Consider the following 144,179-nt stretch of genomic DNA (forward strand, 5'->3'; position numbering starts at 1 on the left):
CTGAAGTATGTGTTAATAAACATATTTATAATAACACATATTGGCTGACTGTCTCAGGTATAAAATCCTGAGACCCAGGGTGTCCACATGCCCAAATGTGGCTCCTGCAGTGTCCCCGCTCTAACTGGGCTCTCTAGGACCACACATCACTCTGAGAGCACCTGTGCCAGCCCTGCCTTCCCTGACCTTGTCCCCCAAAGCTCTACACCTGGGGAGCAGGATCTTTCATGTTATCCCTGAAGGGATATGAAACATCACTCCCACTCCCTCGTGTGGCTGTGGTGGTGGAAATGAATGATGCTTCGGAACTGTGCTCTGTCGTGTGCGTCACACTGCTCCCTTCAAAATGCACTTTTACAGGCATTGTTTTACTCAAACATCAGAACAATCTCATGGGAGACAGGCAAGAAATTATTTATTCCCATTGTAAAGATGATGAACGTGAGACTCAAAACAGATCATGTGACTTGCCTTAGTCACACAACCATTTGGGGCAGTTTTTCTTATGTCCGTTGAGTTCAGCACTTTCAGTTATCCCCTCAGTTTTCCAGGGTCTAACGGGGATGATTCCTGCAGAGAGTGTGCTGTATGTCGCCCTCATCTGGCCTCTGCCATTGGATTCTGCATCCTGGAGTCCTGAGGCTGTGCCCAGCCTGCTGCAGAGACCTAGTCCCCAGATCCATGGTGCCACTGGTCTCAGCTTGCTGTAGACAGTTCTTGGCTATGTCTGAGGTCTACAGTAGTTGTTAAATATGCAAACATTTGCTTCTGAAAGTTGCACGGATGAGATTATAAATGTATTGTCACTCTTCATGAGCATCAGTGAACATTGCCTACCTCACTTGGATCTGTGAGATTTCACAATCTGTTACTTTGTGGCAAAATTGGTATAAATTTAATCCTTGCATTTCTCTTCCTGCCTCAAACACGGGCCAGTAGACCTTCTTCCCGAAGTGATCCACGCCTGGAAATTAGCTTGCTCACATCCTGCAGCACAAAAGTCACCTTGTGTCCAGGATCAGAATGCACCAGCCTTGCCTTCAGAGCCACTGACGTTTACTTCCTGAGCCCTGCCTGGCTAAGGGCTTGTTTCTGTGGAGCCAGTCTCTTCTCCCTGACTCAGGGAACACTTCTCACCATGGCTTGTTTCAAACTGCACAGTTCTAGGTGTCCAAGAGCTGAGGGACCTTTGAGGCTCAGCTTCTGGGCTCTACAATATAGATAAAAATACCCAGTTCATGAGATTGTCTTGAAGGTAAAATAGGTATGCAGTGTGACAAGGTGTCACAAAAAGGTGAGAGTTGTGCGGATTTATTTTGTCTCCAATGTACCCAAGTCATCCTCCAAACTGAAAGCTTGTCATTGACCCACCAACAAACCCTGCCATGTGCCACAACCTCATGATTCTTTCCTCTCACTAGAGGAGTGCGTGGAGTGACTTTTTTTTCCAGCTGGTGATCCTTTTTGTATTAGTCATTCATTAATTCCGCAGAGTTTAATGAGTGGCTGCTTGTGCCCGCCTCTTACTATTCCAACTCCCTCTCTCATTAATTCACATGAATGAATTCTCTCATTCGACCAAAATATGCATTCAAGGAACATTCACAAACAGCACCCATTGGCTGTGAAATAATGCCAAGTGGCTCACGTGGACTGAAGCCCATGTGCTCGGTCCATGAATGACCTTCCAACCTGCCAGGCTCAGCCTAGTTTCTGGCCTCTACGTGCAGCCTCCTCAACACAGCAAAGCCCCTTGATCCCTATCTACAGAAAGTGTCAGTCCTTCTACCAGAAGTCCTGTAGTACTTCAACAGCTACAGCCACACACTCAGGGACTTGATGGTAAAGATCCTTATTACCGGCCCAACACTGACCTGGTGCCCAGAATCTGATAGTGTGGTTTCTGAAGCCAAGCCCCACCCTGGGCTTTAATCCTTAGAACTATATTTATGTCCTGGGTCCTGCTTTAGTGAATGCCCTAGTACCCTGAGGCTCTCCTAAGTCCAAAGCACTGCCTAGGTATTACCAGTCCATCCTGAGAATGAGCCCTCAATCCTAGGCTGAATGGGGCTCTGCTCCATGTGAAGATACTTCTGTGGGGCTCTGCTGCCTGGGCTCCCAAATTCCACCCACTCTGTGTGTCAGAGAAACTTTTGCTTCTTTACTTTGGACCCAGCCTTTCTTGACTCTCTACCTCGTTCACCATTGTCATGTGTATTTAGACATCCTTCTTGGCCAACCAAATGGAGTTATCCACCAGTATCAACAGCGAGATCAATTAAGGTGCAATCCCACCTGTATGGGAGGGTCTAGGTGCAATCACTCACCTGGTCTCCTATGCAGTTGTGACGAATTCTGGAGATAAGACCTAGCAAATTGGATAAACACAATCTACCTTCCTCACCCAGTGTTGAGCAGATTCCTGGGGTCGCTGTCCACTCTCCCATGGTCCCAAGAGCTCTCACATGCCCCAGCTTTGTCTTGACCTTTGGGGCATTCTGTCCTTTCCTTAAGTAAGGAGTTGAGACAGAGAGGCTGTGGACAGGCCGGCAGGGATCTGGACTGGGCTGTGTTGCCTCTGTCTGGCACTTGCTCCACTGAACTTCTTCACAGCCACACACGTGACCTTAGAGGGACCATCAGGGTCAGTGCTTATCCCTGCAGGAAAACCAGGCTTGGAAAATAAATAAAGGACCATGGGCTTGTTTGATGGACCAAGGCAATAAAGGGGCTGATGTTTGACAAAACAGTAAGGACACCATGCAGTTAGCATCCCAAACACTGCAAGTTATCCAGAAAGGGAAGAAAGCCTTGGCATAATTAATTAGTACCTAGAATACAATTTCACATGAGAATAAGCAGAAGACACATGAAGTAATAAAGGCACTGCAAAATCCAGATCTTAAGATGAGTCTTGATATTTTTTTGAAAGTCAAGCATTTTCAGCAATGCCTGAAAATCAAGTTGTTTAAGAAAGTGAGAAAAAGAGTTTTGGGGTAGAGAACTGTGGGGTGCACACATCCTGAGATGATAAATATCTGGTGTCAAGCCCCGGGCTTCCAATAAGACAAGACACATGAGGCAGCTTGTTTACATCTCACTGAAGGAGGAGGGTACAGGAGAGAACATCTGAGGGAGAAAAGACGCAGAAGCTGCTGGGAGATCGGTGTACAGCCGACAAACCCTCGAAGGAGAGACAGGGAGAAGACAGCCAAAGCGCACTTTTCCCATCTCCTCACTCAACCATCAACATGCAATACTTCTGTGACCTCCCGTCACCAAGATTTGTGGGGAGTTTCCCCACCAAGCAATCCTACAGATTCCCCAGCAGATACAACTGAGTTTCTTCCAATTCAATTCAGTTCTGACACTATCTACCTGGAGACAGCAGCTGATTCCACAGGTTGGGGGCTCAGTCACACAAGATCACCCTCCACTTCAGATGCCAATCACAAGACGCTGAGGAAGCAGCTAGATGCATCATTTCTGACACGCTAAAAGAATACAGTTAGAGGTCTCTTCTGAGAGGACCGAAGAAAATTGCTTATAAAAGAATTTCATACCAAAAGCGCTTCAGATTCCTCCACCCTTGGACTCTACATATGCTCCTGAGAGGCTTTTGCTGCCCAGATAACCTCCCAGGTTAATTTGCACTTTCCCTTGTTCCCTTACTCTGAAAACCAAGTCCAAGTTCAAGATTGTTAGAAACCATTATACCGTAGTTCAGATTTTGTATTTATTTTCATCATGATCTAAGTTTCTTGAACAATTAGCAACTAGAGAAAAATTTCCAATTATTTTTTGAAAATTAGTGATCACTGCAGAGCCTCAGCTGTGTGCTCCTATTCTCTGTTTTCCACACCCAACAATAACTTGGCTTTAGAGACTGTACAGTTAACCACTCCTGTAGTTAACTTCACCTGGTGGCCTCCACACAGGCCGCAGGCTTGTCACCTGTGAGGAAGCCTTAGGTGCTGCTTCCCCATCCCCAGCCCAGGGGAGGACGGCAGACTCCAGTGTCCTGGTGCAGAAGTGTGCAGGTTTTCACTGCAGGGCCTCCCTGCACACTACGATGAGGCCACATCCCAGGGGCTGTGCCTGCACAACTCCACAGCTGTGGGCATGTGCAGGAGGGCTGGGACCTCCCAGGGGGTGGCAGGAAGCAGGGAGGACTGGGACCCACTCAGGAGACAGGGCATTGACTGAGAAGAGAGTTCCAAGGAGGCGGCTTTAGATCCTGGGGATCAGGGTGTCTGTAGAAGGAGGGATCTGGGAGCAGAAGTCCTGATAAAATCTCCCAGGGTGGGTCTCTGGCTTCAGAGAATAAAAGCTGCAGCGCTGGGCAGCCTCTTCTCCTCCCACTGTCCCCAACCAGGCCAGCAGCCAGGGTAGATTTTGTCACCAAGGAGGTGGGCACAGGGAAGTCCTGGCTGTGGGACTGGATCCAGGTTCAGGGAAGCCTTCAAGCTGTCCCTACAGAGCCTGGGAGGGTAAAGAGGAGGGAGAGGAACAGGCCAGCAGTCCTAGACAAGGAGATGGGGTCAGGCCTCAGTGCAGATACTGCACAACCAAGGTACAGAGAGGCTGGGGCTCACAGAGGGACCTGGAATTCAGGTTTCTGACCCTCCCCATGACTCTTCCCTTTATTGCTTAATTCTAGGGAACTCTCACAGGCCATGGCCTGCGGCTTTTGCATGGCAGGCAGCTTCTGGGGTAAGGGAAGGTGAGGTACCTGCCCTGTAATATATCCCTCTCTGATATGTTTTTCCTCATCTTCCCACCTGCACCTTCCAAGCCTCTGAAAGTGTGGAGCAGAGGCCAAAATGGCCATATGGAGGCAGATAAACTAATATGAGTTTTCCACTAATTTGTATGTGACTTTGGACAAATAGTCCAGTTTCTTCATCTAGCAAATGGGACAGTTCCCCTCTCTCCCAACTACCCTAAACAGGAACTCTAGATGCCTTACAAGAAAACAAAGCTAGTTTTCTTTTTTTTTTTTTTTTTTTTTAGACGGAGTCTTGCTCTGTCACCCAGACTGGAGTGCAGTGGCCTGACCTCGACTCACTGCAAGCTCCACCTCCCGGGTTCATGCCATTCTTCTGTCTCAGCCTCCAGAGTAGCTGGGACTATAGGCACCCGCCACCACGCCCGGCTAATTATTTTGTATTTTTAGTAGAGACGAGGTTTCATCATGTTAGCCAGGATGGTCTCGATCTCCTGACCTTGTGATCCGCCCATCTCAGCCTCCCAAAGTGCTGGTATTACAGGCGTGAGCCACCACGCCCGGCCACAAAGCTAGTTTTTAAACTGCAGTGTGCCATTTGTATGCACGTCGTTATTATCACTCTGATTATTAGAAGGACAGCTTGAGGTCAGCCGTGTAGAAGAAACACTAGTCTAAAGATTCACATTCACAGATTTTAGTCAAAGTGCTGTCACTTACCAGCTTTTCTGAGTCTTAGTTCCATAATTTTAAAAATGGGCTTGCCAGGAGTGATATCAGCAAGACAGTGGACTGGAAGCTTCAAACACTTGTTTCCCCATGGAAATATTAGGAAAGCAACTACAGATGGACTACAATAACTTTATAGGAGCTCTGAAAACAAGTCTAGCATCTACAGCAACTAAGAAAACACCAAATTAAGAAAAAGTTACATTTAAGCCAGCAGGAAACACTGTGAAATTTATATTCACCCTCGCTCTACCCATCCTTGGCATCTTGCAGCACAATTCCCAGTTCCCTCCCTCAGGCTGGAAGAAAAAGGACAGCATTTATCTGTAATATTCTACTCTGTATGTGGCTGCCCAAGAGACTTGTTTCTGTTTTGCCTGGCTGGGAGCTCAGGTGGAGAATGGTGCCATGGCTTGGCTCTCAGGCTGCTGGAAGCCTTGAAAAGCAATGGCAGACACCAAGGCATGGGAGAACTGGTGGGGAGGCTGCAGACTGTGGACACCTGGGGCAAAGGAACATGGGCAGAGAAATGCAATAGAACATCTCAGGCCTGAGCCTGAGAGAAGCTGAATGAGGCTCATTAAGACATGTAAAAGCGGCTGTTTATATGGGAGAAATTGAGGGAAGAAAACAAGACAATGCACACACACACACAAACACACACAGACACGCAACACACAGACACACACACACACGCCCAGCGAGGACACATGCCCAGAAAATACCTAAAATGACCATAAGGCTTTATCCCAGGCTGATCCAGACTTAGGACATCTTTCACCAATTAGCAAAAGTATGCCACATCAGTCTGTAAAGACTGAGAGAGGTACCTGTTTCTTCAAATGCCCAGTTTTTAACAAAAGATTACAAGGCACACAAAGGTACAGAAAAACATCAACCATTTGCAAAACAAAATAAGTTTTCAGAAACTGTCTTTGCAGAAACACACACATCAGGCTTCCTAGATAAAAAAAAGTAAAACAACACTTCAATATGCTAAAAGAGTTAAAGAAAAACACAAATGAACAACTAAAGAAAATAAGAAAAGCAATATACAAATATACATTAAAATGATAAGAAAATAACCAAAATTATAAAAAAAAGAAGCAAACAGAAATTCTAGAGCTGAAAAATATGGTAACCAAATTGGAAAATATACTAGAGCTGTTCGACAGCAGATTCAAAGAGTGAGAAGAAAGAACCGATAAACTTGAAGACAGGTCGTTTAAATTACGAGTCTGAGGAACAACAGAAACAATAAATAAAGTAAAAGGAGCTCATGGACTTATAAGGCGCTGACAAGTGAACCAACACATGCATTGTGGAAGTCTCAGAGAGGAGAGATACTGAGAGAGAAAGACAGAGATTATTTTTATAAAATAATAATGTTTGAAAACTTCCCAAGAAATCCTTGAATCTACAAATTCAGGAAGCTTGATGAGTCCACATAGAATCATCCTAAGAGACCTGTACTGAGTCGTATTATAGTTAAACTGCCTTAAACCAAGTAAAATAGACAGTCTTGAAAGGAGCAAGAGGAAAGCGACTTGCCATGTAAGAGGGATTCCCAAGTAGACTATCGGGGAATTTCTCAGTAGAAACTTTACAGGCCAGAAGACAGTCAGAGGACATACTTAGAATGCTGAGAAAATAAACAAGGAAACACTCAACTCTCAACTAAGGATTGTATATCTGAACAAACTGCCATTCAAAAATGATGGCACAATAAAGACATTCCCAGAAACACAAATGGTGGAAGGTGCATCGCCACAAGACCTGCCCAAAAAAGAATGTTAAAGGGACTCCTTCAAATCTAAATAAAAGGACCCCAAAGAGTAACTGGAAGCCGTGGCATATAAAAATAACGGTTTCTGGTAAATCGAATCCATGAGTAAATATACACACATATACATATACCATATTTTGGTTTGTAATTCCACATTTATTTTGTGATAAATCAATCACAAAACGTCAAATAACGTATGAGTTTACGTATGTGAGGTGCCTAGAGTAGTCCTGTTTATAGAGGCCAAAAGTAGAATGGTAGTTGCCAGGGTCTGGATTAGGGGAATAGTTAGTGTTTAATGAGTGCAGGGTTTCAGTTAATGGAAAAGTTTTGGGATGGAAGATGGTGATGTTTGGAAAAGAGTGTGGATGTACTTAATGCCACTGAACTGTGCACTTAAAAATGGTTAAAATAATAAATGTTAGTTATGCACATGTTACATATGCATACTATACACAAAGTATATACATGCAATGTATACAATAAATAATTTTATAATAATTTTCCAATACATGCAATATATACTTTTTGAGATGGGGCCTTGCTATATGGGTCAAGCTGATCTCAAACTCCTGGGCTCAAGTCATTCTCCCACCTCAATATCCTGAGTAGCTGGGGTTAGGCATATACACAATTTTTTAATGGGCATACTTCAGAGAACATGTTCCTATGGTTTACTGCCAGGGAGAAAGACAATAAATAAGTAAATGATGAAAATGTTGAGCCAATTTCAGGTAGTAATATGTGCTGTGAAAAAATCTAAATATTTGCCAGGCACCATGGCATGTGTCCGTGGGCTCAGGGGGCTGAGGCAGGAGGATTACTCGAGCACAGGAGTTCGAGGCTATAGTGAGCTATGCTTACGCCTGTAAGTAGTCACTGCACTCTAGCCTGTGCAACATAGCAAGACCCCATCTCAAAAAAAAAAGCAGAAAAGAAGGGAAAAAAGAGAAAGATAATACAAATCTAAATAGAGTATAAAGAGAGAGAGACCGAGGTGGGAAGAAACATGAGGTTCTGACTGTAATGTCTTTGGAGGCCTTTCTGAGTGGGTAATTCTCCAGCCTGAGTGATGGGAGATGGGTGGCTATGTGTGCAGCCCTGCGGGGAGGACTCTAGGCAGAGAAACATCCCTGAGATGTTGAAAGAAGGCAAGGATGAGTGTGCTGGGACACAGTGAGGTGTGGAAGTGAGCTGGATAACTCGGGAGACTGGCTGTCATGTAGAACCATGTTCAGTGTGCACTGGAATCATGCAGTCTGATGCACATTTCAGAAAATTACTCTGCCTTCTGAGGGAATAATAAATTTTTATTTCAGAGGGAAGAAAGAAAGGCTAGATAAGAGGTTGTTGCATTGTCCAGGCAAGAAATGATGGCATGCTGAATGGCACTGGTCACAATGGAGACAGGGAAGATGACTGGATTAGGAAAAGACTTAGAAGGTAGAATTCAGGAGAATCTCTTATGGGCCAGACCAGTGTTTCCAGGGAAAGAGAAGAATCATGAATGACTCCTAGGGCATTAGCCTCAGGAATGAGCACATGATGATGCCATTTACAAAAACAAGGAAGATGGGCAAAACAGTTTTTGGATGTGTGAATTCAACAATTTTTGTGGATCTTCTCAATTTGAGATGCTTGCAGAGGAGGCAGAGGCAGATAGATAAATGAACCTAGAGTCCAGCAGTGAAGTCAGGGCTGAAGCTACAGATGTGGTCATTATTTTGCAAAAGGAACACTTCCTAGAGAGAAGGGGCAGAGAAGGGGAACCTGGTAAGAGACTGAGGTGGAGTGTGTGGGATCCTGGAATCCTGGAGAGGAAGGCATTTCAAGCAGGAAAGAGATGATCCATGCTGAAGGTGTGAAATAATGCTGACTCCTGCAAGGTAGTATTCAAATGTCAACCACAAGGGACTCCTTGAAGTGGGAACTGAGTGGATGGCACAGCCAGGAAGGAGTTCCAGAAAGCAAGAAGCTACACAGAACTCCAGGAGAGGATGCTCAGCTGTAAGTTCAGGTATCATCAGGGGTGGAAGCCCAGGACAGTGTCTATAATCCAGTGGCTGAACCATAAGCCTGCCCTTCTCTTCTTACAAAATGCTGAGGCTCTTCCCCCTTCCTGCCAGGATTCAGAGACCTGGGGAGACAATTCTGGGGAGAGGGAGCTGCCTCTGTCCCCAGGGCTTTGAGAATGGGATGTCTTAGCTGAGCCTGGGCCTGCTGAGTGAGCCTCCCTGGGCCGCCAAGGCCTGGAAGTCCCTGGGAGACAGCTTCTTCTTCCTCCAGGATGGCCATTTCTCCATAATAGCCCAGAAGAGAAAACTCTGGACCTGTGTGTGATGCACCTCCAGGCTCAGGTTTCTCAGTGGCTTTGACTTCCAAGGCAAGCTCACACTGCCTTTCTCCTCAAACCCAGGTAAAGCAATTATTGTCCAATGGTGGGGAGGAGCTATCCCTTTTCAAACAAGTTAAAGTGGAGCACGGGGAACAGAAAAGGTGATTTTGGCACTGGTAGGATCTAGAACATGAATTGATCAATACAGTGAGAGAACAGAGAGCAAGAGTGGAAGAGGAGTGAGTGATGTTTGCACATGTCAGCTTTCTCTACGTACCCAGCAGGGGCCATATGTCCTGGCAGGTGCAGCCTTGGAGCCATTTTGTAAATGGTGTTGAGGGCATAAGGGTCCTTGCTTCAGTAATCAGAGCAGGCCATGGGCTGGGAGAGACCCCTCCCCTCCACTACACTGACGAGACCTTTACACTCCTGTGGCAAGAGTCACCCATTGTCTTCGTCTGCTCTGGATGCTATAACAAAATACCATAAGCTGGGAGGTTTATAAACAACAGAAATTTATTGCTCACAGTTATGGAGGCATCAAATCTATGACCAAGTCACCAGCAAATTCGGTGTCTGGGGAGGATTCACTCCCTAGTTCATCGATGGTGCCTTCTTACTGTGTCCTCACATACTAGAAAGGATGAAGGATCTCTCTTGGGCCTCTCTGAAGAGGTCACTCATCCCATCCATGAAATTTCCACCTCCATGACCTAGTCAATTCCAAAAAGCCACAACTCTTAAACTCATCACTTTGGAGGGCATTAGGTTTCAACATCAGTTTGGGGGAAACAGGACCATGGTACCCATCTTTCATAGCTACAGAAAACCTAGACTGAACTCCCCTACCACCTCAACCTCCACTGTTTCAGATCTCTGCCCTGAAGATGTGGAGAATCCATAACTATGAGGGGGGAGTTCTGAGGGGAAAAGGAAAAGGGGAAGGAAGTTCATGCTGTTGATCACTTCACTGTGGCATGTACTTTAAAAAAGTATTCAGCTTTAATCCCTCAAACTGTATGTTTTTACAGAGGAGGGTATCAAGGCTTAGAGATTCAAAGTAACCTGCAAGATCACCCAGTTATTAGGAGAAGGCAGCGCTGGAGTGCACACTCCTGTCTTCACAGCTAAGCCAGTGCTCTGGGTGCCACCCCAATGTCCAGGTTGCAGGAGGTTCAGGGCAGCAGAGGGGTGAGGTTTAAGTGATTTCCTCCCAGACCTCATCCCTGAGTCAGCCTTCTGGGCCTTGATGCTGTCACTTTAGATGCTTTCATTCCCCCAGGCACTAGGATTCAAAGACTTTTCCCCAGGAGACTTCATGCAGGAAAAATAGCCACTTCCTCTAGGTGTTTGAACAGGCAGGGCTGAGGCAGTGGTCAGGAGACAGGAGGGAGAGGTCACCATGGACAAAGGAATCTGCTGGACATCAAGCCTCCAGTTGCTCTTGTGAAGGCTGCCTGGGGCCTCCTAGGGCTTCTCCTTCACCCCTGGGGTTCATTCCTCGTTGCTCTTCGCTAAGCTTAGAAACACGCCATTCATGGTGTTTTCTCATCTGATCATGAAGAACAGACTACATAGAGTGTCTTTTTATCTGTGTACCCTCTTCACACTTTTCTTAGAGGAATGAATTTGAGTCCCTGAGCACCGGGTCCCCCCACTGCCTTGCTGGGCAGCAAGACAGGACAAGCCTTCCACTAAGCCTGTTTCCTCCTGTCATATCAATGAGGACATGACAACAGTCGCTCACGTAGTTACTCTGAGCCTTTGCTGTGTCTCCTTTCCACATCAGCGCCTGACCCCCAAGAGAAAAGAGGAGTTTAGAGTTTCACTAATCTGCACAAAGAGACACCAGCTAAGGAGTGGAGGAGCTGGAACCAGCTCCAGGTCTGTCCGGTGCCGCCATGTGTGCTTTCTGAGGCCTCCTATTATCCCTGGGGACAGATGCTAACTCAGCCTCAAAGGGGTGTCCTGAGGGTCGATGGGGCAATGCGTGTGAATGATACAGAGGTGGCTCAGATATTGATATGGTTTGGCTCTGTGTCCCCCCTCAAATCTCACCTTGAATTGTAATAATCCCAACATATCAAGGGCGGGACCAGGTGGAGATAATTGGATCATGGGTGCGGTTTCTCCCACGCTGTTCTCATGATAGTGGGTGAGTTCTCATGAGATCCGATGGTTTTATAAATGTCTGGCATTTCCCCTGCTGGCACTTCTCTCTCCTGCCACGATGAGAACAAGGACATATTTGCTTCCCCTTCCACCATGGTTGTAAGTTTTCTGAGGCCTCCCCAGTCATGGGGAACTGTGAGTCAATTAAACCTCTTTCCTTAATAAATTACCCAGTCTTGGGCAGTTTTTTATAGTGGTGTGAGAATGGACTACTACAGATATGATCCCTGCTTTCAGGAAGATTTACAGTCTAGAAAGGGTGGCAGTTGCTGAGGAGAGTAAAAGTCACCTGGTGACCACTGAACAGAGAATGGAGTAAAAAACTCCTAATTTGCGGAATTTGGAAGGGAGCAAAGACCCCCTGGTGACCATCAAACAGGCTATCCGGAGGCAAAACTCCTTCCCTGGGAATAATAATTAAACTTCTCTAGTATCTAAAGTCGGCATCTGGTTCCAGGCCTCGTTAAACTTTCATAAGTAACTAAAATGTCCATACATCTCTGAAATGCCATGTGGAAACTCATTTTGCAATGCTTGCTTACATTAAGGCACCAAAACGTCTACAAATGTGATCATTATTATAACCTACGTGGCTAATGTGTCCCAAATTACCCTCAAGCTCCCCTCTTAAGCTCCATAAATGCTCCTAAGGAAAATTCACTGCGGCATGCTCAATCCTCTCTCAATAAGGCACCCCACTGCACCCTTTTGCAGTGTGATTCCTTTCTAATAAACTTGCCTTTTTCAAACCTATACTATTGTTGGTAAATTATTTTTACCAACCCATGAGTTGACCACTTCCCAATGCCAGGGCTCTGACTCTTCACCTGGCAGATGTAAGTTAAACAGTCAAGCAATAAAACGAGGGGCAGACTGTGAATAGAAGAAAGGTGGCCGGGCCCAGTCGCTCACGCCTGTAATCACAGCCCTTTGGGAGGCTGAGGCAGGTGAATCACCTGAGGTCAGGAGTTCAAGATCAGCCTGGCCAATATGGCGAAACCCTGTCTCTACTAAAAATACAAAAATTACCTGGATGTGGTGGTGCGTGCCTGTAACCTCAGCTACTTGGGAAGCTGAGGCAGGAGAATTGCTTGAACCCAGGAAGTGGAGGTTGCAGTGAGCCAAGATGGTGCCGCTACACTCCAGCCTCGGCAACAGAGCAACACTTTGTCTTAAACAAATAAATGAGTGAATGAAAGGTGACCAGTGTCTGGGACTCTGATTGCCAGGGCCACCAAGAACAGAGGGTGACCTCAGGCAGAACCGTGGGCGGTCCTACTGCTTCAACTCCTGCTGAGGGCAGCAGTCCAGAGTCCTGGCAGCTCAGGAGGCTGGAGTGCAGAATTCCAGATCTGGACTTCATCCACCTCCCTCCAGAGCCTCTCTCAGCCCCACAGGCACCCCCAGGGGGACTCTGGGCTCATTTTTTCCTATCACTGATGAGGCTAACTCTCACTGTCCATCATCTTCCAGATGCAGAGTAGCTCTAGGCCAAAGCAGGAGGTGGGTTGCCACTGTGGAATGCATGTCGGCTTTGCAGCCTGAAGATTGGGGTGAAAATCCAGCCTCAATGCTAGTTACAGCACAGCTGGGTCTTCAACCAAGCTCTGGTCACCCAAGTGGGTGTGTTCCCTGATGCTCCCAAGTGGCTCTGAGTGTACTCTGGGGGCCCCACACCCTCATGTGGGACTTGGTTCACAGGTTATGCCTCAGTGGACATAGGTGCAGGGCCCTTGTGGGTTTCACCTGCTTCGGTGCAGGCCCTTGGGATAATGGGAGCCACCAAGCTGGGAGTTCCTTTGGTCACCATATGCTTGGGCTTGACCCCATGTTCGTGTCTCTCACTGTGTCTGTGCCATGCTGCCAGGGTTCATGTGTGGTCAGGCGTGTAGTTTAATCTTGCATGTCTCTTGATTCTGTGCTGCGGCCTCTCTGTGTGTTTTTTCCTTGCGGTAGTTAGGATTTTGGAGCAATGAAGGAGCCGGAAGTTGAAAAGTCAGTGGAAGGTAAACATACCTGACCACAAACCCTTTTGCCTGAGACGGTGGGGGTGGAGGGTAAACATACCCGACCCCAAACCCTTTCGCCTGAGACGGTGGGGAGTGGAGGGTAAACATACCTGACCCCAAACCCTTTCGCCTGAGACGGGGGGAGTGGAGGGTAAACATACCTGACCCCAAACCCTTTCACCTGAGACGGTGGGGGTGGAGGATAAACATACCTGACCCCAAACCCTTTCACCTGAGATGGTGGGGAGTGGAGGGTAAACATACCTGACCCCAAACCCTTTCGCCTGAGACGGTGGGGAGTGGAGGGAAGTATCCTACATAGGTGTATCATTTTTCATCTTTTATACAGTATTTTCCCCTTTCTATGTTTAGATACAAAAAAGACTTACCAATATTAAGTCCAGTACCATGCTATACAGGTTTGTATCCTAGGAGTGATAGGCTATACCATATAGCCTGGATGTGTGGGAGCCTATACCATCTAGGTTTGTGTAAGCACACTCTATGGTGTTGGCACAATGATGAAATCACCCAATGACACTTTTCTCAGAATGTGTGCCCGTCAAGTGACTCATGACTGTAGTTGGATGCAAAGCTGGGAAGGAAAGGTATTCCACATAGCAACAACAGCATGAGCAGAGCCACAGAAGAGAGACACTGGGGGGGGGGGCGGTAATTATGAGGAACAGCTGAGAGTTATCTTTTAAAATTAACTTTATTGAAGCATAGCTTGCATACAATTAAATGCACCCATTTTAAGTTAATAGTTCGGTGAATTTTAAGCAATGTATATAAACCCATGTGACCACCATCTCAGAGAAAACTTCCTTTAAAAATTATCACTTCAAGCTGTTTTTGTGTTTAGTAAATGATAATTTTATTACAAGTTTTATAATTCAGTATTAAAACCAAAACAATACAGAGGCAATAAAATAGACTATAGAAAGCATATGCCTTGGAAATAGCTCTAGGTTTTAAACATTACTTCTCAAGCAAGTTGCTAAATTTTTCAAAGCCTCAGTTTCCTCATCCATAATATGGGGATAATAATAAAACCAGCCTCACAAGATTGCTGTGAAGATTAAAAGAAATAATGTGGGCTGGGCGTGGTGGCTCATGCCTATAATCCCAGCACTTTGGGAGGCTGAGGCGGGCAGATCGCATGAGGTCAGGAGTTCGAGACCAGCCTGGCCAACATGGTGAAACACCATCTCTACCAAAAATACAAAAAATACAAAAAAAAAAAAAAAAAAAAAAAAGCTGGTGTGGTGGCGCCTGCCTGTAGTCCCAGCTACTCAGAAGGTGGAGGCAGGAGAATGGCTTGAACCCACGAGGCGGAAGCTGCAGTAAGCCAAGATTGCACCACTGCACTCTGGCCTAGGCAACAGAGCAACACTCCATCTCAAAAACACAAAAATAAAAATAAATAAAAAATGTTAAACTTCTAGCACAAAGCCTGGAACATAGCAGGACCAGTAAATGGTGTTAGCCTTATCACAATTAGACAGGCATTGGTTGTATAGTTACCCCAGAGTTATGGGACAGACTGTGAAACTTGTACACAAAGGCTTTGAAGGGATCCTAAATGAAACTGTTAAAAGGCTAACAAAAATGGCAATTCTGAGTTCCACTTCACAATCAGTGGTGAGGGCTCCAGTGTATTACATGCTCAAACCTGGTGCTTCGAGATGGAATGGGTCACTTGACAATTGATTCTGGAACAAGTTTAAAGCAAAACACTTAAAAGGTTCCCCATGAGTTTGTCAGACCTGCTCCCCGGCCTTTAAACAGAGCCTGACCTCCCACATCTCAGGCCACAGGAAGCCGGCGAGGCCACGGCTCCAGGATTCCCCCAGTGGCCCCATCCTACCTGGGGGCCCAACCACCTGCTCCGGCTCCAGCTCCCCGGCTCCCCAGCGTCCTGACTCCATGATCCAGCTCTGATATCCGCCTTAGGGCTGTCTCCTTGTGTCAAGACCCGTTTCTTCAGTTTACCTACCTGTCACCCTACTCGTTCAACTCTGCAAGCTGTTTTGGTAGCCGCCAACACCTACTGTGTACCGCTAAGATGCTCCCTTAGTCGCAGCTCCCTGGGACCCCCTGTCCCAGCTCCCAGCACACAGGACCCAGGACACAGTTGCAACCATAATATAATTCAGGGGTCATGGGGACGGAGTGCCATCTACCTGAGCAACAAAGAGCTGGAACTCGTCAGGCAGAATCCGTGAGCGAGGGTAGAAGTTGTACTCCTCAGGAAAGAGATTCTGCATGGTTCTCACTGCTCTGCTCAGAGTAATTTTACGCACCATCTCCGTCATGCCTGGGGAGAAGAGACGCTGTGAGGTTTTAACAACAGTGGGCTACTAGCTATAAAACAGCCATTATTTGGGACTTTTAAAACCACCCACCCGACATATTCTCTTTTTCAGGCAGGATTTTTAAAAAAGGTCTGAGTTGTTCCCCACAGCGGTGACTCATGGTTTGGAAAGAACTACTGAGTTAATGAAAAACTTGAGGTAACGGACGGGTGTTCTTTTCTCTTTATAAAAATGAAGCATCAGTTTGAAGGAATGAGTTTTCACCTAGTTTATTCTTTTATTCTTTGTCACCCCCTTAGGTAATGAATAGGGAAGCATTTATATCTTGCACTTAAAATTTAATACCTTCTTTAATTTGGGGCCACCTTATGTGCTTCTGGGATTCCTTCCATTTTGTACCCTAGAGAATATCATCTAGTGGACTCTGGTTACATTATGAGAGGTTTAATTAAGTTTATTTCTTTTACTGTTTCATGAGTATTAAAGGCATGGAATAGGAAAATACACATCTTTCAGCATAAAATCTGTCTCCTTGAATGAAGGACAGGAAATAAAAAGAATACCATAATTTATACTTCAAGGGAAAAAATGCAATCTGTAGGAGTTCCTCAGTTATAAGGACTGACACTGACATTGATCCTATCTCATTAATTTGCCCAGAGGGAATTGAAATGTCTCACTGTTATAAAACATTAAAAGAATGGTGGGGGCGTGAACCTGGGAGGCAGAGCTTGCAATGAGCCAAGATCGAGCCACTGCACTCCAGCCTGGGCAACAGAGCAGGACTCCGTCTCAAAAAAAAAAAAAAGGTTGGTGGATTTTATTTCTTGTAACATCATTAGTAACTCTGACAAGAGAAGAAACTGAGTACTATATATTGTAGCAAATTTTAAGCAAATAGGTAAAAATTATTATCAATTTTAGCATGTTTATTTCATTTTTTTTTTTTTTTTGAAACACAGCCTTGCTTTAATGCCCAGGCTGGAGTGCAGTGGCATGATCTCAGCTCATTGCAACTTCCACCTCCCAAGCTCAAGGGATCCTCCCACCTCAGCCTCTCGAGTAGTTGGGTCTACAGGTGTGTGCCACCATGCCTGGCTAATTTTTGTATTGTTTTTGTTTTTGTAGAGACAGGGTCTCACTATTGCCCAGGCTAGTCTCGAACTTCTAGGCTCAAGCCATCCACCTGCCTTGGCCTCCCAAAGCCCTGGAATTACAGGTGTAAGCCACCATGCCTGGCATCATCCTTATTTCTTTTTCTTTTTCTTTTTAGGCAGAGTTTCGCTCTTGTTGCCTAGACTGGAGTGCAATGGCATGATCTTGGCTTACTGCAACTGCCGCCTTCTAGGTTCAAGCAATTCTCCTGCCTCAACCTCCTGAGTAGCTGGGATTACAGGTGTGCACCACCATGCCCAGCAAATTTTTGTATTTTTAGTAGAGAAGGGGTTTCACCATGTTGGCCAGGCTGGTCTCGAACTCCTGACCTCAGGTGATCCACCCACCTCGGCCTCCCAAAGTGCTGGGATTACAGACGTGGCCACCGCACCCGGCTATCATGCTTGTTTCTTAAGACAAATATCATTGCCAAAAATGGTGGCTACAAATGGCCTTTACCCTGAAAGAGACCAAACAGTTCCATTACTGATACTAGAAATGTGCTTGGCAAAGCTATTTTTAATAGAAAATACAAAGTTCCATGTCAGCTTGGCAAGCCCAAATTATCACACATTCCAAATGGGCAGTCAGAATGAATGAGTTTCCTCTAAATTCCCACGTTCAGGAAGAAAAGGGTAAACATCTGGGAAGGAAAGTTTTAAGAACCAACTTCTTGCTTCCATCAGCATATTAAAAAGTGCAATAAATCTAAAGATCCCAGCTTCAAGACATCAGTGCCCAGGTCTTAGTTGTTGTTTAGAAGGATGTAGGGAAGGATTAAGTAAGAAATAAAGGAGCTTAAAAAGCACTAATAAACTGTGCTCTAACACGGACTGTTCAATAGTCAAGAAAACTCACTGAGGACACTGTTCTGAGCTTCCCAAGAAGGGAGTCTGGAAAATCACAGCTATTTCCTTTTATTCTCCCTCAAAATTAGAATTGTTGCATTATAAACACAAGAGCTGACCATAAAGTAAACAAAGCAAAACTTCAACTTTTTTGGAATCCTTTTGCTTGAGGTTTACTAACATTTTAGTTACCGTATTGAACTTAAAGCCTTCATAACTAACTGTAATACAGCACCTTACTCCACGTAGAGGATGCCTCCTGACCAAATAGTGTTGTGGTATTTTCTGCACTTTAAAGTCGTTGTGCCAGGGGAATGTTCTCTTCCAAAATCCCTCAGCAGGTCAGAAGGGCTCACACAACACAGAGATCTGTGGGTACTTGAGGGCAGTCTGGGTGCTCCAGAAAAGTTTTGTGAAAATCTATGTCCAGCAAATTCAGTCAATATTCATTTAATATCGGCAATGGCTCCTTCTGTAATGTGCATCATCAGGCCCCACACCAGCTAATAGATGTTTCCAAGTTTACCTTCATGTCTCCAGGCAGTTTTCTACTGAAAATGGCCAACTTAAGAAGCACCCCTGGAAGCCAGGCACTTCCTGCCTGCAGGCCGGAGGCAGCTCACTCCAAACCTGCCTGAATGTCTGTCTCCAGGAGGGACGCGTATAGACTTCTCTCAATCCACTTAGCACCAAACCTTTGCTCCTCCATATCTAAGCTGTACTCCTATCCAGTGCCACCGGGGAAAGAGTTTCTGGCCCCTCACTAGAACCCACATGGAAGCTTCTGGCATCTCCACCTCTGGAGGTGGCTCAGAGACAGGTGTGGGAGTGGCATCTTCTCCATTATGACCCTGACAAGCGTAGCAGGGTTTCTAGCTGATCCAGGGCACGCATTCCCAGAGTAATCTGTGAGAAGGAAGGTCATGGCCAGCTCTGCTGACTTCAGGCCCTACTGGCTCCAGGCCCTGTCCCCTTTCCCTAAGCAGCTGCAGCACCTGACCCCTCGTCACCTGTGTCCCCTCCCTGGGCTCTAGGACCAATTCTGAACTGAGATAGAAGCTCTAGGTCTAACCCCCAGCTCCCTTCTGCCAAAAGTCTGACCTAGACTTTGTATTCCAATCAGATAAGAAGGATTTTACCCATTTTTCCGGTGTTCTATTGCTTGTATCCAAATATTGGTGACCTTATCTTTTGCTCCTGGAGCCTGAGTGGCTGCCTTAGCAATGCAGAGCTGCGTCCTTTTCTTTGTTCTCTCCAATGCCCCTCCTCTCTCCAACCTCTCCTCTGTTCCCCTCAAGCCCACCCTGCAAGGGCTGGAATCCTCCTGTCTGTGACTTTCGCCCAGTGTCTGGGGTCCTGCTACCTAACAGCTCCTTTTGAGGTTGACTGCCCACCTAGGTTTCTCAATAAGGTCTATCCCTAGATGTCCCTATGAGGGCAGTTCCCCTATCGATTGGGAAAACCTCCTAATTCAGGTGGGAGTTTCTGACACCAAGGGCTTACCTCCTGCCCCTCCTTCTGAGGCCTGGGCTTTTCTGTCTGCTACGCTGGAGTCTCAAGGCCTGGTGGGTCTCATCCCATTCAAGTTAACTGACAGCATAACAGTTCAATCTCAGGTTTGCCCATGCAGCCCTACTTAACCCAGTTAATGTAAAACAAAACAAACTAAAACTGAGCTATACTTGGAGCACTATTCAATCAAAATATTATTTATAACAATAATTCTTGGCAAAAACACATTAGAACCACCAAACAACAAATAAATCCTTTCAGATCCATCCTGTTCTCTCTATTCTGATTGCCACTAATTCATTCATCTCTTGGGTGGATGCTGCAGCAGACTCTGAGCTACATCTCTGTTTCTTCTCTGAGCCATCTCATTTCTAATGTGTCCCTCTGGCTGATCTTGCTAACATGCAAGCTGACCCGTGTCACTGTCTGGCTTAAAAATTCCTCAGTGGCTCCCCATGACCTTCAGGCTCTAACAATGCTGTAGTTGGGTTCCTACTCATCACCCCTCCCCTGCCCTGCTCACCTGATGCCCTCTAACCATGGTGGGCCACTTGCCCTTCGCTGAACGAGCGATATGCTGAAGGCATTCTGTCTTTGCACCAACTCTGCTCCCTTGTTTGGCATGGGGATCAGGCCCATCCATCCTGGAGGCTCAGTTTCCATGCCAGTCCTGTTCTCCAGGAGCTCTCACCCTGCTGCTCCCTGGGAAAATCTGGGTTAGGTTGCCTGCCCTTGCTCCGGACCCCCACAGCATTCCAGCTTCCTCCAGCATAGCCCCTAGGCTGTACTTGTCTTCTCTCTTTACATGCCTTTCTCTGTGTCTTTATAGCCCCAGAGCCCAGACCAATGCTTGACAGATGGCTGTCCCCACAGGTTCCTCACTGAAGCTCCCTCCCTCTCCAGCAGAAAGCCCCCTCCTCAGGTGGGCTCTCAGGTACCACCTGCCATGTGATGCCATACATCTCAGACCCTGAAACTCAGCAAAAGACCTGCTCAGAACCTGAGAATGGACAGTTTTGGACTTTCTTAAAGCTAAATCTGATATGTCTAATCTGACATGTCTGATTTAGATACATCTAAAGAAAGTAGACATATCTAATAATCTACTTTCTTTAGACGTATCTAAATCAGATTATTTTCATAGAAAGTCTTAATTCATCAGCCAAAATATAATAATGTAATTTGAACCAGGAAATTACCCATAGAAAAGTGACTAAAATCTAATGTGCTGACACAAACAAAATTAATCACTTCCATCTGTATATATCCGTTCTCAGTTGACCCAGCACATAAAGCATTTATACTTGCCTGGGATATCCACTAGAACTTACCCTAAGTAATATACAATGCATAGAAAGTGCATTTTAGAATAATGAGATATATGAGAGACAGAAGATAAGCTTGGACACAAACTGGTATCAGAGGACAGACTGTTCTGGAATTACCCCTCTGCTGAGGATTACTACCTTTCACAGGGTAGAGGGTGTGGCAGCACTGTTCCTCTGCCTAGAGGTTCAAGAGCCTGCTTTGTCATTAGAACTAATTAATTTCTGTTAGTAATGTGGAAAAGTCTATGTTCCAATCACCGGCATGTGGAATATGGGATGGGGCAAACTTGCTTCTTTGGAATGAATATCATTCTATCACCTTTATAAAACTAATCCTTTGTGGGTACTTCATTCTATATTTCTAATTTGTATTCCAAATGTAGATCTATAGCTACTTCTTTCCTACTCTGAGCCACTAGATGAGGCATGAGCAAATGGGGAAAATGTAAATGAAGCCTCATTTGATGATTCATGTCTTAGGAACTCTGTCCTCATTCAAAGCGTTTTCTCTTCCAAACTGTATTCTCCCAATATCCTAATAAGTCCTTTAAGTGGCATCACAAAGCATCCTTTTCTGAGCAGCAAGACACAAAAAATAATAGCTATCCCATTAAACTGTTGGGCAAGAACTCTGGCTGCAAGAATTACTCTTGTTCTGTAACAAAACCCTTTCTCCTTCTCTAAAGATAAATTTGACCTTGGGTTAACTTTCTATCTCAGTTCCCCTAGAAAACAATGAAGGTAGAATGTTAGCTGAATTACTAGGCAACAAAGCATATGGTTAAAATGATCCCTGATTTGGTAAATTGCATAAATATCTAGTAGAAAGTCATAGCTCTAGGCTTTTCTGAGTGCAATGATTCTTGTAACTTAATATGACCCTTGCTGGGACCTTAGAAGGCATACTATGGAGCAGTTCTAAGAGATACTGGCTTCTTTGGGGCATCTAAGCCAAGAAAGACTCATATCCACCAATGTGGATCTTGTCCTTTTGCACCCGAGCTTTCACTTGAGGAGCCAGAGACTAGTCTCTGGAACTCTTGCAAATACTCCACTGAAGAGAAATGCTTGACACTGACTGTCCAGCAAGCCGTGTTTCCTGCCCTGTATCCTTCTAAGTGAATCTGAGCCAAGTGTGGCCTATGGTAGTGAACTTGTAAGACTGCATGCTTAGGTGAAAACCCCTAGTGGATGTGGCATAACTACCACCCCGTGTATAACGTATGGCTATTGTGTTTTCTGCAATGCGTTTTCTTAAAGACGTGGGATAGAATTTCAAGGAAAGAGTAAATTGATTCTCCCTTTAAAATAGGTAAAATTGATAAAATACTAAGAGAAAACACCGTATATTTAGGCAACTACACCAGGACTGCAACCATGCAAAAAGGATGAGTAAACTTGCTTAAGGTTTGGGAGGAAACATAGAAATATTCATACTGCTGTTTTGTTAAATGAGATATGGGATTCAGGGTGATGTTCTTTTTAGAAAGTATTTATTATGGCATTATAATATGGTCTGTGTAATATATTAACATTTTAAAAAATAAGTGGAAGGCCCTTTGACTGCATCATACCCAGCTTAATCCAGTGCTCCTTCTCCCTAAGCTGTCCTACCATCTTAAATATCCTCTTCATTCAGCCATCAAAAATAATGAAGAGACCCAGTACAGTGGCTCACGCTTGTAATCCCAGCACTTTGGGAGACTGAGGCAGGTGGGTCACTTGAGGTCAGGAGTTCGAGACCAGCCTGGCCAACGTGACATGGCAAAACTCTGTCTCTACTAAAAATACAAAATTAGCCAGGTATGGTGGTACAGGCCTGTAATCCCAGCTACTCGGAAGGCTGAGGCAGGAGAATTGCTTGAACCTGGGAGGCAGAGGTTGCAGTGAGCCAAGATCGTGCTGCTGCTCTCCAGTCTGAGTGACCAAGCGAGACTCCATCTCAGAAAAGTGGTAGAGATTAAAATGCAAAACAAAAAAGTTGTACTGGGAGGTTGGTAGTGGAGTGAGAGGGATATCTTAGTGCTGGCTATGATGCTTTTCTAGCACTAAGATTTCTCCTTGCAGGATAAGTCTTGCTGAGATAATGTCATTAGGTAAAAGGCAGAGGCTGTGTGCAGCCTGTAGTACTTAATATGGAGACCAGTATATTTGGTTTTAAAAATGGTACCTCCAAATATAATACTTAAAGAAAAGGGAAGCTGATACCCCATTTCTATGACATATGCCTAGAATTTTGGTGCTTTTGTTTCCCGCAAGAATGAAATGTTCTATTATTTTTTCATTTTCAGAATATATTCCTCTCATTAGAACCCCATATTATATGTATAACCCAAAAAGTGGAAACCATGTTCTTCCACCAGTGGCATTAGACCAAGAAAGCCTGCCTTTGAACCTTTAAAAGCCTGTCTCCAATCCTTAAACCCTTAATGGCTAGTGAACACAGCAATTCCCAATTAAGAGTCCTCAAATCTGATCTCAAAAATAACTGTCATGTTTTAGTAGAAGAGTGTACCTGAGACTTGGCCCTAGAAACATGTTTAAATGTCAACAATAACAGCAGATACCTGGAAACTTGTTCACTTGACCGGAGAATATGTCATTGTCGTGAAATGAAACTCCATGCCAGTAGATGTCACAAGGCAAGCGCCGGCCAAATGGGAACTAGAAGAGAAAAAATGTGACTCACAATAAGAATAAGAAGAGCAGCGACCACACTGAGTATCCATTATGTACAAATTCCTGGCACCCTGGTGTACTTACCATGGTTTAATCCTTATAATACGCATATGAGGTAAGTGATATTCTTTGCCATTTTACAGATGAGGAAACAGATTCAAACCGGTTTAATAACTTGTTCCAAGTGGTAGAGCTCTGATTACATGTGGCAGATACTACACTCCTGGCTTTGCAGGCACCATTTCACTTTAATCCTTATAACTACCCTATAAAGGATTACTCCCATTTTGCTGATTCAAAACTTGGGGCTGACAGAGGTAATTTAACATGCCCAAGGGTCACACAGAGCTGGTAAGGGGAGGAACCATGATTAGAGTCCAGGTCTATCCAAATTCCAAGCCCATACATCCCTTCCTCTGAAAATTACAACCCTCAACCGAGCCCAAAAGAATAAGCTTTCAGAGTCCCTCTTCCTTTATCTCTCTCTCTCTCTCTCTCTCTCTCACACACACACACACACACACACACACACATACACACACACATATGCTCCATGAGGGTAAGATGAATCCCAGTGCCTGAAACAGTTCCCAAAACTCATAAAGTCTTCCTGAATTAATAAATGAACAAATCAGAAGTGGTCATCTGACTCAAGATGAGATAACCAGATTCTCTCTTCCAGGAATCTGGAAATCAGAGATGCCAGGCAGCCTCTGCTGGCCCTTGAACTGGCAGGGATAAAAAGCCAGGGCAGGGCAGCTGTGCTTGGCTATGTGCACAGGAGCAGAGACAGCCAGTCTGCTGAGAGACAAGAAAGGAGCAGGTGTGGGAGGGAAAGCAGAGATGAGACAACATGGCCCTAGAAACTCAGACTGAGTGGCCTCAGACCTGCGTGAGCCTGTAAGATAGCCTTGTATCCTGAGAACACCTTTTTGGTCTTCTAAAATCTTGTTTGGCACAAGCTATAGAGTTTCAATTATTTGCAGCCAGAAAATTTCTCACCGAGACAAAAGGGCCTGTTCTTTCCACTACATCCTGCTGCTTCTCAAAGTTATCAACAAGCTCTGCATTTAATGAACATATTTTTTAAATCTGTAACTCAGATGACCTTGTTAAAGGAGAAAAGGGAGGCCATGTTAGTTCATATTCAGAATTTGCTTGTTAAAAGTGCACACGAATAGATATGCCAACATATTAAATAAAAACCTTTTGATTTTCCCATTCTAGGACTACAGGTAATCAGAATTTTTATCTACTTCAAGTTGAGGGGCCAAGGTCCAATGGAAGAACATAGCCTTACTAATGAAATGGTGGTGACTCAATGCTTTCCATCCATTCCACATTAAAATGAAGCCAGCCTCAAGTCATTTAAATCAGTCACATTATTTCAAAGCCGTGCACAGTGAGGCATATGTTGTACACTCTACTCACATTAACAACTTCTATCTATAATTTACAGCATTTTGCTCATTTTCTTTTTATGCAATGGGCTGTAAGTTATTAATTCAGTACTCATAAATACAATGAGATACAACATATGTTATTTTCTTCTAGCTGTTAAGTGCTAATATAGAGAAGGAGAAAATAACCAGAATTAAGCAGGCTATCCAAGCAAAGGGTAAAGTGGCTTTGCTTTGTTGCCCACAATGAGGAACAAACACCTTGTCAGTGGGCAACCCAATGACTCTTATCTCCTTTTTCATCACTCTTTAATGCTTACCACCCTCATGAATACCAAATTGCCCCTCCTTTTAGAGGCACCTGTAGCTCATTCAGTTTTGAGAAACTACCATTTTTAAAAACGTGTCCATTCACTCAGTAATTATTATATGCCAGACTAGGTGCTAGGAATATGGGGGATATAATTTTAATTAAGTCCCAGGATTTCACAATCCTACCTCTTTTTAAGCTCCTTTAAAAACTGTCCGCTTACACAGCTAACATCATACTCAGTGGTAAAATACTAAAAGCTTTAAAGCTTTTCCTCCATGATCAGGAATAAGACAAAGATGCCCACTTTTATTTAACATCAACATAGTATTATAAATTCTAGCCAGAATAGGCAAGAGAAAGAAATAGAAGGTGTCCACATTAGAAAATAAGAAGCAAAATTATCTGTTTGTTGATGACATGATCCCATATGTAGAAAACTCTAATGATTCCACAGAAAAATATTAAAAGTAATAAACAAATTCAGCAAAGTTGCAGGATACAAAATCAACACATAAAAATCAACTGTGTTTCATACATGATAAGGAACAATCCAAAAAGGACATGTTTTTAAGAATTCCATTTATAATAGCATCAAAAAGAATAAAATACTTAGGAATTAACCAAAAAGGTGAAAGACTTGTACACTGAAAACTATAAAATATTTGTAAAAGAAATTAAAGAAGATATTAATACAAATAAACAGAAAGATATCCTATGCTCATAGACCGGAAGAGTTAATATTGTTAGGATGTCAATACTACCCAAAATGGTCTACAGATGCAATGCAGTCTCTATCAAAATCCCAATAACTTTTTTTCAAAATAAAAAAATCCATCCTAAAATTCATATGGAATTACAAGGGACCCCAAATAGCAAAAACAATCTTGAAAAAAAAAAAAAAGAACCAAGTGGAGTTCTCATACTTCCTTTTTTTTTTTTTTTTTTTTTGAAACAAGAGTCTTCCTCCGTCACCCAGGCTGGAGTGCAATGGTACAATCTCAGCTCACTGCAACCTCTGCCTCCTGGATCAAGTGATTCTTTCTCTTCCGCCTCAGCCCCCCGAGTGGCTGGGATTACTGGCACATGCCAGCGCACCCGGCTAATTCTTGTATTTTTAGTAGAGGCTGGGTTTTGCCACGTTGGCCAGTCTGGTCTCAGGCCATCCACCTGCCTCGGCCTCCCCAAGTGCTGGGATTAAAGGCGTGAGTCACTGCGCCCAGGCTGGAGGTCTCACATTTCCTGATGCCAAAAACAAAGCTACAGTAATCAAATAGTGTATACAATAACAATGAGATACCACTAGACACCTATTACAATGGCCAAAGTCCAAAACACTGACACACCAAATGCTGGCAAGGATGTCGAGCAACAGGAACCCTCATTCCTTTCTGGTGGAAATGCAAAATGGTAAAGCCACTTTAGAAGGCAGTTTGGCAGTTTCTTACAAAACTAAACATACTCTTATTATATAATCCAGCAATTAGTTCTCCTTGGTATTTATCCAAATGGGTTGAAAAACTTATATCCACACAAAAATCTGCACATGAATGTTTATAGCAGCTGTATTCATAACTGCCAAAACTTGGAAGCAGCTGAGATGTCCTTCAGTAGGTGAGTCCTTCTGTAGGTGAGTAGATAAACTACAGTATATCCAAACATTGAAATATTATTCAGTGCTAAGAAGAAATGAGCTGTCAAGCCACAAAAGACATGGAGGAATCTTAAATGCATATTACTAAATGGAATAAGTCAATCTGAAAAAGCTACATGCTGTATGATTCCAACTAAACTACATTCTGGAAAAGGCAAAACTACAGAGACAGTAAAAAGATCAGTATTTGCCAGGGGCCAGAGGGGAGGAAGAGATGAACAGGTGAGGTACAGAGGATTTTAGAGCAGTGAAAATACTCTGTGTGATACTATAATGGTAGATACATGTCATTATACGTTTTTCAAAACCCATAGAATAGCACCAAGAGTGAAGAGTAATGTAAACTATGGACTTTGGGTGATGATGACATGTCAATGTAGTTTCATCAGTTGTAAAAAACACACCACTCTGATTCAGGATTTTGATGGTGGGGGAGGCCATCAATGCAGGTGGGGGAAAATCTCTGCACCATATGCTCAATTTTGCTGTGAACCAAAAATGCTTTAAAAATGAAAATAAAAACAAATGAAAAAAATCAGTGTGGTACTGGCATAAAGACAGATATAGAGGACAGTGGGATAGGATAGCTCAGAAATAAAGCCTCTCAGGTGTGATCAAATGATTCTCAACAAGGATGACAAGACTATTCAATAGAGAAAGGGCAGTCTTTTCAACAAGTGGTGCTGGGAAAACTGAATATCCACGTGCAAAAAGAATGAAGTTGGACCTTTACCTTATACCATATACAAAAATTAACCCAAAATAGATCAAAGGCCTAATCATATGAGCCAAAACTATTAAATCCCCTAGAAGAAAATATAGGAGAAAAGCTTCATAACACTAGAAATATAGAAAACATAGGGGAAAAGCTTCATAACACTGCATTTGGCAATGATTTCTTGGATATGACAACGTAAGCACAGCCAACAAAAAACAAAATAGGTAAATCAAAGATAAAAATCAAAAACTTTTTTCATCAAAAGACACTATGAACAGAGTGAAAAGGTAACCCACAGAATGGCAGAAAATATGTGAAAATCATATATTTGATAATAGATCAATAGTCAGAATATATTTTTTTCTTTTCTTTTTTTATTTTATTATTATACTTTAAGTTTTAGGGTACATGTGCACAACGTGCAGGTTTGTTACATATGTATACATGTGCCATGTTGGTGTGCTGCACCCATTAACTCATCATTTAGCATTAGGTATATCTCCTAATGCTATCCCTTCCCCCTCCCCTCACCCCACAACAGTCCCCAGAGTGTGATGTTCCCCTTCCTGTGTCCATGTGTTCTCATTGTTCAATTCCCACCTACAAGTGAGAACGTGCAGTGTTTGGTTTTTTGTCCTTGCGATAGTTTGCTGAGAATGATGGTTTCCAGCTTCATCCATGTCCCTACAAAGGACATGAACTCATCCTTTTTTGTGGCTGCATAGTATTCCATGGTGTATATGTGCCACATTTTCTTAATCCAGTCTATCGTTGTTGGACATTTGGGTTGGTTCCAAGTCTTTGCTATTGTGAGTAGTGCCACAATAAACATACGTGTGCATGTGTCTTTATAGCAGCATGATTTATAATCCTTTGGGTATATACCCAGTAATGGGATGGCTGGGTCAAATGGTATTTCTAGTTCTAGATCCCTGAGGAATCGCCACACCGACTTCCACAATGGTTGAACTAGTTTACAGTCCCTCCAACAGTGTAAAAGTGTTCCTATTTCTCCACATCCTCTCCAGCACCGGTTGTTTCCTGACTTTTTAATGATTGCCATTCTAACTGGTGTGAGATGGTATCTCATTGTGGTTTTGATTTGCATTTCTCTGATGGCCAGTGATGATGAGCAGAATATATTTTTAAACTCCTACAACTCAACAATGAAAAAACACTTACAAAATGGACAAAAGTCCTGAATAGACATTTCTCCTAAGATATACTAATGGCCAATGAGCATATGAAAAAATATTTAACATCATTAATCATTTAAAAAATTGCAAATCAAAATCATAAGAAACTGCTTCATACCCATTAGGATAACTATTATCAAAAACAGGCTGGGCGAGGTGGCACACACCTGTAATCACAGCACTTTGGGAGGCTGACGCGGGAGGAGTTCAAGACCAGCCTCAGCAATGTAGCAGGGCCCCCATCTAACAAACAACAACAGCAAAATACCTGAAAAATTAGCTGGGCATGGTGGCATGCCTGTAGTCCCAACTACTCGGGAAGCTGAAGTAGGAGGATTGCTTGAACCCAGGTGTTTGAGGCTATAGTGAACTATGATTGCACCACTGCTCTCCAGCCTAGATGATAGAGACCCTATCTAAAAAAAAAGAAAAAAAAATCACAGGACCTAAGTGTTGACAAGTATATAGAGAAATTGGAACCCTTGCACATTAAGAATATAGAAAGCTGTGTAGTTTAAAAAAAAAAATTACTGGCTGATCGATCTAGCAATTCCAGTTCTGGGTGTATCCCCAAAAAGAAATGAAAGCAGGCTGGGAGTGGTTCCTCACCCCTGTAATCCCAGCACTTTGGGAGGCCGAGGTGGGCAGATCACCTGAGGTCAGGAGTTCAAGATCAGCCTGGCCAACATGGCGAAACTCTGTCTCTACTACAAATACAAATATTAGCCGGGCGTCGTGGTGTGCCTGTAATCCCAGTTACTTGGGAGGCTGAGGCAGGAGAATCGCTTGAACCCAGGAAGCAGAGGTTGCAGTGAGCCAAGATCACGCCACTGCACTCCAGCCTGGGTGACAGAGTGAGACTCCATCTCAAAAAAAAGAAAAGAAATGAAAGCAGAAACTCAAACAGATATTTATATACCAACATTCATAGGAGCATTATTCACAATAGCCAAAATGTAGAAAAAGCCCAGGTGTGCCCATTAGTGGATGAAGAAATAAACACAGTGTGGTATATAAATACAATAGAAAATTACCCAGCCTTATAAAGGAAGGAAATTCTGCTACAACATGGATGTACCTTGAAGATGTGATGCTAAGTGAATGAGCCAGACACAAAAAGACAAATATCGTATGATTCTACTTATCTGAGGAACCTAGAGTAGTCAAATTCATAGAGTCAGAAAGTAGGATGGTGGTTGCCAGGGGCTGAAGGGAACAGAAATAGGGAGTCAGTGTTTAATGGGTACAGAGTGTCAGTTTGGGAAGATGAGAAAGTTCTGGAGATGCATGACGGTGATGGTCGGACAGCAGCGTGATTGTACTTAAAGCCACTGAACTGTACACCTAAAAATGGTTAAAATGGTAAATTTTATATCATGTATGTTTTACCACAATAAAAACAAAACACCATCTACTTAAGCCCCCTGATAGAGTTTGGATTTGTGTCCCCGCCCAAGTTTCATGTCGACTTGCAATCCCCAGTGTTGGAGAAGAGGCCTGGTGGGAGGTGATTGGATCATGGGGACAGACTTCCCTCTTGCTGCTCTCGTGACAGTGAATTCTCACGAGATCTGGTTGTTTAAAAGTGTGTAGCACCTCCCCCTCTTCTCTCTCTTCCTCCTGCTCCAGCCATGTAAGACACCTCCTTCCTGTTTGCCTTCTTCCATGATTGTAAGTTTCCTGAGGCCTCCAGAGCCATTCTTCCTGTACAGCCTGCGAACCATGAGCCAATTAAACCTCTTTCCCTTATCAATTACCCAGTCTCAGGTAGTTCTTTATAGCAAGAACAGACTAATATGCCCCCTGCAGCTGAGGGGCCATTTGTGGCTCTACTCTGAGCTGTCTGCAGCGTAGAATGCTGTTCAGATTGTCATGGAGCATTGAAAGCTGACAAATGGTTCTCAGATCCCCATTCTCCATCTTTTTCCAGTCCTGACCATCCTCCCAGTTTCCCAGGTTCTAAATCTGGTAGTCATCTTTCCTTTTCTCTTCTTCAGACACTTTTGGAAAAAGCACTGGATTTGGGATCAGCAGACCTGAGAGTCCTAGACTTGTCTCTGGCACTCACTGTGAGATTGTAATTAAGCCTCTATCCTCAGGAGATAGAGATGAGGAAACGTGGCAAGACAGCGAGGAGAACCAACCAAGATATGGAAATGGAAGGGCTTAGTACATGCCACAGAACAACAACACAATCTGAGTTCCATCATTGATTCAGGTACTCATTAGGTGTTGATTAAGTACCTCCTATGCACCAAAGGGTCTCAGGAGCCAACAACACAATGGGAAATGTCTGCCTTTGGAGCATACGGTCCACGGGGGAGAAGATGATAAGCCAGATGGTGCTCAAAGGTATCACTATAAACCATGGTAGGGGCTGTGGAAGGAATCCCAGAGAGCAACGAGGGCACAGGAAGACCCAGTCACATCTGGGGAGCCTGAGAAGGCCACCCCGTGTCAGGTGACCACCTGTCCATTTGTCCAGAAAGTTCCAGCGTATGCCTGTTGTCCTGGTGTTATTATTCATAACACCCATTGCACTTTCAAATGTATCCCAGTTTGGGTAATAAATAAAATGGTCAACCTTTTCCTGAGGATGGGCAATTTGAGCTGAGATTGGAAGGAAGAATGAGAGTTGACTAGGAGATGAGGGAAGAAGGGTGTTCAGACAGAAAATAAATGTGCAAAAGCACAGAGGTAGGACTGTCATTGGCTCAAGGCAAAGCCTGATGGAGGGTCAGGGTGGCTGCAGCAGAGAGGACAAGAGGGAAGTGGTGGAGATGAGACTTCAGCAGGGGGCAGCTCAGGTAGGGCTGCACCCTGTGCTGGAGCATGCCCCCGCCCCCTCTCCCCGGAAGAGAATGAACCCAGCGAGCCAGCTGGGAAAGAGAGACCACAGAGAGAGAGAGTACATGTTGTAAAAGCAAGGGAAAAGTGTTTCAAGACTAAAGGAGTGGTGGGAAGCTGAGAGGTCAGACAAGATGAACATTAAAAACTGCTCATTTGATATAATGCCACAGAGAGCTTTGGAACCACTCCAGTTCACACCATCACCTTCCTGATTCCCTTACTATGCTTAGGATGTGCCTGTGCTGTTCTTTAGTTATTTCATGTGTAATCCTTATCTCCCTCATTAACACTATGCACTTCTAGGGCTAGGGACAATTTGATATGCATGTCTCAGGTCTCCAGTGGGGTGTAACCAGGTATCTGGCAGGTCCCAGGCCCACAGGAAAATTAGAAGCCATAATCCTGAGAATCACCCATGTCACCTTCTCCCTCCTCAACATCCACTGGTCAGCAAGCCCTCTGGCTGATCTCCTAGCTTATTTTTAATTTCCTCTCCTTCCTGAATCCCCACTGCCTCTGCCTTACTTCAGGACCTCATCTCTCACCAGCCTCCTCCCCCATCTCCCTTCCTCCAGGGTCTCCTCTTTAGTCTACCTGACACACAGCAGGATGAGAGACTTTTATTTTCATTATTTTTATTTTTATTTTTTCAGAGATGGGGTCTCACTCTGTCAGCCAGCCTGGGTGCAGTGGTGTGATAATAGCTCACTGCAGCTTCAAACTCCTAGCCTCAAGTGATCCTCCTGCATCAGCCTCCCTAGTAGCTGGAACTATAAGTACATGGCACAGCACCTGACTATATCTTTTACTTTTTGTAGAGTCAGAGTTGCGCTATGTTGCCCAGGCTGGTCTCAAACTCCTGGCCTCAAGCAGTTTTACCATCTTGGCTTTCCAAAGTGCTGGGATTATAGATGTGAGGCACTGAACCCAGCCCAGATTTTTATTTTTAAACACAGCTCTGACCATATCGCTCCTTTGCTACAACTCTTCAATGCCTCCCCGTGGACCGACCACAGGATCAAGGCTAAGCTCCAAGCCTCATCTGAAAGACACTTCACAGACTCCCCTCTGCCAACCTGCCCACCTCAAGTTGGGCCACTTAACTCTTGGGCACTTGCACTGTCACTGTGACTACTTTCGATCCTTTAAGGATACAGCACTTTATTATTTGGTGGCCTGGGTTTCTTCATGTCCTTCCGCCTGGGATCTCCTGACTGGGCTTGCCCATCCACTCCCCCTCCATGATGATGATCTCTCAGCTCTCTTTGTCTGTGGCCTCTGTCGCTACACCCATCACAGGCCATTCTGCAACATCTTGTCTGTACATCTGTCCACCTGGCCACTTTGCAAACTCCTTAAGCACAAGGAAAGCCCATGATCATCAGTGTATCCCTAACACCAAGTCTTCAGCACCCTGTAGGCTTTGTTTTTAACCTTTCTGAGGTCATAAATTCCTTTGAGATTCTTGCCAGAAAAAAAAAAAAATGCTCGCACATGCACAAAATCTTCCACATGAGCTTAGGAGATTCAAAGACTCCCTACAGCCCCTAGTTGTTCTCAGATACCAGTGTTAGCAATGCCTGCAGTAATGTTTCATGAATAAATGAACTCACAAAGAGCAGCCACTCAAATACATGTCATCATCATCACCACTAACATTAGCATTTAGGTAATGCTTGTTCCTATGTCTATGTGTTAAACACTTTACATGTATTACCTTATTTAATCCACAAACATGATAAAAGTGCTATTAACCCTATAATAAAGATTATGATACAGGTGCTACTATTAACCCTATTTGCAAATGAGGGCACCAAGTGCTAGGAGAGTAAATAACTTTCCCAAGGTCACAGAGGTATTATATTAAGGGCAGAGGCAGGATCAAATCCAGGTCTGCGCAGTTTCCAGGCCCATGCACTTAAGCACTACAGATGTCTTTTTGGAGACTGCTATAGTCTTATTTACTAGTCACGCGTGAATAACTGTAACCCTCACCCTACATGCTACCATCTTTGTCACAAAGAAAGCTCCTCCCCCAGAGTATACACCTGGATGGACCCGAAATCTTTTCCCTCTTGACCAGAAGAACTAAAAACAAACTTGCAAAATAGTCACGCTCAAACGAGAACCGAAGCTGTTAAATGTTCTTTGAGCAAATCTGTGTTTAAGGAATTGATGTTCGGGTCCCTCTTCTAATGGCCCAAAGAGAAATTTCAAGTCCCCCGGGGGACTTTGCAAAATGAAATTTTACAGTGAATGCTGATGAAAGCACAGTTCACATTTCTGTACTTTGTGAATGATTTTCTTCATAAAGCTTCTCTATGAACAGAAAGCATTTCAACTGACTGAGGATAAAGGTGGCAAATAAGCTTTGATATAAGCAAGTCTGTGTGCAATGCATCTGTAGGGGGGAAATGGTCCAAATGGCTGCTCTAAGATGAGGGGTCCAAAGTACTCAAAGGAAACACAGGGAAGGTGCTGTCATGGCTAAGGTACCAAGCGTGGACCAGCGAGACCCCAGCTCAAGCCCCAACCCACCACACCCCACTCAGAGACTCCAACAGTGACTTTGCTTCCGCAGCTCAGCTACAACTGAGAAAAACAATAGTAATAAAACCTGTCCACCTCCCAGGGCTGTTATGTGGACTGCGATAACACATGGGAAAGCATTTTGTAAACAGTACATTGCCGTAATATGAGACAAGTTATTATTTTTAATGTCCAAGGAAATCACCTCAACAAGTAACTTCAATTTAAAAAGACGCCAACCAAATATCGTGTGTCATTAGGACAGCTCTTGAGTAAGGACACTGCGGTGTGCGTGCACTTGGGAAACCTTCCATGATGCCTTCAGGCAGGTTAATAGAGTTCTCTCCAATGTTCCCCTGGCATTCTGTTGGTGCCAGTAATATAGCCACTGTCTTACGGGGCATTAATGTTTACATGACGGCCTCCCTCACCTGACAGGATGCTTCAGGGGAGAGACATTTTATTCTTCTTTCTATCCTCTCCCCTACCTGTGGTCTGCAGCCTCCAAGATGGTCCCCAGTGATCCCTGCCTCCTGGAATTCAATCCCTTGTGTGTCCTCTCCCACATTGTCACAGGCTTGGTCTAGATGACCAATGGCATACAGCGGAAGTGATAAGCCGTCACTTCTGATATTTAGGATATTTTTATAAAAAGACTACGGTGTCTGCCTTAGTCTCCTCACTCCCCCTTTCTTTGGGAATGCCTAGGGAGACACCCACGTGGTAAGCAACCGAAGTCACCTGCCATCAGCCATGTGAGTGAGCTTGGAAGTGGATCCGTCAGCCACAGTCAAGTACTCAGGGTCTGCGGCTCTGCCCAACAGCTTGACTGTAGCCTCATGAAAAAGCCTAAGCCAGAACCACCCAGCTAAGTCACACTCAGATTCCTAACCCTCAAAAATGGTGTAAGATCATGGATGTTTTTTTTTTAAGCTGCTTAGTTTTGGGGAAACTTGTTACACAGCAATAGATAATGAATGCACCATTTCAGTTTCAGAGCAAGGTCCCAGAGAAAGAACATGTTCTGAGAATGCAGGAATTTAAGATTAATATATCCTTATAATATAATGATTATAGTAATTACTATTGAGTACTTAACAATGTGCCAGGTATCTTACATAAATGCCTCCATTTTGCAGATAAAGAAATATAATCCCATTGCTAATAAGTGACAAACCCAGAATTTGAAGCCATGTTGGTTTATCTCCAAAGACTGCACTCCTTCAATTCGACTAAGGGGGATGGATGGATGGATGGATGAAATGAGCACATACAGCAGAGATTTGTGACAAACACTTCAAAGAAGATATCATAAATTTCTTTAACATACCCTGCAGTTTCTGCCTTGACATCCATTTTGTGGTCTAGCATAAGTTATTTGAAACCCAGTCATACCACATCGCCTTTGGCCTAGTTAAAACTTTTCCTCCCATGTGGTTGTTTGTGATACTGCCTGCTTGTTGCTCATCCCACGGACCCAAAACCCAACACACCCACAGCTGCTGACCACAACAAAACCTAATTACCAACACCAGAGTCTGTCTGTCTCTCTTCTCTCTCTCTTTCTCTCTCTCTCTGTCTCTCTCTTGCTCACTCACTCGCTCTCACTTCCCACTCGCTGGTTGAGCTCTCTGTCCCCTCCAGACTTCCAGAGAGTCCCCAGTCAATGCCCCTAAACTCTCTGGATCCTCTGAGTAATAAATTTCTTCTGTTTCACCTCCTCATTGTGTCTCATCTGACACACACCCAAACCTAACTTTCCCCTTGGTCAGGGCTCTCCTGGAGACTGGCTATCTTGGCCTGTGGCCACGCTCAACAGAGAGACCTCGAGACCAAATTAGAAAGAACCCATAACAATAAAAATCATAAAAGAAAAAACATAGCACAGAAAAGTCCAGAAGAGGCCAATTAAGACAAAGAAAGAACTAAGCAACTGACCTTCAAGAGTGGACAAAAAAAAACTATCACTCTTCCTCAATCGAGAAAAAAAGCAGACTAAGAAAATACTGGTGGAAATTGATGAAATCCTGAAGGGTGTGACCAGATGGAACACAGTTCTATCTGCCAAATGTGAGCACATCAAAAGAAGGCATGTCCCTTTCAGGCCTGAAAGAGGGAGGCCCGCTCACTTCTCTGCCTTGCTGCTCACATCTCAGTGAACAGCATTGCTCCCCAGGCAGAGGAGAAATTCCACCCCAACTGAGGGGCTCAGGAAGATTCCAGGCTCACTCTTGCCTATGGAAAATGGAGCTGGTGAGAAAAGGTTTCCCCATGCCAGCGAGGGACCAGACAGCTTCCCGACTGCAGTGTCTTTGGATGGGGCTGGTGGGGAAGCCCACCTGTGGGAGCAACTCCAAGCCTGTTTCCTCGATGGGAACAATAATGTCGACTTGATTGGGTTATTACAAGGATTAATAGTATGTTTGGACCACCTAGCACGGGGCCTGGCACACAATGCTTGATGCATAGCAGGTGTTCAAAAACTGCTGGTTTCTTCTTCTCTTCCATTCTTTCCTATCATTCTTCACCTCATACTTATTGACTGATAAGATTTTTAAAAACTCTTCCTTCATCCATCTTTCTGTTACCCAAAAGAGCTAGGAGATGGGGGTGTTTTGCAGGACTAGCCTAAGTTTAAATGTGCACATGGTACAATCAGGGTATTAAAGCCATGTGAGTCTTCATGGGTAGGCACGTAACCTCTGGAGAAAGCCCACAAGTGCAGAAAGGCTCCTTCCCTCGAGTTCAGGAACTTGGATTCAAATCTCAGCCCTGCCAACTATTAAGGGCCTGGGTTTCATCATCTGAGAAAGATGAGTAGCAGAGCCTCCCTCACAGGGGATGTTGTAAAGGTGAAAACAACCGCATAGGTGAAAGTCTGTTTGTGAATGGCCTGGCAGACAGTAGGAGTCAAATTAGTCCAATTAGAGAATATTGAGAGCAAGCCTCCTGGATTATTCACCTAATTAAGTCCCTTGGTGAGAAAGGCAGAGAGGAAGAGTCCCCAGACATGCCTGCTGGCAGAGAAAGCAGAAGCTGGCCCTCCACAAACCCACCTCAGGAAACACAGTCCATCAAGCATGGCTCTGGTCCACCAGGAATCCAGGAGCTGGGTCGGGGTAGAGGCAGATGTGTCGACAGATCTGCAAATGCACTCTGCGTGTCAAAGTGCTGTGTGAGAGCCCAGAGGGAGGAGCAGTGGTTTCTGGTCTAGATGAGAAAAGCTTAACCAAGGAGGGGCCACTGGAGCGGGGCGTGAAGTAGGCCTTCGCAAAGGAAGAGACAAAGGGAAATCAGGCAGAGGACTATAGGACAGCAGAGACGTCCCACATGCCTGGAGCCTGGGGGGCAGGGGAACAGCCAAAGTTGGAGAGGTCCACGCAGCCCACACAGCCCACACAGATCACGGTAGGCTCACAGGGCAAGCTGCGGAGCTGGAGCTTGACTCTGCAGGTGGAGGAAGTGCCCAAGCAGGGCTGTGTCAGACCAGGGCAGAATGGAGAGTGGATGAGGAGTAGAGAGAGACTGAGAGCAGCCAGGACCATAAGGAAGCTGACCTAGGCTGGGAGAAAGGGGAGGGAGCATGGGTGGGGACTGGGCCCAGAAAAAAGTATGCGCAGGGAGCAGGGCTGGGGGAAGGCGTGGGAGAGTAAAGGCAGTCATGGCTCCGCGTGCAAGGACTGCTCTGACAGTTCACACACTTCACAGTGCCCTTCCCTACTGCCCGTGGGCTACCTTCCTGTCTCACCTCCGCCAGGTTCCTAGTCGTTTGGGAATCTGAAGGGAGAGGCTCCCACGGAGATAACTAGCGCTCTGAAGAGCCTTCCCATGTAATAAAGGCGCCGTCTGGCTCCAGTGGATTTCCCAGGAACACAATAATTACTCATCCTCTAATAGAGCCAATAAATATAGCAAGAGGATAAGTAATTAACAACCTTTTGCTGGAAAGTAGCAATTCTTGTGATCTATGAAGTTTCCTTTTCCTGTTCACTTCTTCTTCATTATTGCAAATATGATACCCCGGGTAAGCGTGCCATTCATCCTTCACTGAGTTAATCACCAAAGCATGTTGTATTTTTTATTAAATCCATTCATTATAATTGACTCATATGAATGGAAGCTGGAAGAGCGGTGGTGAGGCCCATCGTCCGCCTTGCTTCCGCTTGTGATTGCAATACTTTTAATGAGATCAAAATTGTTACCAAACAATTTAACAATGGGGAGGAAAAAAACCCATTAGTAGGAGGGGAAGATAACCTTGCCCCTTTCATAATTTCAGCGTACCGTAGCAATCTCCTCCAGTTATTTATTCTGCTATCTAATTTCCCACCCATAAAGAATCTTTATTAGTAGTAATTATATTATTAGGCAACAGAAAAAGAAAAACTTCACAAACTTCTAAAGCGATTTACCTCTTGGCTTGCAGTTTTAATTAAAATTCCAGTTTATTTAGCAAATATCTCTGAAAAGATTAGATACCAATTTAGCACTATGTTCTCTTTCCACTTTCCAATTCATGAGGGTGATACAAACAACAAAATAATCTCTTTAAATGACTCTTACTCCATTCCATCATAATTCAGCCCATGGAAAAGGGCTCCAATATCAATTATAAATTATAAATGAACTCCATTATACCCTGCAAATTATCAACAGTAATCTCCCAGTTCTCTACTTTCTCACAGTTGGTAAATTACATCAATTCACCACTAGGCCTCAAATTACCTAGACTCTTCCACATCAAAACTTTAAATGGTTTATTAACTGAAATGGAAACAACGCGAATCAGGTTTCCGTTTCAGCAACACTTACATCCCACCCAGGATATCAGACAACTTTATCCAAAGTCGCACCTGACTTCTCTTAGGGCGGCTTTTCCCCAGCTATCCAGGAACCCAGTCCAATTCAGTACTTTCCCCAATAAAAAGTCCCACCAGAGCATTGGTCTAACGGCACCACAGTGTTGCCAGTCCATAAATTCATTTATTCAACACATAAGCAAGTCATGCCTTTGAGCCAGGCAGTATGCTCGGGGAATGCTCAGACATTCCACACACAGGAGCAGAGGGTTAGTGGTGACAGGCAAAGCTGAAGGGGGGATGTATCAGTCTGGGTTCTCTAGAAAGACAGGACTAATAGGATAGATAGATAGATAGATAGATAGATAAAGGGGAGTTTATTAAGTATTAACTCACATGATCACAAGGTCCCACAATAGTCTATCTGCAAGCTGAGGAGCAAGGAAGCCAGACCGAATCCCAAAGCTGAAGAACTTGGAATCCGATGTTCAAAGGCAGGAAGCATCCAGCATGGGAGAAAGATGTGGGCTGGGAGGCTAAGCCATTCCAGGATTTTCACATCTTTCTGCCTGCTTTATATTCTAGATGCCCTGGCAGCTGATTAGATGGTGCCCACTCAGATTACGAGTGGGTCTGCCCTTCCCAGCCCACTGACTCAAATGTTAATCTCCTTTGGCAACACGCTCACAGACACACCCAGAATCAATACTTTGCATCCTTCAGTGCAATCAAGTTGACACTCAGTATTAACCATCACAGGGGAACACAGGAGGATGAATGAACCAGTGGACCAGTCAGATAAATAAGGCCTGCAGTCACCATCTAAGCCAAGCTTTTTACCTATGCTGTCAAATTTCCAGTCAGAGCTCCACACCACCTTGTAAACAGCCATCATATCCTCATTTCACAGAAGGAGCAACCAAGGCTCGGAAAGGTTGAAGCCATTTGAACTGACTCTTGACGAAAAAAAGGGAAGTTACCAAAAGACTGGGAGGGAGGGTGTTCCCTCAGGAGGAAGCAAACCGCATGGGCAAAGACTGAGCAGCGAGAAGCCAGGAGCCCAAGTTGCTGGTCCTGTGTGTGGCCACTAACTTGCGGAGCTGCCTCGGGCATTCACAGACCTCTTCAAGCCTATTTCCCCATTTGCCATACGCAGGATATCCCCCATTCTGCAAACCTGCAAGGGGCTGCTCTTCTTTTCCAGCAATCGACAATGACTTGTGCTGAGCCTGATGTATCCACTGCTGCCAAAATAACGTACCCAAGGGAGAGAGAAGAGGTCTCCTAGAGGACTAACTAAAGGTGACTGGGCTCTGCCCCCTCCAAATTCATTTGCTCCTCCTGATCCCAAAACCCAGCCTGAAATTCCCAGAGATATGCCACTGCCACAAGAGACTCAAGTCATACAATCACATATTAACAAAAATTAATATTGTACCAATAATTTCTGTAATAATGAAAATGGTAGATAATATTTATGTGCTGTGTATATTACACGTGCTATCTCAATTCACTCTCACAACAACACTACGAAATAGGTAGATATATTATTTTCACTTTACCTAAGTGAAAAACCTAAACTCAGAGCAATTAAATAACTGGTTTATTTAACCCTCTGGTACTGCATCCAGTAAGTGGTAGAACAAGGACTAGAACCCAGCCTCATTAAATCCTTAGGCCCCATGGAACTGAGCCTAGGAGAAATGGATGAGATTCCTTTAACTGTCATAGAACTGCGGTGATGATGGGGTGTGTACTGAGTTCCTAGGCCCATTCTTGGGAGAAGAGTCAGGGGAGGGACCTGGCCCCACCTAGGAGCTCTCCAGAGTGCTGAACAGACTGCCACAGCATTCCCACTCAAAGCACTGCATCTTCCACCTGGGTGTCCATGCCTATGTCAAGCCTCACCTCCTGATATCAGTGACCAACAGAACCGCTAATGCAATAGTGTTGGGAATGGGAGTATAAACGGGAGAAAAAATTAACTTTTAGAAGAACTGAGCTAGAGGGGATAACAGGACATCAATCAGAGGTATCCCACAGGAACTGGAAATTCAGGAATGGGAGTAGAGAGAAGCCAAGGCAAGAAGGGCACGTGTCTGCTTCACAGAGGAATCATAGAGGAAAGAAGTGCTGAATGGGTGGATGTGTTCTTGGAGTGATTGCTGAGAAACAGCAAAGCCAGAGGTGGGAAGGGAAGGAGACTCCTTTCAGCTGCCCTAGACAGTGGGCACCAAGAACAAATATTGCATTAAACCCCACTATTGTATTAAAGGTGTTCAGGGAGGATGGCATTTTACTGCCTGTAGATTTAAATCGGTGAATAAATTCCCACTACCACTCCTAAACCTCCAGTAAGAAAGAACAAGAAATGACAAAGTGTTCCAGGGAAAAATAGAAAATAGAAAGTGATCTGCTGTAAGGTGACACGATTCAAGCTCAAATCCACATTTTTTTTTTTAACTGAATCTCACTCTGTCACCCATGCTGGAGTGCACTGGAACAATCTCAGCTCACTGCAACCTCCAGCTCTCGGGTTCAAGCAATTCTCCTGCCTCAGCCTTCGGAGTCAGTAACTGGGATTACAGGCACCCACCACTACACCTGGCTAATTTTCATATTTTTGGTAGAGATGGGGTTTCGCCATGTTGGCCGGGATGGTCTCGAACTCCTGGCCTCAAGTGATCCGCCTGCCTCAACCTCCCAAATAGCTGGGATTACAGGTGTAAGCCACTGCACCCCGCCAATCATATCCACTTTTAATTGAAGTAAAAACATCTTAAAATTTTGAGAAGTCACTTGGAAAGGCCCTGAGCTTCTCTTTGGCCTTGAGACCACAGAACCAAAAGGCTTACATAAAGGGATATTTATAAACACACCTCTCCCTCTGGTGGTAACAGAGGTATTTAAAAAGCACATCTATTCTCTGGCTCCATCCCCACCTCCACCCTCCTACAGACCTTACATAAAAATAGTTATGCCCTTTTATGAACTTAGTCTCTCATTCAAGCCCACTTTATTAGGCATCAACTCAGTGTCAGGCACTGAGGGGTTCAGAAAAGAATAAGGCTCAGTCCCTGTCTTCAGGATGGACTTGTAAACAAATGATAATGCAAATTCACCCACGTCCTAGCAGGTGAGGGCCAAAGGGCTACAGGAGCATGAAGCAGAGCATGAGTTATTCTGCTGGAAGGAAAAGTGTGGTTTGGAAGAAATGTCAAAGGTGAGGTAGAATTTGCCAAGTCTAGAAGCCAGGAAAGTGGTGTGGGCACGGGACCATGAGGAGCATGATCATAGGTTTCCTCGAGGCAGGAACACCTTCATGATTTCCATACTGCTGGTGCCTAGCCCAGTGCCTGGGAGGGAGTAGGCGTGAAACAGATGCTAGAGGAATTAATGGCATGTAGCTCCATGTGGAGGGAGGAAACCCTGCCCACGAGGCTTTGCAACAGACAGGGAACTCAGTGGAGACAGAATCCATAAGCCTCAAGACCAATTTCAATGTGAAACTGCTCAAGCCTACAGCTGTCATGTTCAGATTTGGTCCTTCATTTCTCCAGGCAAGGATTTAACAATAACATTCATGTCCACCTCACCACAGGGGAAAGGAAATATATGACTACAGTGGGGTCTAATTTCAAGAGGGATGGGCCAGCTCCTGGCTGCAAGAGGGAGAGTCCTCTCTGCTGTTTAGAATTTTAAAAGGTATCATCAGCAATAACTGCTCAAATATGATGGGAGAGGGGACTAGCGCGTATGGGCATCTTTATCAAATTTTGGAGCCTCCTTTTGCTTCTGATGTTGAGCTATAAGTTCCAAATCTTCTCATTTTTCACAGCTCAACACAGCTAATAGCTGTGGCCAAATCCAGTGCTTTCACTAGCTCCTTGAGATGAGAGCTGTTACTCCTCTACTAAGTATTTAAGCAATACCTTTTAATTTACTTAATGAACTCAGAACAAACTGATTGATGGCCCAGCTCAGTGGGCAATGACAGCTGGCATTTCTCTGGTGACCAGATAATGAGGCAGTTGCATTAAGTGTGTGTCACCCTGATCAGCTGGCGTGATCTATTAAGGCAGAGCTAGGCCACGTACAGCTTTCAGTCAGCATCCACAGCCTGCAGGTCCTTAAGCACTCTGGGACTGGCTCACACACTTCTGCATTTCCATGCTGTGATAAATCTGATGCTTTCTCGCTGCACCTTGAAGAAACCAAGCCAGTCAACTTAGCTTTGGAAAAGCCTGTGTCCTGTTGCAAATAATGATTAATAGAAACATTGCGGGATCAAGGCTCAGGAAACTGAGATTCCAGTCCTAATTAATTCATTCATCCACTTGACAAACATTAATCGAATGCCCATCACGTGCTAGCTACTGGGCTAAGTGCTGGGATATAAAATAAAATCACTATTGCCACGTTTGCTGAGCATTTACTATGTGCCAGGCATGACTCTAAGCACTTTCAATGTATGAAGTTACTTAAAACTCCTAACAACCCTACAGGTAAGTGCTATTATCACACCCATTTAACAGATGAGGAAACTGAGGCACAGAGACGTCAAGTAACTTGCCTCAGTTTTCAACCTCATAAGTGGCAGAGCCAGGAACAAACCCAGCCAAAATGACTCTAGAGATGAATGAGATGCAGCTCTAGCCCTAGAGAAGCTTGAAGTTTCTTGGAGGGATACACAGACATGTACACATGTGCACTTAATGCTCTGTGATCCAGAAAAAAAAATGTGTAACCTGTATTAGCTTTCTCTTGCTGCACAAAAAAATTAATACAAATGTGGTGCCTGAAGACAACACCTATTTATTAGTTCACAGTCCCTTAGGTCAGGAATCCACCATGGTGTAACTGGTTTCTCTGTTCCCTGCTCCGGTTATCACGAGGCTCAAATTAAGGTGTTGCTGGGTTTATGGCACTCATCTGGGCTCAGGGTCATCATCTGTGCTCACTGGTTGTTGGTAGAATTCATCTCCTTGCAGCCGCGGGACTGAGATCCTTATTTTCCTTCTAGCTGTCAGCCAGCGACCACACTCAGCAACTAGAGACTGCCCACAGCTGCTTGTCATAGTGACCCCCATAGGTAATTGATAACATGGGTATCTGCTTTCTTCCTGACTGGCTGGAATGCATCTCTCAGACTTCCTCTTCTGCAACCAGCCAGAGAAAACTCTTCCTTGAAAGGGCTGGCCTGATTAGATCAGCCCCAGGGATATCTCCCTTTTGCCCTACACTGTAATATGGTCACAGGGGCGATGTCTTATCATAGACACAGGGTCCACCCACACTCAAAGGGAAGAGGATCATACAAGGCAGAGTATCATTCAAGGTCATCTTAGAATTCTTCCCACCACACTTGCTGAGTTTTCACTTTCCTGAGGCTAGACTAGATGACAATGACGATAGCTACTATTTGTATAGTGATTCGCAATTTAATAAATACCTTTTCACATGTAGTCTGTTATATGAGCCTTACCATCCAGAAATCCCAGTGCTCTAGGAGAAAAGGTTAGCTTCACTGCTCAGAACAGGAATATAAGGGTTAGAGAAGTTACATAGCCTGCTCCCTGCCATGCTGGTAGAGCATGGGAAAGCCAAGACGTTAACTTAAGCCTTCCAGTTCCAACATCTGAGCTCCTTCCTCTAGCCCGTGCTCCCATATAGATCCAAAAGGACCAGACACAAGCTAGTGCCGGTGCCTTGACTGAAGTGGGAAGAACACAGGAATCAGACCTTGGTTTGAATCCAAGTTTTGCCGCTTGGATTCAAACCCATTAGTTCCAGGTCTTGTGCAAACCACTTCCTCTTTCTGGGTATCCTCATCTGTAAAATGGCGGGAGAAGTTGGACTACATGGTCTCCAAGGGCTCTTTCAGCCTCAAATCAGGACAAGACTGTTTCAACTACACTGTGGGAGATTATTAGCTCCAACGGTCCATTTTCTTGTTGAAGAAGAACTGTATAACTATGCCCTCTTCCAGGTATTCCTGGGGTATGGGAGAAGATCAGTGTATTAGTTTCCTAAGGCTGCCATAACAAATTACCATGAACTTGGTGGCTTAAAACAGAAATTTATTCTCTCACAGCTCTGCAGACCCGACATCCAGGATCAAGATGTCAGCAGGGTTGATTTCCTCTGAAGACTCCAAGGGAGAATCCATTCCATGCCTCTTCCTGGCTTCTGTTGGATGCCAGCAGCCCTTGGCATCACTTGCCTTGTTCACACATCACTCCAATCCCTGCCACCGTCTTCACATGGCCCCCCTCTCCATATGTCTGTCTTCTCCTTTTCTGTCTCTTATAAAGACACTTGTCATTGGATTTAGGACGCACCCTAAAACCAGGATCATCTCATCCCAAGATCTTTAATTACATCTGCAAAGACTATTTCCAAATAAGGTCATATTCACAGATACTGGTTAGGGCTTGGACATATCTTTTTGGGGGGGGCACAATTCAACCCCTATACATAAATTGATGTGTGCATCCCACTAGTGATGGAATTTCAGTGCTTTCCAATTTTTCCATTACACAGAACACTGTAATAAGCATCTTTATTGTATCTCATTGAGCACATGGACAAGAATTTCTCTAGAAGTGGAATTTTTGGGGTTGAAGAGTAGATACATTTTTAACACCACTAAATATTGCTAAATATTTTTGCCAATTTGATGGATGTGAAATGGTAGCTCATTGTTATTTTAACTTGCATTTCATGATTAGACTAGTAAGACAAAATGTTTTTCTTCCTTTTTTTGTTTTCTTTTTTTGAGATGGAGTCTCACTCCGTCGCCCAGGCTGGAGTGCAGTGGTGCAATCTTGGCTCACTGCAACCTCTGCCTCCTGGGTTCAAGCGATTCTCTCGCCTCAGCCTCGTGAGTAGCTGGGACTATAGACACCCACCACCACGCCCTGCTAATTTTTGTATTTTTAGTAGAGATGGGGTTTCACCACATTGGCCAGGCTGATCTTGAACTCCTGACCTCATGATCCACCCACCTCGGCCTCCCAAAGTGCTGGGATTACAGGTGTGAGCCACTGAGCCCAGCCGAATTATCTTTTTCAAGTGTCTATTAGACATTTGGGTTTCCTCTTTGAATTTCTTTTGAAAATTCTAAATAGGTGGTTCTCTGTCAGGTAATCCTGTCAGGGAACTAGGAATCTGAATGTTAAAATACTCACCAGGGGAGTCTGAGGCACAGCCCCATGGGGGCACACCCTGGACACATCCTGCTATATTAAATATAGTAGCCAATCTCATGGGCACTTTGTTATTATACCTCAGAGTGCACTGAGGGGCTCGATCTCTTACAAAACCGTGACGCTGCACTGATCAGAGGAGGCTGTTGGAGGATGCTATTCACCACATCACACAGGGGCTCTTTTATGAAGCCCTCTGGGGGAGTTTCTCCCAGCCTCAGTGCTAGGAAAAGCCAAGCTTCTCTTCAACATCTTCTATTTGATCTGATAGATATGACTTATGACTTGGTACATTTCTGTTTTTCCTTGGTAACCAGAGAGCTCCAAACCAAATCTGTATCCCATTATAAGAACTGTGCAAGATCTTTATATTATGCTTTTTTTTTTTTTTTTTTGAGATGGAGTCTTGCTCTGTTGCCCAGGCTGGAGTGCAGTGGCATGATCCTGGCTCACTGCAACCTCCATTTCCTGGGTTCAAGCAATTCTCCTGCCTCAGCCTCCCAAGTAGCTGGGTTTACAGGCACCCACCACCATGCCTGGCTAATTTTTGTATTTTTAGTAGAGATGGGGTTTCACCATCTTGGCCAGGCTGGTCTCAAACTCCTGACCACAGGTGATCCACCTTCCTCGGCCTCCCAAAGTGCTGGGATTACAGGCATGATATATTATGCATTTCTAGATATTAACTTTCCCCAGATTTTTTTAAGAGATGGAGTCTCACTCTATTAGCCATGCTGGAGTGCAGTGGCACAATTACTGTTCGCCGTAGCCTTGACCTCCCAGGCTCAAGCAATCCTCCCACCTCAGCCTCCGCCATAGCTGGGACTACAGGTGCATGCCACCACGCCTGGCTAATTTTGCTTATTTTTTGTAGAGACAGGACCCTGCTATCTTGCCCAGGCTGGTTTTGAACTCCTGGGCTCGAGAGATCCTCCCACCTTGACCTCCCAAAGTGCTGGGATTACAAGCTTGGGCCACCGCACCTGGCCTGAGTTTATCTTATTATATCATCTTAATTGCTCCTTTGCCCGAATTTTTTTTACCTGAATGTCAAGAAACCAAAAACTTATAACAATGTGTGTCTTTTTGAAAGCCATTTTACATACTTTTGGGGAACAAAATAGGCATAAGTACATATTAAAATAATTTTACATTTTACCTTGTGAGATTTAAATAATATAAAATTTAGGTGAGTTAAGACCCTTACTTCAAAATCGACCTATTTGAAGATCCATATATGATAACATCAGATCTATTGTTGATTTTTAACTGGAAGAAAATACTTCAAACATGAACTATTCAAAACATATCAGTGAAAATTATATTAATGCTAGAAAACAGGTCACTAGCTGTAGCCATTCAGGTACAGAAAAAATAAGATTGCATTTTAAAATACAATACTATTTATTTTGAAATCACTATTATTGAGTTCAAAAATGGTGCAAAAACCATTACATTTATTTAAGATCACCTGTATTTCGTTTAGTGGCTTTAAAAGCAAAATTTATTTTCAAAAACTTTCACAGAATTTCTTAAAGGCAATTTTAACTTCTTATGGTTCCTGTTTTTTTCTTAAAACAACAGAAAAGCATGTTAATGCTTAATTCACTGTTGCTCCAATTCTTTCTCCAAGAACAGGATGGCCAACCAATTCATCCCAGTTTGCCCAGGACTGTCCAGGTTTTAAAACTGAAGTCCAGTGTCTTAGGAACCCCCTCAGTCCTGGGCAAACCAGGACAGCTGGTCACCCTAGCAATGGCGCGGCCTCCTTTTGCCAATGTATGGAAGAAAGAGCCTATTAACAGCAAGTCTTTCTCACACCCTTTAAATTTCAAAGGCAGTCATATATCTGAAAGGTATTCCTAAGTGTTAGGAAACAATAAAATTCTGAACTTTGTTCACTTAATATCAGCCTGGATTTCATAATGGATTAGAGAGACTCTTCACACATCAATGTTCTTATTCTCTTCTAAAGAATTCCAGGAAAAGAGATTCCATAAAGCTATCTTTCAAATCCATTCTGCCATTCATAATCTTTTTAAAATATTAAGTTTAATCTACAATTATATCATTTTCCTTCTCAGCACCAAACTGAATAAAGAAATCTTAAAGATATGCTATCCACAGGAAATCAAGTAAAATTATTAAAGACCTCAAAATGGGTCACCAGAACAAAGTTAAAAGACAGTGAAAAACTTTCTTTTGACTTAGGGGGAGGGGAGGAAAAGAAGGCTAAATTCTAAAATGTTAAAAATACTGGAAACTTTTTAGGACAGCGGGTCAAGCAAAGACCCTCAAAGCCTTGGTTATAATCCATTCTATTCAGCACAATAGTCATATATGAGTTCCTCAAAAGAAGGCAAAAACTAACATTTATTAGATGCCTACTGTATATTGGTTGCTCTCATGCTCAGTATTTTAATCTCCCTATACGCCTGTTGATCAATAGCGTTTATCCATTTTACAGATGAAACAAATCAGACTCTGAGTCATTCACACTGCACTGTGCTAGGTGTTGGGTGTGCAATAATAAACATTAGAGCCATGGTTTCTGCTTTTGTTGAGCTTAGAATCTAGTGGGGGATGATAGACACAAGAACTCATTACAAAAATAATTACGAGTGACCCAGCTTGGGAGGAATCAAGGAATGCTTTCCTGAAAGCTGAAGAGTAAGAAGACAAAGGAGGAGGGAAGAGGTGGGGAGAGAAAGGAGAACAATTTTTTCTTTCTAGGCAGAGGAAATGGCACACAGAGGCCTTAAGATTAGAACACTCAGTCATGTGTCCAAGATTAACCCAATTTATAAGGGGCAGCTTGGGGTTCTCAGACCTGTGCTTTCTGACTCCAAAATTCATGTTCCCTCCACTGTAAGACAATGTGAGCCTTGGTGCTTCAATTCTAAAGAGGATGGTCCACAAAGGGGACCAAATTCCCAGTGGTGACGCTCAGTGTCTCCCAAACTAGTTGATCAGAAGAATCACGTAAAGGGGCTTGTTAAAAAAAAAAAAATAGTCCCTAGGTCCCATCCCTACTGGGAAATCACACTTTAACAAATGCCCCAGGTGATTCTTAGGATCAGACAAGTTTGGGAGATGCTAAGTTATGGCTTCAGGAAACCTAAAACCCAAAACAATCGTTTACTTAACTGCAATCTCCTGGCCAATTTTAAGAACTGGGTAGAGTTCCTCGAAGTAATTTAGCCTTGCAAGAAGAAAAGGAATGGGTAAAAAATAAAAACCTCTAGAGGTCAATCAGCCAGCCAGTCAAATAAAAATGCTGCCCCTCCTTTCTTCCAGGTTTCCTATGGGTTTTTACAGTCTCTCATTCTGGATTAAGTAATGTCTCCTTAGTATAGGTTATGTGACTTCTGTCAAAACAAAACTGATTCCCACACCAGGAGGCTCAGTAACACACTACTAATTTCCAGTCATCACTAATTAAGGACTTGAGTAGACTCACGGAAGCAGCAAGATAATAAGAAACTACAAGCCTTGGCTTTCAGCTGGGAGAGGTTATGGATTTAGAATCCAAACAACCCGGGTTCAAATCCCAGACCTACCACTTACTAGACAAACATAGATAAATTAATGAACCTCTCTGAGCTGCATTTTCCCAAACTGCACATGGGGCTAATGATTACCTCCATCGTAGACTTATTCTGAGGAATAGGTGAGATAATGGAGGGGGTGGCCTGACACTATCAGGTCATTAACAAATGTTTGTCAATGAATAATAAAACTAGAGTGAATTTATAGCCCAGCAAGAGAGGGACTGTACTAATATGCAATCAGCAGTTAATAAAGACATATTAAATCTTAAAAAGAGACATTCACAGCCACAAAGTACTGATTCTAAGCTATACTGCAGAAAAACAGGCCCTCCCCAGTGTAGAGTGGATTGAATTACAGTTTGGTTCTCTGGGTAGGACGTTCTTAAATGGGGGTGGAGTAGAAGGAGGGGGAGCGTTAATGTGCTAATTTTGTTCTTAGGTAATAGATTTCCTGGAAGCTGTAAGAACTGAATGCATGTTCCAAAAATGATAGCAGACTACAGACTGAAGTGACACCAGCTCAAAGGCTGGTGGACTGGGGAGCAGAGTGTTGTTGTTGTTGGTGGTGGTGGTGGTAGGGTTGTAGGGTTTATAGGTCATCTTAGTAATAATAATGTCATCCAATTTAAAAAGTGCTTTAAATGATTTCCCTTTACTAAGAGAGAGAAGACACAAGAGAAGTTTAATCAAAGGTGCAGGGGGTGGAGTGGGAGACAACAGGGAAGGACAAAAAAAAATCACTGAGCCAGAGTCCAGGGTCATGCAGACAGCAATCTTGCCTTAGAACTAAGGGGTGGAGACCATGGAAAGATGGAAACCAGCAGAGCTGACCATGAAGACAGGACTGGTCACCTGAGAATTGCTGGATCCATGACTTTAGGACTAAGCATGCTGAAAACCAAGTTTGGGGCCATAACAGACATACTCCCTTTCTCCACTAAGCTTAGAGAAGCCACAGAATCTCTCAGAAGCACTGCAAATCAGCAAATGTCTACACAATCAGTAAAACTTATTTGATATCCGGGAATGTTCTGCTGAATCCCCTAATTAAGTCCAGAGTAGTATGGTCCGTTTTCCTACTGTTATCAAGAACTGCCCCAGACTGGGTAATTTACAAAGGAAGAAGGTTTGACTCCCAGTTCAGCATGGCTAGGGAGGCCTCAGGAAACTTAAAATCATGACAGAAGGGGAAGCAAGGCACCTTCTTCATAAGGCGGCAGGAAGGAGAAGTACCAAGCAAAAGGGGAAGAGACCCTTATAAAACCATCAGATCTCATGAGAACTCACTCACTATCATGAGAACAGCATGGGAGAAACTTCCCCCATGATTCAATTACCTTCACCTGGTCTCTCCCTTGACACATAGGGATTATGGGGATTACAATTCAAGATGAGATTTGGGTAGGGACACAAAGCCAGCCCATATCATAATGACATCAAGACTTGAGTTCAAATCCTAGTTCTGCATACCTTGGGCAAGTCACTCAACCTTTGTGAACCCATCCCCTTCTTTGTTTGGAAAACAGGAATAATAATTGCACCTCAAAGGATTTGCAAGAATTAATAAAATAACCTATAAAAACTCCCTAACACAGAAAAGTCCCCAAATGTGTTTGCTTCTCTACCACTCAAAACAAAAACAAAAGAGGCACTTTGTTTCTATTACGGTGAATCTGACTTCTTTGACAGGTATGGGCTTTGGAAAGCTGGTAGACAACTTATTCATGTGGGAAGATAAACTCACTAAGAGTAGGTTTGCATTGGTTTATAAATCTGCCAATATTACTGCTGCAGAATCTGAATCCAAGGCACCATGAGAAGAGGATACAAAACTCTATGTGAGCAAAAGATTTTTTATTTATTAATTTATTTGAGACAGAGTCTTGTTCTGTCACCCAGGCTGGAGTGCAATGGCGCGATCTCAGCTCACTACAGCCAAGATCTTCTGCCTCAGTCTCCCAGGTAGCTGGGACTACAGGCGCCCACTGCCACGCCCAGCTAATTTTTGTATTTTTAGTAGAGACAGGGTTTCACCATGTTGGTCAGGCTGGTCTTGAACTCCTGACCTCACGTGATCCACCCACCTCTGCCTCCCAAAGTGCTGGGATTGCAGGTGTGAGCCACCATGCCCAGCCTGAGCAAAAGGTTTTAAATGTAAACAATGTACTTAATTTCCCACTTCTTATGACAAGCCAAATCTCAAGTCCTAATTCTTTTACTCCACAATAGTTACCAGAGTGAAAACATTCCAAATTTTATACCTTAGTTTTGAAGAGAATTAAATGCATGATGTCATTCCTAGATTTTTATCCTACGATATTCTTGCACAAGTACGCAAAGACATATATACAAGGATATGGTCATTGCAGCTTTACATACGGTTGTAACACACTGTAAGTAGCCAAGGGTGTGTCAATAGGGCATTAATTAAGTAAATGATGGTACATTTGTATTATGGAATGTGATGTAGCCACGAAAAAGGATGCAGTAAATCAATATATAACGATACAAAACAATAGCTAAGTTATGTTACTAAATTATATAAAAGGTACAGAATCGAGTGGATTATATTAAAACACTAGGTACATAAAAAGGGCTATTTATACAATATATACCTAGATATGTATATCTCTGGAAACAGACCAAGAAAACTGCTCCAGGTGGTTTGCCTCTGAGGAAGGGAACTATAGGTGGGATGTACTGGTCTACTATGTAAATTCATTATCACGTGCATGTTATTAAATTGCTAACCAATAAAACTGGGATATACAGTAATAATAAGGATAAAAGTCCACATAGTGTTAATAGTAATAGTTATACTGTTGGATACTTATTATGTACCATTGAGACTGTTCCAACATTATCTCTCAACCCTCCTCTAAGGTGGGGGATATTATACCCCATCACTCAGCTGAGGAAACTAAGGCTCAAAGAAGTTAAATCACTCACCCAAATGCACTCAGCTAGTAAGAAGCAGAGCCTGGGTTTGAAGGTGATTTTGGCCGACTCCAAATCCTGCGCTTTTTCTACACTGCATTGTGGCAGATACTGGGGGGTGTTCACCGAAATCCATTTCCTCTTATTCCTGGACAAAACACTGGGCTACATTCCCCAGTCTCCCTGGCACTTGGGTGTGACCAAGTGCCTGAGTTCCAGCCAGTGGGATGGGGACAGAAGTGACATGCACCACTTCCTGGGCTCACTTATAAAAACCTCCTGTATGTGCTCCTTCATGCTCTGTCCCCTTTTGCTGCCTGGGTGTGGGTGATGCAGAGACCCCAGAGAATGACAGAGCCACAGATGGATGGATCTTGGGCCCCTGAATGATGAACCTGCCAAGGTGAAAGTGGCGCATATCACAAGAGTAAGAAATAGACTTCCATATGTTGAGACCTTACACATTTGGGCCTACTCGTTACAACTGTTTATCCTACTCAAGTGAATACACACAGTGAACAAAGAAAACAAGAGACCAAGAAATGCAAAACCCCTTTGTGTTCAACAAATCATCATTGAGCAACTCCTGTGAGTCAGGCACTGTTCTAAGGGGCTGGGAATACAGAGATGAATAGCATGGTCCCTACCTGTGCAGTGGGAGACTCCCCAAGTACTTAAGCCCTACCTCCTCAGGCTAGGTCAGACATTTCAAAGCAAAGAGTGCGTGTCCAGTTTTCATTTGTTCACTGCTAGTCAGCCAGGGGTTCAGGACAGAAGACAAGAAAGGCTGGAAGGGGCCGGGCGTGGTGGCTCATGCCTGTAATCCTAACACTTTGGGAGGCTGAGGCAGGCAGATCACCTGAGGTCAGGAGTTTGAGGCCAACATGGCAAAACCTCGTCTCTACTAAAAATACAAAAATTAGCCAGGCGGGGTGGAGCATGCCTGTAGTCCCACCTACTCAGGAAGCTGAGGCGGGAGAATCGCTTGAACCCAGGAGGTGGAGGTTGCAGTGAGTGGGATCGCGCCATTGCACTCCAGCCTGGGCGACAGAGTGAGACTCCGTCTCAAAAAAACAACAGCAACAACAAAAGAAGGGCCAGAAGGGATGGGACTCCGGGGTAGTGCAGTCTGGTCACTCTCCCAGGTGAGGGTAGATGAACACCCCTGCTGGACAGCCCCAGAGAAGACCCAGCAGTGTGACCCCACACAAAAACAGCCTTTCCTGGAAGGAGGCCAGAGGACAGAGAGAGGAGAATAATAGGACTGGACTTGCTCCTGCTCATCATGGCATCGCTGGCCCCACCTTATACATTCTCACATTCTCCTGGGTCACAATCCCTTCCTGAGCACCTACTCTAGGCCAGGCATAGAGAATCTCACACACACACACACACACACACACGCACAACAGAACACTATCTCTGTCCTCAAACTTCTTAGGGTTTAGTGAGAGACACGGCTCTTAAGCAAATCATTATCCCCCATGAAGAGCAACACATAGAGGGAGGGACACACCAAGGGCTCTGACAAGACAGGAAGAAGTGGCTCCTTCTGCAGGGCAGGTGAGGCTTCAAGATGGAGCTCATAACTGAGCTGGATATTGAAAGGGGCTCCAATTCAGCCAGCAGGGAGTCAGGGTAACAAAAGTTATTCCAGGCCAAGAGCTCTGTGTGAGCAAAGGTTGGTGGCACAACTACCTCGGGCTGTTAGGCCACAGCACAACAGGGGGTGGGGGCAGTGGCAAGCCTGGCAGGGGTGAGGCTGGCTAGAGAGGGCTTGAGGTGCTTTTCCAGGACATGAGCAAAAACTGAGTGTGAGAACATCAACTCCACAGCCCTCATCCCACCTGAGATACCTTGTCCCCTCAGCCCCTGCAGACAAAGTTGTCATCCAGAGTCTCCTTTTAAATGTGACACCCCGAGGAAGAATCACAACCTGATTCATCTACCTGCTCATTACTACCCAGCAAAGGTCTTGGGATGGACTCAAAATGATCTTCCAGTAGGGCTGGACGAGTGTCTCTGAGGGGACAGAGGAATGAAGGAGACGGAAGGACAGACAAAAGGAATGTGATGAGAGGGTAGCAAAGGCCAGCGCTCCCCTCAGGGCAGGAAGAACCTACCAAACTTCATCCGGCTGTGTGTGCAGCATCGTGCCAGGGTGTGGAGGCAGACAGAGTGGTTCCTACCTTCGGGCGGTGTATGGTGTACACGGGCACAGGCTGCTGACCTCCCTGCCATTCAGCCTTGGCACGAAAAGCAATCACTGCTTGTCTTATGGAGAGGACAGGCTCCACAGGAGGGCAGCATGGTATCATGGAAGGAGCAGGCACCGTGTGATCACAGACCAAGGGCTGAGAGGATAGTTCTACCTCTAACTGGCCGGTGTCTCGGGCACTCCATTTCCTCACCTACAAAACTGACAGCACAGTCTCTGCTTGTCAGTGTTGCTGGAACTTTTTAAGCAAGAAAACTAATGTGAAAGCATCTATCCAGTGCCTGGCTTAGAGTGGACCCCATGGCTTGTTCCCTTCCCCTTAGGAGAGGGCGTGCATGTGAATAGTCTCTTTAGGATTTTACTTCCACACGGTCTGAATTTGATTTAACTCTGCGTTTTCCTCCTCGGTGAGGTTGAAATATGTCATTAGTTACTTAATGGCCCTTCAAGCAATGAGACCTTTATTAAATAGCAGCATGATACCCAGGCAATGAGAATGCGAGCCGCACACAAATCTCTCCCCGCTGCCTTGGTGAAGACAGCCTTCAGCTGCCCCCTGGGTCTCCATCTCTCTCTGCCTGGAAGGAGATGCAAGAAAGGGGGCACCACTGCCTGGAGGGGACATGTGAGATGGCCCTCTGTGGCTGGAAACCTGGAGATGCCTCTTTGGGCCGCTCCCTCAGCAGAAAGGAGGAGGGTGGTCCCTAGAGAGGAGAGACACCAGCAAGCCTCGCTCTCCCCAGCACTGCTGCCGCCCCCCCAGCCCAGCCCCTAGGTGCAGCACGGGATGAAGGAGAAGGTGCTTGACCTGCCACCCACAAAGATTGTGTGACCAGGGACATGTCCTCTGGTCAGGCCTGATCAGGTACCTGGCCTGAAAAGTGGAACTAATGCTATTCCCCTACTCACTCAGAGGGTTGCGGGAGACTCAGTAAAGTGACAGCGGTGATTCTGCTGCCATTCTGCAATAAAGGACTTTTGAATCCTACCTTGCTATCTCTGCAGATTGACTCCATCATAAAGCATCACTTCAGTGCTTACTGGACACCAGCTGCTCGCCAGATGTTAGAGACTGAGGAGGAAGCAATGCTCTCTGCCCTCAAGGAGGGTGTCCCCACTTCCAGCTCACCACTGCAACCCCTAAATACACTCCACACCATAGCCCGATGGGTCTTTCTAATATACAAATCAGATTTTTCACACACACACACACACACACACGCACACACACACACACACACCCCTGTTTAAAACCTTCCAGTGTAGGCCTGCATGATGGTATGCACCTATAATCCCAGCTACTCAGAAAGCTGAAGCAGGAGGATCACTTGAGCCCAAGAGTTCGAGGCCAGCCTGGGCAATATAGCAAAACCCAGCCTCTAAAAGTTTAAAATAGATACCTTCCAATGGCTCCCTAGAGGTCTCTGCTTGCAGCTTAGTTCTGTATGACTTGGCTCCTGCATACCTCTCTGATCCCTTCCCTTCACTCTCCTCCCATATCCTGTGATCCAGCCGGAGTAAAATGTTAGCAGTCAGCCAGGCGCGGTGGCTCACACCTGTAATCCTAGCACTTTAGGAGGCTGAGGTGGGTGGATCACTTGAGGTCAGGAGTTCGAGACCAGCCTGGTCAACATGGTGAAACCTCGTCTCTACTAAAAATACAAAAATTAGCAGGGTGTGATGGCTAATCACAGCTACAATTACACCTGTAATCCCAGCTACTCGGGAGGCTGAGGCAGGCGAATTGCTTGAACCCGGGAAGTGGAGGTTTCAGTGAGCTGAGATCGTGCCATTGCACTCCAGCCTGGACAACAGAGCAAGACTCTGTCTCAAAAAAATAAAAGTTTGCAGTCTTCTAAACACCCAGTGTTCTCGCTTGCCACCATGCCACAATCCATGCTGAGCCCCTGCCCCCTGCTCCCTTGCTCACCCCTCATCCTCCAGATCCAGCTCAGAGGTGCATCCTAGAGGAGAACCCCTCTGACCCTTAACCTAAGCCAGCCGTCCCTCCCCTCCTCCTTCCCTGTAACATCGCGCTTCCTACACCGGATAGTAATAAGCAGAGAGGGAGCTCTCTGGGGAAGGGACACGCAGGGTGTCATTTCTTTGTTTGCCCAGTGCTTGGCAGGGTCCATGGCACAAAGTAAGGGCTTAGAAAATGTTTGAGGAATGAATGAGAAAATTACTTCAGCCAATATTTATCAAAATCTGATTATATCATCTATCAGGCACTGTGCAGTATGAGGATCCAATAATAACAATAATGAACAAGACAGATGTGGCCCTTGCACTTGTTGAATTTAAAACCTGGTGGGTGGCCAGGGGTGGTGGCTCACACCTATAATCCCAGCACTTTGGGAAGCTGAGATAGGCGGATCACTTGAGATCAGGAATTTGAGACCACCCTGGGCAACATGGTGAAACCCCATCTCTACTAAAATACAAAAAGTTAGCCAGGCATGGTGGCATGCACCTGTAATCCCAGTTACTCGGGAGGCTGAGGCACAAGAATCGCTTGAACCTGGGAGCCAGTGGTTGCAGTGAGCCAAGATTGCACCACTGCACTCCAGCCTGGGCAACAAAGTGAGACTCCATCTCAGAAAATGAAATAAAATAAAATAAAATCTTGTGGGAAAGAAAGAAAATCCAACAAGCAATCACCACAATAAAGTTGATTCATGCTATGATGGGGTCTGAGGGAGCACAAAGCAGGAGCATCAACCCAAGGTGGGGAAGGAAGGAGCCGGGAAGGCTTCTTAAAGAAAGTGAGATTTAAGCTGAGACCTGAAGACAGGGGAAGCTGTAGGCAGGCAGAAAGAAGATCAGACAGTCTATCTAAAGATAGAAACACGTCACCAATCTGGAACACAGCTATCTCATGTATCCAGACAGTAGCCAGAACCAGGAAAGAAGGCTTAAATGCTACTTACAGCCAAAATATGTTAAAAAGGCCATGGACCTTACTTGCCCAGAAGCCTCTCATTCACACAAGCCTTTCTCTACCTCCAGGCTGACCTCATCTTGCCTTCCTCTGTCACCCACCATATTTGTACATACTTCCAATAGGGCTCTTAGCAGCCCACAGTGGACTCATCAGCTACGTCTGCTTCCCCCAGCACAGAGCATCCAAGGCCACCATGTGTGGCTTTTTAAGTCATGTACAAGAGTGCCATGATGCTGGCTGGGTGCAGTGGCTTACACCTGTAATCCCAGCACTTTGGGAGGCTGAGGCAGGTGGATCATTTGAGGTCAGGAGTTTGAGACTAGCTTGGTCAGCATGGTGAGACCCCATCTTTACCAAATATACAAAAAATTAGCCAGGTGTGGTGGTGTGCACCTATAATATCAGCAAGTTGGGAAGCTGAGGCAGGAGAATTGCTTGAACCTGGGAGGCGGAGGTTGCAGTGAGCCGAGATCGTGCCACTGCACTCCAGCCTGGGCAACAGAGCAAGGCTCCGTCTCAATTTAAAAAAAAAAAAAAAAAAAAGAGTGCCATGATGCTGTTCACAGGTAAACATCTTTAACACTTTAACATATGGAATATTTTTATAATTATAAGCTGTATAACAAATGGATTATTCATGATAACAAATGTAAGTTATTGTATAACACATATTGTCATCATGAAGGTACTTGTTGATTCAAACTGGGAATTGAGAAATATTTTGGTTTTGTAAACTAACATCAGATGATTTTATATTTGGGTGGTTTTTTTATTTACAACAAGAATTTTCTGGCAATGGCAGTCATGTCTTATTTTAATAAGCCAGTATGTATTGTTCCCCTTTGACAAATTCAATAATCAAGAGACCATCTGCTGGGCATGGTGGCTCACACCTACAATCCCAGCACTTTGGGAGGCTGAGGCAGGAGGATTACTTGAGACCAGGAGTTTGAGCAACCTGGGCAATACAATAAGACTTTCGTCTCTACAAAAAAAAAATAAAAAAAAAATAGCTGAGTGGGTTGGCATGCGCCTAGTCCCAGCTACTTGGAAGGCTGAGGTAGGAGGATGGTTTGAGCCCAAGAATTTGATATTGTGCCACTGCCCTCCAGCCTGGGCAAGACAGCAAGACACCCTGGTCTCTTAAAAAAAAAAAAAAAAAGACCTTGTTGATGTAACCATATCTAAAATAGTCTGTGTTTCTAAATAGGGATCTGCTTTGACATTTGATAGATGATTGATGAGTCCCTTTAAATTTTTTTAAAAATCCCTCATTGGTATCAGATTCACATTCATATTGTAATTCAATAATCTGCTGTTTGCTTACTGTGGCAGAATATTTTTGAATTTCAAGTTCAAATCAACAATGCTACATAAATATTAATAACCAACATTTATTTATCATTAATAATCCATTGTTGTAACAAATTTGCTATTGATATGTAAGTACTATATTGACGAATTTAATATTCTTTCCTTGAGGAATGGGTGCCTTTTTCTAATTCACACAAAAGAACACGATGGGCGAGTAGGGATCACAGGGATGGTGTCTGATAGTGATGACCCGTGCCTTGCACAAGCCTTGGGCCACAGCAGACATTCAACACACATTTGTTGAATGAATAATAAAGAACTTCCAGGCCACAAAAGTTAAAAATCACATATATATGCTTTATTTTACGATACCTTCTAGAAATACTTCTGCACAGTTAATGGAAAAGTGTTGCATACATTCTTAGAATAACAGTTCTTAGTGACCAGCTAAAGCTTATTAAACTGTCACACAGCAGGAACCACTTGCCTCTCCCTTCATTCTCTAAACACAGAGCATTTTTCCAAAAAGAACGCCTTAGGAGGAAGAATTTTTCATAGCTGTAATATATCATTAGAGGAACATCTTTGCAACCTGCCTAGAGAGTCATAAAGTTTAGTAATTTCTAAGAAAATGCCATAAAAATCCAGTAAGATGGTAAGGTTTTGTGTAAGTAATCTCAAGCAGAGTCTGAGACTCCTTAAGTAAGGAACAAGTGCACAGGCTAAAGAAAGCTATGTTATCATGGAAAGTAAACCCTTCCAAAACCTAAGGCTTTTGGGCTTACAAACAGCTGGCTCTCTATTTCTGGACTGGGCTTCGCAATGCCAGAGACAGGCATGAGTTCACTGCCTGGAATCCCTTCATGTAATTTCCCTTTAAGGAAAACAGTCATTTAGAAGGTAGAAAAAAATCAGCTCTAGAACCATTATTGATTCCACAGTTCAATTCAATCAGCATCTGTGAATGCCTTCTCTGTGCCAGGCACTGGAAGGACTCAGAGATGAAAAACATCTTTGTGATGATACTCACCCTGAGGCTGGGTATCTTACAGTCTATGGGAAGAGACAGATCATCTTAATCAATAATCTTCCCCATCCACCACCATTCTGTCTGTCCCGGGGCCAACACCTCTCTCCTGAGGTTTATAATCGCATCCTAACTTGCCTCTCTGCCTCCACTCTTCAAGCCGTCTGTAAGCCATCCTCCATAAGGCAACCAGAGCGATCTTTTTAAAAGTGTAGTTATCTTGCTCCCTGTACATGTTGGCAGTGGTCTGGCCCCCGAGTGTCTGCTGGCAAGGCAAGAATTAGACTGGAAATTCCCATACCAAGCCAGGCCCTCTGAAATGCCACATCCTCAGTGGGTGAAACTGGAAGCAAACCTTCTGTGTTTTGGCCTTGCCTCAGGAAAGGGGAAATAAAAGGAATAAGTCTCTGCTCAGAATGTCTAACCATGATACCTTCCTATCCAAGTATGGAGTCAGAATTCATCCTACACCTGTAACCAAAAGAAAAGTCTAACATCAAAAAATGTAGTTTTAAGTGTTCTGGGTAGTAAAGCCCCCTGAGGCATCTGTATAAAAGGAAGATTCTAACTTGAAACCTAAGCCTCAAAGAATGATCAGCAAGTAAAGTTCCAAGGAACATAAGATCACCATCAAAAAAAAAAAAAAGCCTAACATCTAAATCAGAATTCCAAAAAGACAGAAGAGAAAGAGTGGATGAGAGACAGTATTTCCATAATTGATAAGATACCAAACCTCAGAGACAAGAATCCCAACAAATCCCAAGAAGAATAAATCAGAAGAAATCCTCACCTAGAAATGTCTTACTGACAGCGAAGACATCTAAGACAAAGGGATTTTAAAAACAGCCAGAAGGAAAGACATTTTACTAGCAGAAGAAAAAGTTAGACTGACAACTGACTTCTCAACAGCAAAATGGAAATGAAAAAACAGTGGCATATCTTCAAAGCGCTGAGACCCTATAGCTATCAACTTAGAACAGTATGTACAGCAACACTATTTTTCAAGAACGAGGAGAAAATGAAGGTAATTTTGGACAAATAAAAACTGAGTTTATTAAAACATACTTCCAAGAGAAAGGAAATGACCCCAGAAGGTAGGTCTGAGTTGTAAAATAGAACAGCAAACAAAGAAAATGGCAAATGTGGGTAACTCAAAAGGACACAGACTATATAAAATACCAATAACGCCTAATTTGTGAAGTTCAAAAAAGAATAAGATAGGACTAAAATATTGGAAAACAAATGCATATATGTCAGAAGTGATGTGGCCAAAATGAAAAAGCATACTAAAGATCCTTGCGTTGTTAAAAAGAGAATAAAGACAGTAACCTTAGGCTTTGTGAAATTATACACACATATTAAATTTTCTAGAGTAATCAATAGAAGAATAAAAATAGAATATGTAACTTCCAGACTAGTGCAGGGAGAAAATGAACAAGAAAAAAATCAATTAAAAAAGATATGAAATCACTATCACAGAAGAAATTTTTAACATAACTCTTAATAGATCAGACAAAAATCAGGGCCATAAAATTTATATAACACAATTCACAAGTTAATCTAACACACATATGTAAAATATTGGACAAAAATCAGGGCTACAAAACTTATATAATGCAATTCATAAGTTAATCTAACATACATATGTAAAATATTGCTTTCAATAACTAGAGAATGCATGTTGTTTTCAAGCATACATGGAACATTTACAAAAACTGACCATGTATTAGGCCATAAAGCAAAAACCTGCAAAAAAAAAAAAAAAAAAAGATGAGAGGAAGGAAAGAAAAAACATCCTCTAACCACAATGAAATTAAGTTAGAAATTAATAACAAAAAGATAAGTAGAAATAACCTTATTTGCTTAGAAATGTTCTTGAAACACAAATCTAAATAACCCATGGGTCAAGGAAGAAATCTTCATGAAAATGTAAAATACATAGAACTACAAGGTGATTTTTTAAATACTGCATAATAAAACTCATAGGTGTAGCTAAAGCAGTAGTTAGAGGCAAATTTGTAGTCTTGAGTGCTTTTATTAGCAAAGCAGCCAACTTAATACTGGAAAAAGAACAACAAAATAAACCTCAAAAAGTAGAAGAGAAGAAGTAATAAAGAGCAGCAAGCCATGAAATAGAAAAAAAGATACAATGGAGATGATGAATAAAGTCAAAAGTTGCTTCTTTGAAAAAACTAATCAAATTGAGATACATATAAAATACTCTAAATGACCCAAGGAAGGGGACTTAGCCTAGCCTGGGGCATGTGTGTGGGAGTCAGGGAAGACATACGGAAAACATGAGGTAAAACTTAATTCTTGAAGGATACGTAAAAAGGTAGCCAAACAAAGGGAGGGAGCATTCAGAGGAGGAAAAACATGAACAAAGGTCAAGAGGAATAGCACAGCATGAAGGCTCAAGCAAACCACATGCAGTGTGGTGTCAGTAGTGCATAAAGTTCAAGGAATATGGGAAATAAGCCTAGAGAAGGTTAGGGCCAAGTGTTAATTTTATTAAATATTCAACTGAGTCTTCATTATGTACCTGGCACTTTACATGATTATAGCTTTTTATGCTGGCAATACATAACTCCATGAAATATGGTTGTATTATGCCCATTTTACAGAAAAAGAAACTGAGTTTCAGAGCAAAATATGCCAAAAGTTACACATTGAGTTGTTTCAAACCCCTATCTGTGTAGGTCTAGAGCTCATGCTTACACCCACCAAGACATAATGCATCTTGGGTTGTGAAAAGCGTCATATGGAGCCTTCATAAGGAGTCTGAACTTTGTTCTTCAGGAAAATATTCAAAATTTCCCTGAAAAAAACAAAGGTCATTCTTACGAAGAAAGTTTAGAGTACTGTTACAGCTTCCATCAGGTTGCATACTACCTTATGGTGAACATTTGGATTGTTTCCGGTTTCTGGCTATTGTGAATAATGCTACTATGAACATTAGTGTACAAGTTGTTTTGTGCACATATGTTTTCGTTTCTCTTGGGTTTCTCTTGGCTATATATCAGGAGAGAACTGCTAGGATGTTTAACATTTGAGGAACTGCCAAATTGTTTTTCAAAATGGCTGCACCATTTTACAGCCCCACCAAGAGTGTATGAGGGTTCCAATTTCTCCACATCCCTGCCAACATGTACTATCTGTCTTATTTATTATAGATAACCCAATAGGTATGAAGTGGTATTTCACTGTGGTTTTGATTTTCATTTCCCTAATAGCTAATGATGGCATATGACATTTTAATGCAGCTCTTAATGTACCCCCCCTTTTTTTTAACTCCAGAAATATTTTGACAAAACCTAAGAAATCACCTATCAAAACTGGCTGGGTGCAGTGGCTCATGCCTGTAATCCCAACACTTTGGGAGGCTGAGGCGGGTGGAGCATGAGGTCAACAGATCGAGACCATTCTGGCTGACACGGTGAAACCCCATCTCTACTAAAAATACAAAAAATTAGCTGGGCATGGTGGCGGGCACCTGTGGTCCCAGCTACTCGGGAGGCTGAGGCAGGAGAATGGTGTGAACCCAGGAGGTGGAGGTTGCTGTGAGCTGAGATCGCACCACTGCACTCCAGCCTGGGCGACAGAGCAAGACTCTGTCTCAAAAAAAAAAAGAAATCACCTATCAAAACTTTTGGCAATGAAACTGCCAAAGTATGTGAAATGCTTAAGCCCTACCTCTGGGTAGAAGATCAGGGATGACATAAGGAGTTAGAACTAATGAGAAGGTCAAGGATGAGCCAGGCACAGTGGCTCACACCTAGAATCCCAGCACTTTGGGAGGCCGAGGCGGAAGGATCACTTGAGGATAGGCGTTCATGACTAGCCTGGGCAACATAGTGAGACACCACCTCTTTTTATTTTAAAAATAAAAAAAAGAAGGTCAAGGATAAAGAGAAAGCCAAGCATGTCCACTGAATACATTATTTGAATGTTAAAAAGAGTGAGTTTACATTGTGATATGGCTGTTTCAAATTAGGCATAATGGCCACACCAAAATAGCCATATCAAAATGCCCCACTTTGAACTATGCACTGATGATTAGAATTAAGTATTTGGTGAAGACAGGGCCCATAGGTTGGAGAAGATTCATTTGTTTCACTCTCTTCTCCAGTATTTGTCATTATATTCTTCAAAAATAAGTATTTATAGGAACCCTCAGAGCTGAGCATAAATTGCTAAAACTATTTTGGAAAGCAATTTGGCCATATATTCCAAAAGCCTTAAACTGTATATTCCGTGTGGTCTAATTATTTCATTTTTGGAAAGTTAGCTTAAGAAAGTAATATGAAATATGCTGGGTGCAGTGACACACACCTGTAATCCTAGCAATCTGGGAGGCTCAAGCCAGAGGATCATTGAGGCCAAGAGTTCAAGACCAGCCTGGGCAACATATGGAGACCCCATCTCTACAAAAAAATATATATATATACAAACATTAGCTGGCATGGGGGCGCACGCCTTTAGTCCTAGCTAGTTTGGAGGCTGGGGTGGGAGGATCACTTGAGGCCAGGAGTTCAAGGGTGCAGTGAGCTATGTTCACGCTGCTGCACTCCAACCTGGGCGACAGAGTGAAACCTTGTCTCTAAAGACAAAAAAAACAAAAAGAAAAGAACATGAAATATAGGAAGGAAGCACATTCCTGAATAATTTTTAATAGAGGGTTCAATCTAAACATTTAATACCAGGAAAATAAATAATGAAATACAACCCACTGAATGAAATATTTTGCAGCAATTAAAATGACATTAACAAAAAGTTGTATAGCAAGGAAAAATGTTTAAATTATAATGTGGGCATTAATGTTAATGATACAATAAAATCGTATCAGATTTGTAAAACAAAAAAAATATATGCCCAGAAGAAATACTGGAAAGAAATGCTCGAACGTGAAAGCAGTCATTCCATCTCAATGGTAGGACTATAAATGTTTTAAAAATATTTTTTCCAAATTTTTAAGCAATGTACAAGGATTATTTATATAAGTGAGAAATGTGCTTTTTAAATAAAACCAACATCCAGGCTCAAAGCCCAGTCCTGCACTGAAGGACTTATGTAAACACTAACTCTGATGTTCTTATTTCTAAAGGGGCCAGGAACTCACACTCTCTTCAGAGGAGCAATACAGTCCACCAGAAAAAGACCTGGCCTACAAGCCAGGAGAGCCAGCCTCTAGATCTAAGCTGTGTGTCTCTTAACACCTCTGAAGAGTGGAAGAGTTGAAAGAGAACAAACACTGATTGCGTACTGACTTTGCCATACATGTTACATGTATGATTAACATGGAATAACCTCCTAAGTACCATCACGCCCCATGTGACAGAACTAATACCTGGTGGGGATTCAAACCCAAATCTATAGATGCAGGGACATCTGTACAACAGAAATAATGAAATCTACCATACTTACTGCACAAAGTCAAAGTCATGTTAGATAAATCTATGTGAAAGTTTCATATAAAATATCCAGTTCCATGGATATGGAAAACTCTAAGCCTCTCCACACAATCTCTTAATTCACTAGGTATTTCATAGCACCTGAAGGCAGAATTATGTGTTTCTTCTGCCTTCTTGAGCTAACAAGTCAAAAGTAATTAAGGACTGTTTTTAGTGAATGAGAAGAAGAAATTTTTTAATTGTAATGTGGATCATGCAAGGCAAATGAATATTTGGTAGACATTTAAATAACCAACGGGGAAATATTTACAATGCATATGAGATAAAAAGTAACCATAATATTTACAAACCAATAAGAAAAAACATACACAAAACAACCCAAAAGATAAAATGAACAAAAAATAGATTCAGTCATTTCACAGATGAAGCAAGACAAATGACAAATTAACTTATGCAAAAAGTTTAACCTTGTTGACAATCAGAGAAATGTAAATTAAAAGAACACATTTTTACCTGTCAGTCTGGCAAAGATACACAAGATGAATAGTATATAGTATTGGAGCCGATATGCAAAAACAGGCAGTCTCAAACCCTGCTGAGGGCAATTTGATAGTAACAATCAAAATATAAAGCACATATGCCCTTTCATCCAACAATTCCTAGGAATTTATTCTACAGAAGTATTTGCACAAATACACACTTAAAATGTCTGAAAAGGCCAGGTGCAGTGGCTCATGCCTGTAATCCCAAAACTTCGGGAGGCCAAGAGGGGGCAGATCACTTGAGGTCAGGAGTTCAAGACCAGCTTAGCCAACATGGTGAAACCCCATCTCTACTGAAAATACAAAACTTAGCTAGACATAGTGGCACACACCTGTAATCCCAGCTACTCTGGAAGCTGAGGCATGAGAATTGCTTGAACCTGGGAGGTGGAGGATGCAGTGAGCCAACATAGTGCCATTGCACTCCAGCCTGGGTGACAGAGTGAGACTCTGTCTCAAAAAAAAAAAAAAAAAAGAGTCTGAAGGGTGATGTTAATTGCACCACTCTTTGTAATAGCAAAGAAAACACGTAGAAACAACAACTGTCAATAAATTGTGGTATATAAAATGGACTATTAGGTTGTTAAAATGAAATGAATCTATATATACTAACAGAGAAAGATGTATATGAGGTACTGCTAAAACAGCAGTTGCCAAACACTATCTATATGGTATAACTGCAGCATTTTAAAAAATGAAATATCTGCTGGGTACAGTGGCTCACATCTGTAATCTCAGCACTTTGGGAGGCCGATGCAGGAGAATCACTTGAGCCCAGGAGACTAGCTTGGGCAACATAGCACAATGCTGTCTCTACAAAAAATATTAAAAATTAGCTGGGCATGGTGTGCACCTGTAGTCCCAGCTCCTGGGGGGCAAGGGTTGCTGAGGTGGGAGGATGGTTTGAGCCCAGGAGGTGGAGGTTGCAGTGAGCCGAGATTGCGCCACTACACTCCAGCCTGGGTGACAGAGCAAGACCCTCTCTAGAAAGAAAAAATAAAATATGTGTATATTTATATTTATATACAGCATATATTTGTATCTCTACATGTGATATCATGGTGGTAATTAGCACAGTTTACCAAATAGCCTGATTCTCCTCTTTACACCCTCACGGTGGGATTGCACATCCCCCATCCCTCTGAGGTTAGCCATGGCCCTGTAACTTGCTTCAGCGAATCAAATGTGAGCCGAAGGGATGCATCACTTCTGGGTAGACGTTTTAAAAACCAGTGCAAATTCACCACCACATGCTCTTTCCCTCCCTCAGTGACTCATGAAAGCAGGTGTCACAATGGGAGACCACGATCTCAATAACCAAGATGATGAGAGACCCCTGCTCCCCAACCCCACCAGCGCCCATTGAACCCATGCGCAAGAAATAAACTTTGGTTGTATTAAGCCACTGCTCTGAACTCTTAAGTCACCTCATGTAAAATGACCAGATTCATCTTCCTAGATGTATAAATTCATAAACCTTTTATTGGGAACAGAGCTTTTGTGTATACAATCACACAATTATTATTATAACCACCTTATGAGGCATTATTATCTCTAGTGCACAGATGAAGACCAGGGAGGCTGGCATGCCTAAGATAAGATACACACTAATGTCAGAGCTAAAGCTGGAACCTAAGTCTTCAAGTCTACTAGTTTTGTTTGTTTGCTTTTGAAAGTTATCCCACCGCCCTGTCATAAGTACAGATGGTTCCTAATGATCCACTAGTGGTTCCCTGGTATTTGCAGCTCCTTTAAGGAATTAAAGACATTTATGAAATTGGCTGGGCACAGTGGCTCATGCCTGTAATCCCTGCACTCTGGGAGGCTGAGGCAGGTGGATCACTTGAGGTCAGAGTTCAAGACCAGCCCAGGCAACATGGTGAAACCCCATCTCTACTAAAAATACAAAATTTAGCTGGCCATGGTGGCGGGTGCCTGTAATCCCAGCTACTCAAGAGGCTGAGGCAGAATTGCTTGAACCCGGAAGGCAGAGGTTGCAGTGAGCAGAGATCGTGGCACTATACTCCAGCCTGTGTGACAGAGTGAGATTCCACTTCAAAAAGAAAAACAAAAAAAAATGTTGCCCAGGCTAGTCCTGAACTCATGAGCTCAAGCGATCTTCCTGCCTCAGCCTCCCAAAGTGCTAGAATTGCAGGTGTGAGCCATGGCACCTGATCGAGAAATACACTTTTGAAAAGAGTTAAGAGAATTTTTTTTTTATCTCACAGAGTTTTAAAAAATGTTAATACAAAGATTCAAGAATAAATATGCTTTCTTACTAGCATGACTTGTTATTTCTTCTTTCATAAATCAGAAATGAGAAAAGGTAGTTTTATTTGTTACATGTATAAGTTCTACCACTTTCCAACCTATAATTATCAACTATTTAAAATAATATGTTCAGTACATCAGAAAGTATCTGAAAATAATCAAGCCAGATATAAAAGACAAAAAAATTGCTAAGTTATTACTTATGACACCAAGCTTATAATCCAACCATTCACAGATGCTATACACAAAGAGAAGGGAACTAGACCAGGTATGGTGACCTGTAATCCCATCACACTGGGAGGCTAAGGTGGGAGGACTGCTTGAGCTCAGGATCTCAAGACCAGACTGGGTAATACAGCAAAATCCTGTCTCTACTAAAATACAAAAATTAGTTGGGCATGGTGGCCTGCACCTGTAGTCCCAGCTACTTGGGAAGCTGAGGTGGGAGAATCACCTGTGCCCAGGAAGTCAAGGCTGCAGTGAGCTGTGATTGCACCACTGCATTCCAGCCTAGGAGAGAGAGTGAGACCTGAGTTTTTTCCTCCATGCCTTGCTACCTGTGCTGCCCCACAGGGAACGGAGGGAGCTGAGGCTGAAGAAGCAGGGATGGGTCAGATCATAAAGGGCCTACATGCCATATTATGGAGAAGATGCTTTATCTCACCAGCAATGCAGAGTCCCCGTACAGTTTTTAAAAACACAGTGACGTAAGATTTGTTTTCCACACAGATCACTCTTCTTGTGGAGGTGTAATTTAATCCTCAATTCTTCAATTTCATCTAAAGCCCACATTGATCCACCCTCCTCTCCCAGAAATTCATGTACCCCAGGTTAAGAACTCCTGTCCAAGAATAAGATAACAGCAGCAGGAACAATGAGAGGATTAAAAAAAAAAAATTCCAGAAGATGCTAATCTAAAGGAAGTGATGACTGCATGGAATCAGTAGGGAATGAAGAATTCAGGTTTCTAGCTCTGATGTTTCAACAGACGGTGGTGTCACAACTAAGATAGGAAATATAGGAGAAAGAGAAACACTTTTAAAACTACAAGAATGTAGTTTTAAAAAAAAAAATCTTAGATATGTTCTGAAAAATATGGCATAAGCCTGATCCTATTTCCCCAGTGAATTCCACAATAACCTCCACAATGTTTTCAACTGACAGTGTTTCACTAATACTTTATCTTTCTCTACTCCCTTCTGTTCTTTAATTAGCTAATTAACTAAAAACAAATCTGCACATGCTAGAAGGCCTAAAGAAATTTTTTTTTTTTTTTTGAGACGGAGTCTTGCTCTGTTGCCCAGGTTGGAGTGGAGGTAGTGGCACAATCTCCATTCACTGCAAGCCCCACCTCCCGGGTTCACACCATTCTCCTGCCTCAGCCTCCCAAGTAGCTGGGACTACAGGCGCCCACCACCACGCCTGGCTAATTTTTTGTATTTTTAGTAGGGACGGGGTTTTACCATGTTAGCTAGGATGGTCTCAATTTCCTGACCTCATGATTTGCCCACCTCAGCCTCCCAAAGTGATGGGATTACAGGCGTGAGCCACCACGCCCAGCCAGAAATATTTCTATTTTTAAAAATTCCTTTCTGGATTGTGTATAATCACTGCCTAATTAATATGCTTGGTAAATCTGGTAAGTTCTTACATCATATCTGTATTTACAGAGACCCTTTGCTGACCACCTCCTGCCTTTATCCCACCCGAGTCAGAGAGCGAGACCTCCAGCAGAAGCCTTTTTACCTTTGACAGTTCTCCCAGGTCAGGCCGCACCCAGCCCAGTTTGTCCAGCACACACTCGTCAAACTTTGCCTGCTGTTTGCTTCAGTGATGAAACAACTGCTGGCCAGTACAATCAATGCAAGTCCAATATTCTGTAAAAGGCTCTGCACAGTGACGTTTTATCTGCCTGGAAAAGAAAGCTGGGTTAGGGGCATCTCTTTGCAAAACAATGAAAAACAGAAAAGTGAGAAAAAAATAGGTACAGATCTCAAATACATAGCCTTGCTTTTTGAAAGGTAAGTGAGTACATATTCTTACCTCACTTACAAGACAACTTCAGGATCCTCAATTTGAGAACAAGTTAGTAAACAAAAAAGATTTCTGAGGTAGAAAACCTAATTTCTTTATATAGTAAGAAGAAAAGAGCGTAGCCTAATGCACGCCTATTTTACTCAGAGGGGAACTCCTTACTTGGGGCCTATTTATTCTTTTCTTCAGATCCAATTCCTCTAAGGGTATCAGCTTAGCAAATTTAGAAGAGAAGGAGGCATAATTAAATCATGGACATGCTGATAGAAGTCAAACGCGACAGACAACGGCAAAGGAAGAGACAGAATTATAAAAAGCAAATACACAAACTAACAAGCAGAAGATCCTGGGATCATTCAGTATAAAGACAAACTGTACTCCACTCCTCAAAAGCTCAAGGTCCTCATTTTATTTACGCATTGAACAAAAATAGATATTAATCCTTGCTATCAAGAACAAAGTTATATTATATTTGGTATTCTCTGTTAAGAAGCAGGCTAGCATATAATTCATTCTGTGGCCATCAAAAATGGCTAGAGAAAATTTAACTTCTGTGTATAAAAAGAATAAGTTTCAGTTTTTTGCAAAATCCTCCTTATCTTATCATTCAACCCTGCTAGTATGCATGTTCAAGCAAGAATAAAATACCATCATTTTATGTAAAAGCCATACTTGAGGCAGTGAAATTCAGAACACCTCTTTCTCCCAATGAAATAATAATTTTATTATTTAAGTGCTTACCTGTCATACTCCAGAAATCTAGCTACACTCTCACATGAATCTTGTTTAACATGGATCAGGAAGGAAGGATCTCAGAGATGGCTTAAGGAAGTATACAGTGAAAAATCTGCTTTCCACCCTGCCCAATAAGCCACTCAGTTGCTCTCCTAGAGGTCCACCAACGTCACCAGCTTCTTAGGTTTCCCTTCCGGGTATACTAAGCATAACCTGCACCCACATAACTTCTACTCAAGAATCACTTTGGTAGAAAGCAACCATTTCCAATGGGAGTTTTATATTCCTCCAAAACGCAGCAGCAGCAGACGGGCTGCAAGCCACTACTCTAGTAGCACGGATCCCTGTTCTGGACCCTGTTACCCATACCTAACAATTATCTACTAATGCCTAAAACCAGCAACTTCAGCAGTGAGAAATTCCTCTATGGAGGCAGTTAGGCACCTTGGGAATTTGTGAAATCCAAACATTCCTTAAAATGTACTACCACTGGGCCATGGAAAAAATGCTTTGCAAAAGTTCTCTTAGAAAATAAAAATTGTTTAGGCTGCATGCTGTGGCTCATGCCTGTAATCCCAGCACCTTGGGAGGCCAAGGTGGGTGGATCACTTGAGGCCAGGAGTTCAAGACCAGCCTGGCCAACATGGCGAAACCCCATCTCTACTAAAAATACAAAAATTAGCCAGGCAGGTGGCACACACCCGTAATCCCAGCTACTCAGGTGGCTGAGGCACGAGAATCGCTTGAACCCAGGAGGCAGAGGTTGCAGCGAACAAAGATCACGCCACAGCACTACAGCCTGGGTGACAGAGTGAGACTCTGTCTCAAAAAAAAAAAGAAAAATTGTTTAAATAAACACACACACACACTCAATCTCACTGGCAATCAAATCAATGCAAATTGAAACATTTGCACCTCCCAAATACTGCAAATTAAATATTTGCACCTCCCAAATATTTAAATACTATGCATACCAGAATCCAGCGCTGAGGACAGCATAAATTGATCCAACATTTAAAAAACAAAAGCATTTGCTGGGCACGGTGGCTCACGCTTGTAATCCCAGCACTTTGGGAGGCCAAGGCAGATGGATCACAAGATCAGGAGATTGAGACCATCGTGAAACCCCGTCTCTACTAAAAATACAAAAAATTAGCTAGGTGTGGTACTGGGTGCCTATAGTCCCAGCTACTCGGGAGGCTGAGGCAGGAGAATGGTGTGAAGCCAGGAGGCGGAGCTTGCAGTAAGCCAAGATCGTGCTACTGCACTCCAGCCTGGGCAACAGAGCGACACCCCACCTCAAAAAAAAAAAAAAGCGATACAGTTCAAGAGCCATAATGATGTTCAAAGCCCTTTATAGAGTAAACTCACTGTTAGGAAATTTATGCCAAGGAATTATTAACTGATGAAAATGATCTATACGCAAAGGTAATCACTGCAGATTTATCCAAAATAATCAAAAACTGAAATCAACAATGATGTTCAATAACAGGAATTGGTCAGGTACGTTATGGTTGGTTTATCCACTGATGGAATAATATATAACCATTAAGAATGATGATCATGGCCAGGTGCGGTGGCTCACACCTGCAATCCCAGCACTTTGGGAGGCCAAGGAGAGCTGATCACTTGAGGTCAGGAGTTCAAGACCAGCCTGGCCAACATGCTGAAACCCCATCTCTACCAAAAATACAAAAAAATTAGCCAGGCGTAGTGGCGCAGGCCTGTAGACCCAGCTATTCAGGAGGCTGAGACATGTGACTCACTTGAAGCCAGGAGGCAGAGGTTGCAGTGAGCCAAGATCACACCATTGCACTCCAGCCTGGGCAACAGAGTGAGACTCCGTCTCAAAAAAAAAAAAAAAAAAAAAAGATGATCATGAAGACTATATAGCAACTTCGAAGAATGTTTCCAATAATATCAAGTGAAAAATGAATTTCTCAATGTATACATACTATGATTATAACCACAAAAATATCTTTGCATAGGGACAGAGACAGCAGATGCAAGAAAGGAGGAAAGCAGCTACTGTGCTAAGGTATCTATTTTTTTCTCTAACTTCATTGTAGTGGACATCGGTGGTTTCTGCCTAGCCAGCAGTCATTCCCCATTCTTCTGTAACATCCTTCTAATTTTCCTTTGGGAACAACCCCTCCCTGTCTCTCAGCAATGTGGTTTGGATGAAGCTAAGTCCACTCCCCATCTCAGGCCTGACCAATTAGAGCTTTTTATCTCCTGAAGCACAAGTGATGCAATGATACGTATACGAAGTCTGCCAGCCAGGACAATTAGACTCAGTTCAGGAGCTTCTGCTCACTTCTGGATAAAGGGCACACTTTGTCTAGGTTTGCTAAGCAAGTATCAACAGAACAGCAACTCGAGTGGCTGGTGGCCATTTTTGGTACAGCAAGGTGAGAGTCTTTCTGAAATGAGGTCAACAGAGAAAACCAGGACTAAGAGATTGTGAAAAGAGGAGAGGCAAAAAGACATCAAGTAGTTGTGAAATTATTTAAGCCCTTGAATCCAGCCCTGCCTGATGCCAGGCCTATTTCTGGACTTCAGAGTTACAAGAGCCAATTTCCTTTGAGTTCACTCTCTCTCCTTTTAAATACAGTGCTAATATGCTTGTTAAAACATTTTCCTACAATTACACTGTTTAGTTTTTTTTTACTTAAGTATCAAGCACAATGACCTACCTAAAACCTAACTCCGAATACAGTTTTCTTTCCATCATACCTGTGTTCTGTAGTAATGACAAAACCTAGTGAATGCCTGCTTAAAAAGGACTGTGATAGGTTGTTTTACATGCCTTTTCAAATTTTTCACAGCAAAAAGACTTTCCCCTTGCTGTAGCAAAAATGGTCACCAGTCACTTGCTTAGCAAACCTAGATAGGTATTATTTTACAATTTGGAAACTGAGATTCATGGAGATAAAAGAACTTGCCAGATAATAAAAACAAAACCAAAAATAATTATCATCCTTTGAATGTTTTACCTTGGTCTGATTTCAAAGCCTATGTACTTCCTAATAAAATCCAGATTATTAGCTGGCTGTTCACTTATTCATTTAAACCTTTATGCTTCAACCAAGTAGGCACTGATACCAAAGATTTTTACCTAAAGAAGTCCAAAGCACACTTGTTGACCAGTTTGCCTTCCTCTAAACACCGCCTCGGATCTTTCTCTTCCCAGCGGCAGAGCATAAACTCCTTGTTGGGCTTATCACATTGAGCTCCATAGTGATGGGCCGCAGCTTTAAGCACAGCAGAACTAATTTTCACCTAGGAAAGGAAAGATGGGACAAAGGCCACAGACTGTGAACCAGAATACCACTTTCTCAGCTTTACCTCATGCGGGTCAGAATAGAGAACACAAAAGTAGCACTGTTCTGACTTTACCAAGAAAATTAAACACTGTCATAATAATAATTTTTTTTTTTTTGAGGCAGGGTTTCACTCCCATCCCCCAGGCTGGAGTGCAGTGGCGCGATCTCGGCTTACTGCAACTTCGGCCTCCCAGGCTCAAGCGATTCTGCTGCCTCAGCCTCCCAAGTAGCTGGGATTACAGGCATAAGCCACCTCGCCCAGCGATTCTTTAAAATCTATGGTGATTTAGAGAACACGAAGCTCTTTCACATATATTATTTTCTTCACTTTTACAATAGTCTCATGAAGAGATTAATATTCCCATTTTAGAGCAGAAGAAATGGCACCCCTAATAGAATCTTTATTTATGGTAGAGAGAAAAGGGGTGTAGAGAAGGATGAAGTCTTCTGGGATGCAGGGAGAGGAACCAACTCTGGAGAGCTTTGCTGAGTTTCTGCTGCTGGAATAAAATTAATAGATATATAAGGCTGGGCACAGTGGCTCATACAGGTAATCCCAGCACTTTGGGAGGCCAAAGCAGGCAGATCACTTGAGGCCAGGAGCTCAAGAACAGCCTGGCCAACATGGTGAAAGCTTGTCTCTAGTAAAGATACTAGAGATGTATCTGGGCATGGTGGTGCACACCTGTAATCCCAGCTACTAGGGAGGTTGAGGCATGAGAATTGCTTGAACCCAGGAGGCAGAGGTTGCAGTGAGCCAAGATCACGCTACTGCACTCCAGCCGGGGTGACAGAGCAAGACTCTGTCTCAAAAAAAAAAAAAAATTAAATTAAATTAAATTAAATTAAATTAAAGGATAAATAAAACTCCCAGAGGACTACGGAGTCACAGAAGATGAGGCTGGAAGAGATCACAAAGAGCATCTAGTCCATCTAGTAATAGTCCATCTAGTCCATCTAGTAATAACTAATAATAAAGTACTAAAATCTACAAATTTTTTAAAAATCAGAGCATATCCAAGGTTGCCATCCCTTTAACTATGCCCACCAGTTTCGCTCAATAGTATTTTAGTGATATTTTCTTGAGAAGATACACAGTGTAGATATAGCCAGCTCAGAGAGAACTGCAAACTGTCCAGGGCCTACAAACAGCTGCTTAAGCAAGAAACCTGTGGTCCCTTTTCTGTACTACCTTTTCTTATACCAATACCACAATGTTTTAATTACTGTCACTGAAGATAACATTTTGTTATCTGGGAGAACCATCCTCCTCATTCTTCCTTTTCAAAACTTTTTTGGCTATTCTTTCAGATGAACACCTTCCCCCAATAATTTGCATTCAAATAGTATTAAATTTAGTTATATGTTAAATTAGGGAACAATGGGCACTTTTTATAATACTGGGTGCCTGCTCAAACTTCACATCCTCAGAGAGCCTCTCTCTAATCATCTTATATAAGCTATTATCAGTGGTCACTCATGTGGTCTGGTCTTAGCATTCATGTGCTAAGTCTGATCAATTCTAGACATACTTGTTCTTTCCTCTCTGTAAGCACAGTTTCTGTATTAAGCACCAATTACACTGGGGTCATTAACATCTTTCTCAATAATTTTAAGAGCCCCTGAGTGGTCTGTGTGTGACTAGAACATAAGCTCCCAGAGGGAAGGGATTTTGTTTTCAACAGAGATCCACTACTGTAAAGATATCAATTCTCCCTATATTAAGCTATGGTAATTAAATATAATGTTGACTACGGTACACACCAAGCACCCAAAATAGTGTCTAGCACAAGTAGCTGTTGAGCACCCACTCTTTGCTAGAAAATGGGGATACAATAATTAGAAAACAGATATGAATACATCAATCACACCTTCTCATCCACAACACAGTATTTCTCTCCATTTATTCATAGTCAAGTCATTCTTGTCCTTTGGTTAAAACTAGTTTCCTTCATTATAGGGACCTTGAACATTTCTTGTTTATTCCTCCGTATTTTAGCACTTTTGATACTATCTAAATAGGATAGTTTTTCTATTAGACTTTCAAACTGTTTACTGCTTGCTTGTATACTGTATTTTCTCTCCAGCCATCTTACTGAACTCTTGTTAGTTCTGACACAAAACTCAAGAAGATTAACAGAAAAACTGCCATTTACAAATAAAAACTGTCTCTTTCCCTTCTGCTACTTTATTTTTTTCTTCTTATTCTCATTTCCTATTTTATTGCTTTAACCAACCCCTTCAGGACAATACAGATGAAGAGCAATGACAGCAGACAACCTTCCCTTTTTCTAAAATTAAAAGCAAGTTTGGTATAATATTTGCTGTTGGTATCTGGAATATAGTTGTTTGGATATTCCTTGTTAAGAAAGCTTCTTTCTAATTCTAATTAGTTTTGCTTTACTGTTGTTTTCTATACCAGAAAAGACTAAAATTTTTAGGCTTTGTTTTCATTAATTTATAAATGTAACATAGAGCATTAACAGATTTTGTAAAACTGATCCAATGTATTTCTAGAATAAAATCTAGTCTGTCACAGTGTATTATGCTTTAATACACTACTGAATTTGATTTGTAAAATTAAAAATTGTTGTGTGAGAACAGTCTGTAATTTTATTTTATTATTTTTTTGAGACCGAGTTTCGCTCTTGTCCAGGCTGGAGGGCAGTGGCGCAATCTCGGCTCACCGCAACCTCCACCTCCCGGGTTCAAGTGATTCTCCTGCCTCAGCCTTCCTGAGTAGCTGGGATTACAGGCATGCACCACCACATCCGGCTAATTTTGTATTTTTGGTAGAGACGGGGTTCCTCCATGTTGGTCAGGCTGGTCTCAAACTCCCGACCTCAGATGATCCTCCCACCTCAGCCTCCCAAAGTGCTGGGATTATAGGCATGGGCCACCACGCTCAGCTGTAATTTTATTTTTTATGCACTTTATGCAGCTAGGTTATTAATAAAAGGCAAGGAAAGATGACAAGAGTAATTAATCTATACACTATAGAAAGGAGAAAAAAGTTATGTCTATGTCTATTAATAGTGCAACTGTTACAATTATCAAAGATAAAGTTATGACATAAGTGAAATCTGCCATGATGACTCTAATAAATTTATGTTTAAAATCTGTAAAGTTTTTGTATTAAAGTTTTTGAAAATAAAAGAATTTATTTAGGTAAACTGGCACACATTTGCTTGTTTTATTACCTATAAACAGCTAGGAGAATAAAAACTAACACTCAAACTTTTCTAAAAGCTTAATATATTTTAATAATTAAGTTAGTTATATTTACTTGTCATATGCCTTAAAAGAGCTTTAACTGGCTGATTCAATTATTCAAAGGCCCAAAACTATACGGCCCAAAAAGCCTGACACATTATTTATTTCCCTACAAATGTGGAAATCTTATCAAAATGAAGGTATACACATGTTGCTGAGCACATAAAACACCATCCCTGTCACAGGAAAATAAAGGAAGACATTGAGTCTGTTTCATAATTAATGAAAAAGAGGGATGTGCTAGAGACAACACAGTGAGTCAGTGGCAACCCCAGAACTAGAACACAGAGATTGTGACCTCCAACCAGGCTTCTTCCCATTATATCACCATCACTGAGGTGGATGAGCCTGAGATGTCACCAGATCCCCTCACCTGCTTCTTCACTGAGACTGATGAATTCCAACAGAAACAACATCCTTTCACAGCTGTTTACCATGAATATCGTCTCAAATTCATTCAGATCTCTTTGTCTCAAACAACACAGAATTTCAACATCCTTCTCATTTATTCTCACAACAGCCTCACTGCACAGCAGGGCTACACAGTCTGCAGGTGTGGAAACTGAGACAAAGTCACCATCTAGAGCCAATCAACCTTCTAGTCCTGTCCTTGTCTCCTTAAACTACGTCTGTACCTCTTTTTGTAGTACTTTATTTATACCATGCCTTGAGTTTTCCTAAATTTATGTAAAACAGAGAATAGTACTTAATAGAACTGTTATGAAGATTAAATGAGTTAATATATATAAAAATAATAAGAACAGTGCCTATCACATCGAAAGCACACCATAAATATTAGCTATTTTTATTTTTACTCAAAATTATCAAATGTGTCCAAGGACTTTCCAGTCCAAAGCTTCTGACTGCTTTTTCAATGGGGATGTGTCATAACTCCTAAGCCAATGAGGTCCAAAATGTATTTAACTCGTTCTCCAAACGGGCTCCTTTTTCTGGCTTCACCAGTACTATTGCCACGCTGCAAATCTGACTTTGATTCTTCAACTTTCCCTACCTCCAATATCTAATCCATTGCTAAGTCTGATCAATTCTAGATATACTTGTTCTTTGCTCTCTGTAAGCACAGTCTCTGTAAGCACCAATTACACTGGGATCATTAACATCTTTCTCAATAATTTTCAGAGCCACTGAGACCAGTCTCCCTGCTTTTCTTTTTCTTTCTTCAATCCATTCTTCACACAGCTGCTACCATGATCTCCCTAAATGACAATTCTTATTTTACTCTGCTGTTATATTAGCAACCAAACTCTCATTCAGCCTTAACAGCAGAGTAAAGCCTAAACTTCTTAACGGGTACCGAAAGGCTTCTGGACCCAAACTATCTTTCCACCCTTCTCACCCGCAACATTTCAAAAAGGGACTGACTATTTACTGTTCTCTCAAAACACTGAACTCCTTTTTGACTCTCTGCATTTTCCTATCTCCTTACTTTTGCTCGGACCCTACCCTCACTTAGAGGGAGGGGTCTTCTCTTCATCTCCGCCCATAAATGCCATTCTTCATATGCCATTTAGTCATGTCTTACATTATGCCCAAAAAGTGCTTTCTCTATTCCCTTTATAGTTTCAGAGAATTTTATAGCTGGGATCACCTCATCTTACAAATAACCGTGTCTGCAAATGCTAAAATCAAGTAATCAAGGTGACCGGCAGGTAGGCCTAGAATTTAGATACAACTTCAAATCTTTTCCTAAACCACATCTTCCCCCTTTCATAGTATTTAATCACACCTTGTCTTGTATTTTAGTTATTTATGTAATTATTCGTATGTTCATTCAATTGTGTGAAGAGTAAAGGCAAATGTATTTCAGATACATCAGTTGTATGAAGTAGAACTTCAGATGTTTGTTGAACCTAATAAAAATTGCAACAAGAAATACAGCAACTCAAGATTAACCTAGCTACATGGGGTGGGGGCAGGGGGTTGGTTCACCGGGGGGAACAAAAGAGTGGGGGCCACATGGCAGCTCCCCTCTGCCACCTCAGAGTAAATGTCACTTTAATATAATAAAGTCCCTGAACATAGCTAATAATTTCTTCCTCTGAGGAAAATAACAGTTGCCACTCTCACAGGCATCTAAGATTAAATGAAGCATTGCAGGTAGAAGACTTAACATATGGCCAGGCGCGGTGGCTCACGCCTGTAATCCCAGCACTTTGGGAGGCCGAGGCAGGCAGATTACGAGGTCAGGAGATCGAAACCATCCTGGCTAACACGGTGAAACCCCGTCTCTACTAAAAATACAAAATATTAGCCGGGTGTGGTGATGAGCGCCTGTAGTCGCAGCTACTCGGGAGGCTGAGGCAGCAGAATCGCTTGAACCCGGGAGGTGGAGGTTGCAGTGGGCCAATATCGCGCCACTGCACTCCAGCCTGGACGACAGAGCGACACTCTCAAAAACAACAAAACAAACAAACAAAATACTTAACATGGTGCCTGGTATATCATTGCTGGTACATCATTTCTAGTCTTGGCCTTCCTCTCCTTTAATACAGCCTGTTCTACTATCCAGCCCGGCCATGACACTCCTCTGCCTTAAAACCTTCCACCTCTTCCCACCACCTCCCTTACTGGATCAAGTCCAAACTGTTTGGTCTGGCCTTGTAGAAGCTGCTTCCAAGTCCTATCTCAGCCCGAGTTGCCTCTCCAGGCTCAGCACCTGCTGCTTCCCACCACCACCACTAGGGTCACATCAAACTGTACTTGGCTTCCTAAACACACAAGTTCTGCTAGGCCGTCTCATTCTTGTGAGTTTTCACCCATAATATAGTGGAAAAGCACTGGTTTTAAAATCAGACCTGGGTTCACTTCCAGCTCTATTACTTACGAGCTCCGTGACCTTGGGCAAATCATTTCTACTCTCGGGGACTAATTCCTTATTTATAACGTTACGACCAATTGTGTGTGTGTGTGTGTATATATATATATATATGACCAATTGTGTGTGTGTATATATATATATATGGTGTATATATATATATATATGGTGTATATATATATATATGGTGTATATATATATATAGTGTATATATATATATGGTGTATATATATATATATATGGTGTGTATATATATATATATGGTGTATATATATATATATATGGTGTGTATATATATATGGTGTATATATATATGGTGTATATATATATATATGGTGTATATATATATATATATATGGTGTGTATATATATATATGGTGTATATATATATATATGGTGTGTATATATATATATATATATGGTGTATATATATATATATATATATATATATATATCTTACCTTATAGTGTTGCTGGGAGGATTCAATGAATTAATGCATGGAAAGTAATTAGCATCCTGCCTGGTATCTAGAAAGGACTTGATCATGTTAGCTATAATTAGTAGGGTATGTTTCTACTTCACTTCTCACAGCACTAACTACATTGTAGTGTGACTGCCTCTTTATGTGTCTGTCTCCCTACTGGATTGTAAAGTCCATGAAAGCACGAAGTACATCTCTTCCAGCGTTACGTGCACACGTTAATTACTCAAATGATATCTCTTGAATAAAAGAATGCTTTAAATGGGTCCTGTTACCAAACACCTTCCCAAGGCTGTGAGTAGATGCACGCTCCAATATTGTCTCATTTTCCCGCGGCTTCGTCACCCCACTCTATGCACTCGGCACCGGCCATACCACTTTAAGGTAGGTGACCGTCCCCCTCGACTGTGAGCCCCTAGGGTTGTATACTCACCTCGCATGCAAGTTTGAGGATTAAGCGACATAAGCTAAGGAAAATGACTGGTTGGTGCTTAATAAAATGTATCACTATTATTCACGGAAGGAGAAACAGGTCGCTGTGGAGGGCGAAAGGGGGAGGATTCTAGAGCCACTGCAGGATGCGACAGGGTGGGGTAGAGAGGGGAGGCGACTCCCAAAGCTGCGGAGGGGACCTCCGGGGGTCGACCTGTATATGCGTTGGAGGACTGGGGAGGGGGGCCCGGGTCCCAGGATCCGCGGAGCCCAAGCGGGGCTAGGCCCAGGCCCGAGAAGCCGCAGCCCCATGTCTCCCTTGCCTGTCCTCCGGATAGCCTCACCTCATCTACTTTCAGCTCCTCTAGAGTGGGCAGCTCCACTATCCCCGGCATGACGGCTGCAGCCCCGACCCCGACGAGAAGCCCTCAGCCGCGTCGCCCCCATCTCCTCGAACTCCCCTTTCGACCGCCGAGTGCCACACGGCGCCTGCGCATGCGCATCTGGCAACACTCAGGCGTATTGCCCTGCCCAACCACGAGCGAGGGAGCGTGCGCAATACCGAGAACTCTTCGGCCTCCAGCGGGGTGGGGCTTCGACTCGGCTCCGCCCACCCCTCCAGGTTGTCATAGTGATGCCGTATCCACTGAGACTCCGGATCCTAACAGCTGGAAGCTAAAAACAGGCGCCATGGAGTACACAGGGAGCAAATATATCGGGGAATATGTAGATGGGAGGTAAGGGGCTCATTTGATTCACTTACTATACCTTGAATAGCTGTGACTGGAAAAAGACGGCTTTTTGCTTCTGCGAAACACCTTGTGCCAGGCACTTTCACAAACTTGCCCGAGTGATTTTTTCAAGGACCGTATCTAACAAGCAGCAAAGCTGAGATGCATTCATTCCATATATACTTATATGTGTGTGTGCATTGACTGTGTGTGTGTGCTATCTGCCAGTTTTAAACATAGGAATATTTAAAATGTCAAGATCCTTGCTCTTAGGGAGTTTATAATCCAGTTGGAGATGTATTGCCAATAAACAAATAAGTAATAAAATAATTACAGATAATGGTAAATGCTATAAAAACAAACACGAAGATTAGGGAAGAGAGACTGGCTAATCTGAATCTACACGGTCGCTTCCTTCCAGGAGGAGTTCACGATCTAGGGATTATTATAGAGGATTTTATACAAAAATCACTGTAGTGGACTAGTAGTAAAAAACAATTCAATAGTTTTTTTTTCTTTTCTTTTCCTCCTTCCTTCCTTTCTTCCTTCCTTCCTTCCTACCTTCCTCTCTTTCTTTCTCTCTCTCTCGTTTTTGTTTTATTTTCAGACAAGATCTCGCTCTGTTGCCCTGGCTGGAGTGCAGTGGCCTGTTCACTGCTTACTGCAGCCTCGACCCCCTACGCTCAAACAATCTTGCCGCCTCAGCCTCCCAAGTAGCTGAGACTACCGGTGTGCACCACTACCCCCAGCAAATTTTTCAACGCCTTTTGTAGACACGGCGTCTTGCTATGTTGTCCAAGCTGGTCTCATACTCCTGGGCTCAAGTGATCCTCTTGCATGAGCCACCGTGCCCAGCAATTCAACAATGTTGAGTGGCTACCGAGTACCAGGCCCTGGAATTGACTCTGGGCACAATCCCTGTCTTCAGAAAGTTCATTCAAACATGATGCGACTAGTAGACATAACAGATAACTGCGATTCAGTGTGATAAGAGCTGTAGTAGAGAGAAGCAGAGGAAACACAGAGGTGGCCACTCTTTTTTGCCAACCACCCTGGATGAAGAAAGTGGAATCTCTGTTTTTATAGCTGAGGAAACCAAGGCTGGACGATATGAAGTGGTTTGCTGAACCAGTGCTAGTTGTCGGGACTGTGAAGCACTCCCACCTTGGGGCTCTGTATTCACAAGTTGGTGGAATTCCAGGGCATTTTGAGTTAATAGGAAAGAGGGATCTGTGGTCTGGACAGGGATAGGAGATAGATTCCTAGAGAGGGTGGTAGGAATGCTATGGGATGCTATCTCTCTAATCATTACATCAATTTTGCAAGGAAGATGTTATTATCTTTCCAGGTAACAAAGGTGACCCTTACAGGGCTTGAGACACTTATCCTACTCAGCAGGTAAGTGGCAGAGGTGCTTGGTGTGTACTCTCTCTCACTACTCAGTGAGATAGTTCAGGCTAACCTTGCAAATAAAGGAACAGAAGTTAAGAGAAGCAAAATGACTGGCCCACCATTATGGATACACAGCTAGGAAGTAACAGAGTCAGGATTTGAACCCAATCCTCTGTCCAAACCACATTCTTACTTTTCACAAGGCCCTGCTACAGTGAAGGTGGTAGAATTTTGGCAGATAGAGATGGGGTATTGGGCATTTCAGGCACAAAAAGTTGAGAAACTACATTAATTTTTGACGGGCTGTATATGGGTGAGAGAGAAACACACAGACAAGGTAAAAGAGGGAAGGCTTTCAACCATTTGCCTTTGGCCTTCTGTGTATTTTCATTGGGTTTTTGTGCCAAATCAGCCATTTCCATGCTTTGGCCCTAGGAATTTGGGCTTTGCTTGAGGTTGTCTGGTACCTCTGTAACCACAATAGGGATTCCCAGACCTGAACAGGGCTTCCCAATTTCCCATAACTAGCAAGAAGTCAGCAGTTTTTCACTTGTTATACTTCTTTTCATAAGTTGGACATGTGTTATTCTGTATTGATTTTGTGTTTTTAACAACAGTTAACTAGAATTCTATTTGGGGCATCTCAAATTTCAGCATGTAATGAGAGCATGAGACAGGTCTGGGCTCAAGTCTGCCATTTGCTTGTTGTACACTTAATCAACCATCCATATCTCAGTTTCCTCATCTGTAAAATGGGAAAGCAATGCACATTCAGCAGCAGTGTTTCAAGGAATATGTAATGATCATATATGGGTGTTATTTACAAATGGTAGATACTCAATCGATTTTTTTTAATTTAGGGAGGGGATATTTTCCTCTTGGAGTTTAAATGAATAGAGTAACCTCTCTATACAGTAGGAAGTTGATATTTAACGTTTGGTTTAAAAAGTTTATGTAGACTCTCCATGGCTGATAGGAACATCAAATGGTACAACTGCTTTGGAAAAGTTTGGCAGTTTCTTGAAAAGTTAAACAGCCATTCCACTTATAGGTATTTACCCCAGAAACGAAAGTGTATATCTACACAAAGACATGTATACAAGTACTCATAGCAGCCTTATTTATAATAACCAAAACTAGAAACAAACCCAAATGTCATCAACAGGGGAATGAAGAAACTAATTGTGGTATATCCATTCATTGGAATACTACTCAGCAATAAAAAGGAGTGAACTATTGGTACACAGAACAACATGAATGAATCTCAAAAAATTATGTTAAGTGAAAGAGGCCAGACAAAAAGAGTAGATACTGTATGATTCCATTTATGTAAAATTCTAGAAAATGCAAATCTATGGTGACAGAAAGTAGATCAGTAGTCACCTAGAGATGAGGATTGTGGTCAGGGGCAAGGAGGAAGTATTACAGAAAGGCATGCAGAAACTTTTGTGGGGAGTAGATATTTTGTCTTGATTGTAATAATGTTTTCCCAGGTGATGTCAAAACATGTCAAATTGTACACTTTAAACACGTGGCCTATTGTATGTCAATTACACTTCAATAAATCTACTTTAAAAAAAACCTTTAAAGAGACATGATTTCCCTGTACCACGTGTGAATATTAAAAAAAAAAAAAAGGTTAATGTAGTATCTGTCTGACCTCAATATTATGGTTTCTTTGGAGTAGTCGCACAATGGAGTTCTAGATAACTCCACTCCAAAGCACCACAAGGTAAGTGCCAGAAGAGACCTACAGACACAGGGGAGGAAGGGACGCCCATAGCATTTATGTAGTAACTACTGTGCTCTGGGTGGCTTTGCCTGCATCTTCTCTTCACAGGGACTCTTTGAGATAGATATCGTTATCCTGTTTTACAGATGGGAAAAGTAAGGCTCGGAGTAAACTTGCCCAAAGTCACCCAGTTAGCATTTGGCAGAGCAGGTATTAAAACCCAGGTCGATCAGACTGTAAAGCCCACGTGCTTCCTACAATAGAGCCCTGCTGCTGGGGCCCTTCAGAGGCCACATACAGTCGGAGCCGTCCTTAAAGGCTTCGTGGAAGAGATAGTATTTGAAATAGGCCTTGAAGGTTGGGTAGGATTTAGGTGGTTGGAGATGCAAGGTGAAGAATTCTTTTTCTAGAAGTTTCTAGGCAGAGGGAACAGCATGAGCAATAGCCCAGAGGGCACGTATGGAGTAGAGCTGGCAGTTCAGTTTGGCAGGAGAGTGGGTTGTGCCCAGAGGAGTTATGCAAAGGGAAGCTGGACAGGCGGTCTGTGCTCTGGCAAAGAAATTTCAATACCGTGCACAATTCTGGTGGTGGAGGAACCACTGATAGATCCTGGTAGGGCCAAGCATCAGGAAATAAAACTTATTTCATCTCTGTAACTCTCCTCATAATGCATATGTGTGGTAGAGACTCAGTAAATGTTGGCTGAATGAATGAATGAATGAATCATAGGTTTTGAGGGGTTTGTTTGAGACAGGGTCTCACTCTGGAGGGCTCTGGCTGGAGTGCAGTGGTGCAGTCTTGGCTCACAGCAATGTCCACCCCACCAGACTCAAGCGATCCTCCCACCTCAGCCTCCCCAGTAGCTGGGACCACAGATATGCGCCACCATGCCCAGCTAATTGATAGGTATTTGAGATCTGGAAATCATATCCTTATTATGGATTGAAGCCTTCACTATAAAGTGGTTTTTTTCTTCTTTTTAACTTACTTTGAATTTAGAAGGCAGGCTTTTCGCCTTGAATGAATTTTTTAAAATGGAAGAGAAGGAGGGAGAAAGGAAGGGAAAGAGAGAGAGAGTGAAGGAGAAAAAGAAGAAGGGAGGAGAAGGAGAGAAGGAGGGACAGAGAGGAGGGAAGCAGGAAAAGTGAAGATGGGGAGATCAGCTCAGAGCTCACTGCAGTTGTCCCAGTAGGAGGCAGCAGAACCCTGGGCCAAGGCAGAAGCAGTGAAGCCGCAGGAAAGAGAAAAATGTAGGAGAGGTTTGGAGATTTTACTGCCAGGAGTTGGCAGCTGATTGGCTCCAGTCCCGTCCAGAGATGGCTTACAGCCCCAGCCCTGGGCCCAGCTCCTGGCCTTGAACCAGAGGATTCTGATACCATTCATGGAAATAGAGAACTCTAAGGAGGTGCTGCTTAGGGGAGGAGGAGATGATTCTGTTTTAGGCGAGTTGGGGATGTCTGTGAGAGGTCTGAACAGTGATGTCCAGTTCGAGGTAAGAAAAGGGGTGGGGTCTAACCTCAGAGAAGGGTGTAGAACTTGAATATGGAGATGGTGCTTAGAAATGATAGATGTGAGCTCAAGCAAAGAGTACAGGAGGGAAGGAGAAGAGGAATTCTCCCTTCCCCCCATGTCTTGCACTAGAATAAAAGTGAAATAGTTTTCAATTTCTTGTTCTATGCCGGGCATTCTGCTATAGTTTCACAACCATCGTCTCACTCAGTTATCTCAACAACTTTGTCATCCACTCTGTTCACTGACTACTCTTTCTGTTTCCTTCATTCTTTACTCAGGAGACGTTTATGAAGCCCCTGCTTAGTGGTTCTAGGAGCTGAGGATACCAAAGTCTTCCTTTAAAGAAGCTTTTCTTAAATACCGGAGATAAGATATCTAATTACAAAACAAGATAGAAAGTGTTACGCATCCCGACAGAGGTACTAGCAAAAGCCTTAAAAAGGTCAGAGTTAGGAGAGGAGCCTTCAGCTTGTTAGGAGGAATGGAGAAGGAATGAATGAAAGCATATTTATTAAGCACTCACTATATGTCAGGCCCTTTACTAGGAAAATCGTTATATGTTACCTGTATTAATTGCAGCCATTTCACCCATAAAGAAACTGGTCAGCCCGGTGCAGTGGCTTACACCTATAATCCCAACATTTTGGGAGGCTGAGGCAGGAGGATCATTTGAGCCCAGGAGTTCTAGATCACCCTGGGCAACATAGGGAAACCCCATCTCTACAAAAAAAAAAAAAAAAATTAAATAAGCCAGGCGTGGTGGGGCACACCTGTGGTTCCAACTACTTGGGAGGCTGAGGTGGGAGGATCACTTGAGTTCAGGAGATTGAGGCTGCATTGAGCCATGATCACACCGCTGTACTCCAGCCTGGGAGACAGAACAAGATCTGGTCTTGGGAAAAAAACAAAAAACAAAACAAAGAAGCTAGTCAACTGGTCAAGCTGGTGTCCCTGCCTTGTTCTCCTGTATGAGCCTGTCTTCCTCCTGCATAGCACTTATCACACATTGTATAATTACTCAATTTTGTCGCCCACTAGACTGTGAGCCCCCGAGGACAGGGACTGCATCTGCCTTGATCACTGTTGAATCTGTGTTGTATTCAGCAAGTTGGACCATCAGCATAGTCCCTGACAAAATGTAGGTGCTCTGTAAATATCTGTTTGGAAGGAAAGAAGGAAGGGAAGGAAGGGAGGGAGGCACAAGCAAAGAGGTTTGGGAAAGTATCTGTATTAGTCTGTTCTCATGCTGCTGTAAGGACATAACCAAAGACTGGGTAATCTATAAAGGAAAGAGGCTTAATGGACTCACAGTTCCACATGGCTGGGAAGGCCTCACGATCATGGTGGAGGCAAAGGGGGAGCAAAGGCACATCTTACATGGCAGCAGGCAAGAGAGCATGTTCAGGGGAATTGCCCTTTATAAAACCATCAGATCTCATGAGACTTATTCACTATCATGAGAACAGCATGGGAAAAACCCACCCCCATGATTCAGTTACCTCCCACTGAGTCCCTCCCATGACATGTGGGGATTATGGGAGCTACAATTCCAGATGAGATTTGGGTGGGGACACAGCCAAACAATATCAATATCCACGATTTTATATATATATATATATAATGGTGGTAAGCTTCAAACCCTTACTCCTGTCTCTAAATTTCATATTTTCCCTAATATTCCACTTGTGGCATAATAGGCAAGGATGGATTGGTCATGGGGGACAGAGAAATCACAGAACCAGCTGCCAGAAAACCTGGGCTCTAGTGTCCACAGTTTTTACTGTGTGTGGTTTTGGGCACATCTCTACACTCTCTGGGCCTACTAAGGGGGTTTATTTCAGGGAGCAGTGTGAACTCCAAGGTTAGAGTGAGCCTCTAGGTGAAGGGGAGAATGAACAGAGCAAACTCTATTCCTCTCTTTTCGTTTTTGAGCTTTTGAGGGAAACAAAACAAAAATTTTGTTTTCAGCAGAGTACTGCTGGGATGAGAAGGATGAGAATGCTGAGAACGGGGTTCCTGCTCACTCTGTTGCCTGCCAGCTCTGACCCTCCAGCTGTCACACAGGGCTCAGTGATTTCCCTGTGTCTTTACAGGATGGAGGGCAAAGCCAAGTACATCCTCCCTACCGAAACAATATATGTTGGGGAAATGAAGGATGGCATGTTTCACGGCGAAGGAACCCTGTACCTCCCCAGTGGAAGCCAATACGACGCCATTTGGGAAAACGGATTGGCCATAAAGGTGATCAGCTGGGGGGGCGGGTGCTGTGGAGGAGAGATCCTCGGGCAAGAAGAGCCTCACCCTCTGGCGCCCCATCGTCCCTGTCTGGTGCCCACCTCGTTCCATTCACTCTGCTCTTTGCTTCTCCCCCACTCCCCCAACTTTTTTTTTTTTTTTTTTTTTTTTTTTAGTCTCACTCTGTCACCAGGCTGGAGTGCAGTGGCACAATCTCGGCTCACTGCAACCTCCACCTCCTGGGTTCAAGCGAGTCTCCTGCCTCAGCCTCCCGAGTAGCTGGGACTACGGGCATGCGCCACCATGCCCAGCTAATTTTTGTATTTTTAGTAGAGATTGGGTTTCACCATGTTTGCCAGGATGGTCTCAATCTCTTGACCTTGTGATCCACCCGCCTTGGCCTCCCAAAGTGCTGGGATTACAGGTGCACAGGTACGAGCCACCACACCTGACCTTTTTTTTTTTTTTTGAAAACGAGTCTCTGTCGCCCAGGCTGGAGCATAGTGGTGTGATCTCAGCTCACCACAACCTCTGCCTCCTGGGTTCAAGCTATTCTCTTGCCTAGGCCTCCTGAGTAGCTGGGATTACAGGTATGTGCCACCATGCCCGGCTAATTTCTCCCTGCTTCTGGATCTCCCAGGGCTCTAGAATCCTCTCCCTCTAGATCTGGAAGGATCTGTGGAGAGGCCATGATGAGTTTGCATCTGTTACACCACTTACTGCCTGGCCTTAGGCCCACGACTTCACCTCCCTGAGAGTTCTTCACCTATCAACTCAGGACAGTTAGTTGCATTAGTTATGTGTTGGTACTATAACAGGTTACCACAGATTTAGTCTGAAATCAGCACAAATGTATTATCTTACAGTTCTAGAGCTCAAAAGTGTGAAATAGGTCAGCAAGCCTGCATTCCGTCCAGAGGCTCTATGGGAAAACCTGTTTCCTTGCCTTTTCCAGCTTCTAGAGGCTGCCTGCATTCCTTGGCTCATGGCCACGCATCACTCCGACCTCTGCTTTCATCATCACGCCACCCTTCATCCCTCTGCTTTCATCGTCATCTCATCTTCTCTCACCCTGACCTTACTATTTCCCTCTCATAGGAACCTTGCAATCATATTTGGCACACCCAGATAATCCAAATAATCTTCCCACTTCAGGATCCTTCATTTAATTGCATCTGCAAAATCCCTCTTGCCATGTAAAGTAGCATACTCACAGGTTGCAGCAGACAGGGACATCTTTGGGGGACCATTATTCAGCCTACCACAATAGTACAAGGCACCTCAATATATATATGTGAACACTTTGCTAAGTTCCCTGCACACAAGAGGCACTCAATAAGTGTTAGCTCTTATTACCACCATCACTGCTACTATCATTATAACTTACCTAATCCAAGGATTCTTACCCCCTGGTATTTGTGAGTCATGAATAGAATTCAGGGAGTCACTGAAACCTCTTGATTTATATACAGAAATTTCTGTGTAAAGGGGACTAAGTTTTTCTCCAGGAAAAGCATCTATAGCTTTCATCAGTTTCACTAAGAGCATCTTGGGGCCTGACTCATGACCTAAAAAAGGTTAAGAAATGCTCCTTGTTTTATAGCTTGGAGAGTCTAAGCCCCAGGAAGGGGATGTGACTTTCCCGAGGTCACACAGTGAATTAATAGTATCATTGGAATTTCCACCCATGTTTCCTGATGCCCAGGCCAATGCAATTTCTACATCCTGAGGCTTCCTTTAGCAGTAAGGCAGCAAAGGCAGAATGTATGCGTTTGGACAAAGGGCCGTGGCTGATGGCTCTGACCTTTCCAGCTATAATAATAATAAAAGAATAATAACATTTATTGAGGGCTTACTTTGTGTCAGTGTGTCAGTCAGGGTTCTTCAGAGACACAAAACCAATAGGATATACAGAGATGTATGGAAAGAGATTTATATTAGGGATTGGCTCACAAGATTATGGAGGCTAAGAAGCTTCCCAATCTTCCCTCTGCAACCTGGAGGCCCAGGAAAGCTGTTAGTGTAGTTCCAGTCCAAACCCAAGGGCCTCAACCAGGGGGATCAATGGTGTAAGTCCCAGTCAGAGTTCAAAGGCCTGAGAACCAGGAATGCTGATGTCCAAGGGCAAGGAAGATGGATGTCCCAGCACAAGCAGAGACAGGGGATTGGCGCTTCCTCTGCCTTTTTGTTCTATCCAGGCCCTCAACGGATTGTATGGTGCCCACCCACTTTGGTGAGGGTGGAACTTCTTTGCTCAGTCCACCGATTAAAATGCGAATCCCTTCTAGAAACGCCCTCATGAACACACCCAGAAATGTTTTACCAGCTATCTGGGCATCCCTTTCACTTAACCCAGTCAAGTTGCCTCACAAAATCAACCATCACAGCCAGGCACTGTGCTAAATGCTTCACGTGTGCTATCTCATTGAATTTTCAATCAACCCTATTTTATGTACAGTATCATTAACTTAATTTTACAAATGAGGAAATGAAGGACCAGAGAGAGTGGGTCATCTGCCCAAGTTCATCTGCCAAAGTGAGTTCACCCACTTTGAGCGGCAGGGACAGGGCTCGGCACTTATACCCATTCCCTCTTGTCGTCACAACCATAGTAATTGTGATAGTTACCACTTCTTTACTGCAGCCATCAGAAAGGCCCCCACTTCCCTTGATATCTGAACCTCTTGGCCAAAAGCCTTCAGCTTCCTCAGATGCACATGTGTGCTCCTTGTCTTCCAGGGCACATATACCTTCGTAGATGGGCTGCACTATGATGAGAAGAACTGGCATTACTGCGACGGCTATGATCGGAGGTTTTACACAGAGATCCTCAATGGCTTGAAGCCTGCAGGTACCCAGGCACCCACCCTTTCCTTCATACCCAAACTGAGAGGGAAACTAAGACAGTTTCGGATAAGTGGACTGTGTCCTACTGAAGTAACTTAAAGGGGAAGAGGAACTGAGCAGGCGTAGAAGAATACAAAAGAGCCAGGTCCTGGAGCCAGGAAGGCCAGTCCTCATATCTCAGCTCCACTGTGCTAGCCAGAGGACCATGGGCAAGGGACTTTACCCACTGTGCCTCAGTTTCTCCCCTTCAAAATGGAGTCAATCAGCTGGGCGTGGTGACTCATGCCTGTAATCCCAGCACTTTGGGAGGCCAAGGCGGGTGGATCACTTGAGGTCAGGACTTCCAGACCATCCTGGCCAACATAGTGAAACCTGTCTCTACTAAAAATACAAAAATTAGCCGGGTATGGTGGCATGCCTGTAATCCCAGCTACTCAGGAGGCTGAGGCATGAGAATCGTTTGAACTCACTAGGTGGAGTTTGCAGTGAGCTGACATCACGCCACTGCACTCCAGCCTGGGCAACAGAGCGACACTCTGGTCTCAGAAGAAAAAAAAAAAATCAAAATGGGGTCAACAGCATCATCTACCTCCCAAGATTGTTGTAAATAAGATAATTCATGTCAGGTGTTTAGAACAATGCCTTGAATGCATGTGGGTGCACGGTACATGTCAGCTGTTCTTATTCGTGGTACCTACTATAACACTAAAATTATGTAAATATTTTAAAAAGAAAGAGTTAAGGACGAAAGCAGTACTGACAGAGCATGTGCTTTGTGTATCAGGTGCTGGGGGAGGCTCTCTGTAATCCCTGTCTCCCTAATGTCCAGATGACCCTGCCCAGTCAGCCTTCCTAGTCCCATGTCACTCCAGGTTGAGGCTGTGGAGTTCAGACATGGTTCCCTGTGGCAGAGCTCACACTGGCAGCCCAGTCTTCCTCTCTGAGGTCCTCTGTATCATGCTACCTCCCTGCAAAAACCGTGTTTCATCACGGAGGGCTACATTTGGACTATAAGTCTGGATTCAGAGAGTGGCACCTTAAAATTTTGAGACGTGTTCCAGGTCAGGTGAGCCTCAAGACGAAGGGAGGGGAGGGATAGCATTAGGACAAATACCTAATGTAGATGACAGGTTGATGGGTGCAGCAAACCACCATGGCACGTGTATACCTATGTAACAAACCTGCACATTCTGCACATGTACCCCAGAACTTAAAGTATAATAAAAAATAAATAAATAATAAAAAAATAAAAAAAGAAGAGTGTAGTTTTTGGCACAGCAGAGATAATATATCCAAAATGACAGATGGGGAAACAACTCTGTATACTATAAAAACAATCCCAACTTAGCTTGTGAGAGACCATGAGCTGTGGTTGACAGAGCATGGAGCCAGAAATTGTGGGTTTGAGTCCTAGCATTCTCTGTCTATAGCTGGATGAGCCTGCACAAGTCAACCTCCATCAGGGCAGAAGCCTCCAGGAAGCACCCAGGCACTGGAGTCAGGCAGACCTGAGCTCAAACCCCCATCTCCTTCCCTTCCCAGCTTCATGACCTTGGGTCAGTTAGTTGACCGGGTGAGCCGCCTTCTCTCCCTTTGCCCTCCTGACACTTACTCTGCTATTTTCCTCCTATCCCCAGGCTTCTTTGCCACTGCCTCCTCAACATCCCCCCACCCCCAGTTATTCACGTTGAGGTTCCCGGGGCTCTCTGGCTTAGGCATTTTCTGTTTTCATTCTATATGCTCTTCCTGAACAAGTTGATACACTTCTAAGCCTTCAACTACCATCGGCTTCTAAACTGAAATCAGAATCCCTGAGCCTAAGATCCCTGCATCAAGCTTCCCTGACACCTGTATTGGTCGTTCTCAACTTGTTTGCACTGAATTCATTGTCACCCCCACCGTGATGGCTGCCTCACTGAATGTCATGCCCATCCACCTAGGTAAGCCTAATCCTCCCTTCCCCTGCCCCCTAAGTGCAATGGTCCTATGGATTTTACCTCTGAAATATAGACTTTATTTGTTTATTCAACAAATATTTATTGAGCACTTCCATGTGCCAGGCAGCATTCTCTTCATACTCTTTGCCACTGCCCTGTTCCAGCCCTCCATCATCTTTCCCCTTGATGACCTGAGTCCAGAGATCCCCACTTGGCCCCCTTGAGGTCATTCTCCATTCTGCAGTCACTTCCATCTTTTTTTTTTTTTGAGACAGAGTCTTGCTCTGTTGCCCAGGCTGGAGTGCAGTGGTATGATCATAGCTCACTGTAACTTTGAACTCCTGGGCTCAAGCGATCCTCCTGCCAAGTGATCTGGCCTCCTAAGTAGCTGGAACTACAGGAATGTGCCACCATTCCTGGTTAATTTTTTTTTTTTTAAGTTTCTTGTAGAGATGGGTCTTGCCATGGTGCCCAGGCTCATCTAGAACTCCTGGCCTTAAGCAACCTTCCCTCCTTAACTTGGGATTACAGGCGTGAGCCACCATGCCCGGCCGCTTACATCTTTTAAAGTGTGAATCTGATTGCCTCCCTCCCGCCCCGCCCCTTGAGTGCTCCCTATACCCTCAAGATAAGGTTTCAAATTCTCAGAAACAGTGACATTCTCTGGCTCCTGCTCATGTCCCAGCCTCATCCTAGGCTACCCACCCTTCTCGGTTTTTCTCTCTCCCCTCTTGCCATGCTTGCTTTCTCTCTATTTCTCAAAGAGACCACACTTTTTCCTGCCATTCTCTCTGCCTGGAATACTTTAACCCTCTTACTTCACCCAAATAACTCCTTCCCGTCCTTCAGGTCTCAGCTCAACGTCCTGAAGCTGGGAGCCCCTTCCCTGAATTCCCACACTAGGTAAGGTCTCCCTGTGGCATATCACAGCAGCCATGACCTCCTCCCAGGGCTTGGATCGTGAGTGTTCATCTCGTCTTCCCAAGCTGTGAGCAACATGAGGGCAGGGCCCTAGCACATTGTCTGGCATACAGTGGGTACTCGTTAAAGAGTTATTGTCAAACAGGGATAATGATATTGACATCACAGTGCAGGGTGAAGTATGTGCTTAGGGGAGTTAAGGCAATGACATTAAGAAATATTTCCTAAGCTCCTACTGTATGTCAGACACTGGCTGGACCCAGGGAGACCAGAGTTAAGAGGACATCATCTCTCCCTTCAAAGAGCTGCCAGTCTAGCTGCAGCTTGAGAACCTTGCAAATCACTCCTCCCGGATTAGTTATGATGGGAGGCCTGGACTTTGCCATGGGCTCTTCACCCCAATTAAGGCTGTAGGCAAAAAGCCCTCAGCCTTAAGCCTTAGCTCTCACACAATGGCTGGTTTTGCTAAAGCTAAGCCTCTGCCAGTCTCGTGGTGGCTTTTCCCGAACCTGCCTGGCTCTCCTCGAACCTGCCTGGCTCTCCCCTACTTCTCCTGTGACCCTCAGAAGAGCAGCTTGATTCTAAGTAGCTACTTCCTTCCCTTGTCACTCCACACTTTGCCTCTCGGGGCTGGCATTGTTAGGGCAACTCGCCCTGCCTGCAAGGCAGGGTGAGGGTTAAAAGTGCCCCGTGACCTCTTGGAGCATCTGTGAGATGGGCATTGGCATGAGGCTTTGGTGAGAGAATGGCTGTAAAGTGCTTGACATGGAGTAAGTTCTCGGTAGTCATTAGCCAGTACATATGGGGTTAGGTTTAGGATCAGGGTCAGTGTCAGGGTTACGGTTAGGCATGTCATTAAGCAACACAAGAGTTCCTACTGTGTGCAAGACTCTGGGTTGTGGGCGTGGTGCTGTGTGCTCAGTGGGCATCCAGCTCTCAGTCTAGAGAACAAGGAACTATAGCAACTATAGTTAGAAGGAACCTGAGAAGTTATTTATTCCAACCTCTCCCTTTACTTGAGCCATGGCGTTTCAAGATACACATACCTAGCGTGCATGACCTAAAAGGTGCACTCAATCTTCTTTCTCTCCCAGAGATCTCAGTGTCCCTGGTCCTGTGGCTGCACCTAGGCTGTCTCCTCTCCTGATGTTGGCACCTGAACATACAGGTTCCAGAGCTGGACTGCCTCCTAGCTGGATAACCTTGGGAAAGTTACTTTAACTTCTCTGAGCCTCAGTTTTCTTATCTGTAAAATGGAGCCACAGAGTTGCTCTCAGGATTAAATAAAAGAGGAGCACAATGCCTGGCACATAATAAACATTCAATGAGTGGCAGCCACCGTGGTAATTTTGGCAAGAGTCAAAGTTCTCCACCACCTGCCCCTTGTCCACCTGATCCATTTCTTTTCTGCTGTTCTCCTTCATACGTGCTCTGCTCTACAAGGTTTCCAGAGTGGGGCTTAAGGATCCATGCCTCTGGCCTCTGCCCACGCTTTGAATGCCACCCCTCTTCTGGATCTGATGCTCTCCTATCCATTTGCCAACTCTGACTTACCCTCAGCGTCTGTCTAACTTCAGAACCTGTGCCCTTTGTCATGGTATCCAAAGAAATGGAGGAGGATGGGGTCAAAGGAAGAAGAAGACAGAGGGTCTCGTTCCCAAGACCCTGTTCCCAAGAGCCATGTTCAGAAAGTTCCTTTGGGGCACTGTTTCTGCTGGGTTTGCTTCTTGCCCTGAGTAGGGGGTATTTAGTTCAACAGGGGAGCCAGATAGTCACATGAGCCACCAGCCACAAGTGGACCTTATGGGAACACTGGGTTTGGATTTGACCTTGATGGTGAACTAATTGCCCATTATGTTCTTTCAAGGTATGGCTCAACTCACCAATATGGACCCACCTAGAAAAATCCCCAGGGGCTATTACGATTGTGGAGATGGCTTCTATAACCCAGTCACGAGGGTAGTCAAGGGCTATAGGAACCGCTTTCTAAGAAACACAGGTAGGTTTCTTCCGACACTGCAGCACGTTTTCTCTTCACCCACATATAAGTATGTGCATCTGTATGTACAAATGTATGCACACACTTGACGAGAAAGAAGCTTTTGCTGATAGAAGATGAAAGTTGATTACCTGGATGTTTTATTTTTTGGACTTCTCGTGGCTGGCAAATCTGTACATAGTCCTAGAGTGAGGTAAAAGGACATTCGTGGTCTAGCTGTGACGGCACATAAATGTCGCACTGAAAGGATTAAGGTACTTATTTTTGTATGCATTCCTTCGATTTTAATGGGCACTTAATATATGCTAGACACTGTGCTTGGTGTTGGGGGAAAAGCAGAGCAAAGCTGGACACAGCCCCCCTTCCTTGTGGAGCTTGCATTCTAAAAGTGGCAGAGAAGTACTATAAACAGTTAATTGTATCATGGAACAGACACAATGAAGGGAAAAACATGGTCCTGTGGGAAGGGAAAGTAGGGGCCCCAGAGAGGTGGGACGGATGCTGTGGGAGCACAAATAAGGGCTATCAAATCCCGAAGCGGTTAGTCAGAGAAGGTTTCAAGGAGGAAATGACTTCTAAGCTGAGACCTGAAGAATAACTGGGAGTTGACCACAAGGCCTGGGGAGAGGGTTTCCCAGTGAGAGGAAATGGCACAGGCAATGGCCTAGAGGGGAGTGATCCCTTGAGGTCCAAGAAGGTTGGTTCATCCTTTAGCCAGGGGAGTAGGTACCTTGGAGGATCCAGAACCTCAGTTTGGTGAGTCAACACAAGGCTGATCAGACGAAGAAGAACCCATTTACAGTGACCACACTCACAGGAGATCAATACACAAATAATAGAACATTTTCCTTTAATGCAGTGATTCCTAAACTTATCCTTTTCTGAAGTCACACTCCCACTAGGAATATCAAAAGATATGGACCCTCTTGCCGGAAAAATGTCCATGCATGCACACACACACACGCGTGCACCCACACGTGCACATGCATACACACACACACACATTTTGCAGATAGTCTTAAGGGGTGGATGGTCCCTCTAAAGACCTAGGTCAAGAAACCTTGCTCTATAATGAGAAAGAAACTGCCAGGTAGACCAGAACATCTGTGCTGGTGAATGAGAGCATCCTCTCCCTATAGGGAAATTTACTCAGTAAGTCGGTGATGACCAGAAAGGTGCCTCATGGGGCTAGAGTAAGAGCAAGGAGAGGCCGGGCACGGTGGCTCACACCTGTAATCCCAGCACTTTGGGAGGCCGAGGCGGGTGGATCATGAGGTCAGGAGATCGAGACCATCCTGGCTAACACGGTGAAACCCCGTCTCTACTAAAAATACAAAAAATTAGCCAGGTGTGGTAGCGGGCGCCTGTAGTCCCACCTACTGGGGAGGCTGAGACAGGAGAATGGCGTGAACCCGGGAGGCGGAGCTTGCAGTGAGCCGAGATCGCGCCACTGCACTCCAGCCTGGGCGACAGAGCGAGACTCTGTCTCAAAAAAAAAAAAAAAAAAGAAAAGAGCAAGGAGAATTGTCAGTTGATCCTATGACTGGAATCCTGCAGCTAAGATGCCCCTAACCCACTGGATGCTACTGGAGGAACATGGCAAATGCTCACACTCCAAGTCCCCCAGCTCACATTTCTTCAATGACTTCCCTTTTCCATTTGCACAATGCACTACTATGTAGCACGCTAACTCTGCTGGGTGCTAATAGGTTTACCATGAAGTTTCTTGGTCAAATAAAATAAGGAGATGTTGCCCTAAACAATGCTAACCAGGCTTATTTACTGCAAAACTTCTCAGGGCCTTTAATATGCTAATAAACTTTGTACTTTTCCTTCATGGCACTTATTTCAACATAATTAAATGTAATTATTTGCTTAATATCTGTCTCTCCCACTGGACTGTAGGATCCGTGTGAGAAGGAACTCTGCATTATCTTGTATCACTAAGAGTTCAGTTAGAAAAATGGAAAGAGGCAGGACGCCGTGGCTCATGCCTGTAATCCCAGCACTTTGGGATGCCAAGACAGGCAGATCACAAGGTCAGGAGTTCGAGACTGCCTGGCCAACATAGTGAAACCCCGTCTCTACTAAAAATACAAAAAATTAGCTGGGCGTTGTGGTGGGTGCCTGTAATCCCAGCTACTCAGGAGGCTGAGGCAGGAGAATCACTTGAACCTGGGAGGCAGAGGTTGTAGTGAGCCAAGATAGCACCACTCCACTCCAGCCCGGGTGATAGTGTGATTCTCCATCTCAAAAAATAAAAAGAAAAATGGAAAGAATTTAATATCAGGAAATTGGTGGCTACCAGGGAACTAGAAAAGCAAAGGAAGACATTGAGGTAACAGAGAAAGTAACTGCAGGATGCAGGCACCCCCTCAAGGACTGGGGACAATAGTAAGAGATTAGGTTGTGAGAACCTAGAAGGTCAACAGAGGGACCCCCCAGGACCTGCAACCCAGACACCTGAGCAGAGACCAGCTGGGGCTGGCTCCTGGGAGCTCAGATCAGGGCTTCTGCAGAGCTGGGACCCAGACCTCTGGTGGGGGAGCACTGCCCAGTGGAGCCTCTGAAGAGAGAGATGAAGCTGATTCTAGGAGTGTGGAAAAAACTGGAAACTGGAAGTGAAATGACACTGCTGAGATGACATTGGCATGAACAACAAAGACAACAGAAAGGAGTGTATCTTTGTCTGCCTGACAGCCCCTAACAAGGAGCCGGCTGGCAAAACTAATGTAATTCAGACAGTTCCAGTCCCACCATTGCCAAGTTAAGTATGGAAGGCTCAGTTTGGAGCTGAGAGTCAGTAGCTTCTCTTTTTTCATTTTGAGATGGAGTTTCACTCTTGTTGCCCAGTCGGGAGTACAATGACACGATCTTGGCTCCCTGCAACCTCTGCCTCCCAGGTTCAAGTGATTCTCCTGCCTCAGCCTCCCAAGTAGCTGGGATTACAGGCACCCGCCACCATGCCCAGCTAATTTTTGTATTTTTAGCAGAGGCAGGGTTTTGCCATGTTGGCCAGGCTGGTCTTGAACTACTGACCTCAGGTGATCCATCCACCTCGGCCTCCGAAAGTGCTGGAATTACCTGACACTGCACCTAACCAGGTGTCAATAGCTTCTCACTGGCCCAGCCACCCCTTTTGTTGCTCAGCATCCACACACATTCTTCTACAGATATTAAGTCTTCTGTACTACATTAATAAATGTATATTTTTTGTATAACAAGTTTCAATGCATCCTTCATATTAACACAAGGCCCTCTCCCCTTCTCCCACAGAGGGGAGATAGGAAGCCCCAACAGACACTGCACCCATCTTTTGAGTGAGGTTATTCCTTGGCAGTTCTGCCTGAAGAGTTTATAACCTACAAGCTCCTGCCAATAATCCTTCTATAAAATAACAAGGATAAAAGAGGAAACAAAAGAAAAAATTAGTTAATAAAAACAAATATGCTAGCCAGGCATGGTGGCTTGTGCCTGTAACCTCAGCTACTTGGGAAGCTGAGGCAGGAGGATCTCTTGAGCCCAGGAGTTTGAGGGCAACCTGGGCAACACAGCAAGACCTTATCTCTTAAAACAAAACAGACCGAGTGCAGTTGCTAACACCTGTAAACCTAGCACTTTAGGAGGCTAAGGCAGGCGGATCACCTGAGGTCAGGATTTCAAGACCAGCCTAGCCAACATGGTGAAACCCCATCTCTACTAAAAATACAAAAATTAGCTGGGCATGGTGATGCATGCCTGTAATCCCAGCTACTCAGGAGGGTGAGGCAGGAGAATTGCTTGAACCCAGGAGGCAGAGGTTGTGGTGAGCCGAGATCCGCCACTGCACTCCAGCCTGGGTGATACAGTGAGACCCCCTCTCAAAACAAAACAAAATGTGCATATAGATTAATAAATAGAAAGATAGATGACATAGATACAGATAGACATACACATACAAACAAGGAGAAAAAACTGTATCACTACTATAGTTCTCTTTCTGTAACTGGTCACAATGCTGTAGTTAATATTCATAAATTCCTTCTTACATTATTCATCCCAGGTTCCGTTTGCCTTGAGCCCACCCTTCCATTGTTCTGGCTTTTTACCAGTAGGGTGATCAAAACCTTCATTCCTGAAGGGTCCAAACCCTTAGTGGTCCTGCCTTTGTTGGTTATTTAGTTGGTTGGGTTAGTTTTTTATGAACGTTTACTGTGGTCAGTGGAAGTACCAAGAGGTGTCCTGGAGAACTGCTGGGTTCCATACAGCATTCCCTTTCTCCTAATGGATGGCAGCATTATCTTCTATATCCAGCCTTCTCTCAGGAGCCAGGAGAAACTGGTGGTAACACAGATCATAACAGCATAGAGTTGCTCCCAGAGAACTCAGTAGGGATTACTTTACCCTGGAGGCCAGCAAGCCAGGGAGGTTACCTGGAAAAAGAAAGATCTACTCGGTAACCTAAAAAAGAACAGACAAATGCAGCAGGGTTGGTAAGAGTGTTAAAGGCAGAGGGGACAGCATGTGCAAAAGGATTACAGTTGGGAGAAGACACGTCATAAATAGGGAGTTCCAATTAATTCAGGAGCATGAGCTAACAGTATGAAAGGAGACAAAGGGGAAGAGACGAAGCCCAAGAGGTGGGGGGGTGAGGACAAAGGTTATGGTTGTCTTTCACCCTAAGGCAGTGGGGAGCAAGGGAAGGCTTTAGGCAGGTAACATAGTAACTCATTTGTTCTTTAAAAAGACTTCTTTGATTAAAAATAGAGAAGAGGCCAAAGGAGGTCAGATTAGGTAGGAGATACTTCTGGAAAGATGATGCGAGAGAGAAGCATGTGAAGGACATGGGCTCAGGGTGATGGGATAGGTGATCTGGGATCCTGGTCCTGGCCTAACCCTAACCCGAACCCTAACCCCTAACCCTAACCCTAACCCTAACCCTAACCCTATTGCCTTGGTTTTCTTCTAGGGTTTTTATGGTTTTGGGTTTTACATTTAAGTCTTTAACCCATCTTGACATAATTTTTGCATAAGGTGTGAGAAAGAGGTCTAGTTTCTGTTTTCTGCATATGGCTAGCCAGTTTTCCCAGCACCATTTATTAAATAGGGAATCCTTTCCCCATTGCTTGTTTTTGTCAGGTTTGTCAAAGATCAGATGGTTGTAGATGTGTGGTGTTATTCCTGAGGCCTCTGTTCTGTTCCATTGTTCTATATTTCTGTTTTGGTACCAGTACCATGCTGTTTTGGTTACTGTAGCCTTGTAGTATAGTCTGAAGTCAGGTAGCGTGATGCCTCCAGCTTTGTTCTTTTGGCCTAGGGTACTCTTGGCTATACGGGCTCTTTTTTTGGTTCTATATGAAATTTAAAGTAGTTTTTTCTAATTCTTTGAAGACAGTCACTGGAAGTTTGATGTGAATAGCATTTAATCTATAAATTAGTTTGGGCAGTATAGCCATTTTCACTATATTGATTCTTCCTATCCATGAGTATGAAATGGTTTTCCATTGTTTTGTGTCCTCTCTTATTTCCTTGAGCAGTGGTTTGTAGTTCTCCTTGAAGACGTCCTTCACACCCCTTGTAAGTTGTATTCCTAGGTACTTCATTTTCTTTGTAGCAATTGTGAATGGGAGTTCACTCATGACTTTGCTCTCTGTCTATTGTTGCTGTATATGAATGCTTGTGATTTTTGCACATCGATTTTGTATCCTGAGACTTTGCTGAAGTTGCTTATCAGCTTAAGGAGTTTTTGGGCTGAGACGATGGGGTTTTCTAAATATAAAATCATGTCATCTGCAAACAGAGATAATTTGACTTCCTCTCTTCCTATTTGAATATGTTTTATTTCTTTCTCTGATTGCCCTTGCCAGAACTTCCAGTACTATGTTAAATAGGAGTGGTGAGAGAAGGCATCCTCGTCTTGTGCCAGTTTTTAAAGGGAATGCTTCCAGCTTTTGTCCATTCAGTATGATATTGGCTGTGGATTTGTCATAGATAGCTCTTATTATTTTGAGATACGTTCCATCAATACCTAGTTTATGGAGAGTTTTTAGCATGAAGGGATGTTGAATAATGTTGAGTAACTGAACACCAACATGGCTTCATCTCCAACAGTGAAATTGCTCATATGAAGGTCACCAGTAAGCTCAAAAGGTCCCATCTGCCTTCATTATTTGACCTCTTGGCAACTTTTAAAGTATCAGATCATGCTCTATGATCAAGACATTTTCCTTTCTCACTTCTTGATGACACCACATAAAACTAGTTTTCCTCCTTCTTCACAAACAAACTTTTTGGGTTTCTTTTTTTGTTTGAGACAGGGTCTCACCCTGTCACCCAGAAAATACATCCAAAATGATAGACTTGAATAGGAATAGTAATTAAAAGTCCAAGACTTCAGATCTGTCCGTAGACTCAAGCCTGGCATAGGTCACTTGCTAGCTGGGAGTCTAGGCAAGACGTTTTATCTTTCTAATTCTGTTTCCTCATGAGCAAAATGTGGGCACTATAGTTATCAGTTGGTAAGGATTAAATGAGCTGGTACGGTCATAGCTTAGTCACATCACACAGTTCTCAGAATATTTTATTTTAGTTTAATGAATACGGGTCCTTAGTGTACAAAGATAAATTTATAGAATAAATAAATTTTATAACTACAACTTCTCACCATCATATAGAGTTTTTAACCTCCATGAGGAATATGAGTTCAACATCTCTGTAACTCTTAATATAAAATATTGAACTGATGATACGGTTTGACTCTGTTTCCCAACCCAAATCTCATATAGAATTTTAATCCCCACCCTAACCCTAACAGTCATAACCCTATGCTATGTCTAACCTAACTGAAAATGATTAGAGCCTAACAGTTGACTGAATAAATGATGATTGATCCTAAAGGAATTAAGTAAATAATTCATTAGAGAATTATTAAAGAATTAAGAATTAATATTCCACAAATACTCACTGTGTCTCAGTGGTGCTCCTTGATGCTCCTAGGCTTTGGCTAACCACCCCCGCTTAACCTTCGCAACCACCCCATGGAAGGTCCTAGTACCATCTCCATTTTACAGGTGAGACGTTTGAGAACCTGCCTAGGGTCACACACCTGGGCAGTATCAGGCCTAAATATGAGCAGGCACAGTTGGTCTCAGAAGAGACGCTGATGTCATAACAGTACAAGGAAAAGAAGGAGCAGAAGTGAGCATGGTGTGATGGCCAAACATGCCATGGGCTGACCCCGCGTGGATCCAGCCCCACAGCTGGCCAGGATACACTTTTCCTGTCCTTACATGAAGTTTTCACTTCATCATAGGAAGAGCACAGAGCGCAGGGAGAGTGTTCAAACAGCACTGGTACGTACTAGGAACTAAAGACGTTGGCTATCACTGACTCACTGAAAAGCAATCAGACAAAATACTAGAAATAAACCACAGGGACAGCTGGCTTTCTCTTTAGGTGTCAGGCCTGCATGTGTTTCCTTCGAAGTCTGTCCCCTCATTCTGCAAAACAGACATGAACTCAGGTGATGAGTCAGGGTGCAGGAGCAGTGTGGGGTCAGAGGAAGCCCCCAACCCCAGTCCCTGACGTGGGCTCCTTGCTGGTGGCTTCCCCATCCCTGGGGTCTGACCTTGTCCCCGTGTTGGGGCCCTGGCACCGGCACACCCACTCCACGCTCCAGTCTCCATCTGAGGAGGGAAAGGAACTGATCACGAGCTGGTCCCATGGCCATGGGATGATAGTACCTGGCAGCCAGTGGCTCTGAAACTGTCTCTGCTCCAGGAAAGTCCGAGGCTAAGGCCAGCGGCTCCCACGGTCCTTGGATTGTCTCTGGGGATTGTGGAGGCCCCTTTTCCTCACGTCCCTCTGCAAGCGATGAGATGGGAGGGGAGGCTTAGTGAGACTCCGTCCGGGTGCCAGTCTCCTTCCCAGCAAGCAAGAGCAGCCCTGCTGGCTGCAAAAGGCTGTTGCCACGGGGCCATCCAAATATTCTTGCTTTCTTCGCAGGTCTTTGGTCTGAACCAACAATCCATTACTACTAATCCAAGACACCCCAAATCCTGGTGCTTGGTTCACCTCTCAAATATACTCACTGAACCCTCCTCTTGCCACACGATGCCCTCGTCTCCAGCTCAGCTCCTGGCCCTGCCACACAGTGACCTCGGATTGCAAATGAGCAGCCACAGCTCCGCCTTCCAGCCGGGCTGGAGGTTTTGTTGTTTGGGGGCCGGGGGACTTGTCCTTCAGATGAGCTTGACAGCTGAGCAGGTGTGCAACCGGTTTGCCAGTCGCTGGTGGCGCCAAACACCCTTTTCCCGGGGCATGGAGCCCAGCTTCCATTCCTTTAGCACGGGAGAGCGCAGAGGCGGCTCTGACAGCTCATTCCACCGAGAGAGGGAGCGGGAGCCCAGCCGAGCCCCTGTGCGCACAGCAGGTATGGCACTCAGTGCACGGTGCCCTGGAGTCCGCAGCGAGTGCTCGGGGAGGCAGAGAGCGCTCGGCGTGGGCGGCACCCGCAGGCGCTGCCTCCCCAGGCTGCCCCCATACCCGGGCCCGCGCGGTGCCGGCGGGGCCATTTGCGCAGCCGCCCGCACACGACCCCTTGCTCCACCCGGACAAAGCGCCCAGGGCCATCCTGAGTCCCTGCAGGGTCAGGGCCTGCGGAATCGCGCGGCCTTTGCCCCACAAAACCACTGTGTGCTGGAAGAGCGCTTTGTCTGCTTTGCCTCGAAACTGGACCCGCACATCTGAGCCTGCGTTTCCGTTTCCCCGAGAGACCCCGGACTCCCTCCCCAAAGGACAGGAACGCAACGCACTGGCAGAGCTCGCTGATTGGATGGGGCAGAGAAGTGGGCGGAGTGAGCACTAGGAGATCCTGTCCTTGGATAAGAAAGAGAAGTGGGCAGGGTGGGCACTGGTAGAGTCTCTACTGGTTGGATAGGAGCGAGAAGCGGGCGGGGCTAGCACTGAGATCCTGCAATTGGACGGGCATGAAGTAGGTGGGGCGAGCACTGAGGAGACCCTGCCAATTGGACAAGAGAGAGAAGCGGGCTGAGTAAGCATTGGTAAAGCCTGCTGATTGGACAAGAGACAGGAGTGGTAGGAGCAAGGACTGCGGAGAAGGCTGCTATTGGATGTTAGGGAAAAGAGGGCGGAACAAGAAGGTGGCGAGCTCTGCAGATTGGACAGGAGAGATAAGCAGGAGGAGCGAGCAATGAGTGGAGCCAGCGGTGAAAAGAGCCCTGATAATTAGACAGGGGAGAGCAGTGGAACCAGAATACAGGTTACGGTCACGGTGACAGCCAGAAAGGAAATTCCAGCACGGATGCCGACCGCACCAACCCAAAACTATGACCCGAGTCCTAACCCACCCTAACCCGGCCAAAACCGAACACCAAACCCTGACTAAATGCGAAACGCTGACCCGGACCTGGACCCGGACCTAGTACGAACCCAAGCCTGAACCCTAATCCCTAACCCCTAACCCCTAATCCTGATCCTAGACCCTAACCCCGACCCTAAACCCTGACCCTGACCCTGAAGGGGGACATAGAGGAAAGAGATTGAGAGGTTTGCATATTCAATGACATACATTTTCTTCGTTAGTCGATGTTAGAAAGCAAAGGCTTTTATCTTGAGAAATTTCTGACCTAAAGAATGATGTACAATAAACTGTATTCAACAATTGATCGACATTTTCTAACAAGGTGGAATGAAAATATAAAGTGTGGGGATTGCTACTAGTCCTAATACACTAATCTGTGGTTAGGAAGGTTTATTTTTTTCCCTCCAAACCTAAGCAGTACATGTCTTAAATTACCTTCCAAAATGTACGACTCTTGGAGCCTCAGACGGGCTGGCGTTAGTCAATACTCCATGGCTGTTTGTTGGATGAGTGGACAACAGCATGGTCGACAGGTCCTGGTGCAAAATGTCTTGGGCTGCCTCAGTTTGAATCCTGCTTCTGCCATCGACCAGCCGTGTGATTCTGTAAAAGTATTTTAACCTCTCTGGGCCTTAGTTTCCCCATCTGTAACTTGAGGGCCTACCTCAAATGGGTTCCTGGTGAAGAGTAACAAGACTATATCCGGAGTAGGTTTCAGTTGCCTTTTCCTCCGTCTTTCCACCCTCCCCTCCTACCCTTCCAAATCTTTTTTTTTTTCTTTTTTTCTTTTTTTTTTTTTGACAAGGTCTCCCTCTGTTGCCCAGGCTGGAGTGCAATGGCGTGATCTCGGCTCACTGCAATCCCCACTTTCCAGGCTCAAGCGATCCTCCTCCTCCTACCTCAGCCTCCTGAATAGCTGGGGCTACAGGTGTGTGCCACCACGCTAGGCTAATTGTCATTGTGTGTGTGTGTCTGTGTGTGTAGAGGCGTGGTTTCTCCATGTTGACCAGGCTGGTCTCGAACTCCAGGCCTCAAGCAATTCTCCCACCTCGACCTCCAAAAGTGCTAGGACTTACAGGCGTGAGCCACCGCCTCCACCCCCTTCAAATCTATTAAAAGGTGAGAGTCTCGCCAAGGCAATGAGATCGCAATATGAAGTTTCCATTTACTTTGGATTATATGTCATTATAAATATTAACAAATAAGACTTAAAAAGGACACCTTCGGGTAGGTCAGACCAAAATACAAAACTTGTCTGTGGGACTGCAGTTTGAGGACAGTGTCTGCAGCCGTCACATGGCAGCAAAAAAGGGGTTAAGCAGTGCACGAGAGTCTGCGTCGACGACAGCCAGAGTCCATGCATCGGGAGGTTCACTCGGCTTGCGAAGGAACAACGGGCAGGGCATGCACGGCCCGGGCTCGGCGGGCGGACGAGCCGGGGCGCAGTTCCCCGCGCTCGCCACTAGAGGTCAGGAGGTGACCGCTTCGGGGCTGGAAGACGGGCCCGTCGGGGATTGGCGCAGGCGGCGGGCGGGGCGGGGCTGGAGGCAGCGCCTGGTTACTGACACCTGGAATGACTTTTTTTTTTTTTTGGCATCAGATTTCCTGTCTTTGTGGGGATGATGGACCCGAGTAAAGATGCCCATTCGGGGTCAAAGGCAGAGCCGCTTCTGCAGCTTCTCAAAGCGTTTTTTGTTTTTTTTTTTTTCTGAGACGGAGTCTTGCTCTGTCGCCCAGGCTGGAGTGCCGTGGCGCGATCTTGGCTCACTGCAGCCTTCACCTCCCGGGTTCAAGCGATTCTCGTGCCTCGGCCTCCCTGAGTAGCTGGGACTACAGGCGTGCGCCACCACACCCGGCTAATTTTTGTATTTTTAGTAGAGATGGGGTTTCGCCCTGTTGGCCAGGCGGGTTTCAAACTCCTGACCTCAGGTGATCCGCCAGCCTCGGCCTCCCAAAGTGCTGCAATTACAGGCGTGAGCCATCGTGCCTCAAAACGCTTTAACAGAAAGACAATCTGCACGGGATCTAAAAGGGTGCTGAGATCCTAGGGAAAGAAGGTTTCCAAACTTCCTGGGGAGTTCCTGCCCGAGTGCCTGTGCTGCCCCTGGGCTGGCTGGCCAGCAAGCCCGCCTCCCAGCCTGAATGTCCCCATCTTTCGGTCCCAGCCCCATTTGCACAGCCTGGGCAGTAGAGGGCCCTGGACTGGGGGGCTGGAGTTCTGGGTTCTTGTCCCAGCTGTGCCCCTTCAGGCCCCTCTCACCCACTGGGCCTCACATTCCCCATGTGCCTAATAAGGAAGTCATGGTAGGTGGGGGGTACAGCCTCTTCTCGCTCTGCCATTCACTTCTGTGTCTTCAGAGAGGCTGTCAAATCTCCTCTCTGAATGAGACCCCCAAAAAAGCAAAGCTAAGAAGATACCCAGAGCTTAACTAGACACCAGGCCTTTTAGAAAGAGACCACCTCTTACCTTAGGCCCTCAGAGGGTGCCCATTCTGTGTGGAGAAAAGAGGAGCCCTTGCCTCAGCCCCCAGAGGCTAGGGTGGGGTGGCTGAGTTTTGGGGCCAGGTTAGACACCTCTGGGGAAGCCTGAAGTAGCACGGATAGTTTCAAAGCCAGCGGATGAGGTGGCAGGACAGTGACAAGACCCCAGGTCTCCATCACGCACCTGAGCTTACTGAGCCTTCACCTGGTGTCTCTGCTGAGTCTCCGACAGACCAAGAGGGAAGGGACTGGGGGTACCGACCCCCAGAGAGAGAAAGTGGCAGTCAGAGGACCTGGGTTTGAGTCCTGGTTCACCCCTTCCTGGCTGTGTGGCCTTGGCAAACTACTCAGACTCTGGGAACCTGTTTCACCTGCAAGATGGGGATGAGAATCAAACCCACCTTGCAGGGCTGTGAACATGCGTTCAGACCAGTGCATGCAAAAACCTTCACATAGAAACCCTTCCTAAAGGTGGGGAGACAAGTCTCCATGAGCAGCAGGTGTCCAGGGACTGTGTGGGGGCTGGGGTCCTGTTTTCCCTGCAACCTGGGAAAGGCCTGATGGGCACTTGGTAGGATTCAAATCACAACCCTGGACCTCAGGTGGTGGTGTGCTTTGTGTCTGCAGTTGGAAGGTCCCACCGTCGTGCCTGTGAGTCCCTCTATCGGTGTTGAAGGGGTGGGCAGCAGGCGGGGGAGCCCCAGGCTGGCAGCTAGCAGGACCTCTCTGGTGTGAGGTCAGCACGCCAATTCCCCTGAAGTGTGGTGTCCAGCACTCTGGGCTGGGGGCTGTGGATCCTGGTCCCAGCTGTGTGGGGGCTGGAAGGCCCTGGGCAGGTCACCTGACCTCTCTGGGCCTCTGTTTCCATCACACACTGATGGGCTGAGCATCACACTGGGACTCTGGCTGTGCAACTCCTTGGCTCTGTATTTGTTCACCCAGCGTTCCTGAGGGGCCCTTGGTAGGCAGAGAAAGTTTGTGGGCTTCAGGCATGGGCCCCAAGATTCAGATAATCTCAAGCCTCCTGGGGAGTCTCACTCAGGGGAGCAGACAGGCCCACCAGCCCGGGTGATTCTTGCTCAGCTCCTGGAGGGTGGACAAGGCCCTGGACGGCCACTGATTACTCCCAAAAGGGACATCTGTGGCGGTAGTGGGACCAAGATGCCATGAGCAAGCACCCGGAGGCCCCCAGTGTGAGCCAGGGAGTGGAGGGGAGGGGAGGGGAGAGTCAGGACGTGTAGGAATGCTTGCTTTTTTCCCAAGCACAAGGGGCCCTTTTCTCCACCGCAGCTGACCTGATGCTTATGCCGGGAAGGAGGAGGGGCGGGCTCCGCCCTTGAGGTCCCTCAGGAGTAGAAAGAGATCAGAGTGGGAGACTTGGGTCTGAGGTCTGAACTTCAGCCCACACCAGTTTCTCCATGGTGTTTCCATCACGTCCCCCACCTCCTGCCTCGAGCCTCACACCTTCCTAACAAACCCTCCCCTGGAGAGGAGACCCTGGGTCCACAGCACCCCGGCCCCATTGGCTTTCTCTCTCCAGGCCGTTTTAGACCACTCCCACTGCCTGGACTGCTTTTAGAAGCCCCCACTCACCCTCCATAGGCCTTACGGAAGCACCGCCTCCTCCAGGAAGCCTTCCCTGACCTCCCGGCAGAGTCAACAGAGCCCACAGTACTTGCAGACTGGCCAAGCTGGTCTTGGTATTTCTCACCCCAGTTGGAATGGTTTGTTCCCAGCTTCCTGACTAGATGGGAACTCCCTGAGGGCAGGCCCTGTGTCTCATTCACCCCCAGGGCTTGTGGAATAATTGAGTGAAGCATGTGCCAATTTACCCGTCATCAGGAGCCTCCGGGAACTCTGGCAGACTTTCGGCCGGCAGGCCCGCTTCTTCCATCTGTCCAGCAGCGAAGGAGATGAGGGATGCAGTCAGGCTTTCTTGGGCTGGAGCAGCCAGTCTTCAAGGTCCCATCCTCCACCTGTCTGTCTGCTCACCACCTCCCTCCTCTGTTCCCACTGTCTGCCAAGGCACCCCCACACTCCTGTCCTCTCAACCAGGGCTGGCCTCTAGAAGGGTCTTTGCTCCCAGATGGGCGTGTCCCCTTCCCCTGGGCAGGTGCTGAGGTCTCTTTCCACCACCGGCCTCTTGGGCGCCAGAGGGCTGAGAGCCCCCCACCCCAGCTCCTTGCCCTCCCCGTCCCAGAGTGGCTGAGCCCTCCACATCCTCCGAGCGGGGACTGCAGTGGCTCTGTGTCCAAGCAGGGGTTCTGGATCTCCCCCAGTGTGGGGGCCACAGGCCTTGGTGGCTGCTGGGGAAGCCCGGGGCCGGAAGTGCTAGGCACAGGTGGCGGCAGGGGTAGCAGTGGCGGGTGGGCATCAGTCGCTGAGCACGGCCCCTGGGAGCTCGCTGGTGAGCGTGTGCCAGGGCTCGATGCGCTTGTCCTTGTTCTTCAGGCAGTCAAACCAGTGCTTCAGGCGCTCCCCCTTGGCGTGGATGCCCAGAACCACACCACCTGCAGGAGGACAGGAGGGGCAGCTGGGGCACAGGGACCCCCAACTCCCAGGCGTGGGGCCCATGCCCCCTCCCAGGTTCTGTGCTCGAAGGCCAGCCTCTCCCACTGCCCGCTGAGTTCTGAGCATGAACAGGACCTGACCTCCATGCCACACTCTGGCCCCGTCAGGGCCCAGCCATCCTGTCTCTCTTCCACCAGGGCAGGGATAGGGGCAGGGTGCAGAGGCAGCATCAGGGGTCAAGGAATGGGGGCCTGAAGAGGGGAGAAAGGGCCAGGCAGCCCCACTATGCGCAGCCACCAGGCCCACTGGGAATTTGGGGACTCTAGGGCTCAGAGTCCAGCCCGAGGCACTGCCCATCATTGTCTCTTGTCTGTGCTCCACCACAGAGTGCTGTGTGACCCTCCCAGAACTCCTTCCATCTCTGGGTCTGTCTCTTCCTGGGGCACAAGGGTCAGGCTGGAGAAGGTCTGAGGCCCCTGACCTAGGGGCAGGTGGTCCGTGGTTCCAGCTTTCCCCATGGACCAGGAAAGAGGGGCTGTGGCCTGATCCAGGACAGGCACACAGTGAGACGGTGTTCCCACTATGCCCCCTTACCAATGAAATCATTGGATTTTCCAATGTTGTAATCCCAAACGGTGACCTCCAGGGACTTCTTGGCCAGGTCCCCATGCTTGATCTCGTAACAGAACTCCTGCTGGCAAGAAGGGAGTGTTAGGGCTGATGCCACGAGGCCTGGGCCTTGGCCGGGGGCCAGGAGGGGTATGAGGTGTAGGGAAAGAGGAGGGACGGGGGTGATCAGTGCTCAGAGTGGATGAGGGGTGGATGCTCACATGTCTCGCCCACTTCCCCCTGAGCTCCACTGGGGTCTTCAGGGCCCCTGTCCCCTCGCCCGCTTGCTCCTTGTCCCTGAGCCTGCTCTCCCCACACCCCGGGAGCCTCCTGACTGCAGAGGCACTGCACGCCCCACAGTCCTTGTCATCCTGGGCCTCTCTGGGGCCTGGCTTTGCTGACCCCTCCCTTCTCTGTGGGACCCTCCCTTCCATCCGGGGTTCCCCTCACTCTCTGGAAGCATCTTCTCGACCTCCCCTGCCTGCCTCTGGATCACTGGTGTGGCGTGGGCTCTACCCAAAGCCCCTCTGCTCTTCTTTCCTTCTTGTTCCTTGGGGGGAATCCGCATTTCCAGCCATACTTGCCGCCTTGGGCGGAAGACTTCCTGGGGCCCCAGGGTGTCTCGAGTCCCCTTGCCCCACACAGAGTTTCTCCCCATCTTTCTCACCCCTTCTTTGCCCTGTTGCCTCCATAAGAACCCAGGACTCCCCTCAACACTTCCCTCCCCCCAGCCCTACATCCGACAAGTCCTGCTAAGAGCTTTCCAGGGGTCCCCCAGCTCCCCTGTGTCTGTGGTTTGGTGCGGCCCCTCCCCACCGTCTCTGACCACCCTCCCCATCGCGCCATGACCTTTTGAAAACCCAGCCACACCCCCACTGCTGTGGGGCAGAGGAATGGCCTTCATGAAGCTTCACCAGCCCCTCACACCTCATTAAACTCCGGGTTCAGGGTTTTTTTCTTCACCGCTGTCTTATGTTTGGATTTCTTGTCCACATCTGGCCTCAGGTATCTGGAATTACATCCAATGGACAGGCAGAGGATGGGGACATGCTATGGGGTATAGATCAAGCCAGCAGGTATTCAAAGAGCTTTCTGTCCCTGGAGAGAGATTCCTGGGCCCTTCTTTTGTCCTAGTCATTGGATTTTCCCAACGCTATTTTGTGGCAAAGGCGAGACGTTGTTTTCGAGAAGCAAGTGGTCCCTTCATCCATCGCACTTCTGTTCACACACACATTCCTGAAGTTAACCCTGGGGGGCGCCCTCCATCCCCCTAGGAAAGGGGTTTTTCCTCATTTCTGGAAGTCTAATTTTCATAAAGCTCACGTTTCCCACCAGAACAGAGTTTTTAGCAGAGTTGGTCTCTTGTTCAAACTTCTTTTTTTTTTTTTTTTCAGATGGCTGACTGCAACCTCCGCCTCCCGGGTTCAAGTGATTCTCCTGCCTCAGCCTCCAGAGTAGCTGGGACTACAGGCATGTGCCGCCATGCGCAGGTAATTTTTGTATTTTCAGTAGAGACAGGGTTTCACCATGTTGGCCAGGCTGGTCTCTAGCTCCTGACCTCAGGTGATCCACCTGCCCTGGCCTCCCAAAGTGCTGGGATTACAGGCGTGAGCCACCACCCCCGGCCTCAAGCTTCTTTTATAAAATAGCAGATTTATTGAGATATAATTCACATATCATAAAATCCATCCTTCTGAAGTGTAAAATGCAGTAGCCTTTAGTAGGCTCCCAGAGTTGTACAACCATCACCACTACCTCCATTGGAGCTTTGAGGAAGGACAAGACCTTTTGTGCAGTCACAGGGAGGCCACCTAGATGTTCTTCCCTCCACAGCCACTAAGGCCTTAGACTCTGATGCAGAACAGCTGTCTTCCTCTGAGGCTCAGAGAGGGGGAGTGACTTGCCCAAGGTCACACAGCCCGCAAGCACAAGTGTGGTGCTTGAAAGCCAGGCTCAGACTCCTTTCTCTATGACAGGGAGGTCATATGCAGGCTGGAGAAGGGGACAAGAGGTCCCCAACTTCTTTGCAAAGCTTCTCACCCTGTTCCTGCATAGATAATTGCATGACAATTGCCTTGTCCCTGCTGAATGTGCTCTGGGGTCTCTGGGGTCTCACCCATGACCAACTCCCTGGGCCTGGCACCAGGGAGCTTAACAAACATCTGTCCAGCGAATACCTGCATCCCTAGGAGTGAAGCCACCGCCCAAAGACACGCCCATGTCCAGCTTAACCTGCATCCCTAGAAGTGAAGGCACCGCCCAAAGACATGCCCATGTCCAGCTTATTCTGCCCAGTTCCTCTCCAGAAAGGCTGCATGGTTGACACACAGTGCCTGCGACAAAGCTGAATGCTATCATTTAAAAACTCGTTGCTGGTTTGACAGGCAGAAAATGATATCTCATAGTTGCTTTACTTTGCATATTTTAAAATTGTGACTTTCATGGCATAAATAATACTGGTTTATTACAGAAGCACTAGAAAATGCATGTGGACAAAAGTTGGGATTAGGAGAGAGAAATGAAGACATATGTCCACACAAAAACCTGTTCATTGCAGCTTTCTACCATCACCAAAAATTGCAAACAACCACACGCCCTTCAACTGGGGAACTCATCAACAACAAACTTGTGGTTTACCCACACAATGGAAGACCACTTAGCAACAAAAAGGACCAAACTCTTGGTACATGCAACTGACAGATGAATCTCAAACGCATTCCTCCGTGTGAAAGAAGCCGGACTCACAGGGCAACACACTATCTGACTGTTTCATGGGAAAGTCTGGAAACCGCAACACTATTGAGACAGAAAACAGGTGAGTGGTTGCCTGGGGCCAGGGAACTTTCTGGGGTCATATTCTCTATGTTGATTCTGGTGGTGGAAACAAGACTATACTAGCCTGGGTGATACAGCGAGACCCCATCTCTACCAAAAAATTAAAAATTAGCTGGGCATGGTGGTGCATGCCTGTAGTCCCAGCTATTCACAGTGCTGAGGTGGGAAGATGCTTGAGCCCAGGAGTTCAAGGCTGCAATGAGCTATGATTGCGCCACTGCACTTTGGCCTGGACAACAGAGCAAGACCCTGTCTCTAAAAAAAGAAAAGAAAAGAAAAACTCACTGGATATGAATGATACAGGTTGAGGATCCATTATCTGAAATGCTTGGACCAGATGTTTTGAATTTTGGATTTTTTCATATTTCGTAATCTTTGCAGTATATTTACCAGTTCAGCATCCCTAACTCAAAAATTCAAAAATCTGAAATCCCAAACGCGCCAATGAGCATTCCCTTTGAGCGTCATGTCGGTGCTTGGAATGTTTGGGGTTTTGGATTTACAGCTTTGGGACGCTCAACCTGTACCTCAATAAACCTGATTTAAAAAAAGTTTGGGGGGATTCCCCTAAGCCCGCCACCCGGAAACAGCGGATTTCCTTAGTTACTTACTATGCTCCTTGGCCATTTCTCTACGTATTGGTATTGTGTCTGCTGTGAACTGTCCTTGGCCTGTTTGGTGACGGGTGAGGAGCAGGGACAGAAGGGTCCTGCGTGCCCTGCCTTCACAAGCCCCTGGAAGGAAAGTTGTTTTGGGATCTCTGCACCCTCAGCCTGGACAACTTGTGCCCATCTGGTGACCCCTCACTCAGCCACCAGACTTCCACGACAGGCTCCAGCCTCGGCACCTTCAGCCATGGACAGTTCCGCCAGCGTTGCCCTCTGTTCTGCTATTTTCCCTACCAGAAGTGCCCTTCCCTCCTCATCTGACCACTCTGGGGAGATCCCTCAGCACCCTCCCTGAGCACACCCTACTCTGGCACAAGCCCACCCTGCAAAGCCCCTGAGGCCCACCCTGTGGCGTCTCTCCCTCCCTTGCTGTCAGGACAGTGGTCCTGGCCACCGGGGCTCACAGAGCCGCCCTGTGCCGCGTACCTCTGAGCCCTCTGCACAGTGCCTTCTGCTTGCCTGTGGCTTTGAGAAGAAACCCCTTCTGGTTATACATAAGACAGCCAGAGAAGGGAGTTGCCCAGGGTGGCACAGCACGTTGCTGCCAGTTACTGCCATTTTCGCTGGCATGAAATGGAGATAACAACAGGAGCGACAGCACAGGCTGCTGAGCGCGTCACACGCAGCCATCGCGCAGCTCAGGGATATTACATGTAACTTGACATGTCAGCGATTGTCACAGGCACTGCTACTCCTGGGGTTTTCCATCAAACCCTCAAGAGCTGGGCCTGGGGTCAACTTCCAGCCTGGGGAAACTGGGGCAAGTATCACCAGAGATGAGCTTTATAAAAATAATGGTGCTAGCTGGGCATGGTGGCTTGCACCTGTAATCCCAGCACTTTGGGAGGCCGAGCTAGGAGGATCGTTTGAGTCCAGCAGTTTGAGACCAGCCTGGCCTATACGGCAAAACCCAGTCTCTACAAAAAATACAAAAAACAACTAGCCAGGCATGGTGGTGCACACCTGTAGTCCCAGCTACTCAGGAGGCTGAGGGGGAAGGACTGCTTGAGCCCAGGAGTTTGAGGCTGCTGTGAGCTGTGATCGCATCACTGCATTCCAGCCCAGTGACAGAGTGAGTCACTGTCTCAAAAAAGAAAGGAAGAAATAAAGAAAACAAATAAAAATAATAGTGCAGACAAAAGGCCTTGACCCATCTAGCTTTGGCCCTCAGCATCAACCGCTAGATACGTCCCTCCCTTTCTTCTGGGGCACAGGCCACACTCTCTTCCAGGTCTAGGATGCAGCTGAGGGGTGCCCCTCTTACCATCTAATCTGTGCCCTTATTTCCTCTGCTTTAGTGAGGAAGAGGCCCCTGGTCCATGAAGGGGCCTTTCAGAGATGGGGACCCCTGAGGAGCCCTGAGCAGCAGCCCTCGTGTCTCACCCAGGGTGTCTGAAACAGACGTGGAGGTCTCAGGTGAGGCGTGGCTCAGATATAGGGAGTGGCCCACAGCTCGGCCTGTCTTTGAAAGGCCACGTGACTTGGCCCACGGCTGGCAGGTGGGACCCAGCTGCAGGGGTCCAGCAGCACCCACAACAGCCACCTGTGGCAGGGAGGAGCTTGTGGTACAGTGGACAGGCCCTGCCCAGATGGCCCCCCACCTGCCTGTGGAAGTTGACCAGACCATCTGTCACAGCAGGTAAGACTCTGCTTTCTGGGCAACCCAGCAGGTGACCCTGGAATTCCTGTCCATCTGGCAGGTGGGCATTGAAACTGGTTTAAAAATGTCACACCATAGGCCGGGCACAGTGGCTCACACCTGTAATCCCAGCCCTTTGGGAGGCCAGGGTGGGTGGATCACTTGAGGTCAGGAGTTCAAGACCAGCCTGGCCAACATGGTGAAACCCCGTCTACTAAAAATACAAAAATTAGCCTGGCATGGTGGCGCATGCCTGTAATCCCAGCTACTTGGGAAGCTGAGGGATGAGAACTGCTTGAACCTGGGAGACAGAGGTTGCAGTGAGCTGAGATCACGCCACTGCACTCCAGCCTGGGCAACAGAGTAAGACTCTGTCTCAAAAAAAAAAAAAATCACACCATTTTGGCTTCAGATTGCATATCCTCCTGCAAGGATATATACGCGTGAGATTCAAGTCAATGACAAGTCAGAAGAAAAAACACATATATACGCAAACCAGTATCCTACTGTGTGTGTCGTTTGTTGTGTTTTCGACAGCTGTCCATGTTACAATAATTCCTCTAGTTCAAATTTATTCATTTTTAACTTCATAGTACCACATTCTACACACTGCCCATGTCCCCTCAAGCTTCCCCTGGCTCCTGCAACCACAAATCTAGTCTCTGCCTCTGTGGGTTGACCTATTCTGGACACTTCATAGAAATAGAGTCCTGCAACACGTGGCCGTCTGTGTCTGGCTTCTCTCGCTTAGCATCTTGTTTTCAAGGTCCTCCCACCGTGTAGCATGCACCTGCTACACTCCTTCTTAAGGCTAATATTCCACACACCCGCTACACTCCTTCTTAGGGCTGATATTCCACACACCTGCTACACTCCTTCTTAGGGCTGATATTCCACGCACCTGCTACACTCCTTCTTAGGGCTGATATTCCACACACCTGCTACACTCCTTCTTAGGGCTGATAGTCCACGCACCTGCTACACTCCTTCTTAGGGCTGATAGTCCACGCACCTGCTACACTCCTTCTTAGGGCTGATATTCCACTGCAGGGACAGACTTCATTTGTGTATCCATTCATCAGTGGATGGACGCTTGGGGTGTTTCCACTTTTGGCTGTTGTGGATAGTGCTGCTATGAACATTCCTGCACAAGTTTTAGGATGGACATGTTTTTCTTATCTCTTGGGTATATAACTAGGAGTGGAATTGCCAGATCAAATGGTGATTCTGTGTTTAACTTTCTGAGGAACTATCAGCTGCTTCCCAAAGTGGCCATCCCATTATTGTCATATTATTTTTATTTGTTTATTATTATTTTGAGACAGTGTCTCGCTCTGTCACCCTGGCTGGAGTGCAGTGGTGTGATCTCGGGTCACTGCAATCTCCGCCTCCCAGGTTGAAGTGATTTTCCTGCCTCAGCCTCCCAAGTAGCTGGGATTACAGGCGCCCGCCACCACACCCAGCTAATTTTTTTGTTTTTAGTAGAGACGGGTTTCCCCATATTGGCCAAGCTGGTCTCAAACTCCTGACCTCAGGTGATCCGTGCGCCTCGGCCTCCCAAAGTACTGGGATTACAGGCACGAGCCACTGCACTCGGCCTAATTTATTACTATTTTTAACTGTAGAGACAAGGTCTCAGTATGTTGCCAAGGCTGGTCTCAAATTCCTGGGTTCAAGCAATCCTCTCAAGTAGTTAGGACTACAGGGACATGCCACTACACCAGGCTAATTTTTAATTTTTTTGTAGAGATGGAGGTCTCACTATGTTGCCCAGGATGGTCTCAAACTCCTAGCCTCAAGCAATCCTCCTGCCTTGGCCTCCCAAAGTGTTGGGAATGTAAGTGTAACTCACTGCACCTGCCACATACAATTTTTAAAGTGACAGAAATATGATCATGGCCATGGGAATGGTGCCCCTAGAGCTGTGCCACGAGGAGTACTGGCCTCTTCATGGTGCCAAGATGTCCCTGAGGCCTTAGTCACCTGGGTCCTTGGTGTCCCCTAGGTCAGGGCCATCCCTCTGTCATTCCCCCTCCCTGAAGCACCTGCCCCTCCTTTCTGCTGAACTAAATTCCTCCCCAAGTCTCACTTTTCCAGAGTCTCCCTGTGAGCTCACACTCATACCTACCTAGTTTCTGAAGAGCCCCGAGCACTGACGGTAGTCACTGTGGCACCTGTAGCACCCTCTCCAAAGGGTCACCAGCTCCTGCCTGGCTCTCAGAGCTACACAGCCTCTCCTGACCAGGCTCACAGCTCCACAGCTCTGTGGCCCAGGCCACCTGGCATGGCCCCCTGAGTTAGTGTCTCTCCCCAGGCCCACCATCAGCCCTGTTGGTAGAGCTGGGTGGACTCTTATCCACATCTGTGGCCCCAGTATAGGGCTGGGCAAATGTGGGCAGTTGCAAAGGCCTGGCAGAGTTCCTCTGCATCCTCCCCCAGCCTCCTGGCTACCCCTGGCACTGGCCCCGCCTTCTGTCCCCTCCTCCGACTCATGGCCCCTCCTGGGCCCCTCAGTCACAGAGAGGCCTGGACATAGCATCAGGTGATAACTAATATCTGCATGACCCTGGGAAGCCACTCAGCTTCTCTGTCCCTCAGTTTCCCCATCTGTGAAATGGGCTGGCCATGCTTAACCCCTGGAGTTGCCAAGGTAGCCCATCAGGGAACACGGCGCCCCTGTACCTCAGGCACTCCCTGGGTGCCTGCCACCTGGGACCACAGAGCCGGCACACGGACCCCCGTCCTTGGAGGTGAAGACGTGGCAGGCGCCCCTGTACCTCAGGTACTCCCTGGGTGCCTGCCACCTGAGACCACGGAGCCGGCACACGGACCCCCATCCTTGGAGGTGAAGACGTGGCAGGCGCCCCTGTACCTCAGGTACTCCCTGGGTGCCTGCCACCTGGGACCACGGAGCTGGCACACGGACCCCCGTCCTTGGAGGTGAAGATGTGGCAGGTGGTCACATGCACGGCACACTCACGTTTTCACGTAGGGGTCCGAGTAGCCATTGGCGTCCATGGCGGCCAGGTGGGCGCACTGCACGATGCCTACCAGCAGGCCCTGCTTCTGCGAGCTGTACTTGAGGGAGATGAGGATGCGGCCCCGCTCCTCCAGGGACTTGTCTTCGGTCTTGTCCACCTGTTGGACGGGACGGTCACTCAGTCCTCACCTGCTCCCACCCCTCTCTTGGCCGTCCTTGGCCTCCTCTTCCTGAGCCCGCCCATCCAGCTGCTGCAGCCGGGCCTGGTCACGGTCCCTGGTGAGTGGCCTCACTGTGAACTCACAGCCCTTCTGTCATCTCTTCCCTCCCAAGGGCTCTTCCAGGGCTGGATCTCACCCACACCCTCCCTATTCTTGGCTGCATGTGGCCTACGGTGGCCTTCACAGCCCAGCAAGGGCCAGCCCAGGGGTTGGCAACTGCAGCCCGGGGGCCAGATCAGGCCCGACGCCTGGCTCTGTGTGGGATGTGAGCTAAGCATGGCTCTTACCCTTATTTTAAACAATTTCTTTTTCAAAAAAATAGAGACAGGGGTCTCACTATTTTGCCCAGGCTGATCTCAAACTCCTGGGCTCAAGGGATCTTCCCACCTTGGCCTCCCAAAGTGCTGGGATTACAGACATGAGCCACCATGCCCAGCTGGTTCTTACTTTTTGGAATAGCAGAAAGAAAAATGAAATGAAAAATATTTTGTGACACATGAAAATGACATGAAATTCACACTTCAGCTTCCATTAACACCATGTTGTTGGAACGCAGCCTTGCCAGCTCCGTGATGCTTCTCTATGGCTGCTTTTGCCCTAAGGACAGAGCTGCATGGTGGCCACAGATTGCAAGGCACACAGAGCCTAACATTAGTGCTAAGCGGCCCTTCACGGGTCTGCAGCCCCCGGCCTGGCGCGCTCGGCTTCCGCGGACGGTCTTCCACCAGGTCCTCCTCACAGCCCGCCCTGACTTTCCCTTGGCTTTGAAGCCGGGTCCCACCTCCACACCTTTGCGCACCCTTAATCCACAGCTCCAGCACCCTCCTCTGACCTCCTCAGTGTTCACCGTTGATAAGTTCCTGGTCCTTCTGGGCCTGGGGGGCTTTTCTGACCCTCAGGGTGGGTTGGCCGTCCCCTCTGCACGCCCACTGCCTCGGGTTTATCCTGTCATGGCCTGGTGTGGCCCCCTGCTTCCTCAGGGGTCTGCCCCAGCCCCTAAGTTCCTTGAAGTTGGAACTCTACCTGTAAATTTTTATTTTGACAGAGTCTGACTCTTGTCACCCAGGCTGGAGTGCAGTGGCACGATCGTGGCTCACTACAACCTCTGCCTCCCGGGTTTAAGCGATTCTCCTGCCTCAGCCTTCTGAGTAGCTGGGACTACACAGTCTAATTTTTGTATTTTTTGGTAGAGACAGGGTTTTGCCATGTCTGCCAGGCTGGTCTCGAATTCCTGACCTCAAGTGATCCACCCACCTCAGCCTCCTAAAGTGCTGGGATTACAGGTATGAGCCACCGCATCCAGATAATACCTGCGTCATCTTTAATACCTCACGGCTGGGCAAGGGCCTGGCACTAAGGGCCCACTGGAGGCTTGTACTAGTGAAGGCAGGAATGGAGGGACAGATGGTCCCCTGTGCGTTCAACCTCATACAAGCAACTCCAGCCTGGGGGTTCAAAGAAAGGCAGAAAGGTCTGCCCATGACAATGGAGCCTGGTGGATGGAAAAGGGTCACCGTGGCCCCAGTTCCCTGAAGGTGCTTCCTGGAGCCTCTCAGGGTGCTGGATGTGGCTCCCTCAGGAGAACCCCGAAGACAGAGTTCTGGTACATTCCTCACCCTGGAGAAGCTGGGAGCCAGGTAGGGAGCCCATCCAGCGCCTTCCCTGCCTCAGCAGCTGCCAGTGCCTGCCTCTCAAGGCAGATCTCAGCTCCAGGCCTCCCCATCCCCAGCCAGCCTGATGCTTCTCCATTCCTTGCCCTCCCGAGACTACCCGGCTTCTTCCTTCTGGCTGCTGCACACCCCAAACCCTCTCTCCTATGCCCTCAGCCCACCCAGACAAACCCAGCTTGAGCCCACTCAGACAAACCCAGCTTGAGCCCACCCACACATGCCCAGCTTGAGCCCACCCAGACACATCCAGCTTGAGCCCATGCAGACACGCCCAGCTTGAGCCCACCCAGACACGCCCAGCTTGAGCCATGCAGACACGCCCAGCTTGAGCCCACCCAGACATACCCAGCTTGAGCCCACTCAGACAAACCCAGCTTGAGCCCACCCAGACATACCCAGCATGAGCCTACCCAGACATACCCAGCTTGAGCCCACCCAGACATACCCAGCTTGAGCCCACCCAGACATACCCAGCTTGAGCCCACCCAGACATACCCAGCATGAGCCTACCCAGACATACCCAGCTTGAGCCCACCCAGACATACACAGCTTGAGCCCACCCAGACATACCCAGCTTGAGCCCACCCAGACATACACAGCTTGAGCCCACCCAGACATACCCAGCATGAGCCCATGCAGACATACCCAGCTTGAGCCCACCCAGACAAACCCAGCTTGAGCCCACCCAGACATATCCAGCTTGAGCCCACTCAGACAAACCCAGCTTGAGCCCACCCACACATGCCCAGCTTGAGCCCACTCAGACAAACCCAGCTTGAGCCCACCCACACATGCCCAGCTTGAGCCCACCCAGACAAACCCAGCTTGAGCCCACCCAGACATACCCAGCTTGAGCCCACCCAGACATACCCAGCTTGAGCCCACCCAGACATACCCAGCTTGAGCCCACCCAGACATACCCAGCTTGAGCCCACCCAGACATGCCCAGCTTGAGCCCACCCACACATGCCCAGCTTGAGCCCACCCACACATGCCCAGCTTGAGCCCACTCAGACAAACCCAGCTTGAGCCCACCCAGACACATCCAGCTTGAGCCCACCCAGACATACCCAGCTTGAGCCCACCCAGACATACCCAGCTTGAGCCATGCAGACACGCCCAGCTTGAGCCCACACGGACACACCCAGCTTGAGCCCTGTGTCCCCCTGGATCCCCTTAGGACTCTAACAGGCTCCTCTCCTAAGCAGCCCCAGCCACCTCCTTTTGCTCACAACCGTGCCCCCTAAGCAGCCCCAGCCACCTCCTTTTGCTCACAACCGTGCCCCCTAAGCAGCCCCAGCCACCTCCTTTTGCTCAAAACCGTGCCCCCTAAGCAGCCCCAGCCACCTCCTTTTGCTCACAACCGTGCCCCCTAAGCAGCCCCAGCCACCTCCTTTTGCTCACAACCGTGCGCCCCAAGCAGCCCCAGCCACCTCCTTTTGCTCACAACCGTGCCCCCCAAGCAGCCGCAGCCACCTCCTTTTGCTCACAACCGTGCCCCCCAAGCAGCCCCAGCCACCTCCTTTTGCTCACAACCGTGCCCCCTAAGCAGCCCCAGCCACCTCCTTTTGCTCACAACCGTGCCCTGCCTAACACCAAAGTGAGTCCCTCTGGCTACATCTAACCCTTTCTGGAGATGAGACTCCTGTGACGTGAGCAGGGATGTTGAGCAGGGAAGACATACATGCCCCACCGGCCACCTTCGCCACCTCCCACGCCCAGAGCAGACATGGCTAATCGATCCTAGCATTTGCCCTGGGCTCCAATGCCACCTCAGAATCCTTTTCAACACAGTGCTCAGGCAGCCATTCCTGGTGGATCAGGCCAGGCCTGCGAGATCTCGCTATCTGCCGCTCAGGCAGAGCTTTGTGTGTGAGGGCCTCAATGCCCTGTGCTGCTTGTGTCAGTGTGTGTGGTGTGAAAATTAAACAATATAAACCAGCAGGGGCCAGGCACAGTGGCTCATGCCTGTAACCCCAGCACTTTGGGAGGCCAAGGCGGGCAGATCACCTGAGGTCAGCAGTACAGGACCAGCCTGGCCAACATGGTGAGACCCCGTCTCTACTAAAAATACAAAAATTAGCTGGGTGTGGTGGCGGGCCCCTGTAATCCCAGCTATTGGGAGGCTGAGGCAGAAGAATCACTTGAACCCGGGAGGTGGAGGTTGAAGTAAGCCGACATTGCGCCACTGCACTCCAGCCTGGGCGACATAGACTCCATCTCATTAAAAAAAAAAAAACCAACCAACCAGCAGGCATATTTTTAGCTCTTTTTTCAGGGGTGGGACATTGTACTTCGGGTTGTTTCATATGAAGACCACTGGGTCTTGCTCAGTATTGCCTTAAAACAGATAATGTTCACAGACTGTAAATTCTAAAACCTACCGCCAGAGGCCTGGCACAGGGGCTCATGCCTGTAATCCCAGCACTTTGGGAGGCCAAGGCAGGAGGATCACTGGAGGTCAGGAGTTTGAGACTTGCCTGGCCAACATGGCGAACCCCCGTCTCTACTAAAAATACCAAAATTAGCCAGGCGTGGTGGCGCATACCTGTAATCCCAGCACTTTGGGAGGCTGAGGCAGGTGGATCATTCAAGGTCAGGAGTTTGAGACACCTGGGCAATATGGTGAAACCCCATCTCTACCAAATATACAAAAATTAACCAGGCGTGGCGGCACACGCCTGTAGTCCCAGCTACTCGGGAGGCTGAGGCATGAGAATTGCTTGAACTCAGGAGGTAGAAGTTGCAGTGAGCAGAGATTTTGCCACTGAACTCCAGCCTGGATGACAGAGCAAGACTCAGTCTCAAAAAAATAATAATAATAAAAGTACCACCAGAATGTGGCTGTACTGCCAGGGGTGCATCCCCAGCTGCACTCCTGCGGTCACTGTGAGTCCCCGAATGGCACCAATGAGCCGGTAGCGCATCCAGCAACACCCTGATCATGGCCATGCACAGGGACGCACATGCTTTCACGAACGCACACCACACATGTGGACACACACACTGTCGCACACAGACACGTACTGACATATGCTCTTACACACAATTCACACACGAGCACACACACACACACGCTGACACCCCACGTACATACCCACGTGGTTGTTTGTTTATGCCAGTGATGAAAACTCAGGAACACTAAGGCAGGGCTGGTGTTGCTTTTTTTTTTTTTTTTTGAGACAGAGTCTTGCTCTTGCTCTTGTCACCCAGGCTGGAGTGCAGTGGTGCAATCTCGGCTCACTGCAACCTCCGCCTCTCAGGTTCAAGCGATTCTCCTGCCTCAGCCTCCTGAGTAGCTGGGATTACAGGCATGCACCCCCACACCCGGCTAATTTTTTTATTTTTAGCAGAGACGGGGTTTCGCCATGTTGGCCAGGCTCTCTCGAACTCTTGACCTCATGACCCACCTGCCTTGGCCTCCTAAGATGTTGCCTTTCTTAAGTGACATAGACCATGTGGAAAAACCGGGTTACCTGTGGTTAGTGACTAATAATAAAACAGGAAAAGTTATATCCATCACACAAATGTCTGAGGGGGAGAGAATGTGACAAGGAATAAAATTGGATCAAATTCTGCAAAAGTAACTGGGATTCTAGGAAGAAGCCGTGGCCTCAGGCTGACTCGCCCCAGGGGCTTGACTTGGGCTAAGCTCGAGGTGAGTCCACGTCCCCGGGCCCCACTGGGGCTGGGTACACTGGGGACAGCCACCGGGCTCTGTCCTCCCAAACTTGCCCCTTGCCCAGTCCTCTTAGGGGGACAACGTGCCATCGAGGGGACCGTGCCTCCGCCTGTGTCCTGAACACTGGGAGGCTGAGGCCCCAGGATTTCTCTTGACCCCAGTGGCACGGGGGACTCCTGGCTTCACCAGCCCTATGAACCAGGTGAAGGTGAGGCCATAGACAAGGGAGGATAGGGGAGGGAAGAGGGACATAGAGACCAAGACTCAGAGGGCGTAGCTGCTGGAGCAGGCCGGGGGCAAATCTGTTCTGACATAACGTTGAGACAAATGCCATTTCTAGGAAAGGATACTCTGCTGTCTCCTCTGCGTATCTCACAGGCACTCAGGTCTAACATGTTCCAAGCGTGCTCCTTGCACGTCCTGTCCACCCATGGTCCCTGCTGAGTCCTCTGAGCGCAGCAAACAGCCCCTCAGGCTTCAGTGGCTCAGGCCCCAAACCTTGGATCTGCCCTTCCCTCACCCAAGGACGTCCTATCTGCTGCCTGCACATCCGGTTCAGAATCAAGCCCTCCTACCGCTGCCAAGGTCAGGCCAGGGTTGTGCCCATCTCTCCCCATCTCCCCAGGCCTCCTGCCCTCTCCTCCCTCTTCTTCAAGCCATCCTGAGCCCAGGCCAGCGAGCCTGGTAAAATGTCATCCCCCGTGATCCCTCAGCTTAGCACCCTCCCGTGGCCACTCAGAGTGAAAGCCAGGGTCCTTCCTCACCTCCACCCCCTTGACTCTCCATGCTCACCTCCCTGGTCTCCCCTCCCCTCTCACTCTGCCCCTCATGAGTCCCATCACAGGCAGGAAGTTCTGCCTTCCCAGCACCTGCCACCGAGCCAGGTACACAGCAGGTGCTCAATCAATCCTCTCACCGGCAGCGGCTTCTCCAGGCAGATGCTGAAGGTCTTGGTGTGGTTGGGTTTCAGCTTCTTCAGGGGCACACGTGTCTCCCCGATGAACTCATTGTGCCGGAATTTGTCCTCGTCACACACAGAGATCCTAGCGGGGGCGGTGGTGAGGGGCACAGCCAGTGCCTCAGACGCACTGGGCATGGTGGAGATGTGCGCAGGTAGGGCCAGCCCTGGCTTCTCCTGCCCCAAGCCCTGCCCTGGTCTGGGGTGGGAGACGCACAAGATGCCTGGGCCCTGACAGGGGCAGAGTGTGGCACGATATCAGGCACTGTCGTCATGGACAAGTGTCCTCAGGTTGGAAGAGGGGACAGGAGAAGGCAGAACCAGTGCCAGGAGTAGCCAGGAGGCTGGGAGAGCCGGTTCTCTGGAGGGAACCACCTCCAGCACCCTGAGAGGCCCCAGGAAGCACCTTCAGGGGACTGGGGCCAGGGTGACCCTTTTCCACCCACCAGGCTCCATTGGCATGGGCAGACCTTTCTGCCTTTCTTCAAGCCCCCAGGCTGGAGTTGCTGGCATGAGGTTGAACCCACAGGGGACCATCTGACCCTCCAGTCCTGCCTTCATTAGGAAAAGCCGGGTGGGAGTGGGGGTTGGGGAGGGAGCAGGCGGCCTGGGGCCCTCACCCACCGCAGGGTCTTGCAGATCATGTCTTCATCTGTGATCCCGTAGTAAGTGAGGGTCTCGTTCCATGTGGGGTTCAGAGTGTTACGGAGAGTTTTTGTTCTGAGCTTATTTGCCTGGAGAAGAGAAAAATGATCTTATTAGCATCAAAGTGTGTGTCAAACAGAAAAATGGCCCCCAGAGATGGCCACATGCTCATCTTGGAGCCTGTGAATGTGTTATCAACATGGCCAAGTGGACTGAGGCTGCAGGTGGACTTAGGGTTGGTAATGAGCTGACATTAGAATAGGGAGATTATCCTAGATTGTTGGCTGGCCCAACGTGGTCACAGGGTTCTTAAAAGCAGAAGAATGGACAGAGAAGACAGTCAGGGACGTCACCAAGGAAGGGGGCCAGAGAGATGCAATGGGGCCCCCTGTGAAGGTGGAGGAAGGGGCCACAATCCCAGGAGGGCTGATGGCCTCTAGAAGCTGGAAAGAGCTAGGAAACTGTGGGCTCCCCGGGCTCCAGAAGGAATGCAGCCTTGCCAACACCTTGATTTTAGCCCAGAGAGAGACCACTGTTGGACTTCTAACCTGCAGAGCAGTCCGAGAGTAAACTCGCTGCTTTAAGCCACGAAGTTTGTGGTCATTTGTTGGCAGCAGCCATAGGAGGCTCATCCAAGGAGGACCCCACCTCCAGCCCGATGCCACAGGGTAGGTTCTGCAGGAGGCCTGTGTGGAACTGGAGTCTCCTTCCCAGGGCATTCCCTGCCTTTGTGGACCGTCCCCTCTGCCTGGAACCCATCCCGTCCTTGGGTCTGCCTCGGGGGTGGCCTCTCCGAGCTGGAATATTGCTGCCACTCCCTCCTCCTGTGCCAGCGGCTCTGAGCTCCTTGTCTGAATCGGTCTGATGCCTGCCACACCCGGCCCAGGCTGGGAGGTCAGACAGCCTGGGCTTCCAATTCCAGCTCTGTGGCAGCATCAGGTTCCCCACTGTGGAAAGAGCACAGGAATCCCTCTCTCCCATTGCTTTCAGGAGCTGTTTGTAAGGAGACTGCTCTTTATAAAACACTAGGGAAAGTCCTGGGGACTTCCTACAACTGGGCAGCCATGCACTGCCGGCTCCAGTCCCACAAATGAAGGGTCACTGAGCACACTTCCCTGGTCATACTCGCCCTTGGCCCTCACATCCCTGAGCCCTTCTTGCAGCATAAGGGCATCAAGACCCGGTGTGGGGAGCCCATTTCTTCCCCAGGAGTAGGTGGTGGGGCACTGCCATTTCTCCTACAGCCCTGCCTTCCCTAGAGAAGGGGGAAAGGCCCCTTCTGGGGTGGTCCTCCTGGGCTGCTGTGGGCCCCAGGCCTACCCATTTAGGCCCCCACGTAAACTCAGACTCTGCCCCATGAGATTAAAAATAAAACAGCACTGAAGTGTAGGATGCACAGAAGGAAGTCTAATGAAGTTCTGACTTTCCATGGCCCAAGGTCACCTTGATGCTTTTATTTAACAGCAATTTTTCTCTCTCCTGTCTGAGATGCACCTGTTGTGCTGGTGCCCTGAGCACATGTGTGGTCGGACGCTTGGGTCATCCGGCGTAGGAATGAGGGGCAGATTCTGCCCACTTCATCCCCCTTACGGAGAGTCAGGGCATCCTGTGGTCAAACACATGGGGCAGATTCTGCCCACTTCATCCCCCTTACGGAGAGTCAGGGAACAGCCCATCAACACGTTAGATGCTCTGAGAAGTCCTGTGGTACAGAAACCTGTTTAACAATGTTTCCCCATGTTATTTAACCACGGAGTCCTTTGTTTGCACCTAATAGTAACTTCCAGCTGAGAATGCTTCTTATAAAATGCTGGCCTGGAAATTCTCCTGGGGTTTCCCCAGATCAGCAGGTAGGTAACGCTGACTCGTGAGGTCCCCAGGAGGCAACAGGGTGTGGGGCAGACTGGGTGCTCTGTGTGCAGTTGAATGGTTGAGGTCCCATCAGCTTGCTTGGACTCTGAGGGGAGTGGCAGCTGTGGTCCTCCCTGGGTGCCCGCAGCCCAGTCCAGGCCCCAAAGCGAAAGGACCAGAGTGCATTGCCTGAGGTGGTGGGCGGGTGCAGCTGGTGGGCAGGCCTGGGTGGAACCCCTCACCTTACTGGCTCCTGGCAGCAGGTGCAGCTTGACGTAGGGGTCTGCCAGCCCATTGTGGTCCATTGGCTTCAGGCCCTGGGCAGAGAACAGCAAACGGTGTGAACTGGAAATCGGGGAGATGGAACTGACAGGGCCTGCAGATGCCCTTGTCCCCTGGGTCTCCTGGCTGGGTCCATTCATGGCCCGTTTCACAGAAGCCCCCGGGCCCCACACCTCCAGATGGAGGGAGTGAGGATGGCTCAATGCTGATGCAATCTCCCCTCCCCAAAACATCCTGGCCCAGGGCAGCTGTCATGGGGCCTCTGTCAGGACAGACTTTCTCTTCTCCTCATCCTGGAAGCCAGGTGGCTCCCCCTTCTCTGAGCCTCCCTCTCCACCCCGCTTTGCTCAGGCCCTGCCATCATCCTGACTCCCGTCCCCCATCTACCAAGCATGGCCTCCTGAGTGGCCACGCCCCTCACTGACCCTAAATCCACGTAACCCCGGGACACAGTCCGAGACTAGGCCCCATTTCTGGCCATATTTGTCACAACTCCCAGTCAGTCCACAGAGATCACACAAGCAGACTGGCCACAGAGGGTCCCTCCACAAGATGGCACCCCTCTCTCACTTTGGTTCTTTTAGAAAACCCAGCCACGCGTGCACAGCCAGAGGCACACAGAAGCATGGACAGAGAGGGGCTTTGCTGACCTCAGCAGGCTCTTGTCTCTGAAAATTGCATTTGTTTCCTTCTGGGATGGTGCACAGGGATGCAGGGAGGCAGCTGTGGCATCTGTGGGGGTGCAGCCGGCAACCCCAGGATAGTATTCAAAGGGCTTCTACCCAGCCAGGCCGGGGAGGCAGCTCGGCGGCTCACACCAGGCCCATCTCCAAGGGAAGGCTGGGGCTCCCTCCCAGGCCCACCCCACCTCGGTTTGACGGAGCTCTGGGGGATGCGGCAGGGGCTTCCAACCACCTACTTCCCTGCCACTGGCAAAGGGCAGAGGTTTGGGGGCCTGGCTGGCTTGGGCTCCAGGCTCAGCTCCTGTTCACCAGCTGGGAAGTGGATGAGTTACTTTGCACGCTAAGCCTCAGCTTTATCATCTGTTAAAGGGGTTGGCCGGGCACGGTGGCTCACGCCTGTAATCCCAGCGCTTGAGCCCAGGAGTTCAAGACCAGCCTGGGCAACACAGTAAGACCCTGTCTCTTCAAAAAACTAAAAAATTAGCTGGGTGGGGTGGCATGTGCCTGTGGTTCCAGCAACTAGAGAAGCTGAGGTGGGAGGATCGCTTGAACCTGGGACACGGAGGCTGCAGTGAACCATGATCGCACCACTGCACTCCAGCCTGGGTGACAGAGTGAGACCCTGTCTCAAGTTAAAAAAAAAAAAAAGGGCAGGGGTGTAATAATCCCACCTTCCTAGGGCTGGAGTGAGAGGGAGGGAGACCGTGTGGACACAGGGCCTGGCAGGCAGGGTTTGCTCCCTTCCCTGCACGCCAGGCCCCCATGAGATGCCGGAGAAGTGGCTGAGGTCTGCTGGGTGCATCTGAGCTGTGCCCTGCACTGTGGGGCTGCCTCTGGGACAGGGCCTGGCTCAGTGGCCCTACACGTGCTCAAGGTGACAAGGCTGCTCTTCCAAACCCAACTCCCTCACCCTGCCTTGCACCTCTCCCACCAAGTGCCTGAAGCGCAGAGTTCTGGGAATCTGGTGGCCCGGCCTGACCAGGCAGTGCCTGACTGCTGTGTCTTATTCTTACAGTCCTTATACATTTGTTTGTTGTAGCTTAAAATGTTTCCATTTGGGCCACGTTTCCCGACACGTTTCACTTACAAACCTCTGGGCCACCACATGTTCTGGCGTATGTCTTTCCAGTGGCTCTCGTGGTCCCACCTCCGTGCCCCGAGACACCCGTGGGAGCTAGGCTGGGTCGAGGGGCGCTGTCATGCTGGGACGGGAGGGATGCCTGCTCTGTCCTTCAGACCCCGGGACTGTGACGAGGCCCCTGCTGCTGCTCTCTACTCCTCCACCCGGCAGTTCCCTGAGCACCCTGGGCAGCCACACATTTCGCCAAAAGCAAAAGGACCAGCAGGCACTGCCTGAGGCCCTGTCACTGTGCTGCCACCAACTTCTGTGCCCAAACAGGCAGCTTCCCTGGCCCTGACCTGGGGTTCCGCCAGTGCCTCCACCTTCTGTGGGGCTGGCCTCCCATGAAGCCTGACCTCTGTCCACGGAAGGGGAAGGTGGGGAGGCTGTTTCCAGGGCAGGGAGCTGCTAGTGGGGCCCTTGGGCACATGCTCCCCAGCTTGGGAGTTGGCAAGAGACATAAACTGATCCCATGGTTTAGGGGTGGGCCTCACGGGAGGTGACGTGGTTTGGCGGTGTCCCCACCCAAATCTCATCAGGAGTTGTACTCCCATAATTCCTACAGGTTGTGGGAAGGACCCAGTGGGAGATAACCGAGTCACAAGGGGAGGTTTCTCCCAGACTGCTCTTGACGTAGTGAATATGTCTCACGAGATCTCATGGTCTGACACTGTCCTTGAGGTAGTGAATACATCTCACGAGATCTGATGGCCTGATAAGGGGAAACCCGTTTTCCTTGGCTCTCATTCTCTCTCTTGCCACCAAACATGTGAGAAGTGCCTTTCACTTTCAGCCATAACTGTGAGGTCTTCTCAGCCATGTGTAATGGCAAGTCCAATAAACCTCTTTCCTTTATAAATTACACAGTCTCAGGTATGTCTTTATCGGCAGCATGAAAATGGACTAATACAGGGGGGATGGGCGGAAGCGGCCCCGGGGGAGGCCCTGGCTGGTACTGGCACTGAGGGAACAGATGGGGGGTCTGGCTTTGAGAGGAGAGCCTCTCCCCAAAAACCTAGCCCTGCCCCGCCCTGGGCCTCTCAGAGGCTGTTGCTGGTGAAGTGTTCAGAAGAGGAGCTTTCTAGTCTGAAGTATCATTCAGCCTGAAAAGGAAGTTTTGACACGTGCTGCAATGGGGATGAAGCCTGAAGACATTCTGCGGAGTGAAAGAAGGCAGACTCAAAAGGACAGATCCCGGGGACTGCAGACTCAAAAGGACAGATACCGGGAGACTGCACTTACATGAGGTCCCTAGAATAGTCCAATCCATAGAGAAGGAAGCCAAATGGCAGCCTCCCCAGGGGCCAGGGGAGGAGGAAGGGGGAGCTGTTGTTTAATGGGCCCAGTTTAGTTTTGCAAGCTGAAGAGGGCTCTGGAGATGGGTTTCACAGCAGTGTGAAGGTGGAAGGTACTTAGCACAATTGAACTGTATGCTAAAAATGGTTGAGCGCTGAGGGAAGAAGTAAAAAAAAGTGGTTGAGGTGGGAAATGTATATCTGTGTATTTTACCACAATAAAAATAAAAAGTCTCCCAGAACTGGTAGTGCCAGGGGCCGCGTGTTAACTCATTTAATGCTCACAACAGGCATGTAGGGCAGGGACAACCAACCCTATTTACAGATGGGCAAACTGAGACTGACCCTTCTAAGGGGGGACAAGCAAGGGTGCACCCCAGGGTGTCCAGCCCCCACCCTGGCCCTCCAGAGGCCAGCCCTGCTTCAGCTCACCCACCCTGGGCCCCTCCCCACACCCCAGCCCAGAGCCCCAGCTCTTCCCCAGCCTGCACCACCCCTTCCCTACAGAACTGGATTTACACAGAGAAGGAACTGGGCCTCCCACCCCCACTTCTGATACCTGAGGGATACAGCCCAAAGTGGACACACAATTACATGTGTGCACGCACAGTACCACACATGTACACACAGAGACACACATACAGCCATGTATGCGCATACACACAAACGCACCTGGAGCTGGGAAGGGAAGGCCCTGGTGTCTGGCATGGAGAGAGGAAGGGGTGGGCTTTGGCCAGAGTGGCCTGGCAGCTGGCACCTCTCCAGTCCCCAGGCCTGGACCACCTCTACAAAGTTGGACAGAGGGAAAGGAGGAAGGGTCTAGCTTGGTCTCTACCTTGGCACAGCTGGGGTTTGACAAATGCTCAGTTCTGCTCCTAGGGGTGGGCTGGAGACCCCGCCAGGCAGGGCTGGACATGCCCTGAGTCATAGCATGGGTGGTTCTAGAGGAGAGGGCAGGGGTGGGATGGAGCGTGCAGGCCTCTCAGTGCCCTACCAGGGCCCTGAGGCTGGCGTGGATGGCACTCACACCTACCCATGGCAGTCCACATGTGGCCCAGGCTGGGCTGGGGGACAGCCTGGGGTGGCACGCAGTAGCCTGTCCTGCTGGGTGGCCATGGTGCCAAGGACAGCCCTCGCTGCCAGGCTGGGAGGAGGGGCAGGGGGCCTGCAGGTTGGGAGGCTGGGTGGGGCTGGGCCCAGGCAGCTCTGTGGGAAGCCGCTGGATCTGAGCTGGGCTGACTCAGGCCCTTCCATGGCACTACTACGGAGACTCTACTGGCCATGCAGGCCCTTACCTTGCGAGAGAACATCAATTTTGGCACCTTCCTCCCACAGGGAGTGATGGGGTGAGGGGAAGGGAACAGGACAGTTGAGAACATGGAGCTGACACATGCTTGAGCGGCAGAGCCAGAGGGGAGCACCAGGGGCCAAGCCAGGCTGCAGAGGGCAGAACCAGGGGCCGGGCCAGGCTGCAGAGGGCAGCACCAGGGGCCGGGCCAGGCTGCAGAGGGCAGCACCAGGGGCCGGGCCAGGCTGCAGAGGGCAGCACCAGGGGCCGGGCCAGGCTGCAGAGGGCAGCACCAGGGGCCGGGCCAGGCTGCAGAGGGGAGCACCAGGGGCCGGGCCAGGCTGCAGAGGGCAGCACCAGGGGCCGGGCCAGGCTGCAGAGGGCAGCACCAGGGGCCGGGCCAGGCTGCAGAGGGCAGCACCAGGGGCCGGGCCAGGCTGCAGAGGGCAGCACCAGGGGCCGGGCCAGGCTGCAGAGGGGAGCACCAGGGGCCGGGCCAGGCTGCAGAGGGCAGCACCAGGGGCCGGGCCAGGCTGCAGAGGGCAGCACCAGGGGCCGGGCCAGGCTGCAGAGGGGAGCACCAGCGGCCGGGCCAGGCTGCAGAGGGCAGCACCAGGGACCGGGCCAGGCTGCAGAGGGGTCCACAGGCACCCACAACCCCAGCCCACGTAGTGAGGCTCAGAGGGCCTCTGGGCTCAGGCCCTGGACACCCTGCCTGGAGTGGCATCGGCCTCCTACAGTGGCTCGGCTTCCAGGGTGCAAAGTGGGGTCCCCACTCCTCAGGGCGTCTGGGAGGCCTGGAGGCACCAGCACCCAACCCGCCCTCCCTTGGCCTGCAGGACAGACATCACCCTGCCCCTCTCTTTGCCTATCAGCAGCCCCTCCCCAGGCTCGAGGGTCCTCGGTCCAGGCCTTCATCTTCCCATTCTCATCTGTTTCTTTGCTCCCCGCAATGCCTGACTGTCCAAGGCCTTTCTTGGGGATGGGTATTCAAGAAGGTTTAAAGAAGAATTCCTTCCTGGCCCCACACCCCACACAGCGCAGACATCCAAAAGCCTGGACAGGAACCTGGGGAGTGGTGTGGTCTGGCCTCCCTGACCTAGGCCCTCTCGAGGACCCCGGGCCAGGGAATTTGGGGGCAGGCTGGCGGGGCCTACCTTGGCCTTGGTGATGGTGCAGTGGAGGGCGTTGTTCTCCTGGTCATACAGCAGGCTGAAGTCCAGCGTGCCCAGGGCGGCTGCGGACAGAGGAGGGCACAGGTCCCACCCTGGCCCCATCTTGGAGAGGCTTCGCCTGCCCCTGTGAGACCAGATGAGCCTGGCCTGGGCAGGTGCCACCGTTCCATGGCGGCTGCCACCAACCAAGCACCTGCTCTATGCCAGCCCCTCACCCATCCTCCCAGTCCCACCCAACCCTGGGAAGTCACAATAATCTCCCCACTTTCCAGAGGAGGAGCTGAGACCCAGAGAAGTCAGGTGGGTCACTCCAGTTCCCTGTCTGGCCCAGTGCGTGGCCCACCTGAGCTGGGCACCCAGCCAAAGGAGTTCCTGCCCTCCTGGTGCAACTGCCAGTCTGGGCCCCGTGCCTCAGTTTCCCTCACCTGTGAAATGTCACAAGGATCACACAAGGCGGAGGAGATGAGGCTTTGAGAGGGACAGGCCCTGGCCAGGAAGATCAGCTGATTTGCTCAACAGTCCCCCAGCCAACACACAGGACGGCAGCTCCTCTGTCTCTCTGGCCCATTGGGAACCCTGAGCAGGCTGTGAGGAGCCAGCTGAGTCCTCATACTGCTGCCCCCAAGTCTCTCAATGGCAATGGTAACTCCCAAAAGCCAGGGGGAGGGTGCAGCCATAATTGGGTGCAGCTGCCTCCCTCCCCGGGGGCAATCACTCATAGCAGCTGTGGCTTTCCATGCAGAAGCGGCTCCCAGCATGAAGGCCGAGGTGATGGTGGGGGGCAGAGCTTGGGGGCAGTCCGCAGACAGCAAGATGCACATTCACAGATGGCTTCAGAAGCCCAGAGCCTGCTCCCAGGCTGCAGGGCTGGTCAACTGGTGTCACATTCCTTCATTATTTACGAAGTGTTTACAACATGCCAGACTCTAGGGGATGGACATCTGTGAGGCAGAGTCCCTACCCCAAGGAAAGCACAGCCTAAGGGGAGGAACAAATGGAAATAATTTGCCACAGTAGAGTCTGGTGAGCCGGGAGCCATGGGGAGCCCATGTGAATTGGGACCACCAGGGAAGGCTTCCTGGAGGAGGTGATGCTTCACCTGAGCCATGAGGGATGAGTAGGAGTTGGCCAATGGCAAAGAGGGGCTGGGGGAGGTGACGATTCCAACCACAGGCCAACCAGCAGGTGCAGGCTTAGTGGCTGGTGTGATCCTGGGATAAGGGAAGGCCAAACTTGAAAGACTGTGCTCTTCAGGCTCTGAGCTAGGCTCCCAACATGGATCTAGATCCAATTACGGCCACACCTGACCAGGCCCATCATGTACATCTCGTCTGCGGCTGCTTTCCTACTTCAGAAGCAGACCCTATGGCCTGCACAGCTGAAAATATTTACAATCCAGCCCTTCTTTATAGAACAAGTTTGCAGATCTCTGGGCGAGTGCTGGGCCCAGGCATAACAAAGTTTCTTGGGTCTGCAGGGAAATTGGCTAATGAAAGGCCACGAGTGTGGAGTGTCCTTTATTCTGAGCTGGTGATGGGAGTGGCATTTGTCTAGATCATCCCCTTCTAACACGGATCAGGCACATGTCTCTGTCTTTGCAGCAGTGTGGGGTGCAAGACCTGCCCTCTGACATCAGTCTCCTCGGTTCAAATCCCAGCGTGCACTTCCCTGCTGTGTGGCCAGCTTATCTAACGTCTTTATGCCTCAGTTTGCTCATCTGTAAAATGGAGACAACGGTAGTATCCACCTCACAGCACAGTGTGCCTGGGGTGTAGGAGGTGCTCAGTAGATCATTATAGAAGGAGCAGATCCCTATGGTGGATTTTCTAGCTAACAGTACTGGCTTCTCTAAGACCCATTCTGGAATGAAACTGTCCTCAATTGGCTCATTTCCCTCCCTGCCTTTGGGAACAGAACATACAAATAGTCACTTAAACTTTTCTGAATAACCTGAGTCATTGCTATGGCCACGATGACTCTTCCGTATGTCACGGTCATGGTCCAGAGGCAAAAGGGGACACGAAGCAACCCCTGCACCAGAGGGTCCCGGGTGGCCCTCTTTTCGGTTTTCTTCATGTTTCTGCCTCTTCCTTTGACATCAGCCTGAAACTCCTATTAGATTACTTGTCTGTGTTGGCGCAGACAGCTCTCACCTATTCAATAATTGTTTCTCCCATGAGACCAGGTGATGATACTTGTTGGAACTGTGTGCAAACTAAGAGACAACAGGCCTTGAGTGGCTGGTGTGGTGCTCATGCCTGTCATCCCAGCAGTTTGGGAGGCCGAAGTGGATGGATCACTTGAGCTCAGGAGTTTGAGACCAGCCTGGCCAACATGGCAACAAAAACTACAAAAATGGCCGGGTGTGGTGGCTCATGCCTATAATCCCAGCACTTTGGGAGGCTGAGGCGGGTGGATCACTTGAGCCCAGGATTTCAAGACTGGCCTGGCCAACATGGAAACACCCATTTCTACAAAAAATACAAAAATAGCCAGGAATGGTGGCGCATGCCTGTGGTCCCAGCTACTCGGGAGGCTGAGGTGGGAGGACCGCTTGAGCCCAGGAAGTTGAGGCTACAGTGAGTGTGACTGTGCCACTGTATCCAACCTGGGTGACAGAGCGAGATCCTGTCTCAAAAAAATAAATAAATACTAGGTCTTGAGTGAAGCCTGAGGCACGTTCTCCTGAGCAGGGTATGTGTGCAGCAGCAATGGCTATAGCTGGCCTTCAGCTGCCTGCATGCTAGCTGCCATCTCCACACCAGGCAGGTGAGGCTGCAGGAAGGGAGGTATATCCCACTGCTCCTGCAGCAATGAACACAGCCACAGCCCAAGATGCACCAATCTGTTATTCTCTGAAGCTGTTGGCTTTACATGAGAGTACATGGATCTGCTGTTCAGGTCAGGCCTACCTGGGGTTTGTTCCCCCAGCGAATTAGCCCCCTGAGCACAGGGACCATGCCTTGGCCACACCTGTGAGACCCACAAACAGCAGATGCAGACATACATGGCTGGTCCATTCAAACCAACTTGCCCTCCAGGTGCTCCCAGGAGCTGGGATCTGGTGTGACACCCAAGTGTAAAAATGCACATTCTCATTTCTGCCTGTTTCCCAACCCCAGAGAAGGACAGCCAGAAGACAGAGCGGCTGCCTGCTCCCCCTGGGACACCCAGCTCCTGCAGGGGAGGAGCCCCTGCACTGGCTCTACAGAAACCCCTGTCCAAGGAGGGCAGCGATCTTCTCCAACTGCCTGGGGGGAAAACTGACACCTGTCACCACCTCCTGGGAAGGAACAGCACACCCAGTGTGTCACCAGGAAGGGACTGATGAATTTCTTTGAACTCCACTGGAAGGTCTGTAAGAAATGATAGTTCATAAATAGAAGCTCAGTCACAATTTTGAGAGGCTGGTGAAGCTCTCTTACGGAGCACATGGCCCAAACTCTTCATTTCCCTTTAGAGAAATGAGGCTCAGAGAGGGGAGGTGAGCTGCTCAGCGTGGCCCAGCAGACCCAGGCACAGAATCTAGGCCTCTTCACTTCCATCCTGATAGTTTCTCCCTTAAAGCCTACTGGCTCCCAAGAAGTTTTTTTTTTTTGAGACAGGGTCTTGTTCTGTTACCCAGGCTGGAGTACAGTGGTGCGATCACAGTTCAGCCTCCCAGGCTCAAACGATCCTCTCACCTCAGCCTCCCAAGTAGCTGGGACTACAGGCGCCCACCACCATGCCCGGCTAATTTAAAAAATATATTTACAAAAAAAGAGACAGTGGTGTGTGTGTGGGGGGGGGCGGGGGGTAGGTCTCACTACGTTGCTCAGGCTGGTCTTGAACTCCCGGGCTCAAGCAATCCTCCTGCCTTCACCTCCCAAAGTGCTGGGATTACAGGCACACACGGGTCACTCTGCCCTGGTCCAAAAAGCTTTTTTTTGGCCACTTTGTTTAGCTGAAATCTTAGGAGGATGCAACTAAGAAACAAAGAGAGAGAAAAGCAGAGTTGCTCTAGGGGAAGGAGAGTGGGGGCTCAGCCGCTGCCCTGGAGAGCCCTCAGAGTTGGAAAAGCACCTTGGGCTTGTGCTGGGCGTGAGGAGGGCCCTAAGGGCAGGAGAAGGTGCTTCTCTGTGAGCCACAGTGCCCTGCCCTTGGGGTGCTCCAATCACATGACCCCACGGAAGTTTGCATCTTTGGAAAAATCATGAGGGTTGGTCACTAATGGGCCTTTGAGAGTTGTCACCCACTTGTCGATAATTACAGAGCTTTAATGGGGCTAATTCAGAGAAAATCAAGCTCAAGTGCCTGTTGGCTCCTCTAAGGCCGAACACCCCCTGCTTGGCTGATGGAGACCTGACAGCATCATCATAACCTTGGTTTGTGCCTGGACTTTCCTGACACCCTTGGGAATAGGAAATCTGCCCTGATTTTTTTTTTTTTTTTTTTAAGAAAAATGTCAGGCTCTCAAATAGTTTAAAAAACAAAACAAAACAACTGTGGCAAGGACCATAGAAAATCATCAAGCTTGTGTTGAAAGCATTTTATAGTTGGGGAAACAGCCATTCAGCCAGGCCGGCACTGCAGGGGGGACAGAGAGAAACGAGCCATCATCCCTGCTTCCCAGGAGCTTAGAGACAAGTGTTAAGATTTTTATAAACATCTTCATTCATCTGCTTTAAATTGTTGAAAGGTTCTCCATCAACTCCTGGACTCAGTTCAGCCTCCTTGGTGTGGCATTCAAGACCTTGTGTGATATGACCGCTTTGGCCTCCTCATAGGTCTCTTCCCCTTCTTTGAGCCACTTGGCTCTATTGTTTTGCCTACACTGGGCTGAGTTTCTGACACTTCAGGACCTGCGTACACAGCTGTCCCTCTGCCAAGAGCACCTCCCTTTCCTCTTTTCCGTCAGCCCACCTCCTCCCTCCTCCCAGTCTTAGGGCTGAGCCCTCTCTGTGAGTGACCTCCGCCAGCCAGAGCTTTCCATCTGGGTTCTTGCCTCCCTGTCCCTCGCTGTGGGGTCGCCTGTTTGTCTTGGTTTTGATGAACACCCTCAGGTCAGAGGTTGCCTCTCAGCATTCTTGTATCTCTGTGCCTAACACAGAGCCTGCCACATAGTTGGTGCCGTAACATCGAGTGCATTACAAATATCACAGGTCCAGGTAGAACATGACTGGGGCCAAAGAGGTTCTGGGCTCAAAGGAAGGGGCACCACAGCCCATGGGGGCTGGAATATGCCCCCTAACATGGAGAACCTTTGTGGTGGACTCAACGCCTTGTCCTTGCTCCAGACCTGCACAGGCATCAGTCCTGACCCGGTCCTGGGTGAACCACACAGGGCAGGTTTAACACGGGCACGTGATCCAATTCTGGCCAACGAGACAAAAGGACAGGTCTCCTGGGGACTTCTGGGAGAGGTTTCCTCGCTCTTAAACTGAGACACGAGAAAAGGAATCGGTCCTTACCAATTCCTTACCCAGCCAAGGACCTTATTGTTACATGTGATGCCTGGACCTGCAGCAGCCACCTAGGACCTGAGGGTCCTGCTTGGCTGATGGAGACTGACAGCGTCATTCTGACCTTGGTTTGCACCTGAACCTTCCTCACCCAGACACCCTTAGGAATAGGAAACGGGACTTGATTTTGCTCTACAAGGAAAAGCGCACAGCCACAAGCAAAGATGGAGAGAACTATCACCCTAACAGTGCTGAGGGGCTGCTGCATTGGTGCACCCTGGTGCAGCAAGACCTCAGCTGTCCTCATTGTTTAAGCCACTCTGAGTTGGTTATCTGTCACTTGCAACTCACGGCACTCTAGTGATTACAGCTTTGAAGAATGGACTGGGCTTCCACAGGTGGGTGCCGGGCAGGAGGGCCTCTCAGGTAGGGGCAGGCTCCCGAGGACAGGCTCAGGGAACCGGAGACCGAGAAGGCGCTGTCCTCTTCACTGCACGCACCCTGGACCAGTGCCAGCCCTGATCATGCAGCTCTTCCAGGCCCACTGCTTCTTCCCGTCCACTAGGCCACAGCCGCCCTCCAGGCCCACTATGCACACATCTTCCCCTCCAAGGTTTGTTCTGCCCCTGCCCTGACTCCCAGCCCAGTGGGGGTCCTGACTGCACCTCACCTCGCTCAGACTCTTGACGCTGCCCTGGCTGCCCCACCACTGCCTCTGCCCGAGAGTCACGTGAGGCTGAGAGTAGGGGCAGGGGCAGCACTGGTGCCAGATGGGGGGCGGTCCAGTGGGAGGACCCTCAGCCTCGCGGGCTGCTCCGTGGGACTGATGACTACATGATATTCTGGGCACCACACGGATCTTCAACTGCAGGTGAAACGGATGCTGGTGGTGGGTGCAGGGCCGCTGGGAGCTGCTGCATGGGTCCCAGAGGCTGGACTGGGGCAGGTGCCAACTGAAGCTGCTGGGGCAGCATGGGCAGGAGGTTCTGCACACAAACCTTGGAGAAGAAGATGTGTGCATAGCGGGTCCACTGCTGCTGCCCCTGCCCTGACTCCCAGCCCTGCCTGACCCCACCTCACCCTGCTCAGGCTCTGGTGCAACCCTTCCAAAAGCTATTTTCGGAAAATAGCTCCTGTTGGGGCTACAAGATGGAGTGTGAAGAGGGCCTTGGGCCACAGGGAGGTGCCTGTGGACTAGGGGGAGTTCATGCACCCCTTCTTTCCCCAGAGGGGCTGGACTCAGGTGAGTATGGGGGTGGGGGCTCCTGCACTTCGACACAGGCAGCGGGAGGGTTTTCTCCCCATTCCCTCTGCACTCCCAACTTGAGCTATACTTTTTAAGAAAGTGATTCACCCTGCCTTTGCCCCCTTTCCCAGAACAGAACACGTTGATCATGGGCGATATTTTTCATTGTGCCAAACAGTTGCCATGACCGTCATTAAACCTGTTTAACACCAAATAATAAGGAAAATAAAATAAAAAATTCGAGCTTGGTGCAGAAACTCACCCCAAATAAATCACCTACCAAAATATTTACATAATGGTGGAAATATTCCAAAATTCAATATTTTGGGATTTATACACAAAAGATAAACAAATTAGAGGCCAAGAGGCTGCCGGAAGGGAAAAACGGGGCCTGGGAAGGCCGTTGTGAGGAATGAGCTGGGCCTAAAGAGGCCACTGGCAGGCGGGAGCTGGGCCTGCCGAAGCGGCCGAGAGGCAGGAGCTTTGGACTCGGGAGGCCGCAATGAGGCGAGAGCTAGCTGGGCATGGAGAGTCCGCTGTGAGTCCGCTGTGAGTCCGGGCCCGTGCAGGCCTTCGAGAGGCAGGAGGCCGGGCCTGCAAAGGCCCACTGGAGGTCAAGTTCTGGGCCTGAAGAGGCCACCAAAAGTCAAAAGCGGGGCCTGGGAAGGCCGCCAAGAGCCATGAGCTGGTCTGGGCTGAAAGAGGCCACTGGGAGGCAGGAGGAGCTGGGCCTGGAGAGGCTGACTCGAGGAAGTTTTGCACCTGGAGAGGCCGCCGAGAGGACGGAGCTGGGCCCGGGGAGGCCGACTTGCTGCTCTTCCGGGCCCAATTCCAGGCCGACTTGACGACAACTTGGGCCTGCTGGGAGCTGGGCAGGAGCTGAGTCCAAAGACGTTGTTGGGAGGCCAGAGTCAGGCCTGGAGACGCAGCCGGGAGGAAGAGCTGGGCCCGGAGAGGATGCCGGGAGGCTGCAAGTGGGTCTGGAGAGGCCGATTTGAGGAGGCCCGGCCTCCGCCTCCCGCATGGCGGCCTCTGCAGGCACAGCTGTTTCTCCTGGCTGCATCTCCCGCCTCCCAGCAAACAAGCTTTTTTGGCTCAGCTCCCGCCTGCGTTTGTAGACCCCGAAGTTTCTGCAACCAAGCTCTTCAGACCCACATCCCACCTCCCAGTACCTGAACAGTCCCAGCTCTGGCTGGAGAACAGAGTCTGTAGGCCCCGCTGTTGCCTCCCAGGGGAGTCTCCAAGCCCAGCTCTCAACCCACCACGACCTCCCAGGCCCAAGTCGCTGCCTGCCTCACAGCAGCCTGCGTGCGACCCTGCTCCTCCCTCACGGTGGCCTGTTGAGGCAGGGGCTCACGCCGACCTCTCTCAGCATGGGAGGGGCCGGGGTGAGGCAAGGGGCTCACGCTGACCTCTCTCAGCATGGGAGGGGCCGGTGTGAGGCAAGGGCTCACGCCGACCTCTCTCAGCATGGGAGGGGCCGGGGTGAGGCAAGGGGCTCACGCTGACCTCTCTCAGCGTGGGAGGGGCCGGTGTGAGGCAAGGGGCTCATGCCGACCTCTCTCAGCGTGGGAGGGGCCGGTGTGAGGCAAGGGCTCACGCTGACCTCTCTCAGCATGGGAGGGGCCGGGGTGAGGCAAGGGGCTGACGCTGACCTCTCTCAGCGTGAGAGGGGCCGGTGTGAGGCAAGGGGCTCATGTTGACCTCTCTCAGCGTGGGAGGGGCCGGTGTGAGGCAAGGGGCTCATGTTGACCTCTCTCAGCGTGGGAGGGGCCGGTGTGAGGCAAGGGCTCACGCCGACCTCTCTCAGCGTGGGAGGGGCCGGTGTGAGGCAAGGGGCTCACGCCGACCTCTCTCAGCGTGGGAGGGGCCGGTGTGAGGCAAGGGGCTCACGCCGACCTCTCTCAGCGTGGGAGGGGCCGGTGTGAGGCAAGGGGCTGACGCTGACCTCTCTCACCGTGGGAGGGGCCGGTGTGAGTCAAGGGCTCACGCCGACCTCTCTCAGCATGGGAGGGGCCGGTGTGAGGCAAGGGCTCACGCTGACCTCTCTCAGCGTGGGAGGAGCCAGTGTGAGTCAAGGGGCTCACGCTGACCTCTCTCAGGATGGGAGGGGCCGGTGTGAGGCAAGGGCTCACGCTGACCTCTCTCAGCGTGGGAGGAGCCAGTGTGTGGCAGGGGCTCATGCCTCTGGGCAGGGTACCAGAGGCATGGGCATCAACAGGCCACCGTGAGGGAGGAGCTGGGCCGCATGCGGGCTGCTGGGAGGCAGGCAGGGACTTGGCCCCAGGTGGCCGCCGTGGGGGCAAGAGCTGGGCCTGGAGAGGCCCCTGGGAGGCAAGAGCGGGACCTGCAGAGGCCGTTCTCCAACCATTGCTGGGCCCGTACAGGCCACCGGGCAGCAGGAATGAGGCCCAAAGAACTTGGCTGGAGAAAGTTCGGGACCTACAAAGGCGGTTGGGAGCTGGGCAGGAGTTGAGCCAAAAGAGCTTGCTTACTTGCTGGGAGGCATGGCTGGGAGATGCCGACTTCAGGACAACTTGGGCCTGCAGAGGTCACCGGGAGGCCCAAGCTTGGCGTGGAGGAGCCCACCGACCGGAGACCATTTGGGTCCTGCAGGTGCCATTGGAGGGCAGGAGCTC

General features: G+C 47.2%; 2 protein-coding genes and 1 pseudogene across 4 annotated transcripts; 1 reads left to right on the plus strand and 2 right to left on the minus strand.

Annotated features, from left to right (window-relative positions):
- Positions 1–14,440: 14,440 nt before the first annotated feature.
- On the minus strand, positions 14,441–82,085 carry LOC129525412 (NADH dehydrogenase [ubiquinone] 1 alpha subcomplex subunit 8-like; annotated as a pseudogene).
- Positions 82,086–82,177: 92 nt separating this feature from the next.
- On the plus strand, positions 82,178–97,156 carry LOC129525416 (MORN repeat-containing protein 5-like). 2 transcript variants are annotated; one of them, XM_055355673.2, is made up of 5 exons: positions 82,197–82,330; positions 87,999–88,098; positions 89,054–89,201; positions 91,935–92,046; positions 96,768–97,156. In XM_055355673.2, exons 1-5 carry the CDS (start codon positions 82,324–82,326, stop codon positions 96,986–96,988), a joined length of 588 nt encoding a protein of 195 aa, XP_055211648.2. In that variant the 5' UTR covers positions 82,197–82,323; the 3' UTR covers positions 96,989–97,156. The 2 variants fall into 2 exon arrangements, with proteins under 2 accessions (XP_055211649.2, XP_055211648.2); XM_055355674.2 differs by lacking the exon at positions 87,999–88,098 and having other exon boundaries at positions 82,178–82,330.
- Positions 97,157–111,063: 13,907 nt separating this feature from the next.
- On the minus strand, positions 111,064–135,269 carry LOC115933091 (double C2-like domain-containing protein beta). 2 transcript variants are annotated; one of them, XM_055355676.2, is made up of 8 exons: positions 134,836–135,269; positions 129,253–129,327; positions 127,139–127,248; positions 126,473–126,599; positions 119,984–120,141; positions 112,789–112,870; positions 111,847–111,943; positions 111,064–111,251 (listed from the first exon to the last, which is right to left on the minus strand). In XM_055355676.2, the coding sequence occupies exons 1-8, from the start codon at positions 134,953–134,955 to the stop codon at positions 111,115–111,117; spliced, it is 906 nt and encodes a 301-aa protein (XP_055211651.1). In that variant the 5' UTR covers positions 134,956–135,269; the 3' UTR covers positions 111,064–111,114. The 2 variants fall into 2 exon arrangements, with proteins under 2 accessions (XP_055211651.1, XP_055211650.1); XM_055355675.2 differs by lacking the exon at positions 134,836–135,269 and having other exon boundaries at positions 129,253–130,518.
- Between the last annotated feature and the right edge of the window lie 8,910 nt (positions 135,270–144,179).

The sequence above is a fragment of the Gorilla gorilla genome, chromosome 9, assembly GCF_029281585.2.
Source record: "Gorilla gorilla gorilla isolate KB3781 chromosome 9, NHGRI_mGorGor1-v2.1_pri, whole genome shotgun sequence".
Lineage (NCBI taxonomy): Eukaryota > Metazoa > Chordata > Mammalia > Primates > Hominidae > Gorilla > Gorilla gorilla.

What these genes read in the sequence shown, in the direction of transcription:
- LOC115933091 (XM_055355675.2), bottom strand. Translation starts at nt 129,525, where the DNA reads ATGTTTTGGGGAGGGGAGATTGCATCAGCATTGAGCCATCCTCACTCC. An exon ending in ATGATCTGCAAGACCCTGCG is followed by an intron (nt 126,600 to 127,138) that starts GTGGGTGAGGGC and finishes CGCCCCCGCTAG; the next exon opens with GATCTCTGTGTGTGACGAGG. An exon ending in TCGGACCCCTACGTGAAAAC is followed by an intron (nt 112,871 to 119,983) that starts GTGAGTGTGCCG and finishes ATGTAATTCCAG; the next exon opens with ATACCTGAGGCCAGATGTGG.
- LOC129525416 (XM_055355673.2), top strand. An exon ending in AGCATAGTCCCTGACAAAAT is followed by an intron (nt 88,099 to 89,053) that starts GTAGGTGCTCTG and finishes GTGTCTTTACAG; the next exon opens with GATGGAGGGCAAAGCCAAGT. An exon ending in AAAACGGATTGGCCATAAAG is followed by an intron (nt 89,202 to 91,934) that starts GTGATCAGCTGG and finishes CTTGTCTTCCAG; the next exon opens with GGCACATATACCTTCGTAGA.